This window comes from Notothenia rossii (assembly GCF_949606895.1).
Source record: "Notothenia rossii genome assembly, chromosome: 4".
Lineage (NCBI taxonomy): Eukaryota > Metazoa > Chordata > Actinopteri > Perciformes > Nototheniidae > Notothenia > Notothenia rossii.
Genome location: NC_136902.1, coordinates 75037243 through 75141552, shown reverse-complemented (window position 1 = coordinate 75141552; position 104310 = coordinate 75037243). Strand labels below are relative to the sequence as shown.

Genomic DNA, 104310 nt, shown 5'->3' with positions numbered 1-104310 from the left:
CTTCACCCCAAATTGCCCTTGTGGGGATTGTTCACAGTATGTAGTATGTAAGTCGCTTTGGATAAAAGCGTCTAACAAGTAACATGTAATAATGATAATAATAATAATAATATTGATCATTAAATGTCATATCAATGGATTTCTTATTTCTTTGTTTAGAATTATATCAGTACCTTTATTCTAACTTCAAAGTTAAGCTTGATAAAGCGTCTTAAAGACAGTTAAGGAACACTGTGTCAGAGGTTTAAGTCTGTCTCAGTAAACACTCTGATTGATTGTTATTACAGGACAAAGCCCCCTTGTGTAGTCCTGTCAGATTTAATCTTCATGCCTGACATCCTTTATGTCGTAGGATTTGCTTGTACCGCTGATAATTGACCACTAAGTTGCCACCTACACCTGAGAAGCAGACAAGAAGCTATAAAACACCTGAGGCAACAATCTTTGCTGTGCCAAAGGCGAGGCTCTGAGATGACAACAGTCACATTTGTCTACTTAACACTGTTCACTTGGATAGTTTCATCTGGCACATGGCTCAGACTACATCCGTTTGCCGAGCGCAGTCAGTATGGTCGTGATGAAGAGAAAAAGGGCTGCAGCTCGAATGCATCATACAAAACGGCTGTCGTTCATGATAAAACAAAACTGATACTTACTTGGGAGAGGTGAGTACATTTTTGCCAAATTGCAGTGTTTTCTGTTATTCCCTTCACTTATATCTTGCTCATTAACTAGCTTTTTGTTTTGTCAATGATGTGTATACCCCAGTGTGGATTCCATTTATTACAATTACAGGGGCCTAAACACCATATTGAGAGAACCCTCAATAGACAATGAGACAATCTCTAGAGGAGTTTTGACGAATCAATTACAATTTGAAGTCACTCCAATGAAATAATACAATGTTAAATATGTTGTTTTAAATTGCTTTTGTTTAGGTTTAAATGGCGGTTGAGCTTATGCTTGGCTACACATGTTGAACAGTTCAGTGATTAAAGCAATGTTTGACTGTAGATAAGGGTAACATTTGCTACATAGTTGTATCACATACTGATGTTTTCTTTATTTTTTAGATCTACTGAAAAGAGTGTTGCCTCTGAGAGGATTTTAACAGAGGACAGGTTCAAAAAGAGTGCCCTTATTCCTGGAGCTTTGAACAGCATTGTCTTAAATGGCTGCGTAAACCTGTTGCAAAAAGTAAAGGAACCTGTGAAGCAAAACAGGCATGTCTGCAAGAATAAATTGCAACAGTTGTTGGTGTATTCCCTGTCTAAGAGCAATTTCCTGCTACTTAAAGAGAAGGTGAGCACCAGAGTTACAGAGTGTATTTCTACTACACCAATTTATCAATAACTGTTTTCATTATCGTGTTGTTTTTTTTGCAAATTTTCTTTATACAGATAAAGACTGGTAATCAGAGCGCACATTCAAATAACAGCAGTTTGTGTCCCTCATCTGTTCTTCTGAGTTTTGTGGCTCACTGCTACCACATCATTACCTTTGTTAAAGCGGAACACACATTGGATTATATTTGCATCTGCAAGGCATGCAACCTTGATGTCAAAATCTGGCAAGTTTTTTTAAACAGAGAAATCGGATCTGCATATCAAGAATTTCCTATCTTCATTCTGTGTGAAAGCCAAGTGAGCCTGATGTCCTCAGAAAAGTGGAGGAGGCCGTATGTCACAATCTACTTTGTGCAGGTGCAGATTTAACCTTTCTGTCAGAGATGAAGTTTGGAGAGGAATATCAAATAAGATTGACATGTATAGAAGAATAGTATTTTAACTGTGGACATTCTTGATACTCATATTCTAGCGTAGTATGTGTGTATTGTGAAATAGAATATAATGTGATGAAAAGGTTTTGCTAATTCTATAGAGAGATTGTCCAGATACAAATATACACATTAATTATTTGAAATGTATATGCAATGATTGATAGACTCAGTTTTATATATCCAAAATAACGACGAAACTAATACCAAATGAATCTCCTCACAGTATAGTATGCATTGTAATACTGCCCAACTGTATTTGTAATGTGTGCAGTAACTTACTGTCATATTGTCAACAGATGCTTTCTGCACAATACCAAGCACTTCTGCCACAAGCAGGTAATGGTAAAAAACAAAAATGTAATTTGTTTCCTGCTTTTATTTCTTTAACAATGAATAACTTGAGTTTTGTTCTGTCTCAGATTGCATGAAATGTACTGTTTACTCAGGCAGGATGGTGAATGTGCGGCCTTCAGACACCAACAGATGGATTGCAAGATCCAACAGATGGGTTGCAAGATATGCTCTGGCTGCTGTGGTGCTACTTGGAATCTACCTGGCGAGAATACAAATAATACCAAACAGAGTCAGTCCTGCTCATGGCAGTAACTCAACCATGATGATGCTTTTTACTGTGACATTTCACTGTTTTGTACCATCAGGTAACACCAGTCAGCCTTATGACAGGTTAGCTGTCCGGATCTCTCTCATGGTGTGCCTCTTTTGTGCTCTGGAAAGAACTGTACATGTGTTAATGGCCTGCAGGGCAGCTCATACTGTCATACAATTGTTTTGTCCCACACAGCAACAATTTAGAGTTCTGCCTGTTACTGTGTTTATTATCTGGTTGACTTTGAGCTCTCCTTTCCCAAATATGAACATAAAACACTGGTCTGAGGACCTGCTTGTTGAGGGACGTGTGTGTTCATGGGCTGTATTGGGGCAGATAGAGCTACTGACGGCTTTGTACTTGGTGTTCCTCTCTCTTCCCAGTTTGCTCAAATCCATCCTGACAAGATTAACATTCCTGAGTGTTCTCGTACATGTGCAACTGGTAACCTGTGTACAGAATTCAAGGGTAGCAACTAAATATGAACTATTTATTAAGATCACTGGGTTAATTTGAAAAATAAATATTTATATAGGAAGTTAATCTCCATTAACAGCTGAGGAACAGCTGCTCTTGGTGAATACCATTTTTTAAATATCTTTCTTACACAAGATGCCAGACACTGGCAGTCAATCAAATCCAATCAGTCAAATCAATGGCAGTTGAATGTTATATATGTAGATTTTATTAAGCTCGGCTATACATTTTAGACAATTCCTGGGCTCTTTGTTTTCATTTATAAAGATTGATTTTAAATGGAAATGTCTCCTGTGTGTTCATGTATAGTAATGACTTATGGCATAGAGATTTAAAACTTTACAGTAAGCACACTGTGGGGTTAATAAATTATAACATGTTTTACATTACGTCTTTTGTTAACATTCTTAATTACTTTAAAATGTTCATATATCCAGGTTATATCTATGCAATAAATAATGTTAGCCCACTTGACTTTGAAAACATATGAAGTATGCAAAATTGAGATAGGAAAAGCAAAAGGAAATACATTAATCACTCCTGAGTTACCTTCTAGTGTGTTAAGATTACACTTGTTTTTTAAAAGGCAGCCTTTATAACACTAGTTCCCAGTTTGGTTTTGTGAGGGCTTTCTGTCTTTATTGTTTCAAGGGATTTGAGAAAAGTTGTGTTGGTCACAAATGTTCAAAATAATATAATTTGTTGGAGAAATTAATAATACTGTTTCTATGTTTTTTTTTCAGTAATTAGATAAAGACAAATTTAAGTTATTACAATTACTTAATAATATGATTTTTTGAAAAGTAAACTGTAAATTGGAGTGTATTTGCAATTTGACTATTTGCATGCTAACGACTTCAACAATAATAAAACTATTCAGTGACTTGTTTTTTTACAATTAACACATTGGATTTTAAATAATGACTCAAGATTGACCTGAAAAAAATAATAATGCCACAGCTGTTTTTGTACTACTAACCAAATTTCTACAATTAGTTGAAAACCTAAAATATATTTTAAGTTGGTTAAGTTTCATGAAGAGATTTTATGGAGATAAGAAATATAAATAGACTATGCTTTTTTACCAGGTTATTAAAGATGCTGAGCCAGTCAGAATCTTCTGAATGACAAGGAAGTGTAACAATAACTGCACAGCATGTCCAATGATCCATACATTCTTAACCGCTGGGGTTGGGTCTAGCCACATTTAACAGCTCTTCCTGGGGGATTTTAAGGTGCTCCCAAGCCAGGGCGGTGGTGGCGAAGTCCATAGGGCCTTGGCAACTTGAAGGTCACCAGTTCAAGTCCCAGAAAGACCAAGCACTACCGAGGTGTCCCTGAGCAAGGCACCGTTCCGGGCGCCGTACATATTGGCAGCCCACTGCTCCTAACCATAGACTGTATATATAAATGGACGTAGTGTCCGTGACATCACCCATAGGATTCTGCAGAGTTGCCGAGATGCCCTTAGTAGGCGGAGTCGGCCACTAACGTCTCAACAGTGACGTCAGAGTCTAACTCCCACCTGCTCCAGCCTGATCCAAATAAGGGCAAAGAGGTGGAGCCGAGCAGGGACCTGCTGCCACAGAAACTGGAAGTTCCAGAGCTAGCTCAAGCTAAGAAGCTAAGCTAACATGAAATACATGCATACCAAGTTACTGCGTTGCACATTGGTTTTGATAAAACAGAACTAAACTGTATATGTATATATATATATATATATATATACACGTATAAAGGGTTACGTCCTTAGCAGGCTAATACGCTATATAACAAGCTAAACTAGCAAGCACACAAACACCTGCTAACGGGGTTAGTTACTTCTTGGAAGTTCTGTTAGTCCATTCAACCACCCCGCACGACATTTTAATCGTCTGGTATTTGTAACAACATTCGCTAAAAGGCATAATCACCACGAACACGGCTAAAGGGTCAAGTACAGTAACTACAACTAGCTAACGTTGTAGCCTAGCAGAGTAGACAAGTTGCTGTTAGCACGCCCTAATTTATGCAAAAACGTTAAGACCTAATATAAATAAAAGGTGTTAGGGAATCATTTGCTTAGGTATTCAACCTTCGACACGGTTCATCATTTTCTCCTCTCACTGTCTCCTTTCCCATGGCATAGGTCTACGGCCTTGGGTATTGCTGCTATCTCTCTTAAGGAGGGGTAGCTTGGGCGCATTGTTATTGCCAGTCTATGACAGAGCACAACCGCCATGACAGGTAGTTTACTTGTCACGTTACATGTAAGTTTTTTTGTTTTTTTGTTATAGCACCTCCTAAAGGCAACTGGCGTGATTACAGCCTTTTCATGCTATTTTTGGATGTAGGTGTTTTCATTGGTCAGTAGATGTCACATTGCATGGTCACATGACTGAGTTGAAAGGTCAGCGGCCATGTTTTTCCAGCAGAACAGCTAGAGTGCCACATGTTATTGTACCTCCTCAAACATCCGGCTCCATCTGCTCATGTGGACCTTGGAGAGGCATTCTTTGTAAGTTGATGATTCATCTATGTTTATATTTTATAGCATGTCATTGTATTGATTGCAATGCTTTGTGCTTTTTACTTTCAGTTTCACAAGATTTCAACAATAAACTGTTTAACTATCTGGCGATGTGTACATCATTGCTACGTGCCCAGGGGCCAGAATATTACTGTTCAGGGACGTAGGTTCCCTTGCGCACATTCTTTCCTATGGACGAGAGCTCTAGTTAGATTCAGGGTCCATATTTGTTTAGTCTTGCTGATGAAGAATGTTGATTATTACACTCCGAATTAGTTAAAACCTCGAGCTACAGAAAGAGTTCTTCAGAATTGGTTTAGCAACCGCTGTGTCAACTCGTGACACACCACCTGTCTTGTCAATTCTCCGGCCGTAACTCCAAATAAACCATCAGTGTTTGCCATCAAAGCTCCAACTCTCCTCGTGCTTCTCTGAGACCTGTTTCCAATTGCTTCAGAAGTTTCCCCAACAAAAGGGCTGCGTTTTAAAACAATTCACTCAACAATTAATAATCATTAAGGTGGAATCTAACTATATCCCAAATAATTTGTATTGCATCCAGGGGTGGAAACATGTTTATTTCTGCTGTAAATGTGACCTGCCCCACCGGGGGGGCTGCAATGATAAAGGGGGTTAGGATACTTAACACTAACCTGGGTTCCCCCAAGACGAGCCCTTAGGACATGTCACGCAGATAAGAGTAAAAGGATGGACAGGGACGCAGCCTCAAGTTCAAATGTTCACAAAAGTTTATTATATAAATAATCAGGTGAGAGTTCAGTATTATAAAATGCACATTAAAACTTGTTCAGCTTCCCCAGTCGACACACCTAAGTCCCATGATTGAAGGCTGGCTCTGACAATGAGAGAATAGTTAAATAGTTAAAAGTGATTCTTCGGCCAACTGCTGAGGGTTCCCCCAAAATCACAATATCACCACGTGTAGCTGCATTCAATTAATACTCACTGCAAATCACCCATATACCTGCATGCAGGGCCGGACTGGGACAATAAGTCAGGCCGGGAATTATACACCCAGCCAGGCCACTATCAATTTTCTTTTGTGCCATTTTACTGGATTTATTTGTCAATATTTACAGCGTTGCTGCCCATAGTGATAGCCCTAAACTTTAAATCTACTACCCCAGAATAAACATATGGACATGGGTTACTATTTAAAAAAAATGTGCAAATCTATTTAGGAACCTATCCATGTGAACATATTTTAAGTGGAGGTGGACCTCAAATCCCCTAGGGGGGTCCGGGGGCATGCTATTTTAAAATGTTGGACTTAAATGCATCAATCTGGTACACTTTGAGGGGGAAATAAAGAGACTACACCCATATGAAACAGAACTGTATACATTTAAAAAAATCATAAAATCATAAGAACATGGCCATAACCAATAACATACCATATCCAATATGAAAAAACATTGAAACTTGTTTATTTGTTTTTAAAGTTTATTACCTTTTTTCACCGAGTTAAACAAATGTTTTTTTATTATTCATGCATATTTTACTAATCACTCCCCCTTCAAATGGAAATATGTGTTTACATAAATGGTGACCAAACCGTTTGAGACCCACAGATAACTTAGACTAAGTTAACTATCTAAACACTCAAGAGTCTTTACCTCACCTGAGCTGTAGTTATCAGTCTCTCAGTCTGACAGGAGAGGACCCTCCTCCACCTTGTTGACAGCTCATTATATCCGTTAGCGCAGCTAGCTAGCACCAGTGGCCTGTACTACAAAGCTGGTTCAACCTAACCTGGATATGTTTGAGTTAGCCGGTTGGCCTAATCCAAAACATACGCGCTCTCGCTAAACTGTACTACGACGCGGGTTATCAAGTGGATCGCTCAAGCCAGCCGTGTCCTATCTAGTTAGGTGCGCATTCACATGAAAGGGGTGGTATTTGGTGCATTCGACCAATCACAAACATGGAGAAGCGTACTGACAGCGCAGCCTCAACTCATCCCCTTTTCAACGCCCCCCTGCATCCACTCAGGTGTGATACCCCCATACAGAATGTCAGTCACTGTGTAAAACTTTTATTTTCTTAAAGACTGTGACTATAAAAGGCAAGTTTGTGATTTTAACACTTATTTACTGACACTAGGCAGATTTTGGCATTTTTCTCTTTTCTCGTGTTACTAAGACACTTTTAGACACACTTTGATGTATGCAACACTTAACAACTGGTAGAATATGAAGTACTTTGTAAGGTATTCGGTTTCTTTTAAGGGGCCTATGCAGATTTTGGCTTTTTTCTCTTGCCAAGATACTTTTAGACACACTTTGAGGTATGCAAAACCTTAAAACTAGAAAATGAAGTACATTGTCTAATTAGATTTTTTTCTTAACACTAGAATCCCCAACGGGTAAATTTTACCCGCAGCCCGTTTTTGATTGTATGTCACTTTTTTCCCATAACATATTGAAGTCTCCCAGTCCGTGACTTTTCCTGAAAGTGTGTTATATAGCACCATCTGTTGTTAAAAATGGTCAATGGGAAGTCAGATTGCCAAATAAATTGCCATTTATACCCATATCCGCCAGCGGGTAATATTCACCTCATAGAAAATGCAGCGTAAACATGAGGTGTTGCTATAGCAACGCATTTTGTCTACTGCGGTTCCTTATATATAGAGAGATAGATAGAGAGAGAGAGATCAATAGATATATTGATAGATAGATAGAGAGAGAGAGATAGATAGATAGATAGATAGTTATAAATAGTGTAACATCTTGGAGAATACAAGATCTTGGATGACTGAGCTCACGTTGAGGACGTAATGCATGTGTGCAGGTTACGTGCCAGTTGAATAAAGATGGACACTCGGAATGTGAGAAGTAGTCCGCATCGTCTGTTTATGTAGACAATTATATGTCCATATAACAGAACATTACAGATGGATCAATATATAGTTATAGATAGATTGAGAGATTTGTACCTGAACAAAACACAAGTCTAACACCAAGCGTTTAAATCAGCATTTGTAGCGATATTTTATACTTCATGCGATCTGCACAAACTATGTCATATGAAAAGCTGAGATTCCACAGATTCTATTGGTATAAATGTCATCCCTGTGCGATCAAAACTCACTGTTCTGTATGATAAATAAAAGAACATTGTACGTTGCAAATCAATAGCGGGTACATTTTACCCGTTGGCGGTTTTAGGTATACAGCGACCTCTGGCGGTTCTAGTGTTAAAGAATGTTTCTCTAAAAGGCAAGTTTGTGATTTTAACAGTTTTTACTGACACTCTGCAGATTTGTGTGTAATTCTCTCACAAAGGAACAGTAAGTCTCTTACTTTTTGGATAGAGTTTTATGTATGATAACTTTACAACTGGTAGAAAGTTAAGTACTTTTTCTGAACAGATTTTCTTTAAGACTGTGACTCTTAACACACCATCCCTCCGAGAGCCATACATACTCATCCCCTTTTCAACGCCCCCCTGCAGCCACTCAGGTGTGAAACCCCCAGACAAAATGTCAGTCACTATGTAAAACTTTTATTTTCTTAAACACTGTGACTCTAAAAGGCAAGTTTGTGATTTTAACACTTATTTACTGACACTAGGCAGATTTTGGCTTTTTTCTCTTGCCAAGATACTTTTAGACACACTTTGAGGTATGCAAAACCTTAAAACTAGAAAATGAAGTACATTGTCTGATTAGATTTTTCTTAAAGACTGTTTCTCTAAAATGCAAGTTTGTGATTTTAACACTTTTTACTGACACTCGGCAGATTTGTGTGTAATTCTCTCACAAAGGAACAGTAAGATACACTTTTCATGTATGCAAAACCTTAAACATTTTTGAAACCAAGATACTTTTGTGATACACTTTTATGTAGGAACATTTTACAACTGGTAAAATTTCATTTACTTTGTAACACATGTATTTTCTTAAAGACTGTGAATCTAAAAAGGCACGTTTTGTGATTTTAACACTTTTGTAGTGGCACTAGGCAGATTTTGTTTTTTCTCTCGTTTTTCTCTTACTTGTGGATACAGTTTTACGTTGGTCAACTTTACAACTGGTAGAAAGTTAAGTACTTTTTCTGAACAGATTTTCTGAAAGAATAAAACTCTAAATGGAAAGTTTGTGATTTTAACACTTATTTACTGACACTAGGCAGATTTTGGCTTTTTTTTCTCTTTTCTTGTGTTACTAAGATACTTTTAGATACACTTTGATATATGCAACACTTAACAACTGGTAGAATATGAAGTACTTTGTAAGGAATTTTGTTTATTTTAATGGCCTAGGCAGATTTTTTTTTTTCTCTTGCCAAGATACTTTTAGACACACTTTGAGGTATGCAAAACCTTAAAACTAGAAAATTAAGTACATTTTCTGATTAGATTTTTTCTTAAAGACTGTTTCTCTAAAACGCAAGTTTGTGATTTTCACTCGGCAGATTTGTGTGTAATTCTGACATAAAGGAACTGTAAGACACACTTTTTTTATGCATGCAAAACCTTAAACACTTTATTTTTTTTAATTTTTGATCAACTTTCTTTATTGGAAGCAATTAGAACAACAAAACAACAGAGCAGTGTCACAGAGAACTTACATTCTTCCATTTTCCCCCATCATTTTATCCCTCCCACAATCCCACCCAAAGGAGAACACTTCTCAGTACACAAAATGTAAACAGTACAAAATACATACAACAAATACATACAGATGTAACGATTCAATTCAGACAGTTTGAAACGCGAGGGCCGTGATTGGTACATGATCTGCCCTCGCTCAAGGGAAAACCTCCAGCTTGACTTGAGACCGCCCCCGTGATAGATAAATGTAATTATAATGAAGCCAGCTGCAATGGATCATTGATCCACCAGGGGGTGCAGTGGGGTTCCACACTGGAGCTCATGTGAAATAAAGTCAGATACAGTATGCTGGATGTACAGCGGAACTTTGTTAAGATCCATATGTCACGGATATCATACTACTGTGCTAAATAAGAGACATGTAATCATTTACGAAACATCACCATGTTGTTATTTAACAAAATAATTTTGTTATTCGAAAAAAACGAACGGGAGGAAATGCAGCCCGGCTCTCGATTTTTAATCCTAATTTAATCATCATCTTCACCACGATCATTTATGTTTATGTTCGCTGAATTGACATGAAATCACTGACACATATGAATATACTGTATTCAACTTCATTAAAACATTATTAACGTGCCTAAACTCAGTAATTCACCAAAAATATGTATATTTTAATGGAGCTTCGTCGGTCGATCAGGATCCCAAAGTGTAGCGGAGGGATCCTCATCTGGATGAAGGGTGTTATTTTCCCCATAAGGAACAAGTCGCTGCAAATTATCCCGCTTATTACACGGCCACATTCTCAACAAAGTAACGACATGACTCCCAATATTAATTGAAATGCTTTTATGGATTTAGAAAATGTTTTTATTGATTTAAAAAATAGTTGTATGTATTGATTTAAATTGACATGCATCCGCTAAGAAAAATAGTCCGTTGTTACAGTTTTTTAAACAGTCTGAATGAAACGGCAGCTCTCAGCTGTGTATTTACACAACTAATGGCCCATCAACCACAGCTCTCTCCCCCCCTCCCCCCTGATCTTCTCCAGCAGCTAAATTAACAGTAAGTTACTCTGAGTGACCATAGACTGTATGTGACAAGCTTACAGTTAGTGACATAACAACACCATAAAAGCTGGTGGGTTGAAAGCAATACGGGAGGTAAAAATAACTAGAATAATTGTGATTTATTTATTGTGGCTTTTATGTTTTTAGGTATAAAATGTTATGTAATTCAGGCTTATAGTTCACCCTTCTCTAAAAGCCTTCAACAATGACAATATTCATTGTAATTTAATAAATCCTTCCAACACACATTGTAAAAAATAGCCTACTGTAAGTTAAGAAATCATTTCAATATGTACATCTTCTGATGTAACAACAATAACATTATAAATAGTAACATAGCTGAACATGGTATTGCACATTTAGCTTTGAGTGTTACTGACCTGAGATGTTTTTATTACATGAATTAAGGTGACTGAGGCTTTTTAACATACAGGGATGCAAACTCATCAGGTATGAAAAAGGTGACAAGGATCCGAGCCCCCGGCTCCCCCACCCCACGGAATGACAGAGGATTTTAGCAGTCAGAACAACTAAAGCAGCAGTGTTAATAATAACAGAAACGCCAAAGAGTCACATAATATAAATATATAAAAGCATTTATTTTAAATTGTGTAGCAGTCATTTTATAATTTTGGCAGCACTGTTGAGCATTTTGAAAATGTATTTTCGTGCTTCTGTGCAAGGCTTAAGTCTTTTTATCTTTATAGCCACATGGTGTAAAATAACTAAGTTCATAAACTCAACAAGTACTATACTTGGGCACAATTTTGAGATACTTGTACTTTATTTAAGTATTTCAATGTTTTGCTACTTTGTTCTTCTACTCCACTACAGTTCAGAGGTACATGGTGTACTTTGACTCCACTACATGTATTTAATACCTTTAGTTACTTCACAGATCTGGATTAATTAAGTGAAATATAATCAAGTGTTAAATCAGACTTTAGTTCCACCTGGAGTAAATCCACAAGCTACCCTGCAGTATACAAAGTCATTCAAACTAGCTGCACCTTTACCAGCTTTGAGAACACTTTCATGATCAATCATTATAAAACACATCATATCTATTATTCTGAAATGGACCAATCTGCACAATGACTACTTATACTGTCGCTACTTTCACTATATTTTGATGAGAATACTTTTCTACTTTTACTTGAGGAACATTTTGAATGCAGGACTTTTACTGTAACAGAGTATTCCCACACTCTGGGACTATTACTTTTACTCAAGTACAAGATCTGAGTACTTCTACTTTTACTCAAGTACAAGACCTGAGTACTTCTACTTTTACTCTAGTACAAGATCTGTGTGCTTCTACTTTTACTCAAGTACAAGAACTGAGTGCTTCTACTTTTACTCAAGTACAAGATTTGAGTCCTTCTACTTTTACTCTAGTACAAGATCTATGTGCTTATACTTTTACTCAAGTACAAGATTTGAGTACTTCTACTTTTACTCTAGTACAAGATCTGTGTGCTTCTACTTTTACTCTAGTACAAGATCTGAGTACTTCTACTTTTACTCAAGTACAATATATATATACTTATACCACCTCTGTTTATAGCCTATGAAAAAAACTATTAGAAATAGAAGGCTAAAGCTAACGTTAGCAGATAGTGACAATGTATGCTAGCTAGCTAGCTCAACGATTCCTTAAATAATATTGCCACAGAAAAACTTTTCAGTTCACATCACGCTCTGCCGCTCCGACAGGGAGCTCTGCTCTGAACACCTGAACGGCCCGTTCTAACAGCTGTTCACCAGCGGTCCCGTCTGTGCCACAGTGACTCCGGACGCACAGTTAATATTAACGAACGCACCCGTAGGTAATGTAGCTGCTGAAGCTAGACCATCATCTCGGAGCAGCAGAGCCTTATTATACATCCATGAGCAGAGCCGACAGGCAGGAAGACTCGAGCACACAGCTCGTACTTCATTATAATATATAAAAAAAGAACACCATGCGTGTCATGATGGCACATAACAGCTCACGGCCGCAGATTACTCCGGGTCCCAGCCCCCCCATACCCCAAAAATATTTGTATTGCAGATCTACATGAATCACACAAATGACTTATTTTGGATTCAAAACGGCGAATTTCGCCGAAAGGTGACAAGTTTGCATCACTGAACATAGACAGAGCACAACTGAAACATAACATCTGAGATGTAACAACATAATACACTTTTCGGGGATGCTTGGGATGTGAGGAGTGAGGGACACGGCTTAGAATGGGCGTGTCGCCTGGCAGGACAGGAGAGTGTGTGCACCAGTCTGCCTTGATCTATGAATTCATGTCCGTGACACTCACTGCTGCCCACAGCTGTTTTATAGAAGGAAATTCCTTCACTTCATGAAAGTGTTTTAACCACACACACCTCTACACACACATGACGGGTGTTATTTTCCCCATAAGGAACAAGTCGCTGCAAATTATCCCACTTATTACACGGCCACATTCTCAACAAAGTAACGACATGACTCCCAAAATTAATTGAAATGCTTTTATGGATTTAGAAAATGTTTTTATTGATTTAAAAAATAGCTGTATTGATTTAAAAAATAGTTGTATGTATTGATTTAAATTGACATGCATCCGCTAAGAAAAATAGTCCGTTGTTACAGTTTTTTAAACAGTCTGAATGAAACGGCAGCTCTCAGCTGTGTATTTACACAACTAATGGCCCATCAACCACAGCTCTCCCCCCCCCCCCCCCCTCCCCCCTTGATCTTTCTTCTCCAGCAGCTAAATTAACGGTAGGTTACTCTGAGTGACAAGCTTACAGTTAGACACAACACTGTCATTGCAAGTGACCCTCAGTTAGTTGACTTTTATGTTCAACTGCTAAATTCGTTACTGATAAAAAATTACCTTAACACTAGAACCGCCAGAGGTTTTTGTATAGGCCTACCTAAACCCGTCAAATCCCGCTATTAGAATGCAATTTTTAACCACATAGGGTGCTACATAACACACTTTCAGGAAAAGTCACGGACTGGGAGACTTTAATATTTTATTGAAAAAAAGTTACATTGCACACACACAACACACATCACACAAATTGAACCGATTGGCGGTTCTAGTGTTAAATAAACTCACTAATTAATGAAACCAGTTCAATACGCATTCTTATTCTTATCATTCTTTATGAGCGCAGAAATAGTCTTAAAATCAGATCTGTTTTTTAAATGAAATCTGACGGCAGGCAGTTAGCTCTGATCACCTATGATAAATGCGCCGCACCTAATCGCTGGCCATCCAGCCAGAGACACTGTTCGAAATGGGGGGGAGCTAGGGGGAGCTTGGCTCCCCCGAAGAGGGAGGGAGCTCCCCTGAAGGCTGACTTTGAGATAAATAGGGGGAGCCCAAAACAATCGTGCATATTTGTGTCACACAGATTAGAAATGTTGAGTTTCTGTAAATAACAGTTCTTGAAATAAATAATAGTTATTGTTCATTACAGTTTCTGAATATTTGTTTTATATTTGTGAATAAGTCTGGGTGTTGCCGTCTGTACGTGGCGGCGCTGCATTATTACTTACGTTGCTATGGTTATGGCGGTGATGCCGGCGCGGTATTTGAAATGTTCATATTGATATATTTTTAACTCTGACTGTGTAATAAAAAAATATGGCAAAACGAAAACAGCCAAGCGTCACAGCTTTTGGATTCACAAGCAAAGAAGCGAAGGACTCTAAAAATGACAACGTGAACGGAAAACAACTTTTAGTTGGCCAGCTGTAAGCGGCGTTAGGGTCGAGCTTGACAGCTCCACACCGAGGGAGAGGCCGCCCGATGCGGAGCCTGAAGAGGCTTCAACAACGGCCACATCCGCCGGCATAGTGACAACGTCTGTATTAGTAGAAGAGTGTTTTTATAGAAATTGATCGCATCCGCGCTGCTGCGCCAGTCAACAGAGCGTGCGTGTGACATATTTAGTCGCAGGATGTGCTCTGAAAAATAGGACTCCCCGAAAGCAAATGGGTAATTCGAAAACTGACAGAGCTCCCTCGATACAAATCAAACTGTAGACGGTGTGAAAGCACCTATTGTTTTAAATAATGGTCGGAATGTGACCTGTGAGCCTTCTGAATTACCGTGGGACAGCACATTCTAAACTAAAATGTTCAATCAATAAAGTAACATCTTATCTTATCTTAATAATATCTTCATATTAATAATAATAATAAATCATACAGTATGTGTCCGAAGGGGAGCAGGAGGAAGCAAACACAAAAATATACTGCATATTAAAGCAAACGATTTTAAAGGTTAAAGTATGAGCATAACAAATAAAGAAGTGTAATGTAAAAATTTACATTATGATTATTTAATATATTAAGACTATATATTATTGAATTACAAGATTAGATATACTTTAGTTGATCTAAAATATTGATGTGTTCAAAAGCTCTTCAAAACACAACTGAAAGTCCATGAAACTTGTCTTTCTGTATTTGTGAATGAAGCGCCATCTCCTGGTTAAAACCTGAAATTGAAAATCTGGCAACGCCCTCTTGGAAAATAGTGGGAGGGCTTAACATTCCTCTATACTGGTTTTTGGCAGGTAGTAGGCAGGAAGCTGTAAACTGGAGTCCGAAATTCAGTGCTACATATGTAAGTATATTAAAAAAAAAAGGGGGGGAGGGGGCTCAGTCGTCACAGTCAGGCAGGGATGTCAGAGATTCAATACGATTTAAGAAAGGTCTCCACCTTTTTTCAAAAGAGCTTAAGGAGCAGTCGAGGGAAAACCTAAGCTTTTCGAGTCTAATGGAGAGTAACATTTCTTTCACCCACCTACTATGATATGGAGGTTGAGCGTGTTTTCAATTGAGGAGTATAAGTCGCCTGGCTAACAGGGTAGCAAAGGCTAGAACAGTCTGTATAACTTTAGAGGCGACAGGCTGCAGGGGGGCACCAAACAAGACCAAGAGAGGATCTGAAAGGATAGTAGTATTATATGCTGTGCTAAGAGTTTTGAAGACATCAGACCAGAATGTGGTGAGCCTAGGGCAGAGACAGAACATTTGGGAATGGTTGGCTGGGGATTGTTTGCACCTATTACAAGCGTCAGATACATTGGGGTAAATCCGTCATAGCCTCAAGTTAGTGTAGTGAACTTTGTGCACAACTTTACACTGTAGGAGGCCAAGCCTTGCACAGATTGAAGAGGAGTGAACCAACCGCAAAACTTGTTGCCAATAATCATCGGGCAGTGTGATTCCAAGCTCCTGCTCCGAAGAATCCTTGGGGCCGGTCGCTGGGCTGTCAATAGCAGAACTGATAAGGCTGTAAATGCTAGAAATTAGCCCCTTTTGTTGAATATTACAGGACCAGTAATAGTGTAGGAGATTGGGCAATGCCAAGCCTCCAAGAGCCTTTGGGAGCTGTAGCACCGATCTTCTGATGCGTGGATTTTTTTTTCCCCAGAGGAAAGAGCTTATTAGTTGATCGAGCAATTTGAAAAAATACTTCTTAATAAGGATGGGGATATGTGAGAAAAGATATAGAAACTTGGGTAAAACAACCATTTTAACCAAATTAACACGACCCACTAGGGATAATGGAAGTGCAGACCATCTGACAAAGTCCAGTTTTCTTTTGAGAAAAGGCGATCAATTGAGACAGTAATATGCACCCCCAAATATTTAAACCCGTCTCTAGAATATTTGAAAGGGATAAAAGCTGGGGGTATACTTTTAGCTGCAAAATTGATGGGAAAAACTTCGCTCTTGTGGAGGTTAAGTTTATAGCCTGAATAGGACCCAAATTTGTCGAGGATATCTAGAACCACGGGAAGAGAGGCAGCTGGATTAGACATGTATAAAAGGAGGTCGTCGGCGTATAACGATAATTTATGAACTTTCCCAGCTCTGGTGATGCCCTCAAACCCACCCTCCTGACGCAGCCAGATTGCTAAAGGCTCAATAGCTATGGCAAATAAGAGGGGGGAGAGAGGGCAGCCCTGTCTGCAGGGTATATGCAGGGATCCTGAAGTCAAATTTAATACCTTTTAAGACCTTTTTTAAGACCCTTTCCATACATTTTAAGACCTCATCGCAACTTCGAGTTCTAACTGGTTACATTGGCAACACACTTTACCTCACATTTACTATATTGATTGTAAGATAGCAAAACTAAACAGAGTGCAGACAGACCACTGAAGCCTCCTCTCCACATGAACTTCAACCTCTCTGTGAAGGTCAGGTTTAATGCAGTATGCTGCTTTGTTGCTTCTGTGCTCTTTCATTCCAGTAAAACTCCTCAGAAACCAGTATTTGACCAATAAACAAAACAATTGACAAAACTTTGAACTATGAAATATATTAAACTTTGGTGAGCTTCAGCGGGGTAATGCCATATAGGAGCTCCCTCACAAATACCCAGGGGTTAAATTGGGCCGGGCCTTCTGGGGCATAGGACGATGCTCTGACGTCATCACCCTCACACATTTGTCATATGTTTAAAAAAAACGATATATATGTTAAGACTTTTCTCGTTCTTAATATAGACTATATTTAGGATCGATATGTGTTGACTTTACTTTAAAATAGCAGATCTCTGTGACCGGATATAGTTTGGCTTAGTGAACATGTGTCTCTTCCTTGGAGGAGCAGCATCACCCGGACTCCGCAGCTCCTCCGTGCAGAGAGCCTGCACTGCAGCGGTGTGTGTCAGCGTGCAGTCAGGGGAGGCACGGATTGGCCATCAGGAGAGTCGGGACTTAAACGCCGCGGCTTTCTGGCTAGCACTTAGCATGTGGGACCGGACAGCTTTGATCCCCCATCGACAGACTCTCTCCCCTCCCCCCTGTGTGTGGATTCATCAGCAGCAGCTGATCTCTCTCTCCCGTCAGATTAGACTTCACTCGCGTTTATGTCCATATCGATCAGATCCAGCTAGTTCTAGATAATGATATGACTACCTGCTTATTAAAAGACTGTCACGATTCTCATGTTATGTCACGTTTATAGTTTTGTAGGTTTGGGTGTTTTTTGCTGTTTTCCATGTCATGTTTTCCTGGTGTGTCTAATTGTCTGATTATGTTCACCTGGGCCCCTGTGTTTTCTCCTCCCTCCTCACCTGTGTCTTGTTGTGTGATTAGTCTTGTGTGTATTTAAGTTCTGGGTTTTCTGTCTGTCTGGGTCGGTTTGTCTTGTTCCCTGACTAGTTCTGCGGTGAGTGTTCTGTTTTGTCATTGTATATATATATATATCATAGCCTTGAAATAAAGGAAGTTTCAGTTTATATCTGCATTTGGGTCCTGCTTGTTTCACAAACCGTGACAGTACGAACCGACCAAGAAATGGGCACAGCAGATCCGTTCGAGTTGGAATTATTAAATTTGTCCTTCTTTTTCGCTAACTGCTCGGATAGATGGAAGAGAGCACCCGGAGTTCAGCAGCGGGAGGCTGTGTTGTCGGAGGCGCGCCAGATGGCTAGAGAGAAACCAGGTATGGTGAAGTTCTTACCTGGCTGGATTTCAAAGATCCTCCCTGTGTGTGATTCCCGGCCTGCTAGCCCCAGGCATGCTAGCTCCCGGCCTCCCAATTCCCAACCTGGCACCATACGCCTCGGTGGGTTCCGTCTGCAGTCAACCCATGCTTCTGCCCCAGTTCCTGCTCCTGTCCAGGAGTCATATTCTGGAACTCGTCTGGTTTATGGAGGTCCACGGAGTATTCAGGCGGCTGCTAAGAGGAGTCGCCGCAAGGCCAAGCTAGCAGCTCAAGCCCCAAGAGCCATGGTTCCAGCCCCAGAACAGGCCCCAGCAGCCATGGCTCCATGCTCCAGTACCGGCCCACGCAGCTTTGCTTCCATACTCCATTACCTGGCTTACAGAGTCAGGGTCCAGGCTTCCGCTCCGCGCCCAGCAGCCAGGGTTCCAGCTCCAGAACCGGACCTTACAGCTATGTTTCCGGGTCCAGAACTGGACCTTACAGCCATGTTTCCGGCTCCAGAACCGGACCTTACAGCCATGTTTCTGGCTCCAGAACCGGACCTTACAGCCATGGTCCCGGCTTCAGTGCCGGCTCCAGTAACCATGGTCCCGACTCCGGCTCCTCGTCACATGCTGACTCATCGGCCGACGCCAGCTCCTCGAGTCCTGTCGACTTACCGGCCGACTCCAGCACCTCGTCTCCTGTTGGCTGTCCGTCCGACGCCAGCTCCCCGTGCCCTGATGGCTGTCCATCCGACTCCAGCTCCCCGGGTTCTGTTGGCGAACCAACCCACTCAAGTGTCGTTGGAGGTCCCGCAGACTGCCCTTCTGCCGGGGGTCCTGCCAACTCCATGTTTGGTCCCGTTGGAGGTCCCGCAGACTACTCTTCTGCCGGGGGTTCTGCCAACCCTATGTCCTGAGCCGTTGGAGGTCCCGCAGACTGCTCTTCTGCCGGGGGTCCTGCCAACCCCATGTCCTGTGCCGTTGGAGGTCCCGCAGACTACTCTTCTGCCGGGGGTCCTGCCAACTCCATGTCTTGCCACGTTGGAGGTCCCGCCGACTACTCTTCCGCTGGGGGTCCTGCCAACTCCATGTCCTGTCGCGTTGGGGATTCCGCCGGTCTTGTGTCCTCTTCCATTGGGGATCTTTTGGACACCGGCTCCTGACCGGCCTCCGGAGCTGTCGGGTCTTCACCCCTCCATGGACTCTGCCTTGCCCCCGGGCCGTCCGCCCGACTTCCCCTTTTGAACTCTGCCTTGCACCCGGGCCGTCCGCCCGAATTCCCCTTCTTTTTAACTCTGCCTTGCCCCCGGGCCGTCCGCCCGAGACCCGTCCTCCAGACCCCCTCCACCCACCCTGCTGGACTTTTGTTTTTTTGGGACGTCTGGAATCCGTCCCTTGAGGGGGGGGTTATGTCACGATTCTCATGTTATGTCACGTTTATAGTTTTGTAGGTTTGGGTGTTTTTTGCTGTTTTCCATGTCATGTTTTCCTTTGGGTTATTGTCTGGTCCTTTTCCCTGTGTTCTTCCTCTTGTCATTAGTTTCCCTGGTGTGTCTAATTGTCTGATTATGTTCACCTGGGCCCCTGTGTTTTCTCCTCCCTCCTCACCTGTGTCTTGTTGTGTGATTAGTCTTGTGTGTATTTAAGTTCTGGGTTTTCTGTCTGTCTGGGTCGGTTCGTCTTGTTCCCTGACTAGTTCTGCGGTGAGTGTTCTGTTTTGTCATTGTATATATATATATATCATAGCCTCGAAATAAAGGAAGTTTCAGTTTATATCTGCATTTGTGTCCTGCTTGTTTGACAAACCGTGACAAAGACACCTAAACAATAAGTGTCGCTATGCAACTGGGTGAGGCCACAAAGTATAGCGCAGCTATGCATTTGTTTACATGCCCACCGGAACCCCGAGGCATTACCAACAGATCAACGCACAATCAACCCATACAGGACATCTCTCTCTCCACATTAAGTGTTAGACATTAGAATTGACTATTCTTGTCTGTCACATACTCTTCTTGTCCGTTTCATAAATGGCGCAACTAAAGCGGTATTGCGCTAAAGGGAAATTATTTTGACCAAAGAGATTTAGATTTGCCGGCTAACGGGAACTCTGACGTCGCCATGTTGTGTGCTTCGCGGATGCGCTCGGCTCCTCTCGACTGCTGCTCGGGTCTGCTCGGTCAGCTTCCGGATGAGGAGGCATTCGTTTGACCAACTTACAGTAGATAACATTACAAACATTTTTAACAGGGGCCATAATAGTGTAAATGTTTGTTTTGGCAGTTATAACTGAATTTAATGTTTTCTACTTTTTTACATCTGGGAAGGCATTTGCCTTCATCAGATGGAAGGTGTGTTGACCAACAACTTAAAGGTTCCATGTCATGGCCATTTCCACTGATCATAATTCCATTGTTGAGGTCTACTAGAATAGATTTATATCGAGCAATTTTCCAAAATCACTTTGGTTTCTCATACAGCATCTCTGTAAACTACGTGTATTCACTGAATTTCACTCTGCCTTTAACGGCTCGTTGTAGCTCCAGCCCCCACCTTCCCTTTGAGCACAGTGTGCTCGGATTGGTCGGGATGTTCTGAATCGCGCTGAGTTCCGTGGAGGTGTGGTTTCCTTGTTTAGCGATACATAGCCAAACACAGCCAAACTCACCCTGAACACACACAGTCACAATCGAAGTAAAAACAATAAGTGTGGCTTGATATTGAGTAAGAAAAAGGTTGATAAACGCTTTGAGAATGGGTCTGCAGAGACAATTTTGCCGGGATCCCAACTGTCTGTTATCAGCCTGCAGCCAGGGAGGAGAGATCAGCAGAGCTGCATGCACTGAGTGTGTGTGTGAGGAAGTCCGTGGATTGGTCAATTTGGGGGGGGGGGCTTAACGTAACGGCTCCGCGGACGTAACTTAACGGCTCCACGGATTGGTCCATTTGGTTCCGGGTAACGCATGACATCATGAGTTACCCGGAAGAATCAATGGACAGTGACGTATCTCCAACGAGGTGTTTTGGGGAGGTATTTTCTGTGTTAGAGTTTTACTCGCTACAGGGTGTACTTTGAGGGTTTTGACTCTGCAGACCGTTTACATACAGAAAAACCTTCATAACACACAAGGGGACGGGTAATAACCGGAAAAGCATGACATGGGACCTTTAAGTATTTCTTATAGCTATGCAGGGCATGCAAGCGAGCAAACACAAACAAGAACAAACAAAAAAGTGAAATGAAGAATGAAATTGAAATTGTACAATATAATATTGTGGTGTTTCATCTAATGCACCAGACAGCATCTACAGTAAGACCTGCAAAAATCTAAATTTTCTAGGGGGAGGCCCTCCAAACCCTTCGTGCCATTTCGTCCGCGCGCATTTTTCAGGGCAATCTCTATTGGGCTCAGGACCATCTGTAAATTAGCTTAGATGGCCCACAGGGCCATCTCCCAAAATCCTTAATGTCATGCACTGAAGCATGAAACCTGTTTGGTCAGTAGATATTATACTTGGTAGGACCCGTTGTAGGCGTTGGGCTAGGATCTTTGACAGGATCTTTAGGTCAACATTAAAGAGGGAGATGGGCCTATAGCTACCACACATACAGATGTTGCACTCCAGATACGACTCACATGGGTGTGTCCCAGTCAAAAGCCCAGCGGATCCCAGTAGCTGGGGGTGTTGCCAAATTGCTAGAGGGCGTTGCCAAATTTCCCCATTTGTTCAATTACAGGATTTAACCATGAGATGGCGCTTCATTCACAAATACACAAAGACAACTGGGTGTTGTAGAACTTAGTCTGTTTGCAATGTTGTAGCTCTGCAGTTGTGTTTGTTGAATACTGTAGTATTTATTCACTTATTTGTTATGGTTTCCACAGGCTACTATAATGAAAAAACATCAATATTTTAGATCAAATAAAGTATAAAGTTTGCTTTATGCAGTATATTTTTTGTAATATTGTTGTTTTTTTTTACACAGTACAGTAGATTGAAGTAAATCAATTTATACATTAAGATAAGATAAGATGGACCTTTATTAATCCCCGTGGGGAAATTCAGTAGTTCAAAAAGCAACAGGGTAAAAGCAAAAAACAGGATAGCACAGATTCTCACAGATTAATAAAATCAAAAATAAGATGAGCGATAAAAATAAAAATAATAATAATGAGAAATTATGAAATAAGAAATGAATAAAACTAAAATATAATTATCATATCATATATTATAATATATTGTATTATTATGTAATATCATAAATTAACCCCATTATATAGATGCCACATTGAATGGATGAACACATTTATGCATCAATAATTACAACAGAGTATTTCTAAATACAAGTTGTACAAATACTTATATGTATTTAATATGAATAACATAATGATTAATTTCAGATGATAACACTTTTCAGGGTTAGGTCCGGTCTGACAGCGCTTAGCTCTCTGCTGCAGAGAAGATCACTGCTCTAAACAAAGTAAAAAATCCAAAACGGAATAAATATAATTAATTATTAATAATACGTTAAGTATTGTTCATTGTTTTTCACTTTTATTAAATGTTTGATATTTCCGCACAGACCCGGGACTAAGGTGTTAATGGTTAATTCACTCCAGAGGAGCGGTCTCTCTGTGTGCGGGGGATCACAGGAGGGGGGGGGGGGAGAGAGCTGTGGAATGTGACCAATCCCCCCTGGGAGACTTCCTCCACACGTTCCGATGGCCAATTCGTTTTAAACAAAGAGTTTAACGAGTTGGCGCCACCTGCACTAGCGAACCTGACGATGCCCATGACCTGCCTTTTAACTGGACACAGAAAAGATGGAGTGAGTGGAATGAAAGGTATCCATGGCTTTTCATAAGTAAATAAAAAATAGCAGTGTTTTTATAGCAATTGATCGCATCCGCCCTGCTGCGCCAGTCAACAGAGCGTGCGTGTGACATATTTAGTAGCAGGATATGCACTGAAAAATAGGGCTCCCCCGAAAGAAAATTGGTAATTCGAACACTGCTGTTAATACTGTTAATACTGCTCACAGGCTGGGCTGCTGTGTATATCTAGTGTATTCATACTGTATCCCTCCTCACTCTTTATTCTTCATTCAATTAATTATATATTTTATTCTGTAGATTGTGTACATTACTTTCACTGCTTGTTGCACTCCTGGTTAGAAGCTAAACTGCATTTCGTTGTCTCAGTACCTGTAATGTGTGCAATAACAATAAAGTTGAATCCAATCTTGAGCAGGAACAAATGTATTTACTTAGTATATCTGATTTTAACGATTAAACACATTTTGCATTCTTTATGAATGCAAACCGAGTCAAGCCGACTCCGGAGGAAATCATATTTTGTTTATTTTTAACGAAATAAATGTGGTTTAACCCATATAATTTACTCTGTTAATTGTTTACTGTAGTATTGTTTAACTTTAAGGCACCTGATGTGAACATTTCCAGAAGAACGTCTATTAAATGGCCTTTGTATGTATACAGAACAGTCTAGCCCAACCATTTACACCTTCCTTTTTTCCCGTCAAGAGTTTGAATTGGAGAAAGGTAATGGTTATCGATGGCGCTTTTAAAGCCTATTGCATAATAACTGTGTGATTTATATTGCTTTTCAAATGCATATGGACACCCATTTACACTGCTCTTCCCATCAAGAATATGAATAGAGCTTAGTTAGATCACTTTAAATTTCTGCGAATGCATTTTTAATCACACACGTCTCCCCACCCCGAAAATAAAAAGAGGAAACTATTTTCAAGTTCAGTTTTCACTGAAAGGTCTATATTAAAAAGCCTCAGTCACCTCAATTCATGAAATAAAAATAAAAACCCGTTGGCTGATTTTGGACCCCCTCACTAGCCTACTTTAATTAAATGTTTGATAAGAGCCTGCAGATCACAGTATGCGTCAAGAATATGAATACAACTCAGTTAGATCACTTTACATTTCTGCGAATGAACTTTTAATCACACACGTCTCCCCACCATATTACAGGTACTGAGACAACGAAATGCAGTTTAGCTTCCAACCAGGAGTGCAACAAGCAGTAAAGTGAAAAGTAATGTACACAATCTACAGAATAAAATATAGAATGAATTCAATGATGAATAAACAGTGAGGAGGGGTACAGTATGAATACACTAGATATACACAGCAGCCCAGCCTGTGAGCAGTATGAAAAGTGTGTATGAATATGCTAAGATATATAAAGTATGAAAACGGTAAGCAGTGCAAGTATAGTATAAAATAAATAGATATTAATTTCATGATAAACATTGTGGAATAATGCTGAAAATGTGAATGGAAGTGGCGAGGTAAAACTGACACAAAACAACAAACTTTTGCAGAGCCAATGGAGAGTTTCATCAGCAGCACGGGGCACAAACCACCAATGAGCGCTCAGCTTGAGATACCAGCGAGTCGAGAGAGAGAATGATATCTGCATTATCTCTTTTGGTGTGATTAGAACACATCCTTAGGACCATACCATTCACAAGCCCCCACCCCCCATCTTGCCTATGCTGTTGGGAACTCTTTGTTTAAAACAAATTGGCCCTCGGAACGTGTGCAGAAAGTCTCCCAGGGGGGGATTGGTCACATTCCCCAGCTCCCCCCCCCCCTCCTGTGATCCCCCGCACACAGAGAGACCGCTCTTCTGGAGTGAAGAGAGCGGAAATAATGATATTGCAAGTTAGAAACGTAATATGCATTTAGACAGACACTTGGGGGAAAATATGCTGCATTTTGAATGTCCGATAGTCCACCATTAACACCTTAGTCCCGGGTCTGTGCCGGAAATATCAAACATTTAATAAAAGTGAAAAACAATGAACAAGACAACGTATTAATAATAATTAATTAAATGTATTCCGTTTGGATGTACGATTTTTGATTTTTGTTTAGAGCAGCAAATATGATTTTGTTTGAATGATTAAATGGGTGAATTGCCCTAATGTGGGACATTTTTGCATTTCAGACTTTGGGAATATATTGCGATATGAAGCTGATACAATACATCAAAATCCAGTTCCATTGTAAATGTATTAACTTTATATCATTGTATCTCCGTGTTTACTGGGTATTTTTGCATGAAACAAAGACTGGGATATAGTTTCAAGCCACTACTTTCGACAGAAACACACGGCAATGTTGTCCGGACTGTTGTTTTTATGCGGCACCGGCTTGAACAGGTCATGTGATCTGATCACGCCGGCGTGACTTTCGGTCGACTCCAAAGGGTTAAATGCATCAATCTGGTGCACTTTTGAGGGCAAAATTAAGAGATTTGTGGATACAGCTCTCAACACTCATATGAAACAGAACTGTTCTTACAATGTGTGTTGGAAGGATTTATTAAATTACTATGCATATTTTATTGTGTAAACACACAGCTGATCACCTGAGAGCTGCCGTTTAATTCTCTGATTTTAACAACTCAATGTGTGATTGTTATAGCAGTAATATTAGACACTAATAATACAGTAAACTATTAACACTGTACATATTATTGTTTGTTTGCCCGTGGGTTTAGGATTATCGGTAGTGAGACCCGTGCTGCATTTTCCTCCGGTCCGATGTGATATAAAAACAAAGCGATTATTTTTTTTATATTATTATTTTTTCATATATTAGTGTATTCACTTCAATTCGCGAACATTATGATACATTAAATGATCGTGAGGATGATGATTGAAAATCGTTTGTTTGAGCCGGGCTGCATTTCCTGATCTAAAAACATAGCGATGGTTTTGTACTTACGCCAACGTGAATTAAACAACATTATTTTGTCAAATAAAAACATGGTGAAGTTTTGTAAATGATTACATGTCTCTTATTTAGCACAGAATATGATCCTATCCGTGACATATGGATCTTAACAAATATCCGCTATATCAGATACCTGTAGATCTATCAGCTGTTTATTTCACATGAGTTCCAGTGTGGCAGCTTTTCACGGCTCCCCCTGGTGGATCCATGATCCATTGCAGCTGGTTTCATTATAATTACATTCATTTATCAAGGTGGCGTATCAAGTCCTGCGGGGGGTTTTCCTTTTCAGCAGGGGCCCACCCCGTGCAGATCACAGACCCGCACGGATAGGCGTCTGAAATGAATCGCTACATCTGTAAGAGGGTCTTTATCACTCTTAAGCAGAAGAGAAATGGAGGCCTCCGACAGGGTGGGAGGCAGGCGGCCCTCAGCAAAAGACTCATTATACATTCTCTGGAGGGCTGGTGCAATTGTGCCAGGGAGTAACTTAAAAAATTCAACAGAAAACCCGTCAGGGCCTGGAGTTTTACCGTTCTGAAGTGACATAATTGCCTCCTGTACTTCCTTGATAGAGATCGGACTTCCCAGCTCCTTACACAAATCCTCATTTATTTTGGGGAAAACTGTCCTATCTAGAGGATTATCTCCATCCCAAACATCCGGAGGACATTGGGAGGAATAGAGGTTAGTGTAGAAAGAACAAAATATCGTATTGATCTCTGTCGGGTCCGAGGTAACTTCACCTAAAGTAGATTTGATCTTGGGGATCAATCTGGATAGTGTAGCTGCACGCGCCTGATGTGCTAATAATCTTCCCGCTTTGTCCCCAGTCTCAAAGAAACGTTGTCTAGCGAGGAATAACTGCTTCTGAGTCTTACATGTGGACATTAAATCAAATTTGGACTGAAGTTGAAGGCGTTCCTTATAAAGAGCAGGGATAGGAGCTGAAGCATACAACTGATCAATTCTAAATACCTCCTTAGTGAGCGCCTCCGACTCTCGCCTTTCTGCCTTCCTTAGGTTTGAGACATAGGAGATGATTTGGCCACGCATAAACGCCTTGCATGCTTCCCATAGCGTGCGTGTAGAGATCTCTGGAGAATCATTAGTATCAAAGTACAAGGAGATCTGCGTATGGAGGAATTCTTTAAAGGAAGTGTGGGCTAGTAGGGAGGAGTTAATCTCCATTGTCTGGATGAGGGGACAGGACTAGGAAAGCTAATATCAATAGATACGGGGGCATGGTCTGAGATAACAATGCTATGGTATTCACATGAGTGGACCTCTGATCGAAAGTAATTATCCAAGAGAAAAAAATCTATCCGAGAGTATTAATGATGGACGTGTGAAAAAAATGAAAAGGCTTCGACTGAATGGGATTTGGCTCTCCATGGGTCGAATAAACCTAAACTAGATTTATATATGTCAAGGACTTTAGCTGACTTGGATAACGCCAGAGGCTTAGAGGAAGACCTGTCTAGGGAGGGGTTTTGAGTTAAATTGAAATTGCCGCCGATAATTAAGTAGTGGTCATCAACTTTAGGGAGTGAGGAGAAAAAATGTTTAATAAATGTATCGTCATCCCATGTTGGTGCATAAGCACAGGCCATAACCACTGGCATACTACACAGTCTACCAGAAATAATTACAAATCGACCATTTGGGTCCTCAATGGAGTTTGATAACACAAATGGAACATTCTTGTGTATAAGGATAGCCGCACCCCTTGCCCTAACTTGGAATTTAGAGTGAAATAGATCCCTTATCCAAGGTCGCTTGAGAAGGCCAACCTCTGAGGAACGAAGGTGGGTTTCTTGTAAAAAGAAAATATCTCCCCTAAGTTGCTTTAAATGAGTCACTACCTTATTACCTTTGATGGGCTGGTTGGCACCCTTCAGGTTCCAGGAGATAAAGCGAAGATTCTTACCCTGAGTCGTCATATCATAAGGAGACGAGGAGCACTAACTCTCCCATGGCTGACGTGATTCCTGAGCCAAAGGAAAAGGGGAGAAAGCAAAACAAAAACACATCATAAGAAAAACACACATACAAAAAAATAAAAAATAAGTAACAACAATAATCAACAACCCTCCCACCCACCATTCCCTTATACAAACCAAGCGCGACCACATCTTCACTCCCAACAAGGTATCCCTTTCTGCTTCCATAAGCTACTCTTACTCAGAGGTCAACCAGTTAAACAATATGAAAAAATATATATATATATATCCCCACATTTTAAAGAACATATATGATTACAGTGAAGCAACATTAGTCCTCACCTTTAAACAAGCCGTCAATAAGTTTGCCTAAACATTTACCTCAAGTAAAAAGAAAAACAAAAAAAACATCCCACTTAAGAAACTCTACTGCAGGATAGCATATGGCACAGAGATAAAAGCAAACAAAAAGAGGTAATAATAGTAATAATTAAATAAAGTGCCTGATATAGGATAGCCTAACTGTCTCATTGAAAAAAACATAACATGTTTACCATCGTAATCAGAACAGAGAAAAATGGTGATAAAATCACATGCGGCGACCACACCTTGCAATTGGAAGTAAACACAGTCGCCATCGTAACAAAGAAAAATACATGGAGTCTATGCACGTCACTCCCGGAACATACTGAGAGTAAGCACAACTCACGCGCCGACCCGTTTCCATGGTCACCACGACGCTCGTTCAAGGTGACCGCATAGTAGTGAGTCCACGGAGCAGCATGCAGTAGCAGGAGCAGACGGCTTCCTCCAAACAGACGGAGGAATACAGTCTTTTGGAGAAACCCTCAGTAGTGGGTGGCCGCCAGGAACACCATTCTGCCCCCTACTCTTTGCTCATCACCCGCTCGTTGTAGAATGCGTGCACTTCCTCCGGAGTCTCAAAAGTGAACGCTCCATCCTCAAACAAGACTTGCAAGCGAGCGGGGAAGAGAAGCCTGAATTTCACTCCTTTCTGGTAGAGGGCTTGCTTGATTTTGTTGAAAGCAGCTTGTTTCTTTGCAGTGATAGCGCTGACGTCTGGGTACACTCACAGCGATGTGTCGCGGTACTTAAGCTCGTGTTGTCTGGTCCAATGAAGCATCTTCTCCCTCTCTTAAAAACGATGAAAGCATATCACAAAAGGCCTGGGTCTACCTCCTGGTCCAGGTCTGGGAGCTAGTGAGCGATGTGCTCTCTCGAGCTCCGGGGGTTTGGAGAGGACATCGGCGCCGAGGCTTCCCATCAACAGGTCGGATATGAACTCGGTCGGGTCCCGGCCTTTTTCACTGTCCTCGGGAATATTTATTATCCGGAGCTTGACTCTACAGGACTTGTTCTTCATGTCGTCGAGGCGATCTAGAAGATACTTATTCTGGGTCAGTAGTGTTTCCACTGTTTTTTCCGTGCTTGTTATGCGCTCAAAGTTATCCCCCGCCAGGGTCTCTGCAGCGACGACGCGGTTATTAAATTGATTCACCTGTCTCGCGGAGCGCATCCACCGAGCTCTGCAAAGGTTTGACAGACTCCTGGATTAACTCAGACATGTCTTTCCGGAGCGAGGCCCGTTGCTTCTCCAGTTCAGAAACCAGCTGGTTCATTGAAAAGGTGTCCGGTGTGTCGCTAGCGCCGGAGCTTGCAGCCGCCATTTTAGCAACTTTGCTAGCGACAGGGGTTGCACCGCCACGAGTAACTGGGCAGTTCGGCGTATTGCTCGCTTTAGATTTAGAACCACTCATTTCACGACTGAATTGAAGTTATAACTGTAATCCGTCACTTTCCCGAATGAATTGTGGTGTTTACAGAGATATATTAAAAGTTAAAATTAAAGTTCAACCGGGAGACCTCTTCCGTGCGACTTTCTCCTACATCTTCACTACCGGAAGTGGGGAACTACTATGCAAAACGCTCTGTATATATTGATCAGAATGTAGTCAATACCCTTTTAATAAGTGTGGTGATGAGGACGATTGAAAACGGAATGAGTAGTGACCCCCGTGTAAACAGAATGGCTGAAGTAAACTAGAAGACATTTTGGATATTGTCCGTTCTGGCAGTACTATTCCGGGTCATTGGGAAAAGATTGTAAACAAAACATTTAAAGTGGTCCTGGAATCTTCATTTTCCGAAACATTCTGTAACATTACTGAAGAAATTAAACTAACATCAAAAGTGTATCATGTGCTCTCATTGTATGCTCTGTTTGTAGATGTAATGCATCTTTGTATCAAAAACAGCATACACATGAATATTTTGACTGAAGTGAAAAAACTCCATCATGATATTTCCAGTAATCTGGGGAATTCTTAGCTGGAGACGGTCCTGGGGATGTTACAATCAGTATAACTATTGATTTTGTGTTTGAAAAAATAAAAATGTAAATAGGAACATTTTTTTAAATAAAAAAAGTGTTTTTTACATTTAAAAACTGTTGTCTTCATTATAGCAAGGGGAGCATGTCTGATACATGTGTATTACAGTCCTTCACATGCACTGTTGTCTTCATTATAACAAGGGGAGGATAACAGGGAAGATGTATGATAAATGTGTAATGAAACGTGCATATTATACCCCCAGAGAAACACGGAAACAAAGAAACACTGAAACACAGACAACACAGAAAACACTGAAACCACTGAAACACAGAAAACGCTAACACTGAAACACTGAAACACTGAAAACACAGAGACACAGAACCACATAAACACGTAAACACAGAAACACAAAACCACAGAAACACAAAATCAAAGAAACACAGAAACACAGAAAACACAGAAACACTGAAACACAGAAACACAAACACAGAAACACAAAAACACAGAAACACAAACACACCGAAACACTGACACACTGAAACACTGAAACACAGAAACACAGAAAACACTGAAAACTCAAAAAAACAGGCTTGTGTGCTAGTATGGTTTTTGAATGAACACATCAGTATTTTAAAATGTCGAGGGAGACTGATACAATTTGACTTTTTAAAATGGAACAAAAGATACAAGGGGTGATGGAATGCTCCGGTTTTGGGAAAAAATTAACATTGGATCACTCCGGTCAATGTACGTACTTCGTCTCACTGGAATATTAACGGCCAGATTGAATACAACATCGACCCAATTTCTCCGGTCAATGATGGGAGAGTTTTGAAAGTGACAAAACACTGTTCCACACATTTAAAAACACTTAAACAATTAAACAATGTTTACCCAGGATTCAGGCACCTTCCCTGACTTGTAAAATGTGGTGATGCACCCTCGAGGTATCCTACTATTTAAAACATGTATACCCAGGATTCAATCACTTTTCCTGGCTGTGAAGCATTCTGTTCTCTGGGTGCAGTCTGGGTGCAAGAGCCATGTGCTGCGAGGAGCTCTCTGGGTGCGCTCTGTGGGGTCTCGCAGCCGGCTCCTCTCTGGCCCTGCTCCACGCCTCTATTCACAGCACTTTCCCCAGGTTTCAGAGACTTATTGCTGGGTAAAAAAGCCATGTGCATCGCCCTGGATCTCTGCATGTGTGTGTGCCTGTGAGTCTGAGACCCTAACAGCAGTGACTCTGCTGTTTTTACCTGCTTGTCCATTTTGTGAGTCAAATGTTAACGAAACGGACAGATTTCCGTCCATTTCGTGATTCAAATGTTAACGAAACGGACAGACTTTTGAAATTCTTACTTGGCTGGATGATGGATATCCTCCCGACATGTGTTTCCCGGCCTGCTAGCCCCAGGCATGCTAGCCCCCTGCAGGCATTTTTTTTTTTTTTACCTAACTCCACCCCCACACTCTTCTGGCCTCATAGCACGTGACAGGAAGGGGTGGAAAAAGGGGGAGAGGCCGGGGGTGTGAGGGGACGGGGGCGAGACAGTCTCACGCACAACTTCAAAGAGACTGCCTTAATCAACACCTAGAATAACATCAGAGGCTTATAACACGCCGGTGTGAAATCACACCTGCCTGTTATAACACCTCAACCCTCACATCAAACGACAGACATCAAAGGATAATTAGATTAGACAACAAAGGGCTGTGAGGGGACGGGGGCAAGACAGTCTCATGCAAAACTTCAAAGAGACTGCCTTAATCAACACCTAGATTAACATCAGAGGCTTATAACACGCCGGTGTGAAATCACACCTGCCTGTTATAACACCTCAACCCTCACATCAAAGGATTAGACAACAAAAGGCGCTACAAAGGGGGGCATTTCACACCTACGTGTGATGACACCTCACCCATCACATCAAAGGATCTCACACCTAGGTGACATCCACCTCGAACAAAGGGAGGCGGGACTTAGCTCATTAGCATAAGTAGAGAGAGGTGTGACTTGTCACACCATCTGTCACTTTTCAAGCATACTAATGTGATTGAAGTGGTATGAATATAACTACTTATATAAAATGAATAAATGAGAATCGTATCTGTGTTAGAAGGGTTAGTTAGAGGGTGTCTCTGGGTAGAATATCCTTTAACCAAGGTATTCTACATCCTTGATAGAATGCTCTGCCCGTTGCACTGAATGAGAGCGTACGTGTTACTAGGACCACCAGGGTGGGTGGAGGGGGTCAGGAGGACGGGCCTAGGCTGACAGCCCAGGAGCACAACGGAGGGCCCGGAAGGGATCTCGGGCGGACGGCCCGGGGACAAGGCAGAGACCATGGTGGGGGCCTTGGGCGGACGGCCCGGGGGCAAGGCAGAGTCCATGGTGGGGGTCTCTGGCGGACGGCCCGGGGGCAAGCCAGAGACCATGGAGGGGTTGGACATAGGGTTGGCAGGACCCCCGGCAGATGAGTAGTCGGCGGAACCCCCAACGGGACAGGACACAGGGTTGGCAGGACCCCCGGCAGAAGAGCAGTCTGCGGGACCACCTACGGGACAGGACACAGGGTTGGCAGGACCCCCGGCAGAAGAGCAGTCTGCGGGACCTCCAACGGCACAGGACATGGAGTTGGCAGGACCCCCAGCGGAACCTCCAACGGACCAGGACATTGGGTAGGGACTTGAGAGGGGACTTGAGAGGAAACTGGAGAGGGGGCTCGAGAGGGGACTCGAGAAGGGACTAGAGAGGGTTCTTGAGAAGGGACTAGAGTTGGGACTAGGGAAGGGACTAGGGAAGGGACTAGAGGAGGCACTAGAAGAGGGACAATGGCTGCTGGGGCCGGCACTAGGGCCGGAACCATGGCTGCTGAGGCCAGGACTGAGGCTGGAACCATGGCTGCTGGGGCCGGAACCATGGGGCAAGGCAGAGTCCATGGTGGGGGTCTCGGGCGGACGGCCCGGGGGCAAGCCAGAGACCATGGAGGGGGTCTCGGGCGGACGGCCCGGGGGCCAGGCAGAGACCATGGAGGGGCAAAGACCACAGCGGGCGAACTCAGGGGGCCGAGCATGAGGGCGAAGGCCGCGGCACTCAGGAGGCCGGGCTCGAGGGCGAAGACCGCGGCTCTCAGGGGGCCGGGCTCCAGGGTGAAGACCGCGGCACTAGAGAGGAGGGACTATGGCTGCTGGGGCCAGCACCAGGGCCGGAACCATGGCTGCTGGGGGCCAGGACTGAGGCTGGAACCATGGCTGCTGGGGCCGGAACTATGGCTTCGTGAACCTCCAAAAGCCAGACGAGTTCCAGAGAACGGCTCCTGGACAGGAGCATGAACTGGGGAAGAAGCAGAGGTTGACTCCAGACGGAACGCGCCGAGACGTATGGTTGGGAATTGGAAGGCAGGGGGCTAGCATGCCTGGGGCTAGCAGGCCGGGAAACACATGTCGGGAGGATATCCATCATCCAGCCAAGTAAGAATTTCACAAGACATGGTTTCTCTTTTGCTATCTGGTGCGCATCTGCCTGAGCAGCCTCTTTCTGCTCAACACTGGACGCTCCCCTCCACCTACCATAGCAGAAAGCCAAAGAATAGGTACATTTGTGGAGTTCCACCTCAAATGGATCGTCTGCTGGGTCCATCTTGGTTGGTTCATTCTGTTACGGTGAGTGAAGCAAGCAGGACCCAAACGCAGATAACACTGAAAAAATCCTTTATTTCAAGGCTATCGTCAAAAACCAGAACACTCCCGGGTGAACACAGTCACAGACAAACGACGAACCAACAATGACAGACAGTAAAAACAGAATTTAAATACACACAAGACTAATCTACGGAACAAGAGACAGTTGAGAAGGGAGGAGAAAACACAGGGGCAACAGGTGGACACAATCAAGTAAACAGGTAGGAGGGAACAGGTAGGAGGGAACACACACAGAACTGAAGTTACCTACTGTAACTCCAGCTTCTATGAGTATTGGCAAAGCCCTCTAAGGCCATCGCTATTGGGTAATCCCCTGCGCACCCGCGCAGCACTGAAACACTTGTAGTCCACGCCCACCCGCAAGGTGGGCCCCACCCTCGGGCTCCCTTCCGGTATAAATAGGAAAAATAACTTTTCTTCAGCTATTTGTGGAGCCAGTGGGGCCCAGCACTTAGAGATGGAGTTACAGTAGGTAACTTCAGTTCTATTTTGTATATGGCTTTGCCCTCTAAGGCTATCGCTATTGGGTTAAGGGCGAAGCATGATGTAGTCTGCGCCCTACTGGGTCCGCCAGGTACTAGAAGCACAGACACACCTGCTCAGATAATAACCCATGCCTATTGCGCCATGCGTAATGGCGCATCGCCGTCCCTGGAATATAGCATAACATGAATATTTTCCATGAGGAGACGAAGGCTGGGAACAATACATACATGCCACTGTGAAAAAGTAGAGACGAAGGTCATACTTTGCCCAGTGACAAAAAGAGGGGGAACAGCAGCTCTCTGCGTGCAGACAGGCAGGAGAGCGCACGGCTGGATCCCTGACGTCACTCACTCTGACAAGACACTCCGTACAAAATGTGTCAGAGGAAAAAAAGGAAACATCCCTCTCATAAGAGGGAAAAAGGCGCGTTCTCCGCGTACCGAGAGGCAGGAGAGAGGCGCACAGCTGGATCCCTGACGTCACTCACTCTGACAAGACACTCCATACAGGGTGTGTCAGAGAGGAATGGGAGACATCCCTCAAATACAATTGAATAAATGAACAGGGGGAAGACCAAGATGCAGCAGTGCAAATGTCTTCCACTGACATTCCTCCGTGCAAAGTCGTGGAGGAGGACATTCCTCTGGTGGAGTACGCATTGATGTTATCTGGGGGATCCACCCCAGAGGAGACATAAGCCTGTGACACAGCTTCACACAGCCAGTGTGACAGCCGTTGTGCAGACAGAGGCTGCCCGATCGAGCGCTCTCTATAATGCACAAACAGGCGCTTAGAATGGCGCAAGGCAGCCGTGCGCGCCACTAGCAGGACAGCGCACGCACAAGACAGAGGAGATGAGACGCGGCTTCTTCCTCCGACCTGTGAGGAGGGGGAAAGAAGCCATCCAAGGTGATCACTCTCGACTCTAAAAGAGCTTGTGATGACCTTTGGCATAAAGACCGGGTTAGGGCGTAAAACAGCTGAACTGCCATCTCCTTAGATCCGGAGGCATGACGGAGCCACAGAAAGAGCAGACAAATCACTCACCCTCTTTGCTGATAGAGCCAAAAGTAATACTACTTTGGCTGACAACAATTTAAGGGGAACCTGGTCCAAAGGTTCAAATGGGGCTTTGCTTAGTGCGCGTAACACCAAAGCCAAATCCCACTGAGGCGCCAATGCGCGTGACACAGGTCTGAGTCTCCGTACTCCTCGCATAACATGGCTGCTGCGCTCTGCGAGCCCCTCTGTTCAATTCGCCGGGATTATACATTGCTCTGATGAGAGCAACGTGTGTGCGCGCCCAGAACAGCTGCCGCCTGGCTGCGTTCAGAAGCTGCGCAGATCGTACTCCTCCCTGGCGATTGAGGTAGGCTGCTTCCATAGCCGTGCCCTGTTGTCTGTGCAAATCAACACATTGATTGTACAGCAACGGGGCGACTCCCCCGTTCTTTTCCGAGATTTAGAAAAATAGCGGAGTAAAAACCGCGCAAGACCCTGTTCCTGGGATGACAGGAGTGTTTCTTGTATCCCATGGAACTGATGGGGGAGAAGCTTCTCTGTGATGTGCCGTAATGGTCGTCATGGTGACGAGCCACGCCATCGCCGCCGCTGCCCATGAGGCAATAAGGGCTGCGAGGGAGTTTCCACACGCTGCCTTTCACTCCGTCTCTCATCATGCGGTGCGTACATGCCCAGGGGATGAGAGGTGTGTGCATGCTGTCCACACGAGGCGTTATAACGGTGCTCTTGGTTTATTATGACCTTGTGTAGGAGGCATATCTGGGACAGAGGAATTCCACGAGCTCTGCAGTTTATAAACCAATAGGTTAAAAACAGCAGGCTTCTGCATCGAATGAACCACCTCTGGAGTCCCCCTGTTGGAAGAGACCCAGGGGTATCATCACGTGACCAGCTGACGCCAACGCAGAGCAGCCGCGTCACGGAGAGGGCTGTGTGGGTTGTGACACACCGGAGGAGAGCTGTCAGTTCCTCCACTCGCTGCCGCGAGAGCCGCGCTCTCATGCTGGCTGAGTTTAATTCCACTCCCAGATAAACAATTGTCTGAGAGGGAAGAGGACAGCTCTTCTTCCAATTTATTATGAAACCCAGGCTTTGACAGATGCGATACGAGATGTACCGTCCATGCACCATCACCCCCACCTACACAGCAGCCAGACCCACTGTTTTGGAAGACAGATAAAGACCTTGACACTGTCTTGACATTTATAATGAAGAGTTGTTTGAAAGTTCTGATGTTCAATATTGTAAATAGTGAGTTTTTCCTGTCTCTTATATTTATATAAATAGTTGGTTGATAAAAAACATATGTATAATAAATTGTTGGTTGAATAAAAAGTTTGAATGCTCAATTTGTATTTGTACACATCACATGAACCTTGGTATGTAATATGAAGTCATTATTCAGTCCTAATGTATCTCAGTCCCTGCTGTGGTGAAAGTAGAGTGATAAACACCTGTTTTACTCAAAATTTGAATGAATTTATTTTAATTTTAGACATGAATTACACTACATTATACCTTTATATACAATGTAAGTCACATATTTCAATACTTTTGTGATCCTAAGACTTTGGTAACCAAATCTAAAACACCAAAACAATTCGATCACATGAGTAAATTTGTTTGTAACTCATTCATAACACTCCGTTCGATGTCTCACTATGGGATGCACCTCATCGCGGAGCAAACAGAAGCATCAATCTCATTACGCCAATCCTGATTGGCTGGTGATCTTGACGTCAGCGTCAGGGAATCCACCCCCTATAAGTATCTTGCGCTACGCCGCATGCGTCATTCAAACACCTCTTCTCGCTTCAGAGCACATCTCTATATTGGTAGCCGGGCTAGCTCACACAGTCCACAGACGGAACCAAGCTATCCAAGCTAACTTCGGTCGACGGGCGCTCGCCGGCTACTTCGATATATACTTCTGCAAGAAGACTGTTAATACTAACACACCAGTTAGTATTGCAAATCGACCTCGCCATTTTTTCTTCGGAAATAAAGGTAAGGTTTTGATTTTTTCAAGCTAGCAACACACGTGTTGCTAGTTTGTCTTCCCTCACTACCGACACCACGGTAGCGAGGACGTTTTTTCTTTTTCTCTCTCTCACACCAGAGGAGTAGAAGATAAAAAAGGTATTAACACACCAGTTAATATTCTTTGAGAATAAAATCTACAACGTCGCTTTTTCTCCGGATTAACGACAGGTTGTGATTCTCTTTTCTCAGCAAAGCACCTGCTATGAGCGCGTCCTTCCCACGTCGCCATAATGGCGAGCAAGATGGACACGTCTCTCCCTCACACCAGAGGAGCCAGGGAATCGGAGGCTCGGCTCTGCGGCTGCGGGTTGAAGATTTCGGACACAGACGCACACCAGGTCTGCTCGTCCTGCCTCGGGCCGCAACATGCCCAGGAGGCTATCGACAACCCCGGCTCATGCGGGCATTGTGCCCGTTTCACCGTGAAGAGCCTCCACCGACGGTTAGCTCGCCAAGCTAGCTTGTCGGGTCAGGACTCCCTCATGTCCTCTGATTTACCGGACGGAAATCAAGACACGGGGGCGTCCGCCACAGAGATGGAGCCCCGCACTCTGTCGGTCTGGGGCTCATCAGTAGTGGCAGCTGCAGAACCGGAGTCCCGCGCCGTGTCAGGCTGGGACTCGGTGGCAGCGAGGGACATGCGAGCGGGGCCCCACGCTATACCAAGCTGGGGCCCCCGGCTGGACCTCACCATGGTCTCGCCCACAGAAGATGTCCTGGAGTTGGACTATACGGAGGACGAAGAGGATGAAACCTCTGGATTCCTCCTGTCCGACTCTGATGAGCAGGAAGACAACGTCTTCATGTCATCGGCTCAGGCTGCAACGCCGGGAGCGATGGCTGCTCTCCCGGGCGATAGCACACCAGCTTCGCCCTGTCTGAGTATGGACCTGCAGGCCGTGTGTCAGCGTGCCGCAGCCAGACTAGACATCCCATGGCCCGAAATGGCCAAGGAGACCTCCAGGTCCCGTTACGAGGGGAAAAATTTGCCCCAAGCAACGAGGACAAAGAGGCAACTCCTGCCGGTCTTCCCGGAGATGTTGGATGAGGTGTCGGTCTCGTGGAGAGACCGGCCCTTCAGCAACAAGGCCCCAATCCAGGGTGCCTCCTCCCTAGACTGCGACGGTATGGAGAGGCTCCGCCTGCTCCGCATACCGCCGATGGAACCGCTGGTGGCAGCTCACCTCCTCCCGAGGATGGCGACTACACCGAGCAGGAACCCCACGCTGCCGGCAAAGGCGGACCGGTTCCAGTCAACCATGACTGAACGGTCCTACAGAGCCGCAGCATTGTCTGCCAGGGCTTTGAACATTTCCACGCTGCTAACCGCTTACCAACAGGAGCTCTGCGAGGATCTTTCAAGTAATCCTGGACCGGCAGTACTGGACGAGATAGCCGCGATCACGGACATCTGTCTCCGCGTTCAACGCTGCGCCGTCCAGGCCACGGGAAAGGCAATGGGAATTATGGTGGTGCAGGAAAGAGCTAGATGGCTCAACCTCACCAACCTCCCAGACCGGGAAAGAGAGGATGTGCTGGACATGCCCATCGTTCCCGAGGGGATTTTTGGATCTGCGCTCGCTTCTATGCAGAAGAGATGCGAGTCCAAGAAGAAGGAAGACGAGGCCCTCCACCTCTGTCTTCCTCGAAGGGTCCAGCCGCTGCCTTCACAGTGACAGTCCTTCGCCCAAGCTACCTCAGCTGCTCGGTTTAAAGTACCGAAACAGCAGAGGTCACGGCCCGCCCCGAGTCCCCAGCCCAGGCAGGAGACGGAGGCGAGTTGGCCCAGGAAATCTCCGGTTCCGGCTGCAGCCCAGGCGCAGCCAACCCGGAATTTCGGTCAGCAGTCGAGGAAGAAGAAGCTGGCGGCCTGACAGCCTCCTCTTCTTCCCTCGGTGACGGAGCTGGAAGGTTCCCCAGCTCCAGATGTGTTCCCGCTGCCTCGAGAGATGCCTCAACGCCATCCTCAAGAGCACCAAAACACATGTCACAATATTGTTCTGTTTTCTCGGATAAAGCATTTTCCGCTGACGCATCCAGGCCTCAGGCTGAGGGCGCAGCTCAGAAAAATGAAAGAGAAAACAATAAAAACAATAAAACCAATAAACAGCCCGCCATTTGTTCCCCTTTTTAGAGCAGCTACGGCCTCTCTCAAAAGGCGGACAATGAACGGGTCTGTGAAGGCACCGCCGCCACGCGCATGCGCAGTGACGACTGGGGCTGTGAAGGCACCTCCGTCACGCGCATGCGCAGTGTCGGTGGGGACTGTCAAATCGGGGTACCACCGTGTTCAGACACTAGAGGATAACACAACAAATAGAGACTCAGAGGGCAAAAGACGTGACATCTCCGCTGGCTCTAAGGAGCTCTAAGGAGCGAACAGTGGAAGATGTTCACAACGTCTGCTTGGGTGTTCAAGACAGTTACACGGGGCTACAGACTCCAATTCGCTGTCACCCCCCCTCGCTTCTCGGCGTTCTGTATTCACAGGCCCGAGGGGAGTCAGCCCACATTCTAGAAAGAGAGATCCTCTCGCTTCTAGAAAAGAAGGCTATATCTATAATACCCGCCGAGCGGACTAAGAGTGGCTTTTATTCCAAGTATTTCCTTGTTCCCAAACGGGGAGGGAACGGAGTGCTGTCCTTTCACGGAAGGTGGTCACTACAGACGCATGTCTGACAGGCTGGGGAGGTATTTACGAAGGTCGCCCGGTGAGGGGTCTCTGGAGCAGAGACCTCCAGTGGTCGCACATAAATTACCTGGAGCTTTTAGCGGTGTTCCTCACCCTAAAACGCTTTCTGCTTTTTCTCAGAGGACACCATGTCCTCGTGAGGACGGACAATACGACCACAACATCGTATATAAACCGACAAGGGGGTTTGCGCTCTCTCCAGTTACACATGCTGGCACGCAAACTGATCTTGTGGAGCTGCGGCCGTCTCCTCTCTCTGAGAGCGACGCACGTACCGGGTGTGATGAACCTCGGGGCAGACTTACTGTCCAGAGGCGTACCACCATATGCAGACTGGACTCTACATCCAATGGTTGTGAGCCAGCTGTGGGTGCGTTACGGCCGAGCCGCGGTAGATCCGTTTGCATCAAAAGAAAATGCTCACCTGTCAGCTTTTCTTTTCAATGCGCGATCAAAACGCACCATTAGGCGTGGACGCGCTCGCGCACATTTGGCCTCCGGTCCTCCTGTACGCGTTTCCACCCCTGGCGCTGATACCCCCAACTCTGGCCAGAGTGAGGGAAAAGCGCCACACAATGATCCTGATAGCTCCGCACTGGCCTGCAATGTACTGGCTGGCGGAGATATATCAGCTGCTGTGCGGTCAGCCGTGGCAGCTCCCCCTACGCAGAGACATACTGTCTCAGGCGGGGGGGACGATCTTTCACCCACATCCGGAGCGCATGGCCCTATGGGCCTGGCCCGTGAGTGGTATAATCTGAATGCAGTGGGTCTCCCGCAGAAGGTGATAAACACTATTCAGAGTGCAAGAGCTTCCTCCACTAGGTCTCTTTATGACTGTAAGTTGAGGGTGTTTGAGGACTGGTGCCTTCAAAAGGGCACACCTCTTTTCAATGCCCTGTGGGAGTGATTTTATCATTTCTACAGGACCTAATTGATAAACACAGAGCTTTCTCCACGATCGAAGTCTACCTGGCTGCTATTGCTGCATGCCATGTGGGTTTTGAGGGTAAGACGGCCGGCCAGCATCCTCTGGTCTGCCGTTTTATGAAGGGAGCTCGCAGGCTCCTTCCTGTTTCCAGGTCACTGGTGCCCTTATGGGACTTGACAGTGGTTTTAGATGGGCTCACTCGAGCCCCATTTGAACCCCTGGAAGAAGCTGACATGAAGCACCTGTCACTCAAGACAGTGCTGTTACTGGCCCTGGCATCCGCCAAGCGAGTCAGTGACATTCATGCGCTATCTGTACATCCTTCATGCACTCAGTTCGCCCGAGGGTTAACGAGAGTGTTGCTGAAGCCCAACCCTGCCTTTATACCTAAGGTGGTTGGTTCATGTACCCCCTTTGACATTGAGGTATTTCCTCCGCCGCTGTGTCCCTCCGGGGAACAGCAGCCGAATTTGCTATGTCCAGTCCGTGCTTTACGCACTTATATGGACAGATCAAAAGAGTTTCGTCATAATGACCAACTCTTTGTGTCCTGGGCTAACCCTCAGAAGGGCAAGCCTGTTACTAAGCAACGGCTCTCTCACTGGATTGTGGAGGCAATTGCTTTGGCTTACACGAGTCAGGGTCTGCAGGCACCTTCGGGTTTGCGTGCTCATTCGACTCGTGGTCTGGCTACATCCTGGGCTTTGTTCAGGGGTGTTTCCATCCAAGACATTTGTGCAGCAGCGAGCTGGTCCTCGCCGCTCACTTTTGTCCGCTTTTACAGATTAGACGTCTCTGCTCCCAGTGTGGCCCATGCAGTGCTGGGCCCCCTGCTGAGTTAGAGCTCTAACTGTTAAGTTCTGGTTGGTCTTGGTGACTTTTGAGATAAGCTCGTCTGGCAATACGGGAGCTACAATATCCCATAGTGAGACATCGAACGGAGTGTTATGAATGAGAACTATAGGTTACTTACGTAACCCCAGTTCTCAGAATAACATGAAGTGAGATGTCTCACCAGACGGCCCTCCTTGCTATGGTGAAGTGAGAAGAGGTGCTTATTTTGAATGACGCATGCGGCGTAGCGCAAGCTACTTATAGGGGGTGGATTCCCTGACGCTGACGTCAAGATCACCAGCCAATCAGGATTGGCGTAATGAGATTGATGCTTCTGTTTGCTCCGCGATGAGGCGCATCCCATAGTGAGACATCTCACTTCATGTTACTCTGAGAACTGGGGTTACGTAAGTAACCTATAGTTTTCACAAGAGTTTTGACGATTTCCCGAAAATCGGATTTCAAATGTTAAGCTTTTGAGCTACTTATCTCATCACACAGTGCTCTAAGGTGGGTAATTTGCATATATAGCAATACCAGAGATTGTCCTGAACATTTTGATATTGAACACATGGGGTGCCATGTTCGAAGAAATACATTTAAAAGGTGATTTAAGAAAACATCTAAAAATCGAGAAAATACCCTTGGACTCCAGAGGGTTAACGTTGAAATGACAAGTGCAACAGGCGAAGATGAAGTTGTTGCGTCATTGTTGTGAGTACCTTTTTCCAGACGACAATTCAGTGAAAAAACGGACATTAGAATGCCGCGGAGGGGCGGTGGCAGCGGCGGCAGCGGCGGCAGCGGCGGGGGGTGTGTGTCTACAGAAGGTCCAGTTGTGATACACGGTTCGCCACTGCAATATATACATAACATTTTTTTCCTCAGGCCAGCAGGCCACTTAACAGGCCAGGCCATCGGGAAACCTCCCGGTCCTCCCGATGGCCAGTCCGGGCCTGGCTGCATGCAAAAAGTGCCCAGCAAACCACATGCTCCACTCCACAGTATGGCCAGGATCGTCACTGAAGAAGGATAAACACAGAGACAGTATTAAACCTTGTGGGACAGGGTGGGTCGTTACAAGGAGGGTGCTGTAGCTTTATTAATCACTAGTTTGTACACAATACAACAAACTAGTCTATGAGCAAAACATAGAAGGCAGGCAAATCAAGAAGCCTGCCGTTTACAGGCCACATGTTAAAATTTTAGTGGTACACTGAATGTTACAAGTCCTAACAGCAGCTTCACATACCTCGTATAGGGGGAATACACTCCTATCAGCCAGACAACGATGACCGGAACAAGGACACACTCGTAATAGTCACAGCTGATTTGGGTGAGGTATCAGTGGGCATTTAAAGTGTAGCAGGAGATGCTGAACTACGTACAGCTGCAGCGTTTTCCTTATATGGAAAGGCCAGCTGACTAAAGAAGGGCGGGGTGTGTCTTAAAGGGGCAGTGGCGGCCCAGCCACGTGAAAAAATCGGCAAATAGATGAACTACAGTTTGTGCAACTTCCTTATTGGCCTCCTGGCTCTGCCCCAGAGTTTGCCGCTTGCTCCTAACGATGGGTCAATTGCAGAATGTAAATGTCCCCTCTGTGGGCCGATTATGGGTATATAAAAAAATAATAATCCCTCCACCTGATCCTGGGTCAGACCCTTGGTCTCCCCCCTACCCTTTCAGGCAGGCGGCCAGGTGGTGACCTTAGGTGCCCGAATAACCTCAACTTGCTTCGTTTTACAACTGAACTCCTCCCCTTATTCCCAAGGGAGATGCCAGCCCCTCCAGGGGAAACCCATACTGGACCCTTGTATCCACAATCACGTTATTTTGGTCATAACCCACCCTTCATGATCTTAGGTGAGAGTAGGAATGAAGATGGACCGGTAGATTGGGAGCTTTGCCTTCTGGCTAAGTTCTCTTTCACTCTTCATCACAACAGTGTACTAAAGAGAAAGTACATTTAATAGTTAAAATGTTTATTTCTTAAAAAAGGTAACTGTCAATCATCTGTCAATCAGCAAGACTAGTTTCTGAACTGCAGTGAAAAACAAAAATAATCTTTGGAGAATTGAGACTGTGCTCGCATTGGCTGCTGATGTTTCTCATGTGGTAAAGAAAAACTATAAAGGTCAGCTTCCAGGTCAGATGTGCTTTTGTGAAGAGGAGGGTGGTTCATGATGGGTTGGATCACTATCATCTTATTCACTCTGATGGCAAGGACAATGTCGGAAAACCAAACATGCAACTTGATTGGGAAGACAGGGTTTATGGAGTTTTCAAAAGAAGGTGATCTCATTATAGGAGGAGTGTTTTCTATAACCAGTACTCGCAAACTGAATGATAATGGCTACCAGGCTTTGCCAAATTCATACTGCACACGGTAAGTGCTTCAATTATAATCAATAGAAATGGAATGCAATTTATGAAAATCGCAACTGTTATGTGTGTGTCTGGTGTGTTTCAGCTTTAATAACTTCTTTAATAGTAAAGTTCCAATACTTAAAATTATCTTTTCAGGTGGAATACCAGGGAATTGAAATTTGCCAGAACAGTAATTTTCACTGTTGAAGAGATAAATAGAGATTCTAAGCTTCTTCCTGGAGTTAGTTTGGGTTATAGGCTGTTCAATGGCTGTGGGAGTGAAAACCTGGTACAAGCAGCTGCAGAAGCTGTAAATGGAGACGACTCAAAAGGCTGCAGAAGTCACATCCAGGCTCTCTTAGGCCATTCATCTTCAGGAGTGAGTGAAGACATAAACAGCATACTAAGCCCACTATCCATTCCACAGGTGAGTAGATACAACTGTAGTGTCCAATTTGTTGCTTTATATATATATTTCCATCTTTAAAATATTTGTATTCTTATTTGCTGTATTTTACATGTTGTTGTTGTTTTTGCTTTGAAGGTAAGCCATCTTTCAACCTGTGCTTGTTTGAGTGACAGAAGACGGTACCCCTCGTTCTTCAGAACTGTGCCAAGTGACCACTTTCAAATCATTGGTATTGTGCAGCTCATGAAATATTTCAACTGGCGTTGGTTTGGGATTATTTACGCTAACTCTTTGTACTCAGAACAAGGAACCGCTCAACTCATTAAGGAAGCAAAAAAAGAGGGCATATGTGTTGAATACACATTGCGTTACTCAAGAAAGCAGGTGTATTCTTTTGCAAAGACAATAAGGGCATCCTCGTCAAATGTGGTCCTGTTGTTTATGTCCTTGTCTCTTACCAAATCGTTACTGTCAAAAATGGATGGACATAACATAACTGGAAAGCAGTGGCTAGGTGGTGAGGCTTGGATCACACAGGTAGACCTAGCTTCTGTGAAGAGAAATAACATTTTGCAGGGGGCAATGGGCTTTGCCCTGCCTCAGGCATCCATACCAGGTCTTGCTGAATTCTTGCTCAACTTTAAACCTGCGGATGAACCAGAGAGTGCTATAGTTAAAGCAATGTGGGAGATGTTTTTTGACTGCACCTTCTCGTCATCAAATATCTCTACTATGTGCACTGGCACAGAGGATCTCAGGACTGTCTCCAATGACTACACAGACGTGACACAATTCAGGGCTGAGAATAATGTGTACAAAGCTGTGTACTTGGTGGCATATGCCCTTCATGCACTATTGCAATGTAAAAATGGCTCAAATCCCACCACAAGAAAGCCCTGTGTAAACAAGAATGAAGTTGAGCCTAAGCTTGTAAGTTTGTTTTTTATTTGAATATAACTATTTGAGTGATTCTTGGTTTTGCGGTAAATGAAAAAAATACATAAATATAATATTATACATAAAGTTTTAAAGTACCATTTGAATGTTAAGTCTATGATTGCTAAACATTGATAATTTTTCCTCTATAGGTGTTGGAACACATTAAGTACGTGAACTTCACAACACAGAATGGAGCGAAGGTTTTCTTTGATGAAAATGGAGACTCAGTTGCTCAGTATGAATTAGTTAACTGGCAGATGAAAGAGGACGGCTCTGTGGATATTGTAAATATCGGTCAATATGATACCTCTTTTCCAGAGGGGGAAAAGTTCAAACTAAAAAAGAACACAACAATTGTTTGGGGAGGAAACAAGAATAAGGTAAAGTCAACAGAGTGTTAGTCCCCACATACTGTATTATGCAAACTGTGAGATAGATAGAAAGTCTTTAGATTTGTTTGATGATTAAAAACACATATATCATTGTATTGCAGACATTACATATGTCCTAACCCACACAAGATAACAGACAAAAGTTCTTATAATACTGATCATAAATATTTAAATTGAAATGTAATGTACAAAGTACTTTAAAAAAGCTAATTTAATTGTGTTCCTTATACTTTATAAGAACTTAATGAACTATATGTCCATGATATACAAAAACATTTTGTTTCATTTGTGGGTTTTACATGCCGGATTTTACTTTTTCAGGTCGTAAGGTCTGTCTGCAGAGAACCATGCCCACCAGGGACTCGTAAGGCCATGAATAAGTTGAAGCCTGTGTGTTGCTTTGACTGTTTTGAGTGCCCTGAGGGAACAATAAGTAATGAGACAAGTGAGTAAATAAATTGCAATTGAATATTTTCATGTGTTTTGAATCGGGGGTATATGAAAGAGCAACAATAAATGTATATGTTTTCATATAATATAATATTTTTACATTTTATTGTTTGATTATTTCTTATTTTAGTGTAATGATTGTATTTCTCTTTCACAGATTCCCCTGATTGTTTGATCTGTCCTAATGAGTTTTGGCCAAATGAAAATAAAGACAAGTGTCTTCCGAAATTGACTGAATACCTGTCTTACAAAGAAATCATGGGAGCACTTTTAACTGGATTTGGCTGTGTTGGCGTTTTTCTATCTCTTCTGACATCAGTCATTATTTTGACTCACAAAGAGACTCCTATTGTGAGGGCCAACAACTCTGAGCTGAGCTTCCTGCTGCTCTTCTCCTTGACTCTGTGTTTCCTTTGTTCTCTGACCTTCATCGGCCGGCCCTCTCAGTGGTCCTGCATGCTGCGACACACAGCATTCGGCATCACTTTTGTCCTCTGTATCTCTTGTGTTCTGGGGAAAACAATAGTGGTGCTAATGGCCTTCAGGGCTACACTTCCAGGCAGTAATATGATGAAGTGGTTTGGACCTGCCCAGCAGAGACTCAGTGTTCTGAGTTTCACTCTCATTCAAGTTGTGATTTGTATTCTTTGGCTGATAATGAATCCTCCATTCCCAAATAAGAACATGAAATATTATAAAGAAAAGATTATTCTCGAGTGTGCCTTGGGTTCAGCTGTTGGATTCTGGGCTGTGTTAAGTTATATCGGACTACTTGCTCTCTTGTGTTTTGTACTTGCTTTTTTTGCTAGAAAGCTACCAGACAGCTTTAATGAAGCCAAACTGATAACATTCAGCATGTTGATATTCTGTGCCGTCTGGATCACTTTTATCCCTGCTTATGTCAGCTCTCCTGGGAAGTTCACCGTGGCTGTGGAGATATTTGCTATTTTGGCCTCCAGTTTTAGTTTGCTATTCTGTATTTTCTTCCCAAAATGTTATATTATTATCTTCAGGCCAGAACAAAACTCAAAAAAACATTTGCTGGGGAAAATACCACCACGAACCCTTTAAACTATATTCAAATGTATCCTCCAAAACAAACAGCCTGACGGCCCGTCCACACAGCAGCATTAAAAAAATCTTGAAAATCTTGGAGGTGGGCGTGTCTGAAAGCTTGGAAATGTTTTGCGAGCAACGCGAGCAACAACCAATCACATGAATATCCCGCCCCCGACATACAAAGCAAAAAACCCCGCTGGCTAAAGATACTGTCTATGCTTGCTAGCAATGTTTAAATGAAGTAAACTGGATATAAAATCCCCAAACAGGCGAAAACCTACCAGTTTCACCCACTGTCTCTGCCACCTCCCTCCATGCCTGGTTCCTCCGGTTTGTATCCCGGTAAGTTATTAGCGAATGGTCATAAAGAACCGGGTGATTTGCTACCGCAATAACGGCCCGTCTACACAGCAGCATTAAAAAAATCTTCCAACGCTTCTGCCCATTCACTTTGAATGGGGTGACGTCACTTTGCCTCGCTTTTCGCCGAACTGCATTGTGGGGAAGCAAAGCGAAGATTTCAAGGATTTTCAGGATTCAAAAATTTGAGCAATGTTCAACTTTTGAAGCTGAGGTGGAAGCGTCAGCCAATCAAATCCCATTTATGCAAATCTGACAGTACAAGCGCTAGCCAATCAAACCACGTGTAAACTGGGAGAGACATTTCCTCATATTCCAAACGAGAAATTACGGTAGCAAATCACCCGGTTCTTTACGACCAGTTACTATTTACCGGGATACAAACCGGAGGCACCAGGCATGGAGGGAGGTGGCAGAGACAGTGGGTGAAACTGGTAGGTTTTCGCCTGTTTGGGGAGTTTATATATATATTGCTCGCATAAAATCCCCGGGGTTTTTTGCTTTGTATGTCGGGGGAGGAAGATTCATGTGATTGGTTGTTGGTCGCGTTGCTCGCAAAAAATCCCCAAGCTTTCAGAAACGCCCACCTCCAAGATTTTCAATATTTTTTTAACGCTGCTGTGTGGACGGGCCGTAACACATTTCTCCTCCATTTTCAGGAATATAGAAAAATGAACTGCGGTCTGGCTCTCCCAGCTTGCACGCGGTTTGATTGGCTAGCGCTTGTACTGTCATACTTGCATAAACAGGATTTGATTGGCTGATGCTTCCACCTCAGCTTCAAAAGTTGAACATTGCTCAACTTTTAAATCCTGGAAATCCTGGAAATCTTCGCTTTGCTTCCCCACAATGCAGTTCGGAAAAAAGCGAGGCAAAGTGACGTCACCCCATTCAAAGTCAATGGGCAGAAGCGTTGGAAGATTTTTTTAACGCTGCTGTGTGGACGGTCCGTTAGAGTTATTCCTTATAATCCAACGTTAGTGTATAATCACATATTGTAGGAAAACGTTGTAATGTATGTCCTTATTTCTTGTGTTTTTTTTACATTTTCTTTGGATCATAAATACTGTAGAGTATACACAATATTAGCAATTTGTAACAGCATTATATTACTCTACATTCAATCAAAATGTTTTTATTTACAATGCTTCAGTTGGGTTAATAATATTTTAAATATTAACGTTATGGGAAACTAAAAGCAAATGGATCCAAACATGAAATATTCAAGCTATTGAGTTAAATATTAAAGATGACAGTTGTGAAATGATTTAACAAGCTGTCTGTTTTAATGTGATCCCAGACATAGGATCCAGTGTTTCCCAGCAGATGCCACTGTTTTGACTGTATTAAGGACATAAAACGGATGGACCTGGTTCTGTACTGTTTATTTAAAACAGTTTGGTAATCTTTAAAACGTTATTAAACCATCACTGCTGAATACACATACAGGCAACTGAATCAATCACCTATTGTCCCTTGGGTTGGAAAAAAAAGTGAAATCAGCCACAGTAGTCGTGTGTTCAACTCCTGAGAATTCAATGTTACTGCTGATCAGACCATTCACAACTACTTTGGAATTGTATTGCTATTTACTAAACAATTGGTTCACTGAACAGGGTTAGTACAAGTACAACAATTATTCAAATACATATGTTATACATTTTAGCAAGAACCCTTTCTCTGGGGAACATAATGACCTGTGTGTGTGTGTGTGTGTGTGTGTGTGTGTGTGTGTGTGTGTGTGTGTGTGTGTGTGTGTGTGTGTGTGTGTGTGTGTGTGTGTGTGTGTGTGTGTGTGTGTGTGTGTGTGTGTGTGTGTGTGTGTGAGTTTGCTGGCATTTGACTAGTCTGTAACATGAAACAACAATGTAAATCTTATTGGAATTGGGGTATGCTATATTGTTTGGTATGTGCATGATACTGTAGCTTGCATAGCAGTGGCGGCCGGCCCGTAGGGGCGCTAGGGGCGTCGCCCCACCTCTTCCCACATACAAAAAAATATATATATTTTATATTTTTTATTTTTAATGAACAAGGTAAATATCCAGTGGCGGGCCGTGCATTTCACACCTAGGCCTTCAGTGATGTCCTACACAGTCCTACCTGAATTATTCCACCTCTTAATACCATCATTATGACGCCATGGCTCTAGAAACTATACATTTAGACAGAAACGCAGTATAACCGGGTGTTGCATCACCTTAACATAGTCAAGTACAACAGAGTTATATTAATATTTCCGAAGCATTTATAATCAATATATCCGCATTTACAATTAAGAGTGTTAAACTACCAGCTTTAAGATCGCTTGGATATGGTCAAAACTTAAAAATAAAAGGGGCTTTTAAGGCATTAGTCTACAAAGTTTTATTAAGTCCACCAAACCAAGTTTGTTCACTAAACAGCGCATTGTCGCACCCAAAGCAGTTTCATTTAAGAAACGTGACGATAAAGACACAAACTATTCACTGAAAATAAAAGAAAACAAACAAATAATTTGCATTTGTTCATGAGGATATATTTGCGACAGTGGTGAAAGTGTATTCCTAGCACTGAATGTCCACTTTGATAAAGGTTAAACCAAAACAATTCAACAAGTCTCCTTGAGTACTTTTACTGCACAGCTGAGCCAGTGCGCTACACACATCTCTATATCTCTTGCAGAAGCATCAAACATTTATTTTTTATATATTTGTCATTTTAATTACATATATATTAATTCGTTAATATTGATTTAATATTAACGACATAAAATGACAAAAATATATTAAAATAAAATAAAAAATAAAATGCTTTGTACTCACCAAAACAACTGATTATTTGAATACAAAATCCATCCTCCTTTCTTTCCTCAAGAAGACTTCAATGACTCTGTTGTACAGTTTATCTGTGCGTTTCAGTTCCACCAATAAGTCATTTTCTATAGACATGAAGGCTAATGATGAAAGCCTAGTCTGTCCAGTAGAATTTCTGGCATAAGTTTTAATTCGCTTTAAGGCCGAGAATGACCGCTCGACAGAAGCAGTGGACACAGGGATAGTCACTGCCACACATGCCAATGTGTAAAGCTGCCCCATGCTCTCACTCAGATTTTTCTGCTTAAGGAAATCAAGGAGATCAATGGGACTTTTCCCTTCAAAATCAGTCATGGCATACATTACAGTCAGTTCTGTTTTTAGCCGGGACAGATCGAACAGTGTTCCGTGACTCTGTGTTAATTTGGCTAAGGCTGTATGCGGGAATTTTTTCCGGTAGGTCTGAAAGTGCTGGGGGTCCAGGAGGGAGAGAAACATTAATTTTTCGTGGTCTTGAAACCTACTCCGTATCTGGCAAAGAATGTTGTCCAGAATATTGCTGTGGAGTTGTTGGTAGTATGCGCGAAGGTCTCCTTGTGCTGTACGTGGGCCTCTGCGTGCGCTCGGACCACTTGAGATGCGCGCTGTGTCCTCGTAGATCTGACGAAACTGTCACCTCTCTCGCTCAATTGTGTCACAAAACTCGTTCACCCTCGTCAGACAGAATTGTACATCCAATGTTTGTTTCTGTAGTATTCCAAAGAGCACATCTGAATGCTTAAAAATCCCATTGAATGTTTCAAGCAAAAAACAAAACTCAAAATCATCCAGACGTGCATTAAATCCATCAGCGCTAAGCATAGTATCCCCATCATACTCCTCATGATGTTCCAGTATGTGGTCAAACACCTCCTTTAGGGAAACTCTCTTCTCAAAGACTGCATTGACCAATCTCGATGTATATTGCCACCGCGTTGGTGCAACATTAGGAAGACGACGCTTGCAAATGTCATCCAGCAGTTGCGTGCGCTTAGGGGATCTGGAGAAAAATGCTGCAAGGCCATTGAGGCTGGCAAAAAAGACCTTGCATTCTTTAAGCTTTGAGGCCCCTTGAGTCAGTACTAAATGTAGTCGATGTGCATAGCAGTGAATGAATAAGGCCATAGGTGCCCTCTCCTTAACTTTAGCCTGCACCCCGTTTAGTCCAGATGCCATGACCGCTGCGCCATCATAACACTGTGCCACAACTTTATCCAGACTACATTCATATTCCTCCATGAAACGGAAAATAAGAGCGGCAATGTCATCAGCTCGCTTGCCGCTTGTAACATCTTCAAATCTGACAAACCGCTCCTTGACACCTGTGTCCGTCACATAACGCAGGACAAGTGCCAGTTGTGCTACATTACCCACGTCTGTCGTTTCGTCCACCATAACAGCGACAAAGGGTGCTTTTTTAATCTCCATTTTGATCTCTTCTCCCATCACTTCAGCAATAGCATAAATCAGGTCGTTTTGTATTTTGCCTGACGTCCCAGTAAACACTTTGTTTGTGGACAGGTGGTAATGCAAGTCTGTGTTGTTCTCAGCAAGCAAAGAAAGAAGCTCCACGTAGTTTCCTCTGTTTCTGGACTCGGCGTTTTCATCGTGTCCCCTAAATGAAAGTTCCTGTTTACCCAAAAACAGGACACAATCAATCAGTCTTTTCAATATTTCCCTATTTTTGTTCACCCTTTTGTTGTGGAGCTCCGTTTCCCGGCGCACTTGTTCGTTGAGCTGTAGATCCACTCGGGTGTCCCCAAAGGTTTTCAAAAGCACCATTGCTTGTAAGTGCCCAGCCGTGCTTTGGTGTCTCGTTGCTGCCTTGGTTAGACAACTCAAGTTTGCAAATCCAGTGTGGCTCCAAACACCAAATCGATCAGTTGCAAATAGCAGGCATTCCCAGCAGTACAATTTGCAGTGCCTCTCGGAGGCTGTGAGCCAGGGGTACCGCTCGTAGTTAGTGATTTGAAAGTGGCGGACAAACCCTTTCCCCCGCTGTGATAGGCTCGCTAGCGTCGGGGTTGGCCGTTCTCTTCTCACGATGTCTAGCTTTTCTTGAAAAGTTTGTCTTGAAAATGGCGTTGTAATTATATCTGCGACCAAATCGATCTCTTCTCCTCCTTCAGCCATTGTGGGTTGAAAAAAAACAGCTTGTAGAAATCTACACAAATTAGCTCGTTCAAATTCAAGTTCAGTTTGCTAGCTCTACATAGCTCCAGGGGTGGACTGGCCATCTGGCATACCGGGCATCGTCCCGGTGGGCCGTTGACCCAATGTGGGCCGGTCCGCAATGTTTTTTTTTTCTTTTCGTTTTTTTCCCTCTAAATTCCCTCCAATTGGGCCGGCCAATTGGCTACAGAGGGCTAGCAGTGTGTTGCCAGCATCGACACATATTATTGGTCTATTGTTTGTTATTGTCAATCAATCATGAGCTGATAAGCTCAGAGAGCCCTGACAGTGCTGTCAATCACAACACAAACCAGGGTGGGGCGGGACCTCATGGCATGGGTGGGAGTCGCGGGACGGACTGCCTGCTGCTGAGCTGAAAATGGATAAGCAGAAGAAACGCCCGGGTGGTGCTGAAAAACTGCGACTTAAAAAGCTGAAGTCTCTGGAGGTGGAGGCTGCTAAATATTCTAAATTGACGGACCTATTTGATGCCGTGGTCACCGCCCCAGCAGGTGCTTCTGCGCCGGGAGACGAGCGAGTGGAGGCATACATCGTAAGTAACGTTAGCCTGGGCTGGCTAGGCTACATTTTTGAGACATGTCCAAAAAAAAAGTAGAAAACGTTGTTACATTGAATGTGATGTGACCTAATTAACTGCATAGTCCTACTTGTGACAACATATTAGCCCAGAGTTGAAGGGCTGTGAATGTTGGTAGTTGTGGTTGATTTTGTTTAAATATGCCGAATTGTGATATTATGGGTTTTTATTGTTCAGATGATTTAGCTAGGCTAGCTAAGAGCTGCTAACGTCAGCGGTTTCTTGTAGCCATAGCAACATTAAACGTTCACATGGACCAACGAGCTGTAAGTAGAGATGAAGCTGCAGAATCAAGCTGTATTGTAAATACAGATGAGATACTTTGAATTTTAGCAAAAAATATAAGTAAACCTATAGGAAATAATTAGATTAATTTGCAATATTTGCCATTGAATTTATTGTAATCTTTCAATTCATTTATTGTTTACTGAGGTGATAACTATTTCATAATTTGTGTGTAACTTTAATTTCTTTGTAAATGTGTTACTTTTACTGTAGTTTTCAAATGGCTGTGTATAGTGCTGTCTTGAGCATTTTCAGGTATTGTCACGAAGATCTGACTTTTTTGCATTGGAAAACACTAAGTGTCATAATGAAAACATGGCAAAGCCACTAGTGTTGTTACGCTCGCGAACGTTTCGTTCAATATGAACTAATCTTTTATCTTGTACATTATTCTGTAGTTTTGAGTTATTTCCCCATCTAATGATAAATGCTTTCCCTATGTCCAGCCCAGACAGGTTCAGGGCAAGTCCAGCTGGTCAGTTCAGGGAGAGAGCCAGACCAATTCAGGCAGCCCAAAGACTGCACCACCTGAGAGGGAAAAGGCTGTAGAGAGTGAGGAGTATGTCAGCCCAAAGACAGGATCACCTGAGAGGGAAAAGGCTGGAGAGAGTGAGGAGTGTGTCAGCCCAAAGACAGGATCACCTGAGAGGGAAACAGCTGTTGAGAGCTATGAGTGTGCCAGTCAAATAACAGATTTGTTTTCACAACCTGATCAGAGAAATCTCCAGTCATTTTTAAATGACCATCCTCAGCAAAAAAGTAGCAATCCAGTGGTGCAGAAAGTGTTCTGTAGCAGAGACGGCACCATTAGAAGGTGGCTGACATACTGTTCAGAGCGTCACATGCTGTATTGTTTCATCTGCATGGCATTCGGTAAGAGAACTGATAGCAGTCTGTTCATCAGTGGAATGTCAGATTGGAGGCATATACACCAGCGCACAGAGGAGCATGAGAGAAGCAGTGGACACAGAAACTGTGCTGAAGCTTACCTCTTGAAATCCGCCAGTGCTGATATCAGCAGTGTGTTTGGTGGCAGTCAGATGTCGGCGCACAGAGAGCAGGTCAGAAAGAGACGACAGGTTTTGGAGCGCATCATAGATATCATCAAGGTTCTTGGGAAGAGGGGGCTTGCATACAGGAGGTCAGAAAATGAGGCAGCATATACTCTGGAAGATCACACAGTTGATCATGGTAATTTCTTGGAACTCATACTTCTACTGGGGAAGTATGATTTCTGTTTAAAAGAGCACCTGGACAGCTGCATTGAGAACAGCAAAAAGTTGCATTTGTCTGGTGGCACGAGAGGCAGAGGCTCTCTTGTAACTTTACTCTCCAAAACCACAGTCAACTCAATGATAGATGCAATTCACCATCTGATTCAAGAAAACATCTCCAGTGATATCAAGAAAGCAGGAATGTTTTCAGTGCAGCTGGACACAACACAGGACATCACCTCTCAGGATCAATGCTCTATAATTATGAGGTATGTTAGTGATGTTGTTCATGAGAGGCTTGTTGCAGTGCTGAAGTGCAGTTCATCCACTGGACAGGCCTTTGTCAACATGCTGTCAGAAGTTCTGGACAAAATGGGCCTCAGCAAGACCATGTGCATTGGAAATGCGACTGATGGGGCATCAAACATGCAAGGCCAATACAAAGGATTCTCCTCACTATTGTCTGCACAATCTCCAAACCAGGTGCATGTATGGTGCTACGCACATGTACTAAATCTGGTGCTTGCAAACACAACCCAGATTGTTATTGAGAGTGGGTCCCTGTTTGCGCTCCTCAATGGCATTGCGGTATTCATCAAAGAGTCATATAAAAGGATGAATGTGTGGGAAGAGTCAGGCCGAAACAAGAGACGTAGACGCCTTGCTCCTATTGGCGAGACACGCTGGTGGGCCAAGCATGAGGCCCTGAAGAAGGTGTTTGGCTTCTTTGGAAAACCGGAAGATGGTTCTGTACGTTGATGTGCTGTTGACATTATCAGCTATACAGAAACAGGCAACAGTGAAACCATGTATCCGTGTCATGGCCAGAGGATATGCAGTCATTGCTCAAGTATGAGACGATCTTGACGGCTCAAATCTTCCTCCGCATATTTGAACATACCTCTCCATTGTCTAAATACCTTCAGACGGCAGGATTGGACATCCTCTCTGCTCACAGAATGGTGGCATCGACACAGGATATGCTGAAAAGCTTGGGAAGAGATTTTGAATCTGTAAAAAAAGCAGCAGACACATTTGTCAACTGGACAAACACAGAAATCCAAGAGAGAGATGACACGGACATTGAAGTGGAGGCAACACTGCCACAAAAGAGGAGGAGGATGAAGAAAGTCTTGCCTGGAGAGATGGCTCAGGATGAGACCCTGGATGATGCAGAAAAATCCTATGAGGTGAATGTGCATAACCGGATCATGGACACAGCAATTGAAGCCATTCATAGGCGCTTTTTAACACACGGCAATCTATATGCTGACTTGGCATGTCTGGATCCCAGAAACTTCCCTCAGCTCTGCACCAGTGCTCTTCCCCAGTCTGCCCTTCAAGACTTAAGCAAGTGCTTGCAAGGATTTGACAGCAGGGCAACCAAGGAAAATATGCAGGCCGAGTTGAAAAGCTTTGCACTCCAGTGGAACAGGCTGAAGGCATCCCCATTGGCAGAGTACAAAGCAAGAACAGTAGAAGATGGATCAGGTGGTGAGGAGGACAACACAGAAGAGGTTGAGATAACTCCCATAAGCTGTTGCTCCTGCAAAGAATGCCCTCTGTGCTGCTACCAGATACTTCGCCGTTTCAACATGCTAACAGATGCATACCCTGTCCTAGGCCTTGCTTATAAATACCTGCTTACATTATCCCTCACACAGGTGGCTTGTGAGCGCACATTTTCAATTTTGAAGTTTATTAAAAACAGACTCAGAAGCACCCTCTCATCTGATAAATTGGAGGCATTTATGTTGATGGCCACAGAGAAAGACATCCTCATGTCCTTGGACTCTGACTCTGTGATAGACAGACTTGCAGAGAAGAGTGAGCTGCTTAAAAAGCTGCTCCACTGATAAGGCGAGAACTATTTAATATTATTGTTATTATCACACATCACACATTATGGATGTAGTAATTCATTATTTGTCATTTTAATGATGCTTTTCAGAAGTTGTATTGTGCTTATGTGTTGATCCTTAATGGTGTGATCATGTACACTAAATTATCAATTATTCTCCATTACAGGTTGTTCTGATATATTTGAGGAGTCGTTCTCCCTCTGTTCTATATGTGGACTTGTTCTCTCATTTAGGACCATTGTTAGAATTTGGTAAGTTTATCATGTATTTTTTAATGTTGTATAAATTCATACTTCATCATTTTTAAAAAGTTTTGAAAGAAACGCACATCCCAAAAGTTTTCAACTCTAGGTGCGGGACAGAGGAAAACATTTTATTTATTTTTCAGACTTAATAATGTATCCAATTCCCTCTCAGGTTGACCACTTGACATGTGAGAGCTTGAGGAGTTGTTCCCCCTCCGTCCATGTTCGAGGACTTGCTCTCTCTCTGCCTCCACTCTCTACCTTCACTGCACCAAAGTTTGGCTGTTGAGTCTCCTCTAGTATGGTGAGTTTATCATTTGTTATGTTTTATGAAATCATACTGAATTTGTGATGATTAGAGACTTAATAATGTATCCGATTCCCTCTCAGGTTGACCACTTGACATGTGAGAGCTTGAGGAGTTGTTCCCCCTTCGTCCATTTTCAAGGATTCGCTCCCTTACTGCCTCCACTTCACCACTTTTTGAGAAGTCTATGATTTGTTGAGTATGTCATGTGTCTTATAATGTTATATGAATTCATACTTGATTTGTGATGATGAGAGACTTAATAATGTTTCCATGTCTCTTTTAGGTGGACCACCCTATATATGAGAGCCTAAGGAGTTGTTTTCCCTCTGTCCCCTTTTGAGGACCTGCTTTGTCTCCTCCATCATTCACTGGGCCACTTTTAGGTTCCTGAGCTTATTTCATGTGGTGAGAGGAATGCAATATGTGTATGTTTAAAGGTTATGTTTAAAGGTTTATGTGAAGAAACATACTATATGTGTGATAAAATGACAATTGGTAATTCATAAATGTCTCTTTATATTCTCTGCTACCATTATCTCCTGTCAAACAGGTTTTCCTGACCTGCTAGAAGTTCTTCTTGATGCTTGAGTCATAGATCATATCTGAAAGCTTCGTCTTGACTTTGTGAGTTTATTATGCAACTTGTTTTGTCTCAGATTGAAACAAAAGGTTTGATTATGACTATTTCCTGGCTGAAGATTTTCATATTGATGGTTTTAATTTCAAACATCTGCATATCTTTTAAGTTCAATTAACAGTTATGCAGGTAGGCCTTAGGGCTCTTTTGAGACTTAAGTCATCCTTCATGACAGATACATTTGTTGACTAAGTGTCACTACGTCACAAAAAGGCTACATGGCTACATATATTTGTCAGTACACAGATACTGAGTACAAGTTCTGTTTGCTGTTTCTTTCAGGTCACGAATTTGGTGAGGAGTGGAGCTGGCTGGCTGTGGACGAGGAAGTATAGAGCAATACATACTTGTGCACATAGACGTATATGAGAATGCATATCTATTCAGACCTGTAACCCATGTCTTAGACTTTTCACACAGCTACAGTATATATATATATTTTTTTCCAATTCTCTATTTATGGTTTCATAATGAGTGAGTGAGTTTCAGCTCTAATGCTGCTACTGTCTGTAATATGTTTCTGTTTAGATTATTTGTCAGGATATTTTTTTGTTATTATTGTCCGAGTCTGGTTTTAACTAATACTGGGCTTACACCAAAAGATTTTCACAGTCACAGACTAAAAACTGAAAGGGTAGCATAAGGGTTCTTCCCGTTAGTCTCGTCCCACCCCTAGTCATGACATAACTTCTGTTGTGATTTGACACTATAATGAATAAAGATTGATTGATATAGCTGTCAACTTTAGTCCTTGAGTTCATAGTTAAGTGCTTCATTTGTTAACTGCTATCATGGAATATGACTCTCCTTTGTAGTATGCATGAGAGAAGATGCCGCAAGTTTAGTGGACTTCTATGTAGTGTCCGCTGAAAATGAGGCTGGTCTGGACAGAAAATGCCAGGGCTGAATTTTTGTCCCAGTCCACCCCTGCATAGCTCTGCCTCTCAATAGTGCGTATCCAATCAAAAGACGTGCACGTGCTAACGTCATCGTACGCCTGCTAGCTGGCCCGTTGTCGCCAACTCAAAATCTGATTGGTTAACGCCACAGTTTTGTTTCCGTTCACTTTAATCTACAGGAGCCCGCACTGTTGATTCTGAAGGCCTAAGGGCAGATTTCTTGGACCCTGGCAACACATTATGGCTGAAATATGATTGGATAAAAGCTCTAACATAAAGGCCAACCCTCCAAATCTCGTTCTGAGGCTGGAAGCAGCGCAACCAAGAGGAAAGCTATGAAATGAAGAGAATAGACTACAGGGAATAATTTAATACATATTTGTGGAAAAAATATATCAAAATTTAATTTATATTCTGATGATGTTTAGGCCAGCAGAGAAGGCCTTGCTGGCCCTGACGGCCCACCACTGTAAATATCATACAATTGGTATCAGTAAAATGTATAATCTACAATAAAATCTTGTTTAAAATTGTGTTACGATGTCTAAAGTTACTGATAAGTCACATGTTTCCTGCCTGGCCTTGCCCTTGGCATTAGTTTATCATTACGGGGCGCTGCCCCCGAGCCAAACAGCAGCAACCAGCACGTTGCAAAAGTCTCAATAGTAAACTGTGCCGCCGAAACATAATTTCAGCCAATCAGCGCCGTCAAATATTTTGGTCACAAGAGCGCTCATGTTGGCGCCAACGTTGCTTACGTGCGTTGACGTGAGTTGTTTTTTAGACTCGTGAGGAACTGGGGTAGTATCTATAGTAACGCAGTGTAGGCGGAGCCGTGACGTCATCTTCAATGAGCTCCCCAGAAAAACAACACAGCCGTTAGCTCTTAGCACTCAGAGCTCACAGCTCTTCATATCTGTTCAGAAACTAGAGAAAAGTTAAACAAGTACAAACCACATACTGTCTGTGTCATGGCGAATACATTCGCTGGTTTATTTATGTCTGTATAGGCCATTGTTGTGAGTGTGGACGGTCGGAGCATTTACAACGTTAGCTTAGCCAAATCTCCATTAGAAAACACGCATTTTAAAAGGTTTTTCGCCTGCCGTCTGTCTGCAGACTTGTCAAAGCCTTAATTCATGGTTTTTACTATCCGGTATCAGCATGTTTTACTTCGGCATCATTTTGAAACGTGTATTACAATTAAATCACGGTCAAATATGTTCATCTTGTTGTAGTTGTAGCCCCCTTGACAACGATTCTCTATAGTTTAGACTGCGGTCAAGCCAGCCTCCACTCGGAAAAACCTAGTGAAGCCAGCCCTCACGTGATATTGCGGTGCGCGAATATCCTATGCATTACGGTAGAGTAAAAAAAAAATCCTCCCTCTGTGTTTAGAGAGAATAAAACAAAAACGGTCAAGTATCAAAGACTCATTTCACTTCAGGGTGGTAGCAGGACATCCCATCTAGTCACTCAGAAAAAATCAGGACATTCTGATGTACAGTTTCAAAATAAAAGACCTTTGAAGTCTCATATATGAGCTATCATCCCTGTTTTTAGATGAGAATAAAACAAAAACTGTCCAGTATCATATATCCATCTCAATCCAGGGTGATAGCAGGACACCCCATGTAGTCACTCAGAAAAAATCAGGACATTCTGATGTACAGTTTCAAAATAAAATACCTTTGGGGACAGGGATGATAGCTCATATATGAGACTTCAAAGGTCTTTTATTTTGAAACTCTACATCAGAATGTCCTGATTTTTTTTTTTTCACATGGATTTTAGTATACCATTGAATAATGACTGAATACATAAGCTTAAGCAACAAAACATTGTTTATTTTTTTCAAGGTGGCACTTAACCAAGACCAACAGAAAAGTGCAATTTTTGCCATAAAGTGTAGCAATAGCATATTTAGGAATATAATACATTTCAGAGATTCAGGTAGCCTATAGGTAGGTAGACCTTCTGTAAACTATAACACTTTGTTTTTTAAGTAAAACACAATACTTTCAAGTACATTCAGAACATTGGAAACCCTGACTATTAGAAAACATCTCTCTGATGCTTCAGAGGCCACAACAGACTTTGTTGATTTACCAACAGTTGATTTAAAAAATCTAATCAATTTCAGTCCAACTCTCTCAATAACCTTGGCCAAAACAATAAACAGTTCAACATAAAGTGCCAGTTGCACCAACAATGTAATAAATAGTTCAACATAAAGTGTACCATTTAAAATAAAATAAAAAAGTGCCAGTGATTGACCTGAATCCCTCCTATTCTTCCAATATCCTGATGAAAGATAAAATCTCTCTGTTGCATAGGCCACTGTTTGATCAACGCGAATTGGGTGTGGGTCCTTGTACTCCGAGTCGGGCTAACGTCCACGCTAGCTGCTATATGTTTTGCATTGAGGTGATACTTGAGGCTTGATGTGCTGCGGTGATATGCGAACTCCTTTTTGCATAATTTGCAAACAACCGTGCTCTTATTGACGCTTCCATCCGTCCGTTTTTTAAAACAAAATGTCCCATCCACGGGGCCAACCAAAGCGGTCTCATCAGCTTCTTCGTTCATGTTTGACTATTGTTCACTGTGGTTTGTTGTTGTCTGAAGTAATGAACGTTAGTTGGTGCTCCAGTATAATCGGTACCCCTGAAACTCATCCAGTGAGAAAGGTTCCGCGGTGCAAAAATAAGTGCGATTAAAATGCGTGAATTTTTTTAACACGTTAATTTTTGTGTAATTAATTAATCTTAATTAACGCGTTAAAGTCCCGGCCCTAATTATAACATTTAAATTATAAATTCTGATGTACAGTTTCAAAATAAAATACCTTTGGGGACAGGCATGATAGCTCATATATGAGACTTCAAAGGTCTTTTATTTTGAAACTCTACATCAGAATGTCCAGATTTTTTCTGAGTGACTACATGGGGTGTCCTGCTATCAACCTGGAGTGAGATGGATCTTTGAAACTGGACAGTCTTTGTTTTTATTCTCATCCAAAAACAGGGATGATAGCTCATATATGAGACTTGAAAGGTCTTTTATTTTGAAACTCTACATCAGAATGTCCTGATTTTTTTCTGAGTGACTAGATGGGATGTCCTGCTATCACCCTGAAGTGAAATGAGTCTTTGATACAAAACAGTTTTTGTTTTATTCTCATCTAAACACAGAGGGATGATTTTTTTTTTTACTCTACCGTAATGCATAGGATATTCGCGCACCGCAATATCACGTGAGGGCTGGCTTGACTAGGTTTTCCCGAGTGGAGTCTGGCTTGACCGCAGTTAGTTTAGCATACTCAGCCCGACTCAGCCTGGTTGTTCCCGGCCCTAGAACCACGATTTTATGGGGCCATTACATCACCAGAAGTCCCAATTTAAGGGGTAATTTCTCCCAAAAAAAATGTTTTTACTCACTATATCAACAACAGCCCCACCACAAATATTTTCCACCAGCCGCCACTGTTGCATAGTGTCTGTCCTGAATATAGCCGTCACCTTTCCCTGTTGTTCTAATCTTAACCAGTTATGATTGCTGAGCCCCGTGGGAAATAAATTAACCTTTTATGAAAAGAGAGCATGCAGAGTCGCCTTTATCAGACCCAGTTGTTATAGGAGCTTGTCTTCATCTCCATCAAATGATTTCAAGCAAACATGCATAAGATGTTGATAGCTAGGATTTTAGCTCTGTATTTGTTTTACCTGAACAGGGTTTCTGGCTGTGAACGTTTCAACAGGTTTGACATGCCCGGTTTGTTTAAGCAGGGAGACATAATGATTGGGGGTATTTTCCCAATATTTAACAAAGAAATAGTAACCACTTCAATGTTCACGAGCGAGCCACCTGGAGCGAAGTGTGCAGGGTAAGTTGTAATACATTTTTGATTTATTTCATCCTGCTAGCTTTCTACTTTTATCTTACAAATGTCTAGCACATGTACAGCTGCAGCTCTGGATTTTCACAATCTATTTCAATCTCTAAAATCTTTTTAGATTTGACCTGCGAGCTTATCGATGGACTCAAGTAATGATATTTGCGATTGAAGAAATAAACAAAGATCCTGCTCTCCTGCCAAATATATCTCTCGGCTATTGGATCCTTAATTCTTGTTCATCTCCCACAAATACTTTACGTGCTGCACTAACACTGGCTAGTGGAACAGAGGACACAGAAATGAATTCATCATGTCCTCCAGCTATATCTGCCCTCATAGCAGAGGCAGGATCATCTCAGTCGTTAGCTATAGCTGGAGCTCTTGGGCCATTTCAAGTACCAATAGTAAGAGAATCAATTATATGTTTACTATGTTAGTATTGTGTGGAATGTAATGTTTGTGTAGTGCTTGTCTTTTGGCTTTTTGTTCAGACTGTTGGTGTTCTTTTTAGGTGAGTTACTTCTCAACATGTGCTTGTCTGAGTGACAGAGCTAAATATCCAACTTTCTTTCGGACAATCCCCAGCGACTACTTCCAGGCAAAAGCTTTGGCAGCACTGGTGAAACACTTTGGCTGGCAGTGGATTGGTGCCATACAGTCAGACAATGACTACGGGCTAAATGGAATCCTGGCTTTCACTGAAGAGGTTAAAAAGCTTGGGGTTTGTATTGCATTTGTTGGGAAAATTAAACGTACATACAGTATGGATAAAATTCTGGAGGTTGTGAAAATGATCAAGCAGTCGACTGTCAAAGTCATTCTTGCTTTTGTTCCAGAAAGTGACTTTTACCCTCTGATGAAAGAGGTTGTAAAACAGAACATTACAGGAATACAGTGGGTTGGCAGTGAGGCCTGGATAACAGCAAGTCAACCCTCCACCCATGAAATCTACCAAGCGTTTGGTGGAGCTCTAGGATTTGTTGTGAACAAGATGGCTATTCCAAACCTACGACAATTCCTTACAGGCATTAACCCTTATGATGATCCAAGTGACGCCTTTGTAAAGGTTTTCTGGGAGACTATTGTGGGCTGTCGACCTGTTTTACCCGGGGAAGACGCAGTAACTGATTCAACAAATGAAATTTGCACAGGCTATGAGACATTATTGAATTCCAAGGATTTGTTCTTCAATGTCACACAGCTAAGAGTGTCCTATAATGTGTATAAAGCAGTTTATGCTGTTGCACATGCACTACATCAGTTGGTGTTCTGCCAATCTGTCCGAGAAAGATCAGTGAGGCCATGTTTGAATACATCAGAAATTCAGCTCAAAGAGGTGAGAACAAGAGACAGCCACCCTCTTGCAAATATACAATCATTATACTGTATCTGCATAGAAATAATGTTGTCAATAAGAATGATACATATTTATAAATTATTCTGTTCCCTCTCTAAGGTCACGGATCACCTTCAAAGGGTGAATGTTATCAATCAGTTTGGGGATAATGTGTTTTTTGATAAGAATGGTGATCCTCCTGCTTCTTATGACCTGATTAACTGGCAGCTGAAAGATGGGCAGGTGCAACATGTCACAGTGGGTCATTTTTCCTCTGCTGCTGATAAGGAGCTCAGCATTCAGGAGGAAAGAATTGTGTGGAGGAAAGGGAAAATGGTAAAATAATTGTATCTTATGGCAACAGGTTTAGCGATTGTGTTTGAGATCAAGTCCATAATAGATTTTCAAACGTTTTCTTCCCTCAGGTTCCGACGTCTGTGTGCTCTAATGTTTGTCCAGCCGGAACAAGAAAAGCTCAAATAAAAGGAAAACCCCGCTGCTGCTTTGACTGTATTCCATGTGCTGATGGAACTATAGCCAACTCAACAGGTATCAGATGCATAATTAATGTTTAGAGTATACTATATCATGGTAAGAGTCACTGCATCACTTTGAATTAAGTTGCTTTTATATATATATATAACATTTGCATGTTTTATAAAATGAGTATATCATTTTTGAGAAATGTAAAATCCAAACACATAACTGATTCTTTCTGTTCGTGATCAACAGGTAGAGCTGACTGCACAACCTGTACACAGGAATACTGGTCCAATGAGAGGAAAGATGAGTGCATTCCTAAAATAATTGAGTTCCTTACATACCAAGAGCCGATGGGAATGGCTTTAACTGTTGTATCCCTGCTTGGGGCCTCCCTGTCGCTGGCTTCCATGACGGTCTTTATCCGCTTCAGAGAGACTCCTGTGATAAAGGCCAGCAACTCTGAGCTGAGCTGTTTCCTGTTGTTTTCTCTCTTTTTGTGTTTTCTCTGTCCCCTCACTTTCATCGGCAGACCTACAGTCTGGACATGCATGCTGCGCCACACAGTTTTTGGTGTGACGTTTGCACTTTGTATGTCCTGTGTCATGGGAAAAACTATTGTTGTTGTAACAGCTTTTAAAGCCACATTTCCTGGCAACAAATTAGCAGGAAAGTTTGGTCCTGTACAGCAAAGGATCATAGTTTTTTCCTGCACTTTGATTCAGATTGTAATATGTGTGTTGTGGCTTAACTTAAAACCACCTTTCCCAGACATGGTTTTCAGATACAGCAATAAAAAGATAGTTTTAGAATGTAACACAGGCTCTGAAGCTGCTTTCTATGTAGTGATTGGGTACATAGGGATCCTTGCAATCATTTGTTTGGTCCTGGCATTTCTAGCAAGAAAATTGCCAGATAATTTTAATGAAGCTAAGTATATCACCTTCAGCATGCTGATATTCTGTGCTGTCTGGATAACCTTTATCCCAGCATATGTCAGCTCTCCAGGGAAGTTCACCGTAGCTGTTGAAATATTTGCAATTTTATCCTCAGCATTTGGCCTATTGATTAGCAATTTTGCTCCTAAATGTTACATACTTTTTATCAAGCCAGAAAAAAATACCAAGAAACATATCATGGGAAAAAATGTGGGATAAAATATATAATCTTTTATTTTGAACTCTTAACTTTTATATAATGTATAGTAGGAGTAGTAACACCAGATAAGCATTGTATCATTATACTGAGTTTTCATCAATAGGTCTGATATTTAATCAATCAGTACACATGATGTGAAATTACATATGCACAATACTGTACTGTACAATAGGAGAAAAACCATGGATAGAAAATATGTTGAATGATAATCACTGAATGTATATTATATCAGTTTTTGATAAATTATCATTTTCTAAGAAATGTATTTTTATTTCCCAACAGAGGATTTTCACTGTTTGTATAGGCAAATATTGTGTAAATATACATTTGTAATTGTGCTTTGTGTGATAAGAATGTGATTTGAACATATGCATGTAACATAAATATAATTAATTGTTCATTTGTAGTACTATATGGTAGTACATGTATTTAAAGTTTTCTTTTCTTAAGTATATTTGTCAATAAACAAAAATCAGACATCTGGCTCTGGTAGTAGTTGTGTTTTATTTCCAATCATAATTAAAATAAACATATTTTCTATTTGAACATTGGCAAAATAAATAAAAAGGTATTTTTCTCCTCACTTAAATAATTTACTGTATTTGGTTCAATGAAAATTACAATACATAAATATGACTCTTAACCATGGATGAGATGTGCCCCCCTTATTCTAACAATCTAATCAATTATAACTAGGGCCGGGACTCGATTAAAAAAAATGAATCTAATTAATTAGAGGCTTTGTAATTAATTAATCGAAATTAATCGCATTTTTAATCACATATAAATATTTGACCTGAGAACAGTGAGAAGCAATTTTTTTCCCATGGATTTTAGTATACCATTGAATAATGACTGAATACATAAGCTTAAGCAACAAAACATTGTTTATTTTTTTTTCAAGGTGGTACTTAACCAAGACCAACAGAAAAGTGCAATTTTTGCCATAAAGTGTAGCAATAGCATATTTAGGAATATAGTACATTTCAGAGATTCAGGTAGCCTATAGGTAGGTAGACCTTCTGTAAACTATAACACTTTGTTTTTTAAGTAAAACACAATACTTTCAAGTACATTCAGAACATTGGAAACCCTGACTATTAGAAAACATCTCTCTGATGCTTCAGAGGCCACAACAGACTTTGTTGATTTACCAACAGTTGATTTAAAAAATCTAATCAATTTCAGTCCAACTCTCTCAATAACCTTGGCCAAAACAATAAACAGTTCAACATAAAGTGCCAGTTGCACCAACAATGTCATAAATAGTTCAACATAAAGTGTACCATTTAAAATAAAATAAAAAAGTGCCAGTGATTGACCTCAATCCCTCCTATTCTTCCAATATCCTGATGAAAGATAAAATCTCTCTGTTGCATAGGCCACTGTTTGATCAACGCGAATTGGGTGTGGGTCCTTGTACTCCGAGTCGGGCTAACATCCACGCTAGCTGCTATATGTTTTGCATTGAGGTGATACTTGAGGCTTGATGTGCTGCGGTGATATGCGAATTCCTTTTTGCATAATTTGCAAACAACCGTGCTCTTATTGACGCCGTCCGTTTTTTAAAACAAAATGTCCCATCCACGGGGCCAACCAAAGCGGTCTCATCAGCTTCTTCGTTCATGTTTGACTATTGTTCACTGTGGTTTGTTGTTGTCTGAAGTAATGAACGTTAGTTGGTGCTCCAGTATAATCGGTACCCCTGAAACTCATCCAGTGAGAAAGGTTCCGCGGTGCAAAAATAAGTGCGATTAAAATGCGTTAATTTTTTTAACACGTTAATTTTTGTGTAATTAATTAATCTTAATTAACGCGTTAAAGTCCCGGCCCTAATTATAACATTTAAATTATAAATCAAATTGCAGTTCAAATATACGCAACAATAACTTCTAAAACTGTCAATATTTGGATCATTATGATATCAGATGTTAGTCATTAATCAAAAGTACTTAAGCAGGGTTTGTCTTATTTTATTTCCAGCATGAATCTTAAGTTCTCTGACAACAGAGATATATTTGTTTGAAATTGGTTACTCATACATGTACAATTTTAGCAACACATACGCGTACAGTTAATATTTATCTTTGCATCATATTTGTCTTGCTGTTTTTGTCTGGTTCCAGTACTGCACTTTGGAGCAAAAATGCAAAAAAGGACACCAAAAGCTGAGGCTAAAATAGCAAAAATATGGACGGCCACAGTATATTTCCCAGCTGTGCTCACATAAACTGGAATAAATGTAATCCACACTGCGAAGAATATCCAACCCAGTCTCACAAAAAAACGACGTTGGTCCACGTAGTATTTCTACAAAAACGCCTCTGAAATTGCAAGATCCCTACGTTGTTGTTCACCATTCATTCCAATGGCTGGCGTCTATGTCACGTGATCTTCACATTTCTCCCTGCAGAAAAAAAAAACATGGCGGAACTTCCTTTTATTCTCGGTGTAAAATGCCTATTTTAAGGGTAGTTTGGCCATTAAAATGCGTTTTGATGTCATTTGATGCGAGAAATATGAGTTGTTATTTCAGATTATGTGTGCAGTGATCTTTAGTTTGCTAGTTATTACGAAGATTACTTCAGGAAATTGTGTCTATACAACGTTTTCATTGTTACCAAGGTGGTTGCTAGGGACGCTGCTTTCGATATTATTTCTGTTATGTTGTGTAACTGTTTAATGGTGTTATCTTTATTGCTACCCCCTTCCCCGTCAATGTATAGTGTTGGTCCACAGCGCAAACGTATTAGTTTAACAAAATCCCCATCTAAAATGGTGCCATAGATACTTTATTTTCCCCTGTGCAATTCCAGTCTCACATGTCACATCTCACATCACATCGTCATAAACAAATACCGGAAACAGACCGAAAACACTTTATTCCGAGTGTGCTTGCTTTTCTCTTTGGAGGTCATTACATAACGGCATTGTAATACACGGTTTGGCTGCATTAAATGTTACATATCTGCTGTAATTCTCTATTTATAGAGCCTTGATGAGAAGACTTCTAGACAAACATGAGGAACTGCCGCCAACACTGAAAACGTGACGTGGATCATAAATATATCAACAATTAAACAACATCTTCTCTAAACAACTACATATATTTTCACACAATACATCTCCTTGCACTGTCAACACTAATTCGGCTGACTTTTATATTTGATCCAATTGGTAGATAGGCTGTATTTACACCATAAACGTGCACTCCTGATATAAAGGGACACCTAGTGGTTAAAGCATGTTATTGAATTTCATTATTTTTATTATTAGATATTAATAGGATCCCTATAAAGTATATTCATTACTCGTTATTCTCTACTAATAGTTAATTAAAGACTGTATATAATTACTATTTTGCACATCCCTTTCAAGATTTCAAGATTCTCTAAGGTTTATTGACATATCATATACACAAACGTTGTGGACCAACGTAGTTATTACACATTTTTTATGAGAATGGGTTGGAATATCAACATGCTGAAGTTGATGAACTTTGCCTCATTGAAATTGTCAGGCAGCTTTCGAGCAAAAAATGCCATTAGGAGGCACATGCAGGCCAAGATGCTGATGTATCCAAGAACACACCAAAAGCCAATCTCTGAGCCAGTCACACACTCAATGATGATGACAGCACTGTGATCTGTGTTGTTGTTGTTGTTGCTGCTGCTGCTGTTGTTGTTGTTGTTGTTGTTGTTGGCAAGAGGTGGACTGGTGAGCAGCCAGATAAAACAGATTATAACCTGAGTGGAGGGAAAAAGAGGATGTTGATTTGAATTTGACATTTACATTTTCAAAATGTATTTATGGAAAGTGTTTGTACCTGAACAACTGTTCCTAAAAGCACACTGGCTCTCTGTTGCGTGGGTTCAAACCACTTCATGGCATTACTTACTGGCAGTGTAGACCTGAGAGCCATGAGGACCACTACTGTCTTGGCCAGGAGGCATGAAATGCAGAGGGCAAAACCAGAGGTGGGATTAAGTCCTACATGTGCAAGTCATGAGCAAGTCTCAAGTCTTGACCTACAAGTATCAAGCAAGTCCCAAGTCACTGTGATGAGAGTCAAGCAAGTCAAGTCAAGTCATTGCTCATGTCAAGCAAGTCAAGTCATATGAAATTCTGATGAATAAGCCCAGTTTCCAAATTTAAATCAGTTAAAAGACAGTGGTTATGAAAATGGATTCCACCCACACCATGATCTTATTTACATACACAGTTAATCATTTGAAATCTAATTTAGACCGATGACAATCATATTAGATTAATATTAACCCTAGAACTGCGGACAAGCTAAGAGACTCAATCAAAAAGTATTTTCAAAAAGGCAGAATTCCAGGTAAGAAAATCATATATGGCATTTGCCATTACACATATTTAATTTAAATTTCTGTTAACACTAGAACCGCCAACAGCGTCACCACCTACATAGATATCATTTTTAAATCATTTAATTTGTTCCTCTTCATCATTTCCTTATAAACTAAGTATGACGATTTCAAACTCGGTTAATTGGGTTGATTTAGAAATTGCTTCAGTTTATCATCATAACAGATCAAAAAGTTCAGATTCATTTTACAATAAATCAAGGAATGATGCACTTCTACAAACAAAAACAACATCATTAAAAAATGTAAACAAACTACTAAAAGTAGATGCAGGGTTTCCCACACAAAGACTATACTTGGGTGGGCCGCCCAGGTACAGTGGGGCAAAAAAGTATTTAGTCAGCCACCAATTGTGCAAGTTCTTAAAAAGATGAGGCCTGTCATTTTCATCCTAGGTATACCTTAACTATGAGAGACAAAATGAGAAAAAAAAAAAATCCAGAAAATCACATTGTCGATTTTTAAAGAATTTATTTGCAAATTATGGTGGAAAATAAGTATTTGGTGAATAACAAAAGTTCATCTCATCCCTTTGTTGGCAATGACAGAGGTCAAACGTTTTCTGTAAGTCTTCACAAGGTTTTCACACACTGTTGCTGGTATTTTTGGCCCATTCCTCCATGCAGGTCTCCTCTAGAGCAGTGATGTTTTGGGGCTGTCACTAGGCAACACAGACTTTCAACTCCTCCAAAGATTTTCTATGGGGTTGAGATCTGCTGACTGGCTAGGCCACTCAAGGACCTTGAAATGCTTCTTACGAAGCCACTCCTTTGTTGCCCGGGCGGTGTGTTTGGGATCATTGTCATGCTGAAAGACCCAGCCACGTTTCATCTTCAATGCCCTTGCTGATGGAAGGAGATTGTCACTCAAAATCTCACGATACATGGCCCCATTCATTCTTTCCTTTAAACAGATCAGTCGTCCTGGTCCCTTTGCAGAAAAACAGCCCCAAAGCATGATGTTTCCACCCCCATGTTTCCAAGTAGGTATGGTGTTCTTTGGATGCAACTCAGCATTCTTTCTCCTCCAAACACATCTAGTTGAGTTTTTACCAAAAACTTCTATTTTGGTTTCATCTGACCATATGACATTCTCCCAATCCTCTTCTGGATCATCTAAATGCTCTCTAGCAAACTTCAGACGGGCCTGGACATGTACTGGCTTAAGCAGGGGGACACATCTGGCACTGCAGGATTTGAGTCCCTGGCAGCGTAGTGTGTTACTGATGGTAGCCTTTGTTACTTTGGTCCCAGCTCTCTGCAGGTCATTGACTAGGTCCCCCCGTGTGGTTCTGGGATTTTTGCTCACCGTTCTTGTGATCATTTTGACCCCACGGGGTGAGATCTTGCATGGAGCCCCAGATTGAGGGAGATTATCAGTGGTCTTGTATGTCTTCCATTTTCTAATAATTGCTCCCACAGTTGATTTCTTCACACCAAGCTGCTTACCTATTGCAGAGTCAGTCTTCCCAGCCTGGTGCTGGTCTACAATTTTGTTTCTGGTGTCCTTTGACAGCTCTTTGGTCTTGGCCATAGTGGAGTTTGGAGTGTGACTGTTTGAGGTTGTGGACAGGTGTCTTTTATACTGATAACGAGTTCAAACAGGTGCCATTAATACAGTTAACAAGTGGAGGACAGAGGAGGCTCTTAAAGAAGAAGTTACAGGTCTGTGAGAGCCAGAAATCTTGTTTGTTTGTAGGTGACCAAATACTTATTTTCCACCATCATTTGCAAATAAATTCTTAAAAAATCAGACAATGTGATTTTCTGGATTTGTTTTCCTCATTTTGTCTCTCATAGTTGAGGTATACCTAGGATGAAAATATATATTAATATATAGATATATATAATATATTAACGGCCGCCCAAGTATATTTCGTGACCCATTTAGTTTTTTTTCTTTTTTATAATTTTTTTTTAAATAATTGTTTTTGTATTCGTCCGTGACCACGACGCCATCTGCGATCGATTAACTTGTGGACAATGATCCCTCGCTCCCTTGCTCTTATCTCGCCTCCTTCTGGCCTGTTAAGTGGCCTGCCTCACACAGGGTGACTGCCTGCCGACATGGCCACTGCAGATCATAAATCAAAGCCCCTTGATTGGTCTGTGTGTCATTCAAGCTCGGGATAACCTCAGCTCAGGTGACGTAAAGGACTCTCTGAGTGTTTAGATAGTTAACTTAGTCTAAGTTCTCAGCGGGTCTCAAACGGTTTGGTCACCATTTATGAAAACACGTATTTCCATTTGAGAGGGTAGTGATTAGTAAAATATGCATGAATAAATAAATAAAAACTTAACTAGGTGAAAAAAGGTAAGATACACTTTTAAAACTTGTTGAGAGCTAAAACTAGTATTTGCTGCTGCCTCAAAGAGGAGCAGGGAGGAGAGGAGAGAGACAGGAGAGGCTGATTCAGGAGCACAGACACACTCACAACTATAAATGAACCAAAAATAAATTAATAAACAAGTTTCAGTGTTTTTTCATATTGGAAATGGTATGTTATTGGTTATGGCCATGATTTTATGATTATTGAAATGTATACAGTTATGTTTAATATAGGTGTTTCATTAGATCTAGTCTCTTTATTTTCCCCTCAAAATGCACCAGATTGATGCATTTAACTCCAAAATAAAATAAAAAATCTTACCGGGGGAGCATGCCCCCAGACCCCCTTAGAGGATTTGAGGTCGACCCCCACTTAAAATCACATTGATAGCTTCCTAAATACATAATTTTTTTTAAATAGTAACCCATTTCCATATGTTTATGTGAAGGTAGTAGATTTAAACTATAGGGCTATCATTATGGGCCCTACCTGTACCTGTTCGCTCTGCCATCGCGTGAAGGGTCTGCTAACAACTGACCAACAGAAAGGTTAATGTTGTTGCACGTCACCATGACACGACTTTACATTTTGGAAATGCGTGCAATAGATACGCAGAAGTCCGATTTTGCGTGCATATGATACGCTAACCATTCCCATTGAGATCTGATGCCAAGTTTTGCGTCCACGTTTTGTCCGTCGGGTCTTGGTAGACCGGAAGCTGTGCGGTTCATAAAAACATGTTCTTACTCAATATCAAGCCACAATTATTGTTTTTATTTTAAATTGTATAATTTCAGACTTTTTTTGCCTTCTGTGAGTAAAATAAATGGGTCTCGGAGCCTCAGAATAATGAAATCTGGATTTTTTTTCTAATTTGTTATTCTTTTCTGAATAACACACTGTTATTTACTCAATAACACACAATTATCCTTGTTTTTATTTATTCCTTGAATTCTATAATCTCTGGCTTTTTAGCCGTTTCTCAGGAACAGAATTTCAAAATAAAGTCACCAGAGACAGACGTAGGCCTATAAGGGACATTTCGAGCAACATCGCGATACACAACAAAAACCCACTGAACTGATTACCCAAGATCCTCAGCTAGAAGCTCGGTGATTGGATTGTTTAGCCGCAATGCATGTTGGGATATGGTGTTAATGCAATATGAAATCCGAAAAACATTTAAAAAAAGAAAATGATACTTTATTCCGAGTGTGCTTGCTTTTCTCTTTGGAAGTCATCACATAACGGCTTTGTAACACATGATTCGGCTGCATTACATATTACATATCTGCCGTAGTTCTTTATTTATAGAGCCCTGATGAGAAGACTTCTAGACAAACAGTAAGAACTGCCACCAAAACTGAAAACGTGACGTGGATCATAAATATATCAGCAATTAAACAACATCTTCCATTTTTTTTCATATAATACGTCTCCTTGCAGTATCAACCTTAATTTGGCTGACTTTTATATTTGATCCAATTGGTAGATAGGTTATATTCACACCATAACGGTGCACAGCTGATAGAAAAGGACTTGTAGTTTTTAAAGATATTGCTGATTTTCTTTGAATATAAGAATGGAAATACTGAGTTGAAAGAATAGTCAGGGGTTTTGGGTGATTGGAGACACATCTATGGAATAAAAATTGCAATAGCTTACCATTAAATGACGAATATACCTTTCCGTCTGTGATGTTTTATAAATCAGATATTAATGTTAGAAGTAAAGCATGAGAAATAGTATAGCAATATCCTGTACAATTATGTAAAAACTAGGGCTGTCAAACGATTAAACATTTTAATCAGATTAATCACAGCTGAAAAATTAATTAATCATGATTAATCACCACTATGTCCAAAATATTCAATTTCTTTATTGTTGTGGGAATGGAAATGTAATATTGGATTTGCTCAGGTGTGGCAGGAAACACTACCACTTTGTCAGAACCTTCTAATAAATACAGAGGCAGCTTTGTACAAAATATAGGACAATCTTTATTTTACCCACAACAGTTCACTGGTAAGAGGAGAGGAGAGAACAAGAGGAAGCGAGTCCACGGGGCACCAGAAACCCCCACTAGACTGTGGAGTCCACTTTTAAATACACTTCAGCAGGGCTAGTTTTACTAGCATTTAACGCGCCACACCACACTAAGAACACAGCATGCAAACACCCTCTGCCGGAGGCACACAACTAGGCAATTATGAACACACACAGCACACCCACACTGCAATGACCCAACCAACAATTTAGAGCGAAGGTTCCAATTCGTGGTAGCCGCTCCCCTGCTGTTCTCCTTCTTTACACTGTTAAATACTTCTAAAATCCGCCATACAACAATATAAATGAGTATACGTAACTCGCCAGTTGGCGAGACCCTCCCCTGGGGTCTACGCTTGGGACACCGTCCAACTCCCCGGGGATGGGCTTCGCCGGACGACGTGAACTAAATCACAGCTGGTGTCCGTGTTGCTTGGGCACCGCCGTGCATAAGGAGGGATCGCGGCTCGCACTCACTAAAACCCCGGCCCTGACTATCTATAGGAGGTAACAGGCTTCCTGATCCCGACACTCGAACGTCTTTCCTGTCTGGCTGTCTTCGTCGCCGGCAGCTCTATCCGCTGCGAACGACACCCTCCCACCCAAAAGAGTGCCGAGTCACATCCGAGCGTCCTCCAACCCCCATTCACAGTTCTCCACTGCCTTTTCTCTCTCAGCTGTCAGTTTCCCAGCTGTGAGTCCCTCCACTGATTAACACACCTGTTTCAGTTCAGTTAATCAGTGCCCATGCAGGGACATTCACATCACAGAAAGATAAATGAAAGAAGACGGATATACCCATTTAACATACAGTATGTATGTTTATTATAACATTTTTCTGTGTGAAAATGAAAGACAGCCCACACACCTATCAATCATCAAACCGTGGGGTCTTAATTCGTGTGTTGTTTTCTATCAACGGGGGAGTACTTCAGGAAAGTCGACGGGGGGGGCTAGTGGAGTACTTCGTGACCACAAAGTGTGAACGTTGTGATCAGCTGTTTTAGCGCAGTTCTCCAGTGAAGGGGGGGAGTCTCCCTCCGCAGCCGGTCGGCGTAGTTTTGGCACAATTCCGTTGTACAGACCGACGTTAACAGCAGTCCTGTCTGTGTACGGAGACCGACTCTGTCGTCCGGTTATCTAACCGCCTTCTGGAAAAGCTTCACAAGTACGTTGGTACGCAAATGCTCTTTGTGACACAAGTGACGGTACGCTTTTCAGATTACGCACATAACCTGCGTACCAGTTATGTGCACCCCTGTGCTACAGCAAAAGTATTCTCCATCGGGACTTCCTGCAACAACACCACGCCGTTATCTTGATTCTGATTGGCCAGAAGACATTATCAAAGATGTTCTATTGAGAAGACGATCACTACGTGACAAAAGTTTTCAAAACAGTTTCTGGTCTTCTGTATTTCCAGACAAGTGGCTACTGAAATCAATCTTACTAACTGCTGTCTGTGCAATTCTCGGCGCGAGTTGGCAGACTTTATTTTGCTTACTTTAACATCATTTTTCATGGTGGGGCTAAGCCATTTCTTGGTATGGGTGTAGCCTACCCCAGCCATACCCTGGCGCTGCCACTGGTGGGATGTATGGGGCGGGCCATTCTGCACATGCGTTAAATGCGTTAAATATTTGAACGCAATTAATACAAAAAAGGAATTACCTCCGTTAACGCGATAATTGTGACAGCATTAGTAAAAACATGAATAAAACTACACATCTTAAGATGTTATACATAGATAAGTGTCGTACACTAATAATACAAAGTTATTATTAGTATGCTGTGTGTACCTTGTGCCTAGTGGTTAAAGCACGTTATTTAATTATTTGTGTTGATTAATGTTATTTTTATTGAATAATGTTATTTGATGAAAAAAATATCAAGAGTAGCCTACATACTTTCATAGGGAGAAAGTAGAAGGTCAATGATAGAAATATAGAATATAAAATAATCAAGAAGATACTGTAAGTGATCTCTACAATAAAACAGTTTAGTGTCGGATGTACAATGATATTAATATGAGGATGTGCAAAACAGACAATCTAATTCACCTTTATTAACACATTAAAGAATACTTTAGGTTAAAGTCTTCGTTTAAATAAGAAAAAAGCTTTGGAGGTATTTATCCACAGATACATATATTAAGCCTGACAAAGTACTTAACGTCCAATATATTGCTTTCCTTCAATGTTAACTATGTTGAAGCACTTATTTTAACTGATGTTATACACATTAATGATACTCTTATGTATGTAGATAGTATAAGAAATGTGCAGAATTATATAGTTTAATGGTGAAGGTATAGACACATTGATAGATGTCTTGTAATGCACTGTTGAGGAACCTGGGACCCAAGTTTTTCATTCATTGCATAACACCGTAGTCGTGTAAACCTTTGAAAATATTGAAATATTGAAAGGGATGTGCAAAATAGCAATTATATACAGTTTTTAATTAACTATTAGTAGAGAATAACGAGTAATTAATATACTTTATAGAGATCTGCAGATAAATGTTTAGTCTTCTCAAGCACCAACTATCAAATATCTCTCTGGTTGTTGGCACTTGACAATCACCTTTCCCTGAATTTTACTCAGGTGTAACTAAAGTCTGCTTTAAGGGTTATATTTCACATCATTAATCAGAATCTGCAAAGTAACTAAAATAAATGTATTGGAGTAAAAATACCAGGTTAACCTCTGAATTGTAGTGGAGTAGAATTACAAAGAAACAATGAGCTCTCATGTGGGTATATATTAATGCTGCCCATTATGGATAAAAGCGATTTTCACCCATTTAGTAATTACATGTTTTAAATGTGTACACACCAATTAGTTTCCTATCGCCTACACCTCCAGGGCTGTACACAGTTTAATACTGTCAACTTCTAATTTTGGGTACAACGAAAACGTCTTTTAAAACTACAATTCCCAGTAGAGACGTGCCATAGTAGAATATGTTGCGAAACACAATAGCCAGCATGTGTGGTTCTGGGGGGGCGTTGGAGTCCAGTTTTGAATAGTCTGCCGTGGTTTCGTTCCATTTCAAAGAGTTTGACGCTCGGCATAACCTTGGCGCACTGCCACTCCAACATCCAATCCCAGAGCTTGAAGATTAATCACGGGGTTTGTCAACAAGACTGTAGTCCCAAACGATAGCTGGGGATTATGGGTAGTGTAGTGTCTTCGGCCATCCTAAACTCAGATTTTCTTTTTGGATATCATATCGCATTAACACCATATCCCAACGTGCATTGCGGCTAAAACATCCCGAGCTTCAAGTTGAGGATCTTGGGTAATCAGTTTACCGTCTACGTCTGTTTCCGGTGACTTTATTTACGGCTAAAAAGCATGCTAAAAATCCCAAGATTATAGAATTAAACAAATAAATAAAAGCAAGGATAATTGTGTGTTATTGTTGAGTAAATAACAGTGTGTTATTTAGAGAAGAATAACAAATTAGAAGGAAAAAAAGATTTAAAAAAATACAGATTTCATTATTCTGAAGCTCTCACAGACGGCAAAAAAATAATCGTGGCTAAGAACATGTTTTTATGAACCACACAGCTTCCGGTCTACCAAGACCCGACGGACAAAACGTGGCATATCAAATGCACGCAAAACTCGGTATCAGATCTCAATGGGAATGGTTAGCATATCATATGCACACAAAATCGGACTTCTGCATATCTATTGCACGCATTTCCAATGTGTAAAGTCATGTCATTTATACGCAGACAAGAGAGTGGGTTGAAAGAATCTGTAGGCGGTATAAAAGAACACTTTTTTAGTTTAAAGAAGTCACTTTCAGAAACGTCAAGAAAGGAGAAAAGATGATAACAGCCAGAACACCAACTCACCAGTATTATTACTGACTTCTACCTCAGCACAGGGGACACAGTCAAAACAGCAGATGGGTTCCCCCTTTCTCCTGGCGATGCGGGAACCTGGAGGACAACTGACACTGCACACAGACTGGAAAGCCTGAGAGGCAACGCTCAGAAAGACACACATTTTAAAACATTATTCAGCAGGGTCTAACAGTTGTTATGCAAGGATCCAATTCTGATACAAACTAAAAGGTGTATCACTTCAGCTACAAAATATCAGATTGTCCCTTGGGTTGGAAAAAAAAGTGAAATCAGCCACAGTAGTCGTGTGTTCAACTCCTGAGAAGTCAATGATGTGTTACTGTGGACAAATCAGACCATTCACAACTACTTTGGAACTATACTGCTATTTACTAGACAATCGGTTCACTGAACAGGGTTAGTACAAGTACAACAATTATTAAAATACATATATTATACATTTCAGCAAGAACCCTTTATCTGGGGAACATAATGATCTCCTCAGCTAACCTAAATACACTACTCACACCTTCGTAAGGCCCTTTTCCTTGTCACCGATAAACTAGATAAGAAATATAAGTCTTGGTTTTTTGAAAATATATTATGAAATATGTAGGACACTGTGATGCCCCTTTGGGTTCATCTGGAGAGGTTGTGGCTCTGCTGTGTGCAGCCTTGATTGCAGTAATTCAGGGCACCTGGGTCTGGTGCTCTGCAGCTACTTAAAGCCTCTCTGCTCCTCTCTGCTTTCTCCTACAGCCACCCGGTTCTGTTGAGTATGCTATTGGTTACTTCCGTTGCTTTACTTTGTGCACCTCACACATACATGTCCATGCGACCCTTACCTTGCATTACACTACTGATACCACTGACATCCACACCTCATGCTTTACGTACTTTGCACTTAACTTAATTTGATTAATTTGGATTACTTGCTTAAATAAACATATTTTGTTAACCTTTGATATGGTATGTCTCCTCTTTGTTGTGGCCTTTTGAGCCAGGTCATAACAGACAAACACAATAAAACCAATCAGGATACCCTATTCATAGAAATCACAAATAGACTCCTGCAAATATTATTGTTATTGTATATTCTACATCCATTGGAGCAGCAGAGACACACACGGATAGGTCAACTGCTGGCTGGGTTCTGATCCCAAAATAAAACTGCTGGCCTTTAGTTATTGAGTTGAATAAAAAAATAATTCACGCAAAAGTTTCAAAGAAGACTTATATCTGTTGATGTTAAGACTTGTTATTAACTGCAGAAAACGCTGAGGTGACAAAAGCACAGCAACTCATGATTTAAAATTGTATAGAGAAGATAGGAGAGCACTAACCTTTTATTTTATTGTATATGTATTTCGTGAAATATTCATTCTTTATCTGTATTATGTTAATTTCGCATATGTTAGTCTCATATTTAGGCTATTAAATTGAAATATCTACTAAATTGGAAAAGTAAGTTATTCAAACAAATATCAAAACGTTTTCCACAACTGTGTGTGTGTGTGTGTGTGTGTGTGTGTGTGTGTGTGTGTGTGTGTGTGTGTGTGTGTGTGTGTGTGTGTGTGTGTGTGTGTGTGTGTGTGTGTGTGTGTGTGTGTGTGTGTGTGTGTGTGTGTGTGTGTGTGTGTGTGTGTGTGTGTGTGTGTGTGTGTGTGTGTCATAGAGCTATATGTCCCAACACTTTACCACACTGTTTGAGTGCTGAGCAGTTTGCTGGCATTTGACTAGCCTGTAACATGAAACAAAAATGTAAATCTTATTGGAATTGGGGTATGCTATATTGTTTGGTATGTGCATGATACTGTAGCTTGCATAGTGTGTGTCCTGAATATAGCCGTCACCTTTCCCTGTTGTTCTAATCTTAACCAGTTATGATTGCTGAGCCCCGTGGGAAATAAATGAACCTTTTATGAAAAGAGAGCATGCAGAGTCGCCTTTATCAGACGCAGTTGTTATAGGAGCATGTCTTTATCTCCATCAAATGATTTCAAGCAAACATGCATAAGATGTTGATAGCTAGGATTTTAGCTCTGTATTTGTTTTACCTGAACAGGGTTTCTGGCTGTGAACGTTTCAACAGGTTTGACATGCCCGGTTTGTTTAAGCAGGGAGACATAATGATTGGGGGTATTTTCCCAGTATTTAACAAAGAAATAGTAAGCACTTCAATGTTCACGAGCGAGCCACCTGGAGCGAAGTGTGCAGGGTAAGTTGTAATACATTTTGATTTATTTCATCCTGCTAGCTTTCTACTTTTATCTTACAAATATATTTGCAAATGTACAGCTGCAGCTCTGGATTTTCACAATCTATTTCAATCTCTAAAATCTTTTTAGATTTGACTTGCGAGCTTTTCGATGGACTCAAGTAATGATATTTGCGATTGAAGAAATAAACAAAGATCCTGCTCTCCTGCCAAACATATCTCTCGGCTATAGGATCCTTAACTCTTGTGCATCTCCCACAAATACCTTACGTGCTGCACTAACACTGGCTAGTGGAACAGAGGACAAAGAAATGAATTCATCATGTCCTCCAGCTATATCTGCCCTCATAGCAGAGTCAGGATCATCTCAGTCTTTAGCTATAGCTGGAGCTCTTGGGCCATTTCAAGTACCAATAGTAAGAGAATAAATTATATGTTTACTATGTTAGTATTGTGTGGAATGTAATGTTTGTGTAGTGCTTGTCTTTTGGCATTTTGTTCAGACTGTTGGTGTTCTTTTTAGGTGAGTTATTTCTCAACATGTGCCTGTCTGAGTGACAGAGCTAAATATCCAACTTTCTTTCGGACAATCCCCAGCGACTACTTCCAGGCAAAAGCTTTGGCAGCACTGGTGAAACACTTTGGCTGGCAGTGGATTGGTGCCATACAGTCAGACAATGACTACGGGCTAAATGGAATCCTGGCTTTTACTGAAGAGGTTAAAAAGCTTGGGGTTTGTATTGCATTTGTTGGGAAAATTCTACGTACATACAGTATGGATAAAATTCTGGAGGTTGTGGAAATTATCAAGCAGTCGACTGTCAAAGTCATTCTTGCTTTTGTTCCAGAGGGTGACTTTTACCCTCTGATGAAAGAGGTTGTAAAACAGAACATTACAGGAATACAGTGGATTGGCAGTGAGGCCTGGATAACAGCAAGTCGACCATCCACCCATGAAATCTACCAAGCGTTTGGTGGAGCTCTAGGATTTGTTGTGAACAAGATGGCTATTCCAAACCTACGACAATTCCTTACAGGTATTAACCCTTATGATGATCCAAGTGACGCCTTTGTAAAGGATTTCTGGGAGACTATTGTGGGCTGTCGACCTGTTTTACCCGGGGAAGACGCAGTAACTGATTCAACAAATGAAATTTGCACAGGCTATGAGACATTATTGAATTCCAAGGATTTGTTCTTCAATGTCACACAGCTAAGAGTGTCCTATAATGTGTATAAAGCAGTTTATGCTGTTGCACATGCACTACATCAGTTGGTGTTCTGCCAATCTGTCCGAGAAAGATCAGTGAGGCCATGTTTGAATACATCAGAAATTCAGCTCAAAGAGGTGAGAACAAGAGACAGCCACCCTCTTGCAAATATACAATCATTATACTGTATCTGCATAGAAATAATGTTGTCAATAAGAATGATACATATTTATAAATTATTCTGTTCCCTCTCTAAGGTCACGGATCACCTTCAAAGGGTGAATGTTATCAATCAGTTTGGGGACAATGTGTTTTTTGATAAGAATGGTGATCCTCCTGCTTCTTATGACCTGATTAACTGGCAGCTGAAAGATGGGCAGGTGCAACATGTCACAGTGGGTCATTTTTCCTCTGCTGCTGATAAGGAGCTCAGCATTCAGGAGGAAAGAATTGTGTGGAAGAAAGGGAAAATGGTAAAATAATTGTATCTTATGGCAACAGGCTTAGCGATTGTGTTTGAGATCAAGTCCATAATAGATTATCAAACTTTTTCTTCCCTCAGGTTCCGACGTCTGTGTGCTCTAATGTTTGTCCAGCCGGAACAAGAAAAGCTCAAATAAAAGGAAAACCCCGCTGCTGCTTTGACTGTATTCCATGTGCTGATGGAACTATAGCCAACTCAACAGGTATCAGACGCATAATTAATGTTTAGAGTATACTATATCATGGTAAGAGTCACTGCATCACTTTGAATTAAGTTGCTTTTATATATATATATATAATATTTGCATGTTTTATAAAATGAGTATATCATTTTTGAGAAATGTAAAATCCAAACACATAACTGATTCTTTCTGTTCGTGATCAACAGGTAGAGCTGACTGCACACCCTGTACACAGGAATACTGGTCCAATGAGAGGAAAGATGAGTGCATTCCTAAAATAATTGAGTTCCTTACATACCAAGAGCCGATGGGAATGGCTTTAACTGTTGTATCCCTGCTTGGGGCCTCCCTGTCGCTGGCTTCCATGACGGTCTTTATCCGCTTCAGAGAGACTCCTGTGATAAAGGCCAGCAACTCTGAGCTGAGCTGTTTCCTGTTGTTTTCTCTCTTTTTGTGTTTTCTCTGTCCCCTCACTTTCATCGGCAGACCTACAGTCTGGACATGCATGCTGCGCCACACAGTTTTTGGTGTGACGTTTGCACTTTGTATGTCCTGTGTCATGGGAAAAACTATTGTTGTTGTAACAGCTTTTAAAGCCACATTTCCTGGCAACAAATTAGCAGGAAAGTTTGGTCCTGTACAGCAAAGGATCATAGTTTTTTCCTGCACTTTGATTCAGATTGTAATATGTGTGTTGTGGCTTAACTTAAAACCACCTTTCCCAGACATGGTTTTCAGATACAGCAATAAAAAGATAGTTTTAGAATGTAACACAGGCTCTGAAGCTGCTTTCTATGCAGTGATTGGGTACATAGGGATCCTTGCAATAATTTGTTTGGTCCTGGCATTTCTAGCAAGAAAATTGCCAGATAATTTTAATGAAGCTAAGTATATCACCTTCAGCATGCTGATATTCTGTGCTGTCTGGATAACCTTTATCCCAGCATATGTCAGCTCTCCAGGGAAGTTCACCGTAGCTGTTGAAATATTTGCAATTTTATCCTCAGCATTTGGCCTATTGATTAGCATTTTTGCTCCTAAATGTTACATACTTTTTATCAAGCCAGAAAAAAATACCAAGAAACATATCATGGGAAAAAATGTGGGATAAAATATATAATCTTTTATTTTGAACTCTTAACTTTTATATAATGTATAGTAGGAGTAGTAACACCAGATAAGCATTGTATCATTACACTGAGTTTTCATCAATAGGTCTCATATTTAATCAATCAATACACATAATGTGAAATTACATATGCACAACCCGTACTGTAGAATAGGAGAAAAACCATGGATAGAAAATATGTTGAATGATTATCACTGAATGTATATTATATCAGTTATTTATACATGATCATTTTCTAACAAATGTATTTTTATTTTCAAACACATGATTTTCACTGTTTGTATAGGCCAAAATATTGTGTAAATATACAATTGTAATTGTGCTTTGTGTGATAAGAATATGATTTGAACATAATGTAACATACATTTAAATAATTGTTCATTTGTAGTACTATTATGGTAGTACATGTATTTCATGTTTTTTTTTCTTAAAGTGGTTTTATCATGCTATTTTTAGGCAATAGTATTGGTCTCAGATACATAAAAATATATAAAAAACATGTCTATGATGTTTTTTGCTCAAAAATACCAAACAGATCACCCATTCTAGCCATGCCTCCCCTCTATTTACCTTCCGGTTACAAAAGTGTTGATTCCGGTGTCAATAATGTACCAGATGTGTTCGGGGTCCGTTACGCTTACTAAGGACGTCACGCATTGGCTGTGCGGCAACCCAAGAGAACATTTTACATGGCCAAATTTCGAATGTATTGAAACTCCATACTCAACATAAGAGCTTGAGCCTCTTCGGGGGGTGCTATCATTTAAACATACACTTAATTCTTTACTTTGTCCGTTATTATATGTAGAAGATATTACTTTTTTTAACATAGCAACAACTTCAAAATAAAAGCATCTAAATCATAAAAAATAACGATCAACATTAATCTGAACGAGGGAGGTGATTTATTATCATTACAATGTAATTTCCCGATCATTTAAATATGGTGAAATACATTCTTAGAATAAGCGGGACATTTATTTAACTCCTGTTTGACAATAACTGTGAATTTATTTCCTTTTATTTAAAATTAGAAATCAAATTAAATGCAGACAAATCCAAACTCATGATATTCTCAAATGGCAAAAAGTTAACTTATTTTCTCTCCAACCTTTGTACTGTTCAAGGGACTGACATTGACATTGAACGGGTCACTACATATCTATGTTTTATTTTTGATCAGAACTTATCTTTCAAGTCACACACTGAAAATGTTGTTTTAAAATTAGGTTTCTCCCTTCAGACAAGAAAACATTTGATCTCTGCAAATTTTTTACCAGTATTGTATTCTGGTGATCTGCTTTACATGAATGCCTCTGACCAGTGCCTAAAGAGTTTGGATACTGTGTAGCATTGTGCATTACGTTTTATTGCTGGAATATTGTGAGTTTGGAATAAATATGCACTTTATGAAAATTATTAGTTGATTACTGTTAGTAAAAACAGTAAGGTTAATACTGGATGCAACTGGAATGGCTCAAGTAAAAAACAAGGGCAACATCTACTTCTCATTTGAGTAATCTTGTTGGCACTGGGCGAGAGCTGTTGGTGTCTGAACTGCCAACTGTGAGAGATATCCTGAGGTATGGCAGCTACTTGAGGGATCAAAGTAAAGATGACAGGAGGAACTACCCAGTGGACCAGCTGGTGGGTGACATCTTCCCTGGTCTGATTGGTCAGTGAATGCTCTTTTCAAGCCACCTGTTATTAATGAAAAGGTGACCATCATGTCCAAGCTCAAGGAAGTCTGGAATCAGGCATTGAAGTTTTCCCTTGGGAAGGGCAAACTTGATGCCAAAGAGAGGTTCAGTGTCAAGTTAGACACATTATTTGATATTTTGACTTGCAAGTGTCAGATTACCAGTTGTGAGGGGGGAGGCTGTGATGGCTGTGTGATCCAAGCCCACATTAACTTTTCCTGCAGCAGAGAGAAAATGATTCCTTTAAAATATCTTGCATACATCAAGGAACAGAAAGAGAAGGTTGGAAGTAAAGGACCCCACCAAATGGGGGCCCCTGATCTGCAGGAGCACAAGAGACAGGTGAGGAAATTGGAAAGGTAGGGGATGGAAAACATGGCTGAGGAAAGGAGAAGGAGCAAGGAGGGAAATGCTGCAGCAGCGGACAAGGCAGCCAGGAAGGATGTTAAAAGATTTTTGGCAGATGATGATGAGGAACTGGAATTGGAGAGTGGTGCTGAAGATGAGTTTGTCCCTGAAGTTGAGCTCTTCCCTGAAACTGAACCTGCAGCTTCAACAAAAGTACAGAAAAACTGATGATATTCCAAATATTGCGCTTGCTAGTGTTAGGTATGGCATAGGGCTGAGACCAACTGCAGTAATACCAACTGCAGCTCTGATTGATGCAGGAATCATCACAGAAGACAACACAAGTAAAGTGATTGATAAGAACAAGGTCAAGAGAGCACAGGAAAAGTTGATGAGAGAGCTGGGAGAAGAGTTTGAGGAGAAGTGCAGGGAGATGGGGGGGATTTCCTGTATCCTCTTTGATGGGCGGATTGACCTGACCAATGTGATGATGGAAGCTGAGGGCAGTGACCAATCTTTTCCTTCACAAATCCAAGAAGAACACTATTATCCATGTTGGCTTAACGTGAAGGTCAAGCACTCCTGGATCGAAGGGCCTAGGCACATCCTGTTTCAGCTGGACTGCCTCAAGTCCCAAAGGAAGGAGGTGCTGGACCTTGTGATGCCAACTGTAAGAAGATCTGCTTGGTATGCCCACAGTGAAGCCATCCTCCAAACACTGCTGTGTTCTGAGGATCAGAAGGAGAGAATTGAGGGGGTGGAGAGAATCCTGGCCATTAGGGGAGAGGGGGACCCATACACTCAGCTGGGGGACTCCTCTGTCAGGACCAGAAGGACACCTGACATCAATTGTGATGCTTCCAGCATTGGGGACTTGATCAGCTGGTCAGAAGGTGTGTCAGAGCCACCTCTCACCTGCTTGCTAAGCACCTTGGAGATGAAAAACGTAATCAAAACCCCCATGGAGGTACTCAACTGGCCTTGCCATACACTGTAAAATGTTTGGCTGTAAAAATACAGTAAATTACTGGCTACTAGTTGCATGGATTTCACAGTAATTGACTGTGAATATTTCAAAGTAATTGACTGTGAATATTTCACAGTCATTTACTGTAGATATTTTACAGTAAATTGGAATAAAAGTACAACTAAATAATGTGACTTTACAGTTGCCATGCCCATGGAATTACTGTGATATAGCAGTACAGAGATGTGGTATTATGGTACCTTGCTGTACATAAATTACAGTAATTACCTGTATTTTCACACTATTACTGTAGAAGTAATGCAACACAGTAGCCAGTAATTTACTGTAAATATAAAAATGTAAATAATATGATAATATATTGTAAATCTGACTAGTTCACTGGGATTTCACCATAACTACACAATTCAATCAGCTCAATCAACAAAGAAAAAAAAAAAATGCCCATTTTAAATTTGTATTTCTCCATTGAAGTGCAAAGTAAATTTCACAGTGTCTTGGACATGTTGTTACGGCCCCAACCTCTACTCCGTGGTAGTGGCTCGTGCTGAGACCCGCAACATGAAAGAATACACGCAATAACCGGTACTTGGTAACGAGCATTTATTGATAATCAGCCGTTTGCTCACACAAGCGAAACGGGAAACAAAAAGAGGTCTGGAGGACTGGCCAAAAGGAACAAACAGAAGGAGGGAACCCGAGCCAGCCACACCACGGGCCGTAGGACCCAGAGCTCCCCCCCCCCCTAACCAGAAATCAATTATAAACCCTTTGGGAAACAAAATAAAGCCGCGAAAACTGGACTACCAGGTGTTCCAGGCTAAACATAAACACATCTGCAAAAATATGGCCTACAGCTCAAAATGGTAAAGAGGTATTCTAAGGAGAGTGTCTCCCGGCGTTAGGACAGGCGAGACATCCTTGTCCTCCAGCTTCTCTTTATATATACACCACTGAGTGGAATTTGGAACACCTGGGCAGAGGTGGAGCCAGGGGCAGACCTGAGGCCTGTACTACGAAGCTGGATTTTCCTAACCTGGATATGTTTGAGTTAGCCGGTTGGCCTAATCCAAAACATACGCGCTGCCGCTAAACTGTACTACGACGAGGGTTATCAAGTGGATCGCTCAAGCCAGCCGTGCCCTATCTAGTTAGGTGCGCGTTCACATGAAAGGGGTGGTATTTGGAGCATTCGACCAATCACAAACATGGAGAAGCGTACTAACAGCGCAGCGTCATACTTCCTGAATGAAAAGTCAACTATAATATTAGACAAATATGAAGAAGTTAAACTTTAAACATCCATGACTTAAACACTTTATCCAGGATGAAAGCCACATAGTTGCACCTGCAAGGTGAATACAGCTGGTAAAATAAAAAGTGTTTGAATGCGTACATTAACAGGTTTATGATATCACTGCCCCGTCTAAGAAACGAGTGGATCTGACTTTAATTACATTTGTCTCGAGTGTTTCGTCAACTTAATGTGTTGCTTCAAATAATACTTCTGCATGCAGTATGTGACACTGTGAGTGTTTTGTTACCAGATACGGCTCAGCTGACTCAGATAAGGAAATATATGATACATTATGATGTGATATGCCGCGGACTGTACTTAATGTTACTTTGATCCGGTTACTTATTTTGTGGCAGATATTTAAGTAAGATTTCTTTGCGCTAATGTTATAATAGTCAGATTGCTCTGAAGATGGGAGGTGATATTCTATTAATGTTCACGTTCATACAGTCTGTGATTTTTGCCGGCCGTCTTTCCTGCAACGGCAGCTTTTCTGTATTTCCTTTCTCCTGTAATATGATTTAATCGCTTTAAACTCTGCACACTGAGCTCTGATTGGTCAGCAGGCAGTGCTTTCACTGAGTTGAGCTCTGAGCCTGCAATCTAACCTGCTCCGGGGCAGGTTAGCCGCACAGCATAAGTTACCATGGAGATCTAGCCTGCTAAAAAGAGAAACAGCTTCGTAAGACTGGAAAGCCCGAGCTTTCCCTGAAGTTAGCCGGCTAAGCGAAAATCCAGCTTCGTAGTACAGGCCTCTGGTGCACATGTCCAGCAGGGAGACAGAAAATAAAACAAGGAGGGGAGCACGTAACACATGTCTACACAGACATCCACTCGAAGTCAACAATTTTTCTGAAGAATGTGTTGACATGGGGGTTTAAATTGCCATGCCTCTTTTTGGCTTTCGAGCCCGTCTCAGGATTAATGCCCAGGAAGCACCTGAAAACAATAAGCCAAGACAACCATTTCAATTTTACATAGATGTATATGTTGCATCGTTTATTTTAAGGCACATGCAGCGGTGCCCCATTCAATTTAAGTAAAACCTGCACCAAAGAAAGAAATTAGTATTTAAAGCCAAGCAAGAGCGATAAAAGCAAGACATTCACTTAATTTGTTGTGTTATCACAGAGAATGGTCTGAATACAGTATTTTACTGTGAAATAATATAGTAACATGTTGTGAATACCTGGTAATCATTTATCCTGTACATTCACACTAATTAACTGTGCCTGTATTTATTTCACTGTGAAATACAAAATTATAGTATTATATTGTGAACATTACAGGTAAGGACTGTAAAGTGGTAAAACAGTAATTTATTGTAAAATATTACAGCTAAATATTGTGAAATCATGGTAATATTTTACAGTGTACTCAAAGCATTGAGAGGGTTGTTAAAATTGTGCCTGAGGCTTCTGCTAAATACTTCTCACAGGAAAAGAGGGATGGAGGGATCAGAGCTCAGGAGACTAGCAGGAGACTGATGGCAAAGTTCAAGAAGTCAGAAGATTGATCTTTGTAATCTTATCTAGTAATATGCAGTTCACCTGTTAATAAATATTTTAAAATGATTTGGCTTTGTCAATATAAATGATTTCCCTTATATATTTTACTATCTTATATAAAGGTTTGAAAGGGTAAAATTGCCAATTTAGAAATACAAAACGATGTAGGTTATCCTAAAAATAAGCTCATATTTGAATTCCCTATAAAAAAACACACAATTTAGACACCCCCATGTTAGGATTTCCTTCAGATTCATGTCAGCACCTGAGTATGACGTATGATGGTGTATGATCACATTTTATTTCTAATTTTAAATAAAAGGAAAGAAATTCACAGTTATTGTCAATCAGGACTTAAATAAATGTCTCGCTTATTCTAAGAATGTATTTCACGATATTCTTATTTAAATGATCGGGAAATGACGTTGTAATGGTAATAAATCACCTCCCTCGTTCAGGTTAATGTTGATTGTTATTTTTTTTAATTTAGATGCTTTTATTTTGTAGTTGTTGCTATGTTGAAAAAAGTAATATCTTCTACATAACGGACAAAGTAAAGAATGAAGTGTATGTTTAAATGTTAGCACCCCCCCCCCCCCCCCCCGAAGAGGCTCAAGCTCTTACGTTGAGTCTGGAGTTTCAATACATTTGGCCGCGTCAAATGTCCTCTTGGGTTGCCGTACAGCCAATGCGTGACGTCATTGGTAAGCGTAACGGACCCCGAACACATCTGGTAGGCCGAACACATATAGTACTAACACCTGGTATAAAGCTTTAAAAAAAAAAAAAAAAAGAGGAGGGGGCTGAACTCATGCGGGACGGGCAGCTACTGTCTAAACTAAATACTGCGGTGATGAAGCGCCATATCATGGATTATCAAGGATTATGTCTGAAACAGTATGGAGCTCAAAGGCTTTCTCTCTTGCTGGTTTACCACAAGTTGAGTTCCTTTTTATTTCCTGCTTCTTCACACACATGCTCAGTGCAGTACAGATGCACAACACGTCAGGCATTGCTTTCTGATAGGGCCGTGGGTCCACCACGTGGGTGCCATCCGCTTTGACGTAAATAAAGTCATAGCGGATGGCAAATCTGGATCAGCTCCGATGTAGCCCCGTTTTTAGAGATTTGGGTACGGAAGAAAAGAGAGAGGGTTTTATTTTCTGATGCTGCGTGAGTTCCCTGACACACCGGGGACACATATTTATGTTTAAAAGACATCAAAAAGTGCATTTGGCATTATAGGTCCCCTTTAAGTATATTTGTCAATAAACAAAAATCAGACATCTGGCTCTGGTAGTAGTTGTGTTTTATTTCCAATCATAATTGAAATAAACATATTTTCTATTTGAACATTGGCAAAATAAATAAAAAGGTATTTTTCTCCTCACTTAAATAATTTACTGTATTTGTTTCAATGAAAATTACAATACATAAATATGACTCTTAACCATGGATGAGATGTGCCCCCCTTATTCTAACAATCTAATCAATTATAACATTTAAATTATAAATCAAATTGCAGTTCAAATATACGCAAAAATAACTTCAAAAACGGTCAATATTTGGATCATTATGATATCAGATGTTAACCATTAATCAAAAGTACTTAGGCATGGTTTGCCTTATTTTATTTCCAGCATGAATCTTAAGTTCTCGGACAACAGAGATATATTTGTTTGAAATCGGTTACTCATACATGTACAATTTTAGCAACACGTACAGTTAATATTTATCTTTGCATCATATTTGTCTTGCTGTTTTTTTCTGGTTCCAGTACTATTATATAGCACTTTGGAGCAAAAATACAAAAAAGGACACCAAAAGCTGAGGCTAAAATAGCAAAAATATGGACGGCCACAGTATATTTCCCAGCTGTGCTCACATAAACTGGAATAAATGTAATCCACACTGCGAAGAATATCAACATGCTGAAGGTGATGAACTTTGCCTCATTGAAATTGTCAGGCAGCTTTCGAGCAAAAAATGCCATTAGGAGGCACATGCAGGCCAAGATGCTGATGTATCCAAGAACACACCAAAAGCCAATCTCTGAGCCAGTCACACACTCAATGATGATGACAGCACTGTGATCTGTGTTGTTGTTGGCATGAGGTGGACTGGTGAGCAGCCAGATAAGACAGATTATAACCTGAGTGGAAGGAAAAAGAGGATGTTGATTTGAATTTGACATTTACATTCTCAAAATGTACTTATGGAAAGTGTTTGTACCTGAACAACTGTTCCTAAAAGCACACTGGCTCTCTGTTGCGTGGGTCCAAACCACTTCATGGCATTACTTACTGGCAGTGTAGACCTGAAAGCCATGAGGACCACTACTGTCTTGGCCAGGAGGCATGAAATGCAGAGGGCAAAACTGATCCCAAACGCTGGGTACCTGATACGGCAAAGCCAGTCTGAAGGCTCACCAATAAACAACAGGCCAACAAGGAAGCACACAGCAAGAAACACCAAGAGAAGGAAGCTTAGTTCCATATTGTTGGCACGAACCAATGGTGTTTCTTTGTACTTGAAGAATATGGCAAGGATGGAGAGGGAAACACACGCTCCAAGTACAGATACAACACACAGCACAATACCCATTAACTCATGGAAAGACAAGTACTCAATAGTCTTTGGGATGCAAATATCTCTGGCTTTATTGGGCCATGTGTCCTCTGAGCAGCGTGAGCACTCTAAAGAATCTGTAGGCGGTATAAAAGAACACTTTTTTAGTTTAAAGAAGTCACTTTCAGAAAAAAGCGTCAAGAAAGGAGAAAAGGTGACAACAGCCAGAACACCAACGCACCAGTATTATTACTGACTTCTCCCTCAGCACAGGGGACACAGTCAAAACAGCAGATGGGTTCCCCCTTTCTCCTGGCGATGCGGGAACCTGGAGGACAACTGACGCTGCACACAGACTGGAAAGCCTGAAAGGCAAAGCTCAGAAAGATACACATTTTAAAACATATTCAGCAGGGTCTAACAGTTGTTATGCAAGGATCCAATTATGATACAGACTAAAAGGTGTATCACTTCAGCTACAAAATATCAGATTACAATAACATACAGTATCAGTCCAAATCGGGTCATTGATGGTGTTAATGTCTACAACATTCATTTGCAATTGATGTCAGTTTCAACTTGAAGGTGACCTTTTCTCCTTCTTGATTAACAATAAAGTATATTGCACACAAATAAGAACACATTAGCTGTTGTGTTAATCAAAACGACATACAACAACCTAAGAGGTGAACATGGTCTCAAGCCTGTTTTTAGAGAACACACCTGCTTTCCAACAGGCCATTGAATCACTGACTCATTTATGACCAGGCTGCGTCCATCGGGCGTGGAGGCATCATAGAAACCTACTTTTACCAAATGTAGAGAACCGTCAGGCCTCCTTTGCCAGTTCATGATATCATAATAAGCAATGGGGTCACCATTTTCATCAAAATTGACTTTCTCCCCAAGTGCAGAGAAATTTGCACGCTTCATGTAATGAATGAGCTGAGGGAGGAATGGAAATAGGTTATCTAAACACGAACTATAGTGCATTTGACTTTTTACTTTTCAAATAAATGCTTAGGCTACAATTAATCTCACCTGCCAAGGTTTAACATTCTTTAAGTCTGCGCAAGTGCGATTAAGGAAAGGCCCCTGTCCGACTTTGCAGTTACTCATATCTTCCAAAGCATGGGCTACCAAATACACAGACTTGTAAACATTATATGACACTCTTAGCTGTGTAACATCTGAATAAGGAGAGTAAACATCTTTTAAATCCTCTGTCCCTTTACATAGCAATCTGTTGAGGTGGGCGACACCACCATGAGAGTGGTTGTTCACTGATCCGTTCAATCTGCAGTTAAACAACTCCTCCCAAAATTCTGCCAAGAAAGCTGATTCATTAATATTGGATGGTCTGACACTGGTGAGGTGTTGTTTCAGACCTGGAATTACATCTGCTCTCCGGATGGCAAATCCTAGTGTTCCTGTTAGCAGATCTCCAAACTTTTCCCAAAGTGATTTAGCAGTGGCCCAAGCTTCACTTGCGATCCACTGCAGGCTAGTGATATTCCGATATCGGACTTCTCTCAGAATGCCCTGCATCTCTGACTCACTACTGAAGTTAATGATGACCTTTGAGGATGACATCTGCAGTAAAAAACATCCAGGTGAAAGCGAATGTTTAATACAAGAATGAAATGTCATTTAATTAAGTAAGTAGTGTCTTGGATCTCCTACATCAAGGTACAGAAAAGTACTGATCTATGAATAGACATATTATTTAAAGGTTGTTTCGAATATGTATACAAACAAGCCAAAATAAATTGTTTTTGTATAACACAGAGAGCAATTTAACTACAATGTTGGTTTTGGTAGGTAATATAACTGACTTTACATTAATAAAGTATTTGTTGCAGGTGATCAAGCTATTTCGTCTATATGAATGAAAACTATGCTTTTACCAAAAATTACCTGAATAACATCCAGAAGCTCATTTAGAGCCTGCTGACTCAGGCCCACAGGGTAGAAGTGAGTGTAGGAAGCACACACACCGTACTTCACAGACTCCTTCAGGAAAAGCTGAATGGCAAAGCGAGCATAATCAGATTCCACACCAATGACCCCAACCCAGGTCCAGCCAAAATAGCTAACCAGCCGGGCCAGGGCTCTGATCTGGAAGGCATCACTGGGCATGGTGCGCATGAAAGTGGGAAACTCCTTTTGGTTACTCAGACAGCTGCAAGATGCAAAATAGCTCACCTGGTATAGAAAACATGAATTACGTTCTGCACACTCACCGACCATCTGTTCAATAAGAATCACATTTCAACAAACAATACCACCGTCTTTAAAAGTATTCAATGGGACAACATTTTCCTGAACAAGGGGCCTAATTACACAATTGAGGGAGACTTGAAGACTATAAATGTAGATAAATATAGATTCTGAATGTTGTACTTTTCAAAAAAATACAAACGCAATTTATTAACACTAAAATCATAATATTAGTAGAATAAAAAATTAAGTATTTAAAACTTGAATGTTAACAGCAAAAATCCTTGTACATGTACCACCACATTTTGTTAAATAAAAAATATGTTGAATGATTAGGTTACATCCTGTGGATTCAAAAAAGAGAAAAGGAAAAAAGGGATTTCCTCTTAAAAGTTGACATTTGGAAAAGCATAACCGTAAAAGAAGCCGTAAAATATAGATTTAACATGGCAAAAACACATATTAGCATAATAAAAGTGACTTTAGGGCAGTCTCACCAGTGGGATATGGAACGAACCCAAGGTTTTTAGCAGAGCCATAGACACTCCAGAGGCAGCATCTCCTATGATTACCGGGGACACAGTTTGTGCCGCAGCACAGCTTAAATTATAATGACTGTTTCTTTCTAGACCTTTGTCCCTGTTCAAACTCTCAGCTCTGGTGCCCACGTCTGGCTGGCCGTTCACCAACAGCAGGGCTGCACTCAGAGACACAGGTATGTCATCACAGCTGTCACGGATGTGGAACCCCAGCTTCAGGTGTGTCAGGAGGTCGCTGCGATGGTTGATCTCTTTGATTGCAAAAGTCATAGTCAGCATCCAGCGCAAGGCACGAGAGCTGAAACTGTACAGGAATAAAAGCAGTTCATCACGCAGCACAAATATATACATTAAAATATACACATATGCACATAATAAGAATAATCTGTACTGCACAAGTCAACAAACAATCAAATATTCACTCACTACTTATACGTAATAGGCGTCGGTTTTGTTTTGTATTTTGGAAGGGAAGACACAGGGCTGTAGTGCAAAGGGAATAAACCCCCTATAACGACATCTCCTTCTTCGTACAGACTGTTTTTCCCCTCTTCCCCTAAGAAAACACAGTTATCCAGGCCAGCAGCTAAACAATGTTGGCCCTGAGATAGAAAAAGAAACATAAGAAGCTTTGCAGCTAGCATTGCCATTGCTGAATATACAAGTAATAGCTTCCCTTTCTGGTAACATTAGGAGTATGATGTTTCAGGAGTCAGCTGATTTATAAACTGTAGTGTGCACACATGAATCTGAGGGTACCGCCCAAATAAAGAAATCAATGTGTCATTACAGTTAATGCCGCACATTTATGAATACTCCAAAAGTCTTTCTATTTGAGTGTTGGAAGCATTAGATAAAAAACCCTTTTGGGTTGATTTATAATGAATGAATGCATAATTGACCAGTATTGGAGGAGTTTAGAAATTAAATGTTTTTGATATCTAATAAATGTATATTGAATTATTGTAATTGACAAATTATTCAAATAATCTTAATCATCTCATTGTGTTTGAGTTTTATTTCTAATGAATAAATGTTTAAAACATTGTTTTAAATTAAAACCCAATTTCTCTGCTCACTGGAACATTTTAAATGTTTTTGGGTCTCCATGGACACCATGGAGTTAAATCGACAATCTTTTTTCTGTGGAAAATGTCATAATGAGAGCTTAAATCCATTATAATTTTCCTTTTACATCATTTATTTTTCAGTCTTTGTTAACTCCCTTTAGTAAATCAGGCGGAGCTGTTAATGTCCAATCCAGTCACACTCTGTCATCAATGAGATGTAACACATAGGTGACAAAGTGTTTATAACTTGTCTCATGTATTGCTATCTTTCTCTCTTTCTCTCTCTCTGTCTATTGGGATGTGTAATATGAATCGACTTGTGTTAGTTCACTTGCTTTACTCTCAATGTGTCCTAACTCTAATGTATACCCCAATATCCAGCAACCCCTCGCCACCATCTTCAGCCAAAGTATGCAAACTCCAAAACAGTTTTGAGCCAGGCTTTGTGGCCAAAGGTGACTATATAATTGGAGGGATCTTCCCCCTTCACTATAACCAGGAGATGCCATACCTTAACTGCACCTACAGGCCACCACCAGTAAAATGCAATGGGTGAGTTTTGATTGATGTGTAAACCATAGTGTGAGTATATAACTTGTGTATGAAACATTGTATGCAACTAATATTCTTGTTTTATTGAATGATTAAACAGAATATACTTGTATTGAAGAGGTTTTAGTATTCATTGATAATTGAGCGTGACATGTTAGAAAACATTGATATGGTGTTACAGTAGCTTGAATTAAATGCACTCTTAGTTTAAGTTAAAAATATATATTTTTATCAATAGAGACACGCAAAAACTGACTTTCACATTTTTTATTTCTTTATTTTTGAGGGTGGGTAATTACCTAATCATCTATGCAATGATTTAAAGAACAATCATAGAAAGATATGTATTTTGATACTTTTTATATTTCGAAAATTATAATTTGCTCTATATTATAAAATATATACATTTTTAATAACGTAGTGCAGTATTTGAACAATGTCTCTATTTTCCCCTAAATAAGTTAAAATGCTTTCATAATAACATAGTGTAAATAATAGGGAACTTATGAAAGAAGCTTGGCCCAAAAAAAAATATATTTTTAAAGACATATCCTGGCAACATATTAGAAAAATAATGAGAACATGCGGACAAAGCAAAAATAAACTGATCAGTTATTTTATCACAAGAACTAAGATGAAAAGTAAACATTTAAAATAACTTAAAAATAACACAATGTCTGCCTTTAATTGTACTTTTTTTTTGCACACAATAAGTTAGAATGTGTATCTTGTGTGCATCTGTGATGTGTTTCTTGTGTGCACCTGTGTCTGTTTGGCTGCAGATTTGATCCCAGGGCTTTCCGCTGGGCTCAAACTATGAGGTTGGCAGTGGAGGAGATAAACCAGAGTGCAGAGCTATTACCCAATTACACACTTGGGTACAAAATCTTTGATTCATGTGCATATCCACTGACCGGCCAGAGGGCTGCTCTGGCTGTGTTAAATGGGCTGAGTGAGGATGACTCTCCCACGTGCAGCGGTGCCTCCCCACTCCTCGCTGTGATCGGGGAATCTGGTTCTGCTCAATCTATTGTGGTGTCAAGAATCCTGCAACCATTCAGAATCCCAATGGTAATGATTTTTTTCTTTTATCTGTTATCCCACCAACAGTTTATTTTTTTTACTATACTCTTTTTTTATCCTTCTTCAAACAGATCAGTTACTTTTCTTCGTGTGCATGTTTTACTGACAGAAAAAACTATCCCACCTTCTTCAGAGTAATCCCCAACGATGATTATCAGGTGAGAGTTTGGCCTAGGTTGTTGATCATTATTCAGTGAAAAAAAAAAGAAGAATATTATTCAAATTGAGTCTATAAAATGTTCTTTATGTGTGTGTTTTGAGCCAAGTGTAACTATTTCCTGTTGAATGTAGGTGAAAGCCATTGCTCAGCTGCTGGTACGCTTCAACTTCACTTGGGTGGGGTTGGTGCGAGGAGACCATGAATATGGGCGCTTTGCTGTGCAAGGTTTACTGAGAGAATTACAGGGTACCAAAGTGTGTGTAGCGTACCAAGAAATGATACCTCTGCTCTACAATCGTAAAAGGGGTCTGGAGATCTTGCAGGTAGATGCCAGATTGTATAGTATTAGAGAGCTCTCATCACACACATATAACTTTACATTCTGATTATACATCAATGCCAGTCCCTACATTGAAAACAACATTATTTTTTCATAACAAAGAGAGAAACAAGTAGACAGGGTTTATTAGCAGGCACTGCTGTTCTTTTAAAAGCATTTTTTTTAAATATACTTTTATGAGTCTTTCTTTAACCTACTTTATTTTTTCTTGTCCTTTCCTTGTGAAATAAATTCCTCCATCATTGTTTGCCTTGTCTGTGAAGGTGATGCGTAGCTCTACTGCAAAAGTGGTGGTGGTATTTTCAGCTGAGGGGGAGATGACGCCTTTCTTGAGAGACTATATGACACAGAACATCACTGGAATCCAGTGGGTTGCCAGTGAAGCGTGGGTCACAGCATCCGTCTTTACAGCCAGTGAGTATTACCCCTACCTAGGGGGCACCATCGGGTTTGGCATCAGAAAAGGTCAAATCTCCGGACTCAGTGACTACCTGCGGACAGTCAACCCTAAAATGTATCTTGATAATACTCTAGTTAAGGAGCTGTGGGAGGCCCTGTATGGTTGTGACCCTTCTCTGTCGTCTGGCTCCCCGTTGCCTTCATGCTCAGGACAGGAGACCCTGTTAGAGCAGCATTCAGCCTACATTAATACATCCAGCCCTAGAGTGGCCTATAATGTCTATAAGGCTGTGTATGCAATTGCTCATTCCCTGCACAACCTTCTTCTCTGTCAACCGGGCAGTGGCCCTTTCCAAAACAACTCATGTGCTCAAAGCAACAACATATACCCCTGGCAGGTATATTTAAATGTTCTTACAATAATTTCACTTTAACTGTTTTTTTTTCATAATTCATATTTCATATTATCTTTTGGTTTTCAAGCTCCAGCACTACCTCCAGGAAGTGACATTTAACATTGCCGGGGAGGAAGTGAATTTTGACCTAAAGGGTGACTCTATACCTTATTATGACATTCTCAACTGGCAGAGAGGCATGGGCGGGAACATTGAATTTGTCAACGTGGGGTTGTTTGATGGAACCAAGCCTGCCGGAGAGGAGCTGTTAATCCAGGAGGACAGGATCATGTGGGCAGGGCATCAGAGTGAGGCAAGCTGCTCACACTGTGTTTTTACCTTCATCAGATCCCAGATTTTGAAGTTCTGTAGGTTTAGGTGGAGGTAAGTCAGGTGACCAGGACAAGCTCGATCAGATGTGAGTCCCTTTGCATTACAGTGAAAATTAATTGAAAGCCTGCCATACAGTGTGATGTGTTTTGTGATTAAATGCTTCACAGTATAATCCTTCTGGTAGAATTCTTCTAAAATAAAAATAAATAGTATTCAAAGCACATTCTTGTTTAGCTTACGGATAATAACCCTGTCCCCAGTGTGAAAAGCAGTGTTTTCCACACTTATATAAAATGCCACAATATGAAAAATGCGCATCACAATTTTCAAGAGTTTTCATTTCTGCATCAGCTAGTTGCTTGTAAAGTATAAGCAACACAAATAATGCAAAGCTCTTTAATATGCAGTGATGTTCAATAGAAATATAAAAACTTTTTCTCAGATTTAACACTAGAACCACCAACGGGCAAATTTTACCCGCAGCTGTTTTTTGATTGTATGTGACTTTTTTTCAATAACATATTAGAGTCTCCCAGTCCGTGACTTTTCCTGAAAGTGTGTTATGTAGCACCCTCTGTTGTTAAAAATTGCCAATATGAAGTCAGATTGAAAAAATTGCCAAAAAAAATGCCATTTATACTTATATCCGCCAGCGGGTAAAACATAGAAAATGCAGCGTAAACAAGATGTGTTGCTATAGCAACGCCTTTTGTCTACTGCGGTTCCTTATAGATAGAGAGATAGATTGAGAGAGAGAGATAGATAGATGGATAGATATATCGATATATCGATAGATGGATAGAGAGAGAGAGAGATAGATAGATAGTTATAGATAGTGTAACATCTTGGAGAATACAAGATCTTGGATGACTGAGTTCACGTTGAGGACGTAATGCATGTGTGCAGGTTACGTGCCAGTTGAATAAAGATGGACACTCGGAATGAAAGAAGTAGTCCGCGTTGTCTGTTTATGCAGACAATTATATGTCCATAGAGCAGAACATTAAAGATAGATAGATAGATAGTTATAGATAGCCTAGATAGATAGAGAGATAGAGAGATTTGTACCTAAACAAAACACAAGTGTAACACCAAGCGTTTAAATCAGCAGTCTTAGCGATATTTTATACTTCATGTTATCTGCACAAACTATATCATATGAAAAGCTGAGAGTCCACAGATTCTATTGGTATAAGTTTCACCCCCTGCGGAATCAAAACTCACTGTTCTGTATGATAAATAAAAGAACATTGTACCTTGAAAATCAATAGCGGGTACATTTGACCCGTTGGCGGTTTTAGGTATACAGTGACCTCTGGCGGTTCTAGTGTTAAATAGCTAGAACCAGCTAAATCTGACAATTCAGTGATCAAAACTGTCTTTATTTTTGTTTTTAAAAGGCCTTATCAAGGAACTGAATAAATATGTTGGCACACTGCAGAGCTGAAAGCCATTGTTTACTCCCTATAGGTGCCTATGTCTGTATGCAGCACCAGCTGTCTTCCAGGGTCCCGGAAAGCTGTCCGTCGTGGGGAGCCTGTCTGCTGCTTTGACTGTGTACCATGTGACAGCGGCAAGATTAGCAATCAGACAAGTGAGTTTAAAATCTTGAAATAAAAGAATCGCAATGTAATTCTTGTATTTCACTACCAACATGTTATATTTGATTATTTTCCCTTTAGATTCCATAGAGTGCACATTTTGTCCTGATGACTTCTGGTCAAATATTGACAGAACCGTCTGCATCCTCAAGATAGTGGAATTCTTGGCCTATGATTCTTTGGGTATAGCCCTGACAGGGATCTCTGTGGTGGGTGCCAGCCTCACTATAGCTGTCTTTGCTGTCTTTTTCTACCATAGAAACACAGCCATCGTCCGTGTAAATAACTCTGTTCTCAGCTTCTTCATCCTCTTTGCTCTGACTCTGTGTTTCCTGTGTTCCCTGGTGTTCATTGGAAAGCCAACATATTGGTCCTGTATGCTGCGACACACTATTTTTAGTATAACCTTTTCATTTTGCATCTCCTGTATTCTGGGGAAGACCCTGGTGGTGTTGGCTGCTTTCACTGCCACCACACCAGGGGACAACATCATGAAGTGGCTGGGGCCCAAGCAGCAGAGGGCCATTATTTTCATTTGCACTGTAATTCAAGTGGTTATCTGTGCTGCCTGGCTCATTGAGTCTCCCCCTTTTCCATCCCGAAATACACAATACGAAATTTCGAAGATCATACTGGAGTGCAGCGTAGGTTCCAGTCTTGCATTCTGGTGCGTTCTGGGATACATTGGTCTACAGGCTTGCCTGTGCTTTATACTGGCTTTTCTAGCACGTAAACTGCCTGGCAATTTCAACGAGGCCAAGGTCATCACTTTTAGCATGCTGATATTTTGTGCTGTGTGGCTATCATTCGTCCCTGCTTATATCAGCTCTCCTGGGAAATATGCTGATGCAGTGGAGTCATTTGCCATTCTGGCTTCCAGCTTTGGCTTGTTGTTCTGCCTGTTTGCTCCAAAGTGTTTCATTATTTTACTAAATCCAGAGAAAAATACAAGACAGCACCTAATGGGGAAATAAAAGTAGCTTATCACAAGTTGAAATGTATTTGAAATCATATTCAATGTATGACATTGTTATTATAATTATTATTATTATATTTAATGATTTACTTCACATTATTGTTGACTGGATATATATATATATATATAATACTTATATATTGCAGCTTGACAACCATAGTGCAGTGTACTATTTACTGTAATGTATAGAATAAATAAATATATCTATTAAATAAGCAAAGAGGTTTAGTGGTGAATATTCATTGGAATTTTTTAGGCTGAATTTCTTGGGGAAATATTGTCTTCTGATCTTGTACCTTGCTAAACCTGTAAGCTTTAGTTTTTAGATTGATCCATGGTCAATGTTTAATGGTTTTGTAAAAACCAGAAAACCAATAATACTTAAGTAAATATGTATTAAAATGCTCCCAAAAGACTAACATTTGCATAATAACGTCACCTCATCCTTCCCCACCGAACAGTGCAACTCCTTCCTCTCGTTTTTCCAAACCAAAATCAGCAACATTTACAGCAATCTGACACCCTCATCAGCACCTCCCACCTCCCCTCCTTGCTCCCCCCCTTCACCTCACAGCCCCTTTCCCACTTCTCCGCTGTGACCCCCATGCAACTGTCCGACTTCATGACTGAAATTAACTCCACCTGCACACTTGACCCAATGCCCTCCAAATGTGTTAAAGGGAGCCTCCCTGCCATCTCCCAACTCATCGCCACCATCATTAACTCCTCCCCCTGATCTGGATCAGTTCCCCTCTCTCTCAAACTGGCTGCTGTCACACCCATTCTCAAAAGACCTGGACTCACACCTGGCATCATGCCCAACTTCCGGCCCATCTCAAATCTCCCCTTTCTGTCAAAAATTCAAAAATGTCAATCCGGTTTCCGATCAAAACACAGCACCGAAACAGCTCTTCTGAAAATCACAAACGACCTCCTCCTCTCCTCTGACTCCGGCAACCTGAACATCCTCATCCTCCTCGACCTCACCGCAACATTCAACACCATCAACCACACCATCCTGCTGTCCCTCCTCGAATCATCACTCAACATCACAGACACTGCACTCTCCTGGCTGAAAACCTCACCGACAGACATCAGTTTATCAACATCAACAACTGCACCTCCTCCACTGCTCCTCTGTCCCAAGGCGTCCCCCAGGGTTCGGTGCTTGACCCCCTCCTCTTCATCCTCTACATGCTCCCCCTTGGCAAAATAATTTGTCGCCACAACCTTCAATTTCACTGCTACGCCGATGACATCCAACTTTATATCTCAACTAAAACTATCACCCCCACAACACACTCCACTCTCACCAACTGTCTCTCAGAAAGAAAAGCATGGATGCAAACAAACTATCTCCAACTGAACAGTGCCAAATCAGACATCATCGGCCCCCCATCCCATACCAAAGCCATCCAGAATTTCACCATTGACAGCCACACTCTATCTCCCCCCTCACATCCGCAACCTCGGAGTCATCTTCGACAGTCGGCTAAAATTCAACCACCACATCAATCACATCTCCAGGACCGCCTTTTTCCACCTCAAAAACATTGCCCGTCTCCGCCCATCACTCTCCTCCTCTGCTGCTGAAATCCTGATTCATGCATTCATCACTTCACGACTCGACTACTGCAATAGCATCCTCTATGGCATACCATCCAACCTCCTCAATAAACTCCAACATATCTAGAACTCTGCTGCCCGCCTCGGAACCCACACCCGCTCCCGAGACCACATCACTCCCATCCTCCAGAACCTCCACTGGCTCCCCGTCCGTCAAATAATCAACTTCAAAATCCTCCTGATTACTCACAAAGCCCTCAACAACCAGGCCCCCCCCCCCTACCTCACAGACCTGCTGCACCACCACACCCCTTCCCGCTGCCTCCGCTCATCAGAAGCCAACATCCTATCCATCCCCACCCGCATCAATCACCAGACCAGGGGGGACAGAGCCTTCTCCGCTGCTGCCCCCTCCCTCTGGAACTCACTCCCCCAACCCATCAGAGACTGCACTGACCTCACCACCTTCAAAAAACTCACAAAAACTCACCTCTTCAATCTGGCTTTTAATGTGTGATTGTTTTTGTATTATTTGACTTTAACTTAAACTATTTATATTTATTTGTTGTTATTTTCTTTTCTTTTCACTATATCTGTAAAGCGTCTTTGAGCACCTGTAAAAGCGCTAACAAAATAAATCTATTATTATTATTATT

At 41.5% G+C, this 104310-nt stretch overlaps 6 protein-coding genes across 7 annotated transcripts; 5 read left to right on the top strand and 1 right to left on the bottom strand.

The window, feature by feature from the left end:
* Positions 1–44490: 44490 nt before the first annotated feature.
* LOC307034920 (extracellular calcium-sensing receptor-like) lies at positions 44491–47890 on the top strand (the record flags this gene model as incomplete). Its single annotated transcript, XM_079673844.1, has 6 exons — positions 44491–44648; positions 44786–45056; positions 45174–45968; positions 46127–46357; positions 46691–46814; positions 46977–47890. The coding sequence occupies 6 exons, from the start codon at positions 44491–44493 to the stop codon at positions 47888–47890; spliced, it is 2493 nt and encodes an 830-aa protein (XP_079529970.1).
* Positions 47891–53610: 5720 nt separating this feature from the next.
* LOC307037469 (zinc finger MYM-type protein 1-like) lies at positions 53611–58361 on the top strand. Of its 2 annotated transcripts, XR_013807706.1 has the most exons (5): positions 53611–53797; positions 57621–57752; positions 57839–57954; positions 58042–58163; positions 58309–58361. XR_013807706.1 is itself a non-coding variant. In XM_079678354.1 (3 exons), exons 1-2 carry the CDS (start codon positions 53624–53626, stop codon positions 56098–56100), a joined length of 1701 nt encoding a protein of 566 aa, XP_079534480.1. In that variant the 5' UTR covers positions 53611–53623; the 3' UTR covers positions 56101–57201; positions 57370–57439. The 2 variants fall into 2 exon arrangements, 1 of the variants encoding a protein (XP_079534480.1); XM_079678354.1 differs by lacking the exons at positions 57621–57752; positions 57839–57954; positions 58042–58163; positions 58309–58361 and adding exons at positions 54574–57201; positions 57370–57439.
* A 4781-nt stretch (positions 58362–63142) lies between these two features.
* On the top strand, positions 63143–66165 carry LOC307034919 (extracellular calcium-sensing receptor-like; the record flags this gene model as incomplete). The annotated part of the gene is made up of 6 exons (XM_079673843.1): positions 63143–63180; positions 63311–63596; positions 63704–64528; positions 64649–64864; positions 64954–65077; positions 65261–66165. The coding sequence occupies 6 exons, from the start codon at positions 63143–63145 to the stop codon at positions 66163–66165; spliced, it is 2394 nt and encodes a 797-aa protein (XP_079529969.1).
* Positions 66166–80971: 14806 nt separating this feature from the next.
* Positions 80972–84109, top strand: LOC307034918 (extracellular calcium-sensing receptor-like; the record flags this gene model as incomplete). Its single annotated transcript, XM_079673842.1, has 6 exons — positions 80972–81009; positions 81140–81425; positions 81533–82357; positions 82478–82693; positions 82783–82906; positions 83092–84109. The coding sequence occupies 6 exons, from the start codon at positions 80972–80974 to the stop codon at positions 83994–83996; spliced, it is 2394 nt and encodes a 797-aa protein (XP_079529968.1). The 3' UTR covers positions 83997–84109.
* A 7475-nt stretch (positions 84110–91584) lies between these two features.
* Positions 91585–95449, bottom strand: LOC307034917 (extracellular calcium-sensing receptor-like; the record flags this gene model as incomplete). The annotated part of the gene is made up of 7 exons (XM_079673841.1): positions 91585–92004; positions 92085–92557; positions 92662–92785; positions 93144–93365; positions 93462–94013; positions 94338–94625; positions 95138–95449. The coding sequence occupies 7 exons, from the start codon at positions 95447–95449 to the stop codon at positions 91585–91587; spliced, it is 2391 nt and encodes a 796-aa protein (XP_079529967.1).
* Positions 95450–96610: 1161 nt separating this feature from the next.
* On the top strand, positions 96611–102087 carry LOC307034916 (extracellular calcium-sensing receptor-like; the record flags this gene model as incomplete). Its single annotated transcript, XM_079673840.1, has 8 exons — positions 96611–96801; positions 97584–97872; positions 97956–98042; positions 98176–98367; positions 98648–99181; positions 99267–99491; positions 100982–101105; positions 101194–102087. 8 exons carry the CDS (start codon positions 96611–96613, stop codon positions 102084–102086), a joined length of 2535 nt encoding a protein of 844 aa, XP_079529966.1. The 3' UTR covers position 102087.
* Between the last annotated feature and the right edge of the window lie 2223 nt (positions 102088–104310).

What these genes read in the sequence shown, in the direction of transcription:
- LOC307037469 (XM_079678354.1), top strand. Translation starts at nt 53,624, where the DNA reads ATGGATAAGCAGAAGAAACGCCCGGGTGGTGCTGAAAAACTGCGACTT. An exon ending in AGCGAGTGGAGGCATACATC is followed by an intron (nt 53,798 to 54,573) that starts GTAAGTAACGTT and finishes CCCTATGTCCAG; the next exon opens with CCCAGACAGGTTCAGGGCAA.